This window comes from Adiantum capillus-veneris, chromosome 2 (assembly GCF_014529385.1).
Source record: "Adiantum capillus-veneris isolate H3 chromosome 2, ASM1452938v2, whole genome shotgun sequence".
NCBI classification, from domain to species: Eukaryota; Viridiplantae; Streptophyta; class Polypodiopsida; order Polypodiales; family Pteridaceae; genus Adiantum; species Adiantum capillus-veneris.
Window position 1 is genome coordinate 91139407 of NC_140932.1, and position 144179 is coordinate 91283585.

Below are 144179 nucleotides of genomic sequence, written 5' to 3' on the forward strand. Positions count from 1 at the left end.
GTTGCTAACCTCATGCATTGATGTTTACTAGGTGGATTATGGTAGAGGATTTCAATATTGATGTTGATAGTCGTTTTTTCGGCTCTTTGTAATAGCCACAGTGAGTTACCTCACCCTACCAAAATCACCCAAACACTTTGGCTATCCCTACCATTTCACTGTACATAGGCGTGCGTGAGTCACGGGACTTTTCCCATATCTTCTTAAAAACCCTCAGCTAGCTAGTCACTGGGCTAGGTGAGCCAAAAAAATTTATTTAAAAAAAAAAAAAAAAGTATATTATGGCCTCTTTGTGTGTAAAAATTTCATTGTATATATGGCCTAAATATAGGGATTTTTTATAATTATTTTGGTATTTTATTTAAATATTTCTACTTAGGTGTGTGTTTTATTAAACCTATGTACACCTTCTTTCATCCTCTTACACCATAATTATATATATATATTTATTTATTTATTTATTTATTATTTTATTTTATTTTTTTGCCAATACGTACATACTCTAACCTCATATTTTTCCTTTATACAAATCACTCCCACATTTTCACCCTCACCCTCGTGAAAACAAAAAATTGATTTCTACTCATTGGTTACTTTTATTATATTATTTACTTGCATACATTTTTCTCTTTCACCCAAAATAATTCAAGGAGGGACCATATCATATGATTCCAATATCTTTCCATATCCATAACTCCTTCATATTTTTATTATTATTTTTACTCATTATTCTAACACCATGTGCTCATTGAGCTAAAGTCCATGAATAGTCCATACACTAGTCCCATCATGTATATATTTCTTATTTCACCAATAATCCTCCTCCATGCATGTGTCAAGGGCAACTTGGATGCTTTGTATTATGATATGACAAAGGAGGGGCTCACTCTTGGATGCATTGTACAAATTCAACAAAGGAGGGGTCCACTAAAAGACTTTTGCAAGCATAAAAACAGGCTTTTTGGTGAGAATTTTGGCACCTATCTCCACTCCGAATTTGGAACAGTGGTCAAAAGAGAAAATGTAGCCCACGCTCTGAATAATCACCTCAAATTTTTTCATGATTTTTGGAGCTACCAGCGGTGAGCTATGATTTTTTGAGTGGACCCCAGTCTGCCCACTTTTTTCACAAGTAGCCCATAGTCTTCTCTCACCTCTTTCCACACTTCTACACACACACACACACACACATTTCTCTCAATCCCTCATTCAAACCTGCACCTTCAATGGTTTCTCTCACCTTCTTCACCATTAACCTCCCCACTTACTCCCATAGCTCTCATATGAGCTCTCCATGTACATACACCATCTCTATGCCTCTCTCTATTATCTCCAAAGTACAATTCCATCTTACTCCTTATATATATACATAAATTCAGCATGTGTACCATGCTTAACCTCTGCAAATCAAAAGATCTCATCAACGGAATTACCATTTTCATCACGATGATCAACCTTGGCAGCGGTGGCGTAAAGAAGAGAAGACGAAGAAGAAGATCGATGGTCATTTAAGAACCTACACAAGTAAGTCCAAAACTTCTTCAAGCTTCACCATCACAAGGATTTGTTCACTTCATTCAACCATCTTACTCCAACCATCCCACCCATTCTACCCATTGTAAATATATCATTAACTTTCTAGTGATTACTAACACTAACCACTAACATACTAACACAAAATAGCCATTGACCTAACCATAAAAGACACCTCACCTCAAGACATGTGTATAGTAACTCTCTCTCTCTCTCTCTCTCTCTCTCTCTCTCTCTCTCTCTCCCTCTCCTTACTTACTTTCACCTTATCTACCATCAATAATGCTCTCTTTTGAGCCCACACCCATGACTCAAGCAGACAAAGAAGGCCCACAATGTTTTGATATTCAAAAAAATCATAATCTTGATTTGTTAGCTTGTAAATTAGGATTTTCAATAATCCTAATGAGGGGTCTCCAACCTATAAATAGGCCCCTCTCCTTCTTGCAAAACAACCTCCAATATCTCACATAGCACCCCAACACTCTATGCGTGAGGAGAGACTTAGGTGTAGCAACCACTTGTGAGCTTCACTCTTGGTGTGAGAGAAGCCTTCAAGCTACACATTGCAAGTGAGAGAGCGTTGAGTTCCACAAATCTCAAAACCACTATTGTATATGCTCCTTCATCATCAATAAATTGAGGTTTGGTGCATCAAAGGCGTGATTCGACGTTCAAATCTTCGTCCTTCTATTTGTGCAATACGGTTTGGTGAATTCAAGGTGACTTGTGTATTTTGAGTTTTTATCGGTTGATCTTGATTTTAGGAAGTGTTTTAGTGTGTTTTTCATTGCCAATTTTGTGTCCATTGTAAGAGGGTATTGTGGTGAGAGGTCTCCCACACCCTAAGACAGTGTGTGTGTGTGTTTTGGCAATGTTTAGCAATCACTAAGCATTGAGTGAGTTTTGTACAAGTTCTACGATAGCATCATAACGAACCATTTCCATTTGCAAGTCACAAATAAGGTATTACGCAAGATCCTTTTCTCTCTCTCTCTTCCCTTTGCTCTAGCTCTCTCTGGTCCATTTTGTGTGTGTCTTGGTGTGAGGTTGCTTGTGTGTGTTGTGTGGTGCATCTTCTTGGTTGTGCCAAAATCTCTCTTGCGTCCTAGTTCGCATACCATAACTAGGTGGTGCCCCTATCTTGTTTGGGTTTGGCTGTGGGTTTGTTGTTGTGTTGTGCTTGTGGTTGCCCCAGGCCCAATTGAGCAGCACGGGAGCCTTGAGGGGTGTTTGGAGGTCGCCTCTCTTGTTGCCCGCCCCGGACCGCCTCAATTTTGGTGCCCCCACTGAGGACAGGCTTGTGTATGTTTTGTGTAGGCTCAACCTTTAGCATAATCAAGTAGCTTGCATGAATCACGAGAATTTGTATGATCCCTTCATTCCCATTGCAAGGCAAAAGGTACACATAATTGTTAGTACTAAGTTGCAATTTCAACGTGTAATTCGTAGAATTTTAGTTCCTCTTAGGTTGGCAGAGATAAACGCATCAGTAAATCCTTTTATTTTGCCTCTCATTAGGTACGACCTTAGTTTGGACGTCTATATTTTTGTTTTGTTTTAAGCATAAGGTCATGCATAGACAATGGATAATGGCCCAAGAATAGAGGTTTTTCCCTTTCATTTCACTCCACACATTAGAATAAACATTGCAATTAGTAGAAAAATCCATTTTCAACAACGTATGGTGTTCATGTTTGGTGCCCAAAGAGTAGGAGAAATTCTCGCGTCACCAAACCCTGTCATCCTACCTCTCATTGATTATCATAGGTCATTTGATGTGAATATTTTTATTTTGTTGTAGAATAGATTGCAATTTAGAGAATATTATTGTGTAGATCTTTTAAAGAAAGAAAAAACAAAACGCGTCACTTTGAAATCAATTCAATGGAGAATCAACGCCAAATGTCTGGATATCCTCTTTTCTTTGGAGAGCCTGGAGAGGATGCAGAATTATTTTTGGCAAATTTCAAGATGTCTTGTCGTATCAAGAGGATAGTAACTGATCAAGAACGTGTAGAAATGTTTGAGGTAGTCCTTAGGAAAGATGCTAGCACTTGGTTTGACTCTTTGCCTGAGGAAGTTAAAGAGAATTACATGGAAGTTGTCAATCATTTCAAGAGATACTTCTTTGATCCCCAAAACACTCAAAAGCTATGGCAAGACATTGTTTCTCATAAGCAAAAAGACTTAGATGACTACTACTTGTACAAGCAAGAGTTCCTACGTCTTTGGGCTCTATGGATACGAAATGTTGCTAACCCTGGTGATGGTGCAGAATTTCTAAAGAAGGAGAGGTTCATAGCCGGACTCTTTCCTGACCTTAAGGTAAAAGTTGAGGCGGGTGCACCTGCTACCTTTGATGCAGCTGAAACTAGGGCTGCTGAGAAGTATAGGAAACTCAAGTGCTTAAGGGGAGAGGTTCCAATAGAAGGTCTTAGACCCAAAGGTAAGTCACAAGCATCAACATCGAGGGAGATTCCTGAGGTAATGACGGAAGTAATTGAGAAGTTAAACGAATCTTTAAGCAGCCTGTCAATTCACCTTGCACAAGCTGTAGGTCCAAAGGGACAAGCAAAGAAGTCTGAAGAGCGAGATCCACGACCTAGGAGAGTCTTGCAATGTTGGAATTGCGGAGAGTCTGGACATGGGATGTATAATTGTCCTTGGCCCCGTGGGGAGCCAGGGAGGCCTAACTTGAATTACCCAGTGATGAATGCAGGAGAAGGAGCTGGTCAACAACCAAGGCTTCTACAAAGGCCAAATGGACCAAGACCACCTCCACAAGGGGTAGAAGGAGTTCCACCTTTGCCAGATCCAAATGTGCATGTGGTAGAGGTGACAAATTCAAATGAGGTTGACATGGAAGCCAATGGCATTAAGCGTGGCCGACGAAAAGGTAAAGAGAAAGAAGGAGTCACATCACAGAGTGACCATGGACAAGGCAAGAAGGCAAAGGAAACCAAGGAAACCAAGAGGACTCGACGTCGTATCAACCTCCAAGACTTCCCTCTTGGACATGGTATGGCTCCGTACAACTTGTTGGAAGACATGAGAGGTAAGGGTCCTGATATTTCATGGCCTCAATTTCTTGCATTATGTCCACAAGTTAGGAGGGATTTAACAAGGGCAGTTAGCACTAGGAGAAAGGTAAAAGAGAGTGTGCCTGTTGTAAAAATTGCACAAGCTGAAATGAATGAGGACATTACACCGGTGCTAGACTGTTACATCAAAGGAAGATTGGTTAGGAAAGGTCTAGTGGATGGGGGTGCACAAATTTGCATCATGACAGAGGGACTCATGCAAAAACTAGGCATGCACATCCATGAGACACCTGAAATTAAGGTCAAGATGGCAAACAATAGCAAGGCTAGGTGCGTAGGCATTTGTAAAAATGTTTTTGTGGAGGCCTTTGGCATTAAGAAGGCAGTGGATTTCTATGTCATGTCTACCAAAGGAAATGGTTACCCATTTATCCTAGGGAGACCATGGCTAATGAAAATGCGAGCTTTGCAGGATTGGGAAAGTGGGAAATTAATTTGCAGGAATGACAATCATAAGAAGGTTGTCTTTGACATGAAGGAGCAACGCCAAGAGGAGCTCCATGAAGAATCATCTCAAAGTGAGACGGAAGAAGGTTGGACCGATAGCACTTCAGAAGAAGAAAGTAGCGGCAGCATTACTGAAGAGGAGTCTTCCATCGAAGTCATGGGGGTAAGGTTTAAGCCAAGAAACCAAGAGACCTCTTGTCAAGGCTTGGAGGAGGTAGGTCCTCAAGAGAACGAAGGTGAATATCAAGATGAAGGGATGCTGGAAGGTATGCTATCAACAACACTTACAAAGGATGAAAGAGAGGAGTTCAAATGTGTGCTAAGGAAGTTTCCTAGGCTTTTTGCTAAAGACTACACCGATGTGCGTGGAGTAGATGCTGTTCAACACAAAATTGAGTTGAAGCCAGAGGCCACACCTAAGGCTCAGAAGCTACGAAGGCTAGGAGTCATCAAGGAGCAGGCTTTACTCAAGGAGGTAAGAAAGCTTCTAGCAGCAGGGTTCATTTATCCAGTGGAGAATTCAGAGTGGGTCTCTCCTGTTGTTGTCACTCCTAAGAAGAACGGAAAGTGGAGGGTGTGTGTGGATTACCGTCCACTCAATGAGGCAACAAAAAGAGATCACTTTCCCCTCCCATTTCAGGATGAGATACTAAATGAAGTAGCTGGTCATGAGAAGTACACTGTGTGTGATGGCTACTCAGGCTACTTTCAAATAGGTATCGCATTGGAAGATCAATTGAAAACAACCTTTATCACTCCTTGGGGTTGTTATGCTTTTAGAGTCATGCCATTTGGTCTGACAAATGCTCCTGCAACATTCCAACGTTTCATGAACATGGTGTTTCAAGCATTCTTTGGAAAGTCAATTAGGGTGTTCATTGATGATTTTTGCATTTATAGCTCAGAATCATTGCATCTACAAAGGGTAGAAGAAGGTTTAAAGAAGCTCTACGACATGGGAGGTCAACTCAACCCCGACAAGTGCCACATAGGTGAGGATGAAGTGATCTTGCTCGGTCACAAGGTTTCCTATAAGGCATTGAGGTGGATCCTTCAAAGGCAAAGGCTCTTATTGAGCTCCCATCACCGAAGAGTCTTAAGGAGGTCATCTCTTTCATTCAGAAGGTGAAGTATATGTCACGCTTCATTCACTTAGCCTCGGAGTTGCTTCATCCTTTGCAAAAGTTGACACAACAAGTAGAATTTGCATGGTCTGATGAGCTTGAAGAGTATTTTTGTAACATTAAAGTCATTTTGTCAGAGCTACCAACACTCATGCCTCCTTGTTGGGAGTACACATTCTTTGTTAGCTCTAGTGTTGGAAGGGAAACAATTGGTGCTGTGTTGCTACAACAAGATCCCCACAGTACAAGGATGCGACCCATCTACTTTGCTAGTAGGGTCATGAATTCTTTGGAGAGAGACTACACAGAAGCAGAACTCATGATGCTTTCTCTCATGTTTGCGGTGAGAAAGTTTAGATCCTACCTACTACCAAAACCTTTTGTAATTCTCACTGCAGAAAATTTGTTCCCTTGGGTGTCATCTCAAATGAATCTTAGTACTAGGATCTCAAAGTGGATTATGGAGTTGCAAGAGTTTCAATACTCTTTCAAGGTAGAAGATAGTGTGCGTGCACAATTGGCAGGGATTCTCACTTATAGGGTGCACGAAAAGGAGATTAAGGTGCCTGAAGTAAAGACCCTACCATTGCCACCACCAAAAAGTATTCCTAATGCTTTTACTTTGTTCTTTGATGGAGCTTTTCGTCGAGCCACAGGAAAAGCAGGGGGAGGGCTAGTGTTGCTCAACCCAAGTGGAGAGGTGGTCATGAAAGAGAAGTTCAATCTACCAAGTTCAGCTAGCAACAATGAAGCAGAATATGACACTCTACTTCATGGTTTGAAGATGTGCATTGGCCAAGGGATACAACGCCTCATGGTAAAGGGAGATGCACTTCTCATTGTTAAACAGATTTTAGGCATTTGGGCATGCAAGAATGAGAGCTTACGGACAAAAGTTCATGCCATTCGTAGATTGTTTAATCAATTTGAAGAAGTGCAACTATATCATATTCCTAGGAAACAGAATGAAGATGCTGATTTACTTGCACAACAATCCGTTGCATGTGTAAAGAAAGAAGTGCAGGTCATCATGGTGGCGGCTGCTGTGAAGCAACCGAGGTACCAGGGATTGGAGTCATTGGCTCCCATCATTGGCTACATTTTGGAGGGTGAGTTTCCACCAGACTTCACAAAAGCTCAGAAGAGGAGACTCATGAAGAAGGCAAGCGTATATCTCTTCCTAGAAGGCTCCCTCTATCAAAGAGGGAAGGATCAAGTGTGCAGACGAGTACCAACTATCAAGGAAATTCCAGCCATTCTAAAAGGTTTGCATGAAGAGGCATGTGGTGGTCATTTTGCCCAAGAATTAACTGTGAAGAAGATTTTGCTTTCGGGGTATGTTTGGCCAAGTTTGCATGTGGATGTTCAACATTGGTGTAAAAGCTGTCACACTTGTCAGATAAATGGAAATAGAAGGTTGGCGCATGGCCCGAGGCAAATAGTGCTTGCAAATGGACCCTTTGAAAAGTGGGGCATTGATGCTATGGGTCCTCTGCCTAGGACAAAAAATGGTAAACTCTACATTCTAGTGGCTGTAGACTATATGACTAGGTGGGTGGAAGCACAAAGTGTGGCAAAGGTAAATGAGAAGACAGTGAGCAAATTCGTCTACACTCACATTTGTTGTAGATTTGGCACGCCTTTGGAGATTGTTTCTGATAATGGTCCAGGGTTTAGAAAAGGATTGCTCACAGAAGTTTGTGAAGAGCTTCACATTCTACATCGTCATAGCACACCGTACTACCCACAGTCAAATGGTTTGGTGGAGAAGGCTAATGGTGTCATTGCAGGAATCATTAGAAAGATGGTGCAAAACAAGAAAAAATTATGGGATGACTTCTTGGATGGTGCCTTGTGGGCATATCGAACCACATATAGGGAAGCCACGGGGTTCACACCATTTCACTTGGTCTATGGTCAAGAGGCTTTGAAGCCTATCGAGCTCAACATTCCAACAATGCGACTTCATGGCAAAGGAGCACAAGATGATCAAGAGGTATGGATGGATCGACTTCTTACGTTAGTGGAGCTTGAGTGGAAAAGAGAAGCAGCATATGAGTGCTACAAGAGGAAAGCCACACAAGCGAAAGAAACGCACGACAAGAAACTGAAGGACAAAGGCATCAAGGAAGGAGAGCTTGTGCTAAGGTATGACAATCGACTTGACAATCGTTTTGATGCCAAGTTTGAAACAAGATGGCAAGGGCCATACATAGTCAAGAAGGCTTTCAATTCAAGTTACTATCAGCTTATGGACTTGAATGGTAAAGAGCACTCCAGGAAAGTAAATGGGTATCTCTTGAAGCCCTATTTGAGTCGCCTTCTACCAAAGGATCTACCAAAGATCTGTCCAAAGGCCGCTGTCTTATGTAAGTATTGTTACATGAAGCATGAGTGTAACTCCAGCCAAAATTCTGAGGGGCTAAAAAATGAAGATCTCGTCAAGGACTCTGAAGCACTCTCTTTGGAAAAGATGCTCTATGATGGTACATGAATATACCATCATCCAGGGGGAGGGCTAATGATAGTCGTTTTTTCGGCTCTTTGTAATTGCCACAGTGAGTTATCTCACCCTACCAAAATCACCCAAACACTTTGGCTATCCCTACCATTTCACTGTACATAGGCGTGCGTGAGTCACGGGACTTTTCCCATATCTTCTTAAAAACCCTCAGCTAGCTAGTCACTGGGCTAGGTGAGCCAAAAAAATTTATTTTAAAAAAAAAAAAAAAGTATATTATGGCCTCTTTGTGTGTAAAAATTTCATTGTATATATGGCCTAAATATAGGGATTTTTTATAATTATTTTGGTATTTTATTTAAATATTTCTACTTAGGTGTGTGTTTTATTAAACCTATGTACACCTTCTTTCATCCTCTTACACCATAATTATATATATTTATTTATTTATTTATTTATTTATTATTTTATTTTATTTTTTTGCCAATACGTACATACTCTAACCTCATATTTTTCCTTTATACAAATCACTCCCACATTTTCACCCTCACCCTCGTGAAAACAAAAAATTGATTTCTACTCATTGGTTACTTTTATTATATTATTTACTTGCATACATTTTCCTCTTTCACCCAAAATAATTCAAGGAGGGACCATATCATATGATTCCAATATCTTTCCATATCCATAACTCCTTCATATTTTTATTATTATTTTTACTCATTATTCTAACACCATGTGCTCATTGAGCTAAAGTCCATGAATAGTCCATACACTAGTCCCATCATGTATATATTTCTTATTTCACCAATAATCCTCCTCCATGCATGTGTCAAGGGCAACTTGGATGCTTTGTATTATGATATGACAAAGGAGGGGCTCACTCTTGGATGCATTGTACAAATTCAACAAAGGAGGGGTCCACTAAAAGACTTTTGCAAGCATAAAAACAGGCTTTTTGGTGAGAATTTTGGCACCTATCTCCACTCCGAATTTGGAGCAGTGGTCAAAAGAGAAAATGTAGCCCACGCTCTGAATAATCACCTCAAATTTTTTCATGATTTTTGGAGCTACCAGCGGTGAGCTATGATTTTTTGAGTGGACCCCAGTCTGCCCACTTTTTTCACAAGTAGCCCATAGTCTTCTCTCACCTCTTTCCACACTTCTACACACACACACACACACACATTTCTCTCAATCCCTCATTCAAACCTGCACCTTCAATGGTTTCTCTCACCTTCTTCACCATTAACCTCCCCACTTACTCCCATAGCTCTCATATGAGCTCTCCATGTACATACACCATCTCTATGCCTCTCTCTATTATCTCCAAAGTACAATTCCATCTTACTCCTTATATATATACATAAATTCAGCATGTGTACCATGCTTAACCTCTGCAAATCAAAAGATCTCATCAACGGAATTACCATTTTCATCACGATGATCAACCTTGGCAGCGGTGGCGTAAAGAAGAGAAGACGAAGAAGAAGATCGATGGTCATTTAAGAACCTACACAAGTAAGTCCAAAACTTCTTCAAGCTTCACCATCACAAGGATTTGTTCACTTCATTCAACCATCTTACTCCAACCATCCCACCCATTCTACCCATTGTAAATATATCATTAACTTTCTAGTGATTACTAACACTAACCACTAACATACTAACACAAAATAGCCATTGACCTAACCATAAAAGACACCTCACCTCAAGACATGTGTATAGTAACTCTCTCTCTCTCTCTCTCCTTCTCCTTACTTACTTTCACCTTATCTACCATCAATAATGCTCTCTTTTGAGCCCACACCCATGACTCAAGCAGACAAAGAAGGCCCACAATGTTTTGATATTCAAAAAAATCATAATCTTGATTTGTTAGCTTGTAAATTAGGATTTCCAATAATCCTAATGAGGGGTCTCCAACCTATAAATAGGCCCCTCTCCTTCTTGCAAAACAACCTCCAATATCTCACATAGCACCCCAACACTCTATGCGTGAGGAGAGACTTAGGTGTAGCAACCACTTGTGAGCTTCACTCTTGGTGTGAGAGAAGCCTTCAAGCTACACATTGCAAGTGAGAGAGCGTTGAGTTCCACAAATCTCAAAACCACTATTGTATATGCTCCTTCATCATCAATAAATTGAGGTTTGGTGCATCAAAGGCATGATTCGACGTTCAAATCTTCGTCCTTCTATTTGTGCAATACGGTTTGGTGAATTCAAGGTGACTTGTGTATTTTGAGTTTTTATCGGTTGATCTTGATTTTAGGAAGTGTTTTAGTGTGTTTTTCATTGCCAATTTTGTGTCCATTGTAAGAGGGTATTGTGGTGAGAGGTCTCCCACACCCTAAGACAGTGTGTGTGTGTGTTTTGGCAATGTTTAGCAATCACTAAGCATTGAGTGAGTTTTGTACAAGTTCTACGATAGCATCATAACGAACCATCTCCATTTGCAAGTCACAAATAAGGTATTACGCAAGATCCTTTTCTCTCTCTCTCTTCCCTTTGCTCTAGCTCTCTCTGGTCCATTTTGTGTGTGTCTTGGTGTGAGGTTGCTTGTGTGTGTTGTGTGGTGCATCTTCTTGGTTGTGCCAAAATCTCTCTTGCGTCCTAGTTCGCATACCATAACTAGGTGGTGCCCCTATCTTGTTTGGGTTTGGCTGTGGGTTTGTTGTTGTGTTGTGCTTGTGGTTGCCCCAGGCCCAATTGAGCAGCACGGGAGCCTTGAGGGGTGTTTGGAGGTCGCCTCTCTTGTTGCCCGCCCCGGACCGCCTCAATGTGACTAAGTGGACTTTTGGGGGGAAATTCTTTTTTTTTTTGACATACTCACAATTATGAGACAATGTATTATATTTATCCAGAAAGGAATGTACAATAACCCTCAAGCATAGGATGTTCCTTGAGGGGCCACAAGATACAATATGGAGCTACAAACCCCCAAACTGACATAAGCTTCCTTGGGCGTTACATTTCATGAGCTAGTTGTGATCGAGACTATGATGGCTTTCATTGCTTGTTTCCACTCCTCAAAGTTCTTTCTTTTTCCCATAGCTACAACCATTTTCCTGCTTTCTTGCATAATCTCTTTGAAGCTAGCCGATGAGGGGTCATTTTCAAAGACTCGCCGGTTCTTAGACCTCCATACTTGCCTAAAGAAGAAAAAATGGACAATTTGCATGTAGATTGATAGGGATTGGTTCTTTACAATCTTTCCACCCAGGAGTACTTTTTGTGCTTGAAGTACAAAATCTTCCAAGTTTTTGATATCCATTTACAAGTATTGCCCGCAGAAGTGAGGGGGATCTTCACTTACTACTTTGCACCTTGAGCATATATCAAAGCCTATCGTTCTAGCTAGTATCTTAATCTTGGTTGGAATAGAGCCCGTAGTAACTTCCACAAAAATATATTCATCGCATGGGGCCACTGATGGTTGCATATGTTACTTGCTAGTAGCTCCCACCTAAATGTTAGCCAGTGCTTCTACCACAATTTATTAAGGGCGGAGAAATAATCCGTTTTGAAGATCAAATTTCCATAGATTTTCTGAGTTTGGAATTTAGAGAAGTTTCTGTTCTTGGGTAGTGTTAGGCTTTTCAATCAAATTCAACCTCAATAATTGGCATCAAAACATTCATAACCCTTTGACAACTCTATTAATTAGCAGTTTTTTAGTTCCATTGAGGTGAAATTGGGTAGCCAATTGGTTTGATTCTTTCCATCTCTTCCTATCGGTGTCCCAAAATTGAACCAAATGCCGAAGCCCTTTTTTATTAACCTTTCTTGCAATTTATCTCTAGAATGGATTTGATATTCACTTCCCACTTTATAGATCCATGGGGACTAGCGTGTTATGAAGTTTTAGAAATATCTGTCTACCTCTCCATTCTAGTGTCTCAACAACTCTAGTACACTTTCATATCGGTTCTCCCATGGTGTCACCAAGTTTCAGGTTTGTCCACCAAGGTGATAGTAGTTTGTCATGGATCCCAACCTCCTTCCTTGAGAGACTAGCTTCACATTGTCAATCATGTCCCCTATGCCTGGTCTTGTTTTGCAATGAAGATCATAAATCTAACACATTGGGCCTCTTCATTCTCTTTAGGGATGAGGATTGCAATACCGCCTTGCTTCTTGGGTCTAGTAGCATACTCTCATTTGGCCACTTCCACGGCATCATATCTTTGGTGTTAGTTGTCCACAGGAATCTTTTCATTGGTTTCAGAACTCCTTCCAATTGCATTTAGCTAGTTTGAGGAGCGGACCAATGAAAGACATATATAGGACCATAAATAAATTAATTGCCTCCACTCTGCTATAAAAGGAAAGGAGCACAATCTCCCACCTTCTCATCTTGCTCCTCACTTTTTACATGACCCATAGGAATCTTTACTTGTAAGTAAATCTAACCCTTAACACAACCCCAAGGTGATAGAAGAAAATCTCTCTAGACCATTCAAATGGGTAGAACGAGTTCATTTGTGAGACAATCTCTCCAGACGATTCAAATGGGTAGAACGAGTTATTTGGTGAAAGCGAAATCAATCTTGATTTCTCGACATTGCACTTAGAGACCAAGGCTATGGCATATGTTTGAAAAGCTCCAAAGCCTTTCTCAGCACCTCAAGGTAGGCACTGTTGCGGGAAATTATTATACATGTACATTGGTATTTGAGAATAACTTTTTGGGAAAATCACTTGGTGGGTACTTTTTGAGAAAACGCTAATCATTCAGGGTAAAATGACATTAAAAAGGTGTGTGCGTGCGTGCGTGCGTGCGTGTGTGTGTGTGTGTGTGTGTGTGTGTGTTTGTAATGATTATCCAACAATAATTGAATCATACAATAGAAGAGATTAGACAATAATCAAAACAATACATATACCATAGAATAGAACTGTAAAACCATTTTGACATGACATTTTTACAAATCACTCCCATAATCATACAAAAGAGTTAAAATATGCTATCATGAGAAATCATAACCAATGTAAATTTGCTTTAGTAGATCTGGATCCACAGCTACATCTGCAGTCTGTGAAGTAATTACAACGAAGGAACCCTTTACCTGCCACCATCCACAAAAATATTTAGTACTTACTTCCATCAAAAAAGAAGTCCAAAAATGATTTTTTTGTGAAGTAATCCCAAGGAAGGAACCTCTTGCCTGCCACCATCCACAAAAACATTTAGTACTTACTTCCATCAAAGAAGAAGTCCAAAAATGATTTTTTTGATATGCATATAGGTCGAGGGAACTTATAAGCAGAAAATAGATGAAAATAATTTTTTTGAAAATTCACTTTTCAGGCCTTAGTTATACTTGTTTTTTATGATATGTCGTGGCAAAGAAAAAGGAAGGAGTAGCTAATGCGACACTTGCTTTTCCCCTTTAAATTTCAAAAAGGCGGTGAGAGAAAGGGACTTTTTACATTCACATCCTACACAGGTTTTTAAAAAAGGTATTGAAAAGCTATTAAAAACTAGCTTCATGAATGTCCTCCTCCTCTTAACCCTCCTTCAAAATTAAGGATTTTTATACACACCATGCAATGTCCTTATTTTTCCTAATGGAATTCATGTTCAATGCGACAACATTATTCATTGAACCAATTCGTCTCTCAGTATTGGGATGTCATATTAAAACTTGACGCTTGGATAAATTTCCAGAAAGTCCATGGTTTTATTAGAGGTGTATATCCTCAGCTTAATCAACCATTACACAAGTCACAAGGAAGTGCATCATGCATATTTCTAGCAATACTTCACGTGCATCACTTCATAGTAGTAATTAAAAAGAAAGTCTCTACTTGCAACTGCAAACGATCACTCAAAACCCCTCCTAATTTGTGGTAGAATCTCTTATTCCTCTCATGGTATCTACTAAATTTAGGAGTTGTGCACAATATTATGATGAAAAACCACAATATGGCTTATCCTTGCCACCATGAGATAGAAACTCTCTGGTCGTTGAGAGATCAAATGCGAATACATCAGGCTTATATAATTATTTCTTCCAAGGTGAGAAGGAGGAGACATGAACCAAACCTACAGCCGATGGGATTGAAGCATTACCATAAGATTGACTATACTAGAATCTATTGTGCACTTTTTCAAAACCATATGAAGCTTGCAGCTTGGGCTTGCTAACAAGCGACATCAAGCTTCCCACATGTATGCAAATACAATGGTTAGAATGGGCAATAGTTAGCTATGAGGAACATGTTTAAGAAACCACTAGTTATGGTTAATGAGTCAAGGTTTGCAAACAACCATCGTAGCCAAATTAGCTTGGTCGTATGATAAAGCAAGTCCTTCCATGCGTCACTACGGCCTTCTTAGCATATTGTAATGTACCTACAGATTTCCTGACAAGATTAGGCATTTCTTGTGTTAGGAACAGAATTCTAAACCTTGAGTAGTCATAATTAAAATGTATTCGAACTTGTCGAAGAGTACTAGCTAGTTAGAATCCGCCCATTGATTTGGATAATTTTCCCTGGACGAATTGCCCATCCATTTTGCCAACCTATGTGTGTCATAATAGTTTCTCCATCGACTAGATGTGAACCAACAACATATACTTTTAGCCCACACAATTTCCACATGATGTCGGGTATGGTAATGCTAGGGGATATTGAGCTGACAATGGTCATGCACCTCTATTTTGCTTCTTGTTCATGTACTCCCATGAGTTGTTTTCATTGTGGCTCAGGAGCAATCAAAGGTAAAACCCGTAATGTCAAATCAAAGGTAAAACCTAGGTTTTTGACTCTTGTGTTTCAGACCACTGCCCTCTTATTGTCACCTTGGGTGACAAGGCCACCAAAATCAGAAATCACTGATCTATCAAGAACTCATCTCTCTTTGAGTCCCTTCCCTCAGAAACTGAAGAGCATCATCACCTCTCTTAAAGCATAAATCAAGTTACGAGTAAAACTCTACACCAGCATGCTACTTATTTCAAAGCTTATTGGCGTGGGAAAATTGATAGTCATTCCAAAGAAAGGTTCTCAGGAAAAAATGGGTCAAGGACTCATTTCCTCTTCCAACACCTGAACAATGTATTGCCACCAATAAAGAAGAAAACCTAGAGCTTTCATGTGTCCATGTTTCAAATCCCTTCAGCTCAAAAGAAATTCTCTCTCCTTCCATTCATAGGCTGGAGAGAAGATTTCTCTTTACAGAAGTCCGGTCGTATTAGAGGATTCCAAGTGTTTTGCTGACTCTTCCCTCTCAGTTGCTGACATCCACAATGTAATGATGACCTATAACCGCAAGAAAACTCAAGGCATTGATTGTTACAAGGAGAGAGTTTTCACACTTTCAAAGACTCCATCTTCGTGTGGTTCTCGGTGTTTTGTATCGAATTTCAAGCTTTTCCCTTCTCAATCAAGTCGCTTGTGTTGAAAGATAGATGTGCCCTCCTAAGGAAGTTAAAGATGTTCTTTCAAACATTAAGAAAAAGGAAAGCTTAAAAAGGTTCATCGGGGTGGGGGTCTCCCACTTGGTTGGGATTCTCTAAAGAGCCTTGTTCCACATGCTCACCAATTTTGGCTTTTATATGAAAAGCATTAGCTGGACTACATTTTAGACATAGATGTACTCAAGGAACAACTCACCAAGTTCCTCCCGACATTTTTCTGTCTTGTAAATCAACAAGCAAGGCAAAAGATGATGTGACCGTTCAAAGAGTAGAGAGAACTGTTTTATTTTAGTACATCGCTTAGGTTCTAGAATAAAAGGCCTACCCCTCACTTGCACATGGAATAAACCGACTTTAGAATTTTTCTCGTGGGGAGGGTGATCCTCCCCACTAACTGCATGAGTAGATCCAAGGGTGGTTATTGTGCGCGTCAAGATCTACGATGGAGATTTCGTGACAAAGTAATCTTGGCTGGCACAGTATATCAGGTAAATCTCACAGCCCCGCGGCTTTCTACACCCACGAGGCTTGAACCCACCACGTAGGCCGTCCCATGCCCCAACCTTAATCACGTCGCCCGCACCCATTTACTAAGTATCTCTCTATATACTAAACGATGGCGCCCAAAAATCGCTGGGAGCGCTCTCTCTCTCTCTCTCTCTCTCTCTCTCTCTCTCTCTCTCTAGACAACTGTTTTCGGCACCCAATACTATTAGGGGCCAAGATTGCACCCCACTATGCTCGTGGTAGTAAGAGCCGAGGGAGGGCATTGGGTCACATGATGGGAAAACCTGAGAGAGATGAAAGGGCGACTTAAGATGTTTTTCATTGCTCATCAACAATTCGAAGTGTGCTTACTCCCGCCGGTCGCCATGTGGTCGCACAGATTATTCCCTCCCGTCAAGCGTCCAGGGGAGAGGGACCACAAAACTGGTCTCTGACTAACACAACTACGAGCAGGTACAGTCGCACACGCTGTCCAGGAGCGATTATGTATGGTGAGGTGTCTTGCAATCATTGGCAATGATTGCCTTGCACAGTATGGGTCCTGCAGATTTTCCGCCAGCTGAGGTGTCAGCAGTTGATCGTTTTTCCCTGCGCTGACATGCCGGCTCTTCATTGGATGCATGGGAGTGGGTTCCGGGTGCTGACCTGGCAATCATCAGACAGTTGCAGGCAAAAATTACGCTCAGTAATGGGCAGTTGATGGACGCTCCAGATTTGCCGCCCCGCGACCCTGGACCTTGACGTCCCAACAAACAAAATTTTTATTTAAAGCAAGAAGAAATTCCTGAAAATACAAGAAGACAAAATGTAATGCTGCCTGGCTCCATGTTCATTGTCATGTCTGCATAATAAGTGCAATGGGTCTGTGTTTCGTTGTGGGAACAGGACCATAAATGCAATTTATAAAGCCAGTTCAACCTTCTAGACATGGGCGTTTTAAGACTCATTCCTCGATCAGAAAATCTGCAATAGAGAAAAAGAAAGGCAACCATACCTGTATGAGTAGCAACCTGGAACTTATCCGATACAGTAAATATCTATTATATTATAGTGGAACATGACAAAATGGGGTAGTAATTTTGGTTGAATAATCAGAATTTATTTAAATTTCGGACGGCGGTTGTTATGTACTTCCCTTTTTCCAAATCATAAATAATCTTCAAATTGGGTCTTCTCCACCAATAGAAAAGGAGAACCCCAAATCCAACAACACATGATACAAATAGAAAGGAAAAAATGGTTTTGTAATCCCCCAGCATGTCAACAGGCCTCTCTGGCAGACCATCCTCCTTGACCTTCACTATCATAGCACCCAGAGCCCAATCCAAGGAAACTTTGCCCACTTGATTCGTAAACATAACCCTGCCAAAAATTTGAGACAGCCAGTCATTGCTTGAATTTCTCATACAAAATGGCCCAACATTCTATTTTCATAATTATTCTCAGCTTAATGTTTTCTTTGTTTCATCTTCTTGAAATGCGCCTTATTGCAAGAGGCGAGATTCTTTAATGATGCAATTCATACTTCACCTGTCATCACCCATTGCCAAGCCAAGGCTGTCATGCAACAAAGCCACGATGTATGCTGAAGAAAAGCAATATTTCAAAAGATCCTCCTGCGGAATCCCTTTGTGCTTCTCCTGTAACTGTGACCACTCCTCTTCACAAAAATGTTGCCCAGCATTTTGAATGTCCACAACTGTGGCTTTTGGAAGAAGGCCAAAGAACTATTGTCATACCAAATTATCAAGTGTTAGTATCAGTCAGGAGAGAAAGAGAGGAAAAAAATAGTATTACTCGTCTGTGAAAGGCCAAAACAACCCATAAGACCAAAACTGAAACATCTCTATTGGATGTGAACTACATCTGCATGTACAAAGACATAAATGAAAAACCGTGTTATTTCATGAAGGTGATCAGTGATGCATCATGAGCGGAACTGCCACACAAGTCTAGCATTCGACTCCTCTCGCATGAGAGAGAGAAATGAAATGAAATGTTATATTAACGTCTTCAAAAGGCCAAAGTGACCTATGAGACCAGAAAGTTACAATGTGGTGGATCTGATACAAAGTCAGAGTAACAAGATGACAAAATGACAAAATAAAATACTATGGAATCCTAAACTGCTAGGTGTGAACTAAGCAGCTGGCTGGGATAGCTACATCACAAGAGATCCAGCATCGGTCGCTGGCGGATCTCATCAATCTCCTCCATGGTCAGTAGTCTGACCGGGCGTCGTGCGTGTTGGGCCAAAGTGATCCGAATCCTTTGATGCAGTCTCCGTCAATGCTGTATAGTCCTCCGCAGTCGTGGGCGTCTGGATCTCCCCAGCTCGATCGCTCGGTCAATCAGTGTGCCTCTGGTGTGAGGCGACGAGCTTTGCTGTGGTAGTAGCTCCTCCGGGTGTCCAGTGGCAGCTCTAAAGAACTCTGTGATCTGTCTCTGAGACTGGCTAGCCTCTCCTCTCATCAAGCTCTCTCTGTGTCTGCGCAGCTCGAGAAAAAACAGACCCAGGCATCTCTGGTCCACATACCGCATGACTCTGGAGAGTGGTCCAAAACCCTTTCTGAACAAGCAATGGAAGCGGCCTCGTATCTCGTAGTAGACGGGGCAGTGGCATGTGTAGTGCAACTCTGTCTCACGCTCGATGTCACACAAGGGGCATATCCTGGCCTCTGCTAGTACTCCGCTGTATCTCCCAGTCTCGATCCGCAGCTGGTGTGAAGATGTGTGTATCTGGCCAATAGCACATCGTATCCCATGAGAGAAGTGGGTGTCCATGTATCTGGGCCTCGTCACAAAACCGTCCTCCGTAAGCTGGAGAAGATGCTCTCTGTAGAAAGCCATCTTCGTGCCCAGCTCCTGTGTTGGCTGTATCCATGTCCTCCTGGTGTCTAGCTGAGCCAGGTCCTGGCAGATGAGCCTGGTGATCTCAGACTGAGTAAGAGTCAGAGAGGGTGAATCCAGTGAGTACTGGAAGGGAGGCAATCTGTCTATGCTGAACCCATGCGCCTGAAACCATGATGTCATCTCCCAATACCAGCATGCTGTATCTCCCTGCATGGCTAACTGTCGAGAGGACTCAAGTGCAAGGCCGGCATATCTGTCTCTGGGAAGTTCCCACATGCGGTATATGAAGGAGACAGATCTGGTGAGCGCCTCAACCACTAGTGGGGGGGCAGCTAGCTCTGCCCGGACAATGGCACGTGGTACTGAAGCCTTAGCTCTAATGAGCCGAGAGATCATAGAGACCAGAGGCTTCTCCATGTCCCCCCATCCATCAGTGCTGCCTGTCCTCCCGTGATGATCCAATGAAGGTCCCCAAATCTCAGCTTCATAAAGCAATGCAGAAGCCACCTAAGTGTCAAAGAGCCACAGCTTCGTCCGAGGCTCCTGAAACTGAACCTGTGAACACATCCTTTCCAATCTACCCAATGTTGCATGGGCTCTCGTCAATCTAGCCTCTGCTGCTCTCAATGAAAATGTTGGCCCACTAAAAACCACTCTAAGGTAAGTGTAAGCATCTGTATACTCCACTGTCTCCTGGCCGTATTAAATGCGGGCGTTGACCTCCTGATCCACTGTGGGGTGGTATTAAATACCATGACCTTGGTTTTACCAAGGTTTACGGACAAACAACTTTCCTAGGCAAACCTACGCAAAGCATCCAAGTGACGTTGCATCTCCTCCGGAGAGTCGGAGATCAACACAATATCATCAGCATATAACAATAGTGGAATCCATGTCCCTGCCAGCTGTGCACCTCTATCACCATCCCTCTCAATGTAGTCAGAAACCTCATCCACATACATACCAAATAGAGTAAGAGAGAGCGGGCAACCTTGCTTCACCCCAATAGTTGAGTGAACCAGTGTGGATAGACCCTCTGAGGTGCGTACATGCCCCACTACTGACCTGTATAATGCCATGACCCCCCAAATGAGCTCTGTGGATACTCCCATCTGCTGTAATCTGCGCATCAATCTAGTTCTGGATTCTGTGTCAAATGCTTTGCGGAAATCCACAAAGCTACAATAGATCCGTCTCCCATGTGACCTGCCCTCCTCAATGATGACGGAGTGTCAAGGTATGGTCAAGAGTAGAAAAACCCCTCCTGCCCGGCTGCACGTATCCCCTCCCTCTCTGCCCATCTACTCAACTGCTGCTCAAGAATAGATGTGTACAACCATGCCAATGTGTGTCCAATCATGATAGTGCGATAATTCCCAAGCTCCATAGGGTCTCCCGAGTTGAAGATAGGTACAATAGTAGATAGGCTCCAAGTATCAGGCAAGCCCTCAAACATGGCACCATTAAAACATAACTGCTAGAAGCTCTGCTTGTAGATCTCTGGCATGCGTGAAATGCTTAGCCGCTAAGCCATCATGATCGTATGCTCTCCCAGTCCTCATCCTGTCAACGGCCTTCCTCACCATCTCAACGGTGAAAAAAGCACATGTGTGTGGGCATGGATCGGGGGGGTCGGAAGGGGGGGCTGCTCACGAACTGTGTACAGAGATGATGCGTACTGGCCCCAGGCCTCTATAGAAGTGATGGCAGGGGGAGGGAGGTGTGCTCATGAAAGAGCCGCCATGCCTCACGTGAGTCCTGACTCGAGAATAGCTGGTATAGATCCTGCTCTAGGCGAGCCAATATTCCCTCTTCTTCCGCCGCACCAGGCGTCGGAAGTCAATCTGTGACTGTCTGTAAGTGATGTCCCCCAAAAGCACCTCCCTCTGAAGTCTAGCTCTAGTGTCCCGGCATTCCTCATCATACCAATTGTTCTGAGGCATGCTCCCCGAACGGCGTCTCTGCTCAGGTTGGGTATGTGGGTATGCCTCTACTCCTGCATCATGTAGTGTTTGTGTCAATATAGTAGTAAGCTCCTCCAGAGGTCGCCCTGGCTCCTCTGTGCACAGGCGTCTGTAGATCCCATCTATGTATACAGAGTCCGTCTCCCGCGTGAAGGTGTAGCGAGTAGGGGCTGCTGCCCGTGGACTGTGTGCTACACTAAACTAAAAAGAGATGGTCAACGACACAAGAGCATGATCCACTGCCACACCAACAGGTCTGGATCCAACCGTGAGATCCTGGATACTAGAGATGAGGCTCGGCTGTGCCATGACATAATCGACTGTGCTGGCTCCATGTCTATGTGGAAAGCATGTAAAACCCCCCACAACGGGAAATCTCTGTAGGCCATTCAAGATGGCCAATCCATGTGCAGTCCCCATGTCTATCAAGTTGCGTCCATACTCAGTGTGTTCCCCATCCTGTCATAGTCTCGATAGGCCCGTCTCTGCAACATCCAGCTCTCTCAGCATCTCCTATGCATAAAATACTGTCTGTGATGGGCAGTCCTAGCATTGAAATCCCCTAGAATGATGATGTCACCATCTCTAGAGAACTCCCATATGTCATCATCCAAAATAGAAAAGGGGGACTGTCCTCTGGGTGGTTACTAAATTGACGTACTCGAGGGAAAGTAGCAAATAGCAATGTAAAGATATCTGCCTGTCTCTGCTCTCAGTCTCACCTACATGTACCTATCTTGCTCATCCCTGCAGGCTATATGTATCAATGGTTGCAACTCCTCCCTGAATAACACTGCCACTCCTTTCGAGCCCCGCCCTCTGTGCTCTGATCGTGTCTCCTGTCTACAGGCTGTCTCCCATCTATATCCACTAATGTGAGGCATAGACTGCCCAGGGCCTGATGTGTCTCAGAGTAGAAGACGATGTCTCTTCCCGTAAAACTATCCTCAAAAGCACCCACATCAAGGCGCATAGATCCATTACAATTCCAAGTGGCAACTTTGAGTGTGGTCCCATAGGTCTCGCACCGTCATGTGGAGCACCGCTCTACAATCACCACCCGACCATCTCTTTAGAAGGCCGTCTTTCCCTTCTTCCTTGCCGCTTGAATCTCTGGCATTACCTCTCTCATATGCGCAAGCTGTGTGAAAGTGAGGTCATCTCCAAGGAATATGCCCGTTTTCTTTAGTGTAGGACGCCTCTTCAAGAAGTCCTTTGCCTCCATGGAAGGGAAACGGATGATTAAAGCTCTCTCTTTTGAAGTCTCCCCATTTCCTTGTGTCTTCTTCCCTACCCTCCAACCCATCATGCGGAGAAGTTCTGCGACTTCCCCTTCCACATCATCTCGATCTTTTAGACCGGTTACTCTTATATGCAAAGCTCTAGTTTTCCTTCGTTGCTCTTCTCTAGAGTCATGTTGATGATTGTAGGAGTGGGGACAGAGGTGGTTTCTTTCCCTTTCCCTTTCTTAGCGACTTCTATCCATTTCTCGGCCTCATCCGCCTTCTTCTGTGTCTACGTGATCACATCTATCCACGAAAACGTCTTTACCACATTCTGTTTCTCCTCTTTGATCATCCGTACCTGCTCCTTGATAACCTTGATTTCCTCTATCACCAAGGGCTGAAATTCCCCTTCCTCTAGTCCACCGCTTGCTCTATCACTCAGCTCCCGCTTGAGGGTTGAGACCTCTTCTTTGAGTGCTTGTGAATCCGCCTTAAGTGCTTGCAGCTCTACCTGCAGGTCTTCTTTCTCCTTCTTCCATTGCGCACCCTCGTTGAGGAACATTTGAAGAAGGTTGGCCTTCTCTTTCCACCATCCTTCCGTATCCGATTTCCATTCTTTCATCTCCCTTTCCATTTGTGTTATCCGCTTGTTTGTACGCATGAAGGTTGCCTTTGTATGGGGCTTGCAAGCTGGTGAAGCGCTCATGACCTCCATTTGTATTTGAGTTATGTATATAGAGTTGTCCTCTGATTACGCATACATAGCTGTCCTCAATTATGCATACATGGACATCCTCAGATATGCATACATGGACACCCTCACATACCACAGAAAATTTCTGCAGTTTCAGAATTCTGCTAATTTTTGCCAAATTTTTGCAATTTCAAATTCTTTCTGCAATCTGCAATTTGCTTGCTGTTTTCCTGGATTTTCTCCCCCCGAATCCTGCAGGTCTGGTTCTGATTTCTGCAAGTCTTGAGTTTTCTGGTTCTTGCACACACACACACACACACACACACACACACACACACACACACACAGAGAGAGAGAGAGAGAGAGAGAGAGAGAGAGAGAGAGAGAGAGAGAGAGAGATTAACGTCTCGAAAGAGCCAAAATGGCCCATGAGACAAGAAACTATACATCTGGTAATACATCTATCGTCTACTGAAACAGAAAAAAAGATCTACTCAACATCATAGTGATGTTTGAGTCTACAAAGCTAAAACTAAGCTAAAACTGAGCATATGTACAAATACATGATTGATCCCATCCAAATCTGACCATCAACTTCTATCTCCCTGTCCTCTATCCCAGGATATCCCAGATGGGTAGATCCAGTATAGAGAGGCCGCTGAAAGGTGGCGCTCGTCTCCGATGTCGAGCGATGATGCCTCTGATTTGGTGCAAATGGCGGGGTCTGGGTCGAGGCCCGGGTGGTCGAGGACGGCGAGTACGACCCTGTGCAATAGCCTCATCAAGACGGACTCCTCTAGGCCTCAATGGACGTGGTCCTGGGGGTGTGGTTGTATCCATAGACGGAGTCTGTGTCCCAAGGTCCTCTCCCTCTCTACTGAAGAAGTCACGCATAGTGCGCTGTCGATCTGTTGGTGGAGAACTGTCTTGTAATAGTTTGTCCCTGTGCCTCCTCAGCTCTAGTAAAAAGAGTCCGAGGCATCTCTGGTCCTCATAATCCATCACCCGACGTAATGGTCCAAAGCCCTCTCTGAAAAGGCAATGGTATCTCCCCCTGATCTCGTAATAGACTGTGCAGCGGCAAATGTAATGCTCCTCAAATTCCACCTCTTGGTGGCATACCTGACATGTCCTATCTGTCCGGGCCATCTGCATGTATCTGCCTGTCTCGATGCGTAGTTGATGGGAGGAGGTACGAATCTGTCCAATGGCACTGCGCAATCCATGTGAGAGATGTACATCCATGTATGCTGGCCGCATCACAAAACCCTCCAACGAAACATGCAAGAAGTGGTCCCTGTAATGGGCCATTTTCGTGCCTAATGGCTCTGGAGGTCGCTGCCAGGTCCTTTCTGTCTCCAGCTGCACAATATCTGATCTGATCACCCGGTTGCGCTCAGTGCGCGTAAGCTGGAGGTGCGGGCAGTCCAAGCTATACTGGAAGGGTGGAAGTGCATCCATCTGTAGTCCATGTCTCCCAAACCATGTCTGCATCTGTGCATACCAACAATATCATGAACCCCATCTTCTGCTAACTGTCTGGAGGAATCTAGTGCCAATCTCGAATATCTCTCTGGGGGAGCTCCCATATGCGATGTAGGCCTGTCACACTCTGAAATATGGCCTCTGTCACTATGGAGGATGCTGCCATCTCAGCTCTAACAATAGCATGTGGTATTGATGCCTTGCACCGGATCATCTGTGCAATCATCGTAACTAGTGGTCTCTCCATACGCCTCCACTCCTTTGTACTGAGGCTAGGCCCCCACACCATGGATCCATACAACAATGCCGGGGTGACCAACGAATCGAACAACCAAAGCTTCGTGCGCGGCTCCTGAAACTGTACATGAGCACACTGCCTCTCAAGCCTCTCCAAAGCTACGAAGCCCCTGTCCAACCTAGCATCTGCTGCTTGCTTCAATGAGAAGCGCGGGCCTGTAAAAGTCACTCCTAAGTATACATAAGACCGTACCTGCTCCACCATCTCCCCTCTAAATGTGAACTGATGCTCTGCTCGAGTGACCCATGCCTGTGTGGTGTTGAACACCATAACCTTGGTTTTCCCAAGGTTCACTGTCAAGTCCCTATCTGCACAAAATGTCTGGAGAGCATCCAACTGTCTCTGTAGCCCCTCTGGAGAGTCCGAAATCAATACCACATCGTCTGCAAACCTGTTTGATGTTCTAGTGATGGCTTTTGTCTCCTGCCCAGTGCTCCCCCCATCCCTTTCTATATGCCCTTTCCATAACAAACCCAAATTAGATCTACGTAGTCATGCATCCAAGGTCGCGCTTCCCTCTACATAGATGTCTCTAATGCACTAGAATCATCATCACCGGCTCTTGAGTTCTCTCAAGACAGTGCTACAACCATTCTTCTCATAGAAGTCCGTAGGCAAAATTCTGTCGATCTCAATCGCTATGACTATGCTAAAAAGACTCTGGAAAGCCTCTCCTTCTACATAGTTGGCATATTGCTCTGAAGTTATTGCCGACTGCAACTCCTTGACAAGATCCAATAAGTACTCCTGATCCACAGCTGTTGAATCATCCTAAACTTTTGATGCCTAATCTTGAACTTCCAATGGACCGACAGGAGGTGGAGTAGACTTCATGTTTGTAGTAGGGATCAAGGGCAAGAAAGGTATTGTGCTCTGATACCACTAAAACCGGCTTGCCACTTGGCAAGGGGGTAAATTGACAAAAATAATGCAAACACAACTGAACTTGAAAAGGAACTACAACAAACCAGGCGGAGTTCCGCTCCCATAAGTATTGGCCCTCAAGATGAGTGCTCCCAAAGGGTATTTGTTTCTTTATTACTCAAAAGGAAAGTGACCGCTCCCAGAGTTCTCTTCCTTTGAGAGCTCCACACGCTCCAAAGTACATATGTGTGATATCTAGCACATAGTCCAGGTTCTTATAAAGGCCTTTGTGCTCTAAAAGCAAGGCCCAAAAGCATTACCAAGTCAACTCTCATCCAAAAACAATAGCAAGTATGTTTTTGCTTTAAAAAGCCCAAAAAAACACACTTTTTTACTTTTTTCCGTGTTTCAAAGAACTCTAAAACTCTCTTCAATGGTTCAGAATTTGGCAATGCTGCAGAGAACCTCTCGACGAACTCTTTGCATTGACGCGAATGGAATTCCAATCTTGAAAATTTAGGGTTTGTAGCAGCAAATTAGGGTTTTCGGCAGACATTAGGGTTTTGACCACTTTAGGGCTTCTGTAGGTTTACAGTTTCATGGTGTTAGGGTTTAGAAACCCTAATTTTGTGACAGATCTGCACCCTAAGCATAAAAACAAGGGAATGGCCGTTCCCGAGGGGTTCTCGGAGGGATGGGAAAACCCTCATTCCCCATCACCCATCCCTGGGAGATACAGGACCGATTGGACGAATCTAGAGAGATGCCATAACTCAAAGGTAGGATACACGTCACACCCTTGAATTGGGCATTGAATCAGGGCACTACACCATCCTTTCATAAGTAACAAGACGGTGTTGTTACCCTAGTCAAAAACTCGGAGAAGATGTCGAATATAGAAGACAAAGTGTCCTGTGAAGTCCTATCACGCGAGTGCGAGTGCGGGTGCGGGGGTGTAACATCTCGCACTCCCCCAGTCATAGGATTCAATCGTCCGCCCGTTTAAGTCTTCCATCGAGCAGAACTCTCTCAAGCTGGAGTTCTTTATGTTCCCTCAACGAGGCACATGTTTAGTGAGTGTGCATTTCTCTCCTCCTCATCATCCATGGGACCAATTACCCTCCTCTAGATCTCCTCCCACGGAAGTGACCTTCGATCCTGAGAGATATGACCATTCTATGACAATACATATCAAGCGCTCCTTAGACAACTAGAGCCTCGCCCACATGCATCAGGACCTAAAATCTTGTGCCAAGATTATATCAGCCCATGTAGCTCTCATTTATGAAGTAGTGCTACCCCCCTTGAGCCTCTAGAAGTGTGTGTATAATACATTTCTTATAAAGTGACTCCACCAATGGTTCCCTATCCTTTTAGTAGGCACCGCTTCAGGCTTTCATGTGTCTCTATGCGGAGCAAGTATATCATGTCCTTCAACCATCTCCCCTAGTCTCTCTAAGGGACCCATTGCATGTCAGATCTCTATGACCGTAATTCTTAATAAAGACAGACGAGATATATAGAAAATAAATTCCTTGGGCCAAAGTTGACTACAAAAACAGAATATACAACAAATTTCTCATAATTGTGTGCCTCTCAAGAAATCTCAAACATAATGTATGTATAAGGTGTGCCGTACTAGTAGCTTTGATTCTTTGTTTGAACTTCTGACCTCAGAGACTCAAGAAAGATGTGGACAAGGAATAGCTTGCTCACTGCTGCCCTCGCTCAACTCCCATGCGCACGCTCTGCACCCCCCCTCTCTCGCCATCGCTCTCCCCCCTAACCTCCGTCGCGCTGCCCTGCCCTGCCCACCCGCTGCCTGCAATCAGCTCCAGCGCACAGCAGCTTCAGCGTGCAGCCAGCCCTCAGTGTGTCTGCCCCAGGCCGCCACGTCTCAGCCCCCCGCCCGCCCCGCCCCGCCCCCCGCCCGCCCCGCCCCGCCCCCCGCCCGCCCCGCCTCAGCCCGCCGCCCGCCCACACCAGCCTCGCACTCCCACTTTCTCCCCATCGCAACCCCCACCCCCTCCCCCCTGGTCTTGCTCGGCTGAATTCGTCAGCACTTACGACGTGCTCGGCTACCAGAGGGCCACCTCGCGTCATCGTCATTTCGCCCTTTCTCCACGACAGCAGACACTGATGGAGGCTCATGCTCCACCTCAAAGGGACTCTCAAGAAGCCCCCCGTCCGACCCCGCAAAGCCCACCATCCAACTTGCTCTTTCGCCGATAGAGCAAGCGAGCCTCGCAGAAGAGGTGGAACGCCTGCGGACGACTTCCATCATCTGCAAGATTCTCGGCACCAGACCCAGTAGAGGAGATTCTCCGTCTACTTTCCCGGTTTGAGGAGGGAGTACCTGCCACTCTTGTCCAGGATAGGCTCAGAGATTGGGACACTCCTGGAGACACCTCGCACGGCAGCCTCTGTAGCTGCCAAGGCGGCCGGCATCCCCACAGTACGTGTTCTGGTTCGGGACACCCACACTGTCTGAAGGTCATCCTACTACCTAGGGTGAGTGGGGGGTTGGTTCCGTCAGAGCGTGGAGTACTCAGGCCTCCCGAATCAGTGTTTCATTTGCGGACAGATGGGCCATTTGGCAAAGGCCTATCCTCGTACAAGACCTCGACACACAGCGCAAGTGCAGTCTCCCAAGGCTAAGCATGCCTTGCAACCAGACACACAGGACACACAGGCTGGTACCTCGACTGAGACCAGTGATCAAACAACTGACGGTTGGCAGCAGGTGCCTGGCCGCCGCCGACGGGGGAGGGCTGTAACATTTAATGCACGAGTAACTTGTGTGTAGCGGAAAATGATTACATAGTGAGCATTTCATTAAGAACAAGTTCCTAATGAGCATAGAGAGAGTACTTAGTTGAAGATAGCAACAAGGCAATTACATTTAGCTAGTTTGCATAGACAATACTTGAAAAGAGAGAGAAATAGAACAATTGACAACAGTTGAGGACCGGATTTACATGGAGCTGGTCCCCCCTCCAAAAAGGCTTTGTATTATAGCTTCTCCCATCAAGGGAGACTTTTGTACAATACAGTCTTTGTGTTCCTTGACAAAACTCGTTGGTGCAATGAAGATGGAAGCTTCATGCACCAAATTATGCTTTAAAAACACACTTAGTCTAGCCTCACTCCCAAGACCTTACACACCTTAAAAGATGGTGAGAGCTAGCAGGGAATGAGGAAAGATTGAGAGGAAGAAGATGTGTCACAAAGTGATGACGTGGCTGCCCGATAGGAAACCCTGACTGCTGCTGAAAACCCTAAGTCTGCAAACCCTAACCCTAAAACCTGCAAACCCTAAAATCTGCCAAAAACGCTAACCCTAAATTCTGCCCTGACCTGACCCTAACCCTAACCCTAAAAGGCAGCAGGGCTGAATCCCGTGAAATGCGCTGGCATGCTGACGTGGCACCGTACGGCAATCCCGTAATTTGCGGCAGTTTGCTTTATTTCCTACGCAATTGGAGATAGAGAGAGAGAGAATACTGTTGCTTTATTTGACAAAAGCTTAAGAGAGCTTGAGAAAATGAAATGAATGATATATTAACGTTTTCAAAAGGCCAAAATGACCTATGAGACCATCAGATACAAAGTGGTGAATCTAATACAACGTCTGAAGTACAAGTACAAAAAGTACTGAATGTAAAAAATGAAAACTGAAAATGAAGTGTGAAATGTGAAAATGTAGAACAGGCCCTCAATGACACTGTGGGTGTCGTGCTAGAATGCCTCTCATCCTCTGCTGGAGTCTCCGTCGATGGAGTGTGCTCCTGTGTCTCGGTCATGGTCGTCTCGATCTCTCGAGCTCAGTCGCCCTGCCAATGAGGGTGCCTTTGGTATGAATGTGGGTACAACCCTGTGCTGGTGGTTGGTCTCCTGGCTCCCTCGATCCAAAGAAGTCTTTGATCTGTCTTTGTGACTGTCGTACTCCATGTCTTCTCAGCAGACTATCTCTATGTCGATGTAGCTCTAGTAGATATAAGCCAAGGCATCTCTGATCATGATACCTCATGACTCTATCTAGGGGTCCAAAACCCTCCTTGAATAAGCAATGGAAGCCGCCCTCGTATCTCATAATACACAGTGCAGTGGCATATGTAGTGTAGCTCTATCTCTGGCTCTCTATCGCATAGTTGGCATATCCTAGACTCCGGTGGTATCCCTCTGAATCTACCCGTCTCAATCTCCAGTTGGTGTGAGGATGTGCGAATCTGACCAATAGCACATCGCAGACCATGAGACAAATGAGTGTCCATGTAGCTCGGACGAATCACAAACCCATCTCCCGAAAGTTGGAGAAGATGCTCTTTGTAGAAAGCCATCTTCGTGCCCAACTCCTGCATCGGCTCTACCCATGTCCTCCTGGTGTCCAACTGTATAAGATCTTGACGAATGAGTCTAGTGATCTCCGTCCGTGTGACTGGCAGGGAGGGTGCATCCAGGGAATACTGAAAAGGAGGCAATCTATCCATGCTGAAACCATGCCTCTGAAACCATGAGGTCATCTGTGCATACCAACATGATGCGTCTCCCTGCATCGCTAACTGTCTAGAGGACTCGAGAGCCAATCTAGTTTATCTGCCTCTATGTGTATCCCATAGACTGTGCATAAAGGACACTGATCTGGTAAGAGCCTCAATCTCTATAGGAGGGGTGGCTACCTCCGCTCGAATAATCGCATGTGGTACGGAGGCCTTGGCTCTAATCATCCAGAATATCATAAATACCAAGGGTCTCTCCATGCTCCTCCAACTGTCATGATTCACAGATGATCCCCAAACCTGGACCCCATAAAGCATAGCTGAAGCAACCAAAGTATCAAAGAGCCATAGCTTTGTTCATGGTTCTTGAAATTGAACCTGCGAACACATCCTCTCTAGCCCTCCCAATGCCGCATAGGATCTGGACAGTCTAGTCTCTGGACAGTCTAGTCTCTGGACAGTCTAGTCTCTGCTGCTCTCCTCAGAGTAAACCTCGGTCCCGTGAATACCACCCCAAAATATGTATATTCATCTGTGTACTCCACAATGTCCTGACCATATACGAGTGTAGGTGCCTATCTCTTGACCCATTGAGGTGTGGTGTTAAACACCATAACCTTGGTTTTACCAAGGTTCACAGACAATCCACTATCCTCTGCAAAGTTGTGCAATGCATCCAACTCTCTCTGCATGCCCTCTAGCAACTCTGATATCAACACAATATCATCAGCATATGATAATAAAGGGATCCATGTCCCTGCTAGCCGAGTGCCTCTGTCACCCTCTCTGTCAATGTAGTCAAAGACCTCATCTACATACATACCAAAAAGTGTAGGGGACAAAGGACACCCATGTTTCACTCCAATAGTGGAATGAACAATGTCAGAAATCCCCTCAAGAGTGTGTACCTGGCCAGTCACTGAGCCGTATAAAGCCATGATCCCCCATATGATCTCTGTGGGTACTCCCAACTTCAGTAGCCTGTGCATCAATCTGGCCCTCGGCACTGTGTCAAATGCTTTGCGGAAGTCCACAAAGCAACAATACATCCGTCTCCCATGTGCCCGACCCTCCTCAATAATGGCTTTGAGTGTAAGAATATGGTCCAAAGTGGAGAAACCCCTCCTGAATCCAACCTGTCCTACTACTCGTATGCCCTCATTTTCTGCCCATTTACTCAGTTGCTGTTCAAGAATGGATGCATACAACCGTGCCAATGTGTGCCCTATCATAATAGTACGGTAGTTCCCTGGCACAGTGGGGTCCCCTGCCTTGAAGAGAGGTACAATAGTAGATAATCTCCAGGACTCGGGTAGTCCCTCACACATGACACGGTTAAACAACCACGCAAGAACCTCTGACAGTAAATCTCTAGCATGTATCAAGTGCTCTGCCACCAAACCATCATGATCATATGCTCTCCTAGTCCTCATCCTGTCAATGGCGTTCTTCACCATCTCAGTGGTAAAGAAGGTACTAGTGGTTGGACATGGCTCTAGAGGGTCTGGTAATGGTGGTTGCCCAGGTACTGTATATAATGATGCTGCATACTGACCCCAAATCTCCGGAGAAGTAATCACTAGAGGAGGTGAGTGCTCATGGAAGAGACGCCAGGCCTCACCTGAATCTCGACTCAAAAAGAGCTGATACAGATCACGTTCCATCTGGGCTAAAAAGGCCCGCTTCTTTCGTCGCACTAAACGCCGAAGGGCAATCCGAGACTGTCTATATGTAATGACTCCAAGTATTAGCTCGCTCTGAATTTGAACTCTCAGCTCTCTGCACTCCTCATCATACCAACTATTCTGAGGCATGTTCCCATAACGTCTTCTCTGATCTGGTTGAGTGTGTGGGCATGCCTCTGTAGCTGCCCCATGCAAGATCTCCGTCAATAGAGTGGTGATCTCCTCCACGGTATATACAGGCTCGGCTGCCCACATCCGCCTGTAAATCTCCTCCACATAAACTGAGTCCGTTTCTGGTGTAAAAGTATACCGTGTGTGTGCAATCCTCCATGGTGTCTGAGAGGCACTATACTGGAAAGAGACTGAAAAAGTCAAGAGAGCATGGTCCACTGCTACTGCAACAGTTCTAGGTCCCACACTGAGATCCTAAATACTAGAGATGAAGCTCGATGAATTCATGACATAGTCCACTGTACTGGCCCCATGTCTGTGTGGAAAGCATGTGAATCCCCCAGATGAAGGAAAAATCTCTAGACCATTAAGTATGGCCAAACCATGCGTAATTGTCATCTCCATGAGATATCTCCCATACTCCGTGTGCTCTCTATCCTGTGAGTGTCTGTCAAGCCCCATCTCCAATATATCTATCTCTCTAAGAATCTCCTCCGAGGTATCATAAAATACCGTTTGGGAGTTGGCCGTCCTGGCATTAAAGTCTCCCAAGAGAATGATATCTCCATCTCTAGAGAACTCCCATATGTCATCATCAAGTATAGAGAAAGGGGATTACCCTCTAGGTGAGGTATAGACTGATGTGCTAGGGGGAAAGTAACATATAGCAATGTATAAGAATCTGCCCGTCTCAGCTCTCAGTCTCACCCACATGTATCTCGCCTGGTCATCTCTCTGGACAATCTGTAATAGCGGCTGCAACTCCTCCCTAAATAAGACTGCTACCCCTCCTGAACCTTGACTCCCATGCTGGGATCTAGTGTCTGGCCGACAAGCTGTCTCCCATGAATAACCAGTCACACTTGGCATCAGCTGTCCAGATTTCTCATGTGCCTCTGAGTAAAAGACAATGTCTCTATCTCTGAAGCTATCCTCAAAGGCACCTACATCCAGCCTATATGATCCATTACAATTCCATCCCGCCATCCGGAGTGTGGTCCCATATGTCTCGCACCGTCATGTTGTGCGTCTTTCCAAAACCACTACTTTCCCTCCTCTATAAAAGGCATTTTTCCCCTTCTCCCTTGCTGCCTTGATCTCTGGCATCAACTCTTGCATATGTGCTATTTGTGCTAAAGTAAGGTCATCCCCCATAAATATCCGAGTTTTCTTAAGTGCTGGTCTCTTCTTCAGGAATTCCTTCCTTGTTTCCAAAGTCGGGAAACGCAAAATCAGTGCTCTCTCTTTGACGTTTCCCTTCTCATCCACTCCCTTCTTTCCTACTCTCCAAGCACCTATGTGCATAGGTTCCGGGATGCCCATGCGCTGCAAGAGTTCCTTCACTTCTTCTTCTACATTTTCGGTGTCTTTGATACCAGTAATACGCACATGGAGAGCTCTAGTCCTCCTCTTTTGTTCCTCCTCAATGGTCATATTGATGATGGTAGAAGTCTGTGCGGCTTCTAGCATCCGGGCCTTCCCTTTCTTTGCACCTTCAATCCATTTTTCTGCTTCGACAACCTTCTCCTGTGTTTTAAAAAGGCGCTCCGCCCATGAGGAAGCCTCTTTCAAGTTTTGTTCTTCCCCTTCGTGCAGAGTTTTCACCTGCTCCCTAATTTCTTCAAGCTCCTTTCACATCGAGGGCTGATTTCCCCCCTCCATTTTGGGCATAATTTTGCAAGCTGCAAGTTCCCCTTTAAGCTCTTCAATCACTGCATCCTTTTCCTTCATGCACTTTTCCACATTGGTTTTCCAAGATTCAAAGCTTGCAATTGCCTCATCCAACTTTTTCTGCATAATACATTCCATTACATTCACTTCTGCCCGCATTAGAGCCTGCATCTCCCATTTCACAGATAGATACATCTCATCATGCTTACCAAGCATCGCTTTATCCAATTCTTTCCTCATATCTGCATACATAGAATTCTTATAATTCTCTGCATTTGCGTACATCTCTTTCCTGATGTCATCTCTCATAAAGCTGAGCTCCGATTTAATCATCACTTGAACCCTCTCCAAACATTTAAGTCATCTTTGACTCTAGAAAGTCTCTCTCCTCTCACACAAACCTAGCGATAGTGTGCTCTCTCGAATCCTCCGCCTAAATGTCGCTTTTGATTTAGGCGACGTTTCATAGATATTGTCATCTCCGAGGTCGATTGATTGGTCCATCCTCAGGCACCTCGTGCGAGGTTTCTGCCCTGTTGTTGCTTTTGTTGCCTCATGTGACCTGTTGGCACCACAGAGCATTGCCGAGCTTCCCCATTGAAACCGGTCCGCTCCCCCACAGCCGTGTGTGTTGCAACTGTTGCAGCTAGACTTGGCCGTAACCTGTCCACTCCCCAACATCTGTGTGTGTTGCAATTGCATACATAGCTTTTTTGTAAGTATCCGCATTTGCATACACCTCTTTTTCAATGTCACCCCTCAAAAGGCTCAGCTCCGTCTTAATCATCACCTGTACCTTCTCAAACATTAAGTCATCTTTGACTCTAGAAAGTTTCACAGAACCTGGCGATAGTGTGCTCTTTCGAATCCTCCGCCTAAATGTTGCTTTCGATTTAGGCGGGGTTTCATAGATATCGTCATCTCCGAGGTCGACTGATTGGTCCATCCTCAGGCACCTCACGCGAGGCTTCTGCCTTGTTGTTGCTTTTGTTGCCTCACACGAACTGTTGGCACCACAGAGCAGTGTTGAGCTGCCCCATTGAAACCAATCCACTCCCCCACAGCCGTGTGTGTTTCAGTTGCTGCAGCTAGTCTTGGCATAACTTTCTCCGATGAATCACAAATCGGCCTTCAATGGGGAGCTCCTCCTGTGAAGACACCAAGCTACAGCTGCTCGTCGATGACGTCCTGGTTACCTTGAGGCTACAAGTGGACACGCTGCAGCTACACACACACACACACAGAGAGAGAGAGAGAGAGAGAGAGAGAGAGAGAGAGAGAGAGAGAGAGAGGCTATCCTCTTGCATTAGGAGACTTGCTACCGTCTTGCTTCCGTGCTTTGCACTCTTCACGCGTAACCTTGCTGCGCCATGCTGCTATTTTGTACGAGCACGTAATTTACAGAGAGAGAGAGAGAGAGAGAGAGAGAGAGAGAGAGAGAGAGAGAGAGAGAGAGAGAGAGAGAGAGAGAGAGTTTCGCATGCAACCTAAAAATTAGGATCTCCTAAAGATTCTCTTCTGAAATGCATTTTCCAAAATGGGTACTACATACTAGCTGAACATGAAAAGGTGCTCAGAAGTTGCTAAACAGGCCATTGCAGGAGTATCAAAATGGTGCAGGCATTAGTTGACACCTACAGCAAAGGAAACATGGGCTCACAAAGGTAACAGCAACCAAGAGAGAGGAACAATAGGCGATGTTTATAAAGGCCAAGCATTCATTGCATATAGAAGGCCAAGCTTTACAAAGTTTAAATGCCAAGCGGATCGACAACGAGAGCAAGAGACCAAGGAGGCTGGAGTGTAGTATTGTCATAAACTAAAAAGATTTTATGTTGCAATTTTATTTTGCATTTAACTTTGCCACAAACTCAATCCAAAAAGTGAAGGGAGCTTGAAACTTGAAAACTTTCCTTAACTATCTTTTTCCTTTTTGGCAAAAGAAAGTTATAACACATTGATACAAACCTTACCTGTGATGTGTAAAAGAAGTTCTCTGTTGCAAAAAACCTTCCCTTAAGCTTTGGCACAAAAGTTGATCCAACAGGACAACTCTGGTAGACACATTCATCTGTACAAAATTACAATTTGTTAACACAAATGAAGACAAAAAAAAATGTTGGCAGCAATTAGCAACCTAGCAGGTTCATGCTCATGGGTATAATCTTTCCACATAATCTGTCTGATACCAACACCCGCATATAAACATACATACATACATAAGTACTTTTACATATACATGCATACATACATTACATAGACACACACACCGTGCGCCCACGCAAGCACTTGTAATACATACACGTGAGAATTTTTGCATCAACTAGACTATTATTAGCTGAATCAAAGAGCTTGGAACATATGAGTTGCTTGTCAATTATTTTGTGGCGTCAATAAAAAGGTCCCAGACTTCTAAGCTCTGCCCAAGTAAAAACTCCTGGATCCTGCTGTATCCACAGAACCTTATATCATAACCCTGTCACAAGACTTCTGACTATGACAGTTTAGAGAAGGGTTCATTTCTATTGAAATAAATGAAAGCTCTATTGCGAGACAAAGTTGATACTGTAAACCTAGCATAAGGCAAGAGGTTTAACGGCAAGTAGACGAGCTAAATCAAGTTCCAACAATGACTCTGAAGTCTCAGTGCCAGCCTAACACTCCCTCCCCCAGGCCCTTTGTTTCAGAGCCAAATGGAATCATCGCCAAAATCTCTATTGTTTCCTCATGTCATGAGACTGCTCTGGCTGTTTCCTCATGCCATGAGACTGCTCTAGCTGCCTTCTAAGATTGATATAAAAATTTCAAGATACCAGTTGGATCCAGTCAAAGTCGAGACCAGCAAAGGAGGCTGGAATAAAATAAGATGAATGACCCGTAGCATTGTTAAACATATCATTTGGCAAACTTAGCAAAGATGTTTAGAGAAAAAGTTAAAATTGTACCTTGACCTATATGGAGGAATTTGGTAGCAACATTTCTACATTCTGAGAAATTCCCTGCTGAAAGCACAGATGACACTTTGATGCGATCAATGTCAACAGCAGTTGCAGACAGCCTTGCAAGTTCTTCAGTGGTCATGACAAATCCTTTTGGAGTACAAGGATCAACCACTCCATCTACTGACTGAAACGCTACATTCACCCCCATGACAATATATTGTTTAGGGGCTCAAAAGGAGATAAAAAGTGTCCATAGCAAGAAAAACGCTTTATACTCAACCTACATGGTTTTAAGGTTCCAGAAAGAAGGAGATGCACGAGCCCATCCCATGCTGCTTCCTGAAAAAAAATTCGTAAATTTTTCTATGGAGTACTAGCAAATATAGAACTGAAGCATATCATTCCATGTTAAATTACTCTTTGACTGTTGTACGATCTTGTCAACCTGTAGAAAATACTGCCCCCTTGATAGAGTGGCTCACAAAATTTATAACAGTCTCTCGACTCTAAATGCCACAGTCTGATGATAGAAAATTTATAACCCATGCTATCAGCCAATAGAGAAACGCTTAAGCCTAGAAAAGATATGAACCCCGAGGTCAAGGGAGCTCCCAACCATCCAAAAAAGAAAAGTACAGAGTTGAATGTACATAATTCAAGCGGACCACATGTAGGAAAATGTATAAAACGACATGGATCTAAAGACATTCCCAGATACACCTATAAAAACGATGGGTACGTTGCAAAGTAGTCATCTTTCATGAGACTCCACAACCATCAGCTGCTCAACATGTGTGGCTATTATGAGCATGCCCAAACGAAGCACACATCATGCGAGGTGCTATGCTCTATGAACATCACATTTAACTCTGCCCCAGAACTTTGAGGCTATGAGAGAAACTCATACTGTCATTGCTGAGTAAACAAATTCCTCTATAAACCTTGTGGAGACTAACTGTCAACAACAATGGCATTCAGCTCTAAAACCAAGAATGCAAGCCATACCAACCTGACTTTCAGTGAGTGCCATGTCAACAGCAGATAGCTTCAATGATGACAGCGAAAGGTCTTCTCATCATTGACATGAAGAGAGATATTTTCCACATAAACGCTTCTACTAGTACAACTAAAGTGATTAATATTGTGTACTCCATCATTTCTTCAGCAAATTAACAGTTGCCCACACAGGTCTTTTGTGAAACACACAGATCTTGAAGAGGTTGCGTGAAATTTCAAACAGAATGAAGCATACACTAACTATTTAGCTGTACAATGGTTTTCATTTAACATTAACAAGCAATCATGAGTAATGAGAACAGACATGTAGGCCTCTTCACATCATTCTTTAAACCGTCTATATTATTATTTTTGTGGAACCCATTAACAGACATACCTGGCCTAAATGAAGAAAACTGTGGGTATAAAGGGGATATGTAACTCCTCCAAATTCAAAGATATGAAGATATTCTGGAGGTGGAGGCATATCCGGTACAAATGTGACCTGAAAAAAATCAGGCCAAGTTAGAAATCTTGGGTGTATAAGTGTTGCCTAATCATGCATCATGAAGCTTCCACTTAAAACTTTTATAAATACCTTTATAAGTTCAGAATAGTCTGAACTCACGAATTATAAGAGGGAATAGAGCACTCATAAAACTATAAAAGCAAGGGACACAAGAAAAGAAAAAAAAAAACTAAATCACTTTATTTGCTACGAAACAAAACTAGATAAAACAAAACATTATAGAGAATGAATTACTAAAGGAGCTTGCAGAGGTGCGATCACGAAACACACTCGAAGAGAGAGCGCTTTAACCCTCAGTAATTGAGGAACTCAACATGATTTAAGAGCAAGTGCGGGCCATCAAAGAGGGGGAGGAGCAACACAAAGAAATGACGATTTCTTGGGTGGATGTTATTTTAAAGACTCAACATAAAACGGACGAGGCTGAGAAATGGATCGAAGTTGCCGAGAAAGGAAAAGGGAAGGAAACAACGCCCACACCCACCATTATTAACTTGACACTAGAAGAGGAGCAAAGGAGATGGTTTGTGCCTCACATGTGAGAATTTGTGGCCTTAGAGACAAAGATAATGTGGACGAAGAGGTAAAAGAACTGATGACTATGACGGGAGTTAATGAGCCAACACATACGGGAGCTTGGAGAGTGGGCAATAAGAAAAATGGAAGCAATGGGGAAACCTCGAAGGAAAGGGCACTTATTCTTCGTTTCCCCTCCATGGAAATGAAGGACTTTTTGAAGAAGAGACCAACTCTTAAGAAGACGGGCATCTTTCTTGGCAATGACCTCACCCTCTCGCAGATTGCTCATACGTAGGACATAATGCCGGACAGTAAAGCGGCAAGGGAAGAAGGTAGGATTCTTTATACCGAGATAGAAGGGTGGTGATATTGGAGCAACGCTCTGCATGACGGTGCGAGACCTGTGGGACCACACTAAAGATGGCAGCATGGAACTGTAATGGGTCACTTCGTCTTGATGTAAGGGCCTTTGAGGGTAGCTATATGGGGAGAGACATCGTCTTTCACTCAAAGATACACCAAGCACCAGGACAGCTTATGCCACATGTGATTGGATATAGGTGGGAGACAGCTTGTCGAGCAAAGACGAGATCACGGCACAGGGGCAGGGGGTCAAGAGGAGTAGGAATCCTATTCAGAGAGGAGTTATAGGTGCTTGTGCACATTGTTCGGAGAGATGATCACGACAGATACATGTGGGTGAGATTGAGAGTTGAGACACAGATTCTTGTACATTGCTATATGTTACTTTGCTCCCCGCACATCAGTGTCTGCCACACCTAGAGGAAAATCTCCTTTCTCTGCTGTAGATGAGGACATATGGGAGTTTTTCAGAGATGGCGACATCATTCTCTTGGGGGACTTTAATGCTCGCACGAGAATTCATCAAACAATTTTCTATGATACCTCAGACGAGATACTGAGAGAGCTAGATACGAATGACATGGGGCTGGACAGACATTCACACGATGAGTACTACACTGAGTACGAGAGATTTTTGATGGAAATGGGGGCCTCACATGGATTGGCCATACTTAATGGCCTACAACAATTTCTCGTAGCAGCTGGTTTTACTTGCTTCCCACATAGGGCCAACACAGTGGACTATGTCATGGCACAGCCGAGCTTATCCCCTGTTTCAGGATTTCACAATAGGACCCAGACCAGTGGGTGTAACAGTGGATCATGCTCTTTTGACATTTTGAGTCTCCTTCAGTACAGTACAGCCCACTCAGGAAGGAGGACACACAGCCGCTACATATTTACACGAGACTTACCCTGTCTATACAGAGGAGATCTATGGTCGTCTATGTACAACAACCAGGACACAACTTTCAGTGGACGAGCTCACCATTTTACTGACTGACACATTGCATGATGCATCAACAGAGGCAAACCCACATACTCAGCCTGACCAGAGACGTCGGCATGCGACAATATCTTTGAATAGTTGGTATGACGAGGAATGTAGAGAGACGAAAGCACATCTTTAGAGGGGTCTTCTCCTAGGGGTCATTAATCACAAACAGTCTCGGATAGCCTTCCGACGTATTACGCGACGGAAGAAGGGAGCGTTCCTAGCTCAGATGGAGCCGGACTTATACCAGTTGCTCTTGAGCAGAGGCATGGCGTCTCTTTCGTGAGCACTCCCCTCCCCCAGTGATTACTTCCTCCAATGTATGGGGCCAGTATGCAACATCCTTATAATACGGTCCTTGGACGGACACCCCTTCCAGACCCACCTAAGCCATGCCCATTTGCAAGTACCTTCTTTACCATTGAGATGGTAAAGACGGCCATTGACAGGATGAAGACTAGAAGGGAATATGATCATGACGGCCTAGTAGCAGAGCACTTTATACATGCTAGAGATGTTGGCAGAGGTTATTGCTATGTCATCATGGTTCCAGATACATGGCTTCAACATGGACAGCTTACCCCCCTTCCAATACTCCCTTGATGCACCATCGTTGTTTCTACACCGTTGGAGATTACTAGACTCATTCGCCACCAGGACCTGACCCAGTTGGACACCGGGAGAACATGGATAGAACAGACAAAGAAGTTGGGTACAAAAATGGCTTTCTACAAGGAGCATCTTCTCCAACTCACATGGCATGGGTTTGTGATTCGACCCAGTATATGGACCACTTAGAGAACCCAAATCATCGACCGCTACCACAAGCACTTTAGTGAACCAATCTGAGTCTCCACATGTTTCTGACACACACATTGATGAGTCTCTCTTTAAATGTTATGGTCATGTAAAGGGTCAACGTTTTGTCATATTGTTTGGTTCAGGCAGTATGCATGATGTGATTGGTGACTCTCTTGTAGAGAGAGCCCGCCTGGAGGTTGGCCAGACAACTCCTCTCGAGCTGTCGGGCTTTGCTCCCGATATGGACTCTCTCGTTCCGCAAGAGTGCCTTGATGTGTTATCCATTGTTCAGCAAGCTTCCTTGCATGGAAAATTTGTCGTGTCTCCTCTCTCAGGATGTAATATGATTTTGGGCATTAGATGGTTTCGTGAGCATTACCCTCCCAGTGATTGGGCAGACAATGCGCTCACTCTAAATGTCAAAAGTGACTCTCCCATGATCATTCGTGGTGAGGAGGGTCTCCATTCTTTACCTCTCATTTCTCATGTGCAGACGAAGCGTGAATTACAAAGAGGAGCACAAGCAGCATTCATCTATGCCTCTCCAGTTACCCAGAGCATTAAGGCTCGGGAGTCCAGACAAGTATTCAGCTTTGTTTACCAAGTATGAGCACCTCTTTTTGCAGGATGATCTTCCACCCCGTCTCCCTCCCGAGCGGCCAGAGGACCATCGCATCGAGCTCACGGAGAGGGCACAGCCAGTCAGTAACGCTTCCTATCGTTCGAACAAGACTCAAGAAGAGTTAGAGCGGCAACTCACGGAGTTGGTGGCCAGAGGATTCATACGCCCTAGTGTAAGTCCTTTTGCTACTCCTATCTTATTTGTCCGCAAGAAGGGTGGTTCATCTTGTTTGTGTGTTGATTACAAGGCTTTGAACAAGATGACCATCAAAAACAAGTTTCCGATGCCTCGCATTGAGTATATCCTTGATAGGCTCAATAGAGCAAAGGTTTTCAGTAAGGTCGGTCTCAAAAGTGGATACCATCAAGTAAGGGTATTCAAAGGCGACATTTACAAGACCGCCTTTCGCACAGAGCGAGGGCAATGGGAGTATGTGGTTATGCCTTTTGGATTGATAGGTGCCGTGGGTACATTTAACCGTCTCATGATAGGCCGTTTTGGCGATATGATTGGCGTGTGTGTGTTTATCTTTCTTGATGATATTTTCATTTTTTCTGCATCGTGGGAACATTATGAAAAGGATGTAGAAAGGGTTTTAGCCCGTTTGGATGAGTGTCAGCTGTACATTGCAGCTAAGAAATCTGAGTTTTTTCTCACTGAAGTTACTTATCTGGGTTATATCATTTCTGCACAAGGTGTCAAGCTCGATCCCGTGAAGGTAGAACAGGTTCGTAATTGAGATTTGCCCAAAACTGCATATGATGTGCGTTCTTTTCTTGGTTTATGTCAAGCATATAGTTCGCACATAGAGAATTTTGCACGCATTGCCGCACCCATGACAGATGTTTTGAAAGGAGTAAAAACTCGTCGACAACGCGTGGCTTTGCCCGAGGCTGCCGTTGAGGCTTTCGCACTCTCAAGGTTACGGTGACAGAAGCGCCATGTCTCATCCTTGCCTCTTGGGACGACCCCTTTGAGGTATGGAGAGATGCGAGCAATGTCGCCATAGGTGTTGTGCTTCAGCAGTATGGCCGTCCAGTTGCATTTCTTAGTCAGAAGTTAAATAGTCCGGACAAGAATTATTCTGTTTATGGCAAAGAACTTCTGTCTATCATTCACTCTCTCAAGCATTGGAAGCATTTTCTGTATAGTAGAGAGTTCGCAGTTCGCACAGATCATCAAGCCCTCAAGTGGCTCCAGTTTATGCCTAGTGCACATTGGAGTGATCGCCAAGCACGGTGGTCACAATTTTTTGAGCAATTCGGTGGTTTGATTGAGTATGTGTCTGGTAAAGCTAACCTTGTTGCAGATGCGTTAAGTCGCAAAGGACAGATCCTGGCTCTTGAGTCAAGATCCACAGTTTCTATTCAGGATGTTTCTTTCAACAGCATGAAAAATTAATATGCAGATTCCGTGTTTAGTAAGCAATGGTTGCAGGCTCTTGCTTCACAAGGGCCAAGCAACTATCTCATTCGTGAAAGTTTGTTGTATTTTCGTCACCATCTATGTGTGTTGCCCTCTCTCAGGATAGCCATATTGCACGATGCTCATGACTCTCTCACGGTGGACATAGGGGAATGAACACCACTTTGGAAAAAATAGAACGATTCTTTTATTGGCCTAAAATGCGAAAAGATGTGTTTCGTTGTCACACAGTGCACTATTTGCCAAAAGGTAAAAGTTCCTCGAGGTAAGCAGCAAGGCCTCTTGCTACCACTGCCTATTCCCGACATGCCTTTTCAAGACATTCTATGGATTTTGTGACTAACCTTCCACCTAGTTTGCATTCAAGGAACACTCAATATTTGACAATTGTTGACCGTTTCAGCAAATTTTGCATGTTGATTCCTTGTCAGGCCACAATCACTGCACAAGATGTAGCACAGTTGTTCATAAAGCATTGGTACCCCCTCTGTGGTTTGCCAAAGTCAATCCTTTCAGATAGGGATGTTAAATTCACATCCAATTTTTTGCACGCTCTCTTTGAAAATTTTGACACTAGGTTGAATTTTTCATCAGCTTTTCATCCACAGTCAGATGGTTAAACAGAAATTTACAATCAGTTGGCTTTTGATGTTTTAAAATCATATGTGCATGATCAACAATCTCATCGGGAGCTCTATCTCCCATTGGTCCAAGCAATTTTTAATGACTCTTATTCCTCTGCCATTGGTAGAACTCCGTATGAGGTAGCTTTTGGCCGTCCGTTCCAGTCACTTTTGACTCGCTCAATCAGTCAAATGCCTGATGCCAATATGAAAGTCACTCGTTGGATGAGATTTCTGAGAGTGAGAAGCTTCGTGAAACCGGCCCGTAGGGCGGTAGGCGTTGGCTTTCACCCGAAATTCTTTACTTAAACACACACACAGAGCACTTTGCAAAGGAGACCTGTAATGAGAATTAACACTTCATCACACACACGGCTCGGAAGCTAGAATGCTCCGAGCAGACGCCGACAACCTGTAGGCCCCAAAATTGGCACCCCTTTCGGTATTTCTTTATTCTTTAGGAGGGTAAATACAAGGTAAGGTCCTGGGAATCCTTCACGTGTATCCACCTAGATACCATTTGATTTGGCCAAATTTCGGCAACATAACAGCCCCAAAACTTGCGCGAAACCAATTCCCCTGCTGGAACTCGCTTGCACTGTCGTATACCCTCTGATTCCTGTCCAAAAACAGTAAATTCAGCACGCTGTATTTACTGGTTTTTGCCCTGTTTTCAGCCCCAAACAGTCCCCTAACTGTCCTTTGCCAGTGGGGCACGATTCCCAATGATCCTGGCGTCCGTATGGCTAAAAAACAGTCAAATTACAGCGCATACACAGCGCTGATTTTGCACCTGTACGGTGAGGTTATGACCGTCACCAGTGCCTGCTTTGGAGCAGCAGTTAGCTACCCCTGTTCCTGCTCAAGGAGGCTCTTGCCTCAGCACAAAAGCATGAACCCACACAACTGTACATCAGTCAAATGAGTAGCCCTCTTGTGGGGCATCACATAACTGCACGTAGGGGAGAAAGAGAGCAGTATGTAGCGTGCGGGGCATCACTCCCGTCACCATACTGTACATAGAGGGCAAGGTAAGCATTCCATAGCTTCTGTACCTGTTGCAATCCGCCTGTGGCTGAAAATGGCACCCCCTTTGATGATATGCAGCTCGTTTTTGCCTCCCAGAGTGGCAGAATCGCTCACAAGCTGACACGTCGCCCAGTTTCCGAGTTTGGGCTTTCCCTGCTAAAAGTATCTCAACTGGTGCGTCAGTTGACTTCGCGGCAGAGTTGTAAAGTGTTCCCCTAGTCATACCGAAGGTAATGACGCGAACACATTTCACGGCCCAAAATAGCAGTTCCCTAAATTTTAGGAGATGCTTCCGTTGGGCTCCCACTGGTCTTCTGACCATCTATCCTCATTGGGACCGCATCCAAAAGTGCAATGTGGCCCAACTGTCGGATACTTTTTGTTGGTAGTCCCACCTTGACTTTACGCCTTAATTGAGTTCACTTCCTAGTATCCACTAACTTGCTAAGTGCGACGGGGGGACCTATATGATCTTGCTCTGAGCCTAGACATCCTCTTACCATACGAATTCCAGTGCCGACCACTTCCCGTCTGCGGGTGAATCTACCGTTCACATTGGCCATACAATGTCCGACCGTTTGCTACTTCAAAAAGAGGGTCTTAAACAAATAAAATAAACCCCATTGGAAAGAAACCAACAACCAAGGTTAGCAATTGCCACATCTCTGTGACATGGTTAATAACTGCCACGTCCTCGTGACATACCCCCCTCTTGAAATCGCAAACGTCCTCGATTGCATACCATAAATACACGCCACTGATGATCTTGTGCTATCAACACTCTTTTATCATCGCATGTATCCGCAAGAAAGGTCGTAACATACATAGATACAAATGACTTAATGAGGCCTTCATACTTTTGCCATTTCTATCTATGGCACTGAATTCATATGTACATTCGATGTACTAGCTCTATCATTACCCCTCCTTTGCACACGTTGGGTTGGGGCATAAGTAGGCTGTAACCCAAAGGCTTCAAGGTAAAGCTGCAATACATTTGGTGGCTCTGACAGTTCATGCTCTTCCATCCACTTTGCATCCATAGGCGGATAGTTCTTGAACTTCACCAAATAGCGTCTTGCAACTTGTCCTTTAACTTTTCTGTCCTTATGTGCCAAAACTTGCTCAGGTACCAGGATCTCATCAAGTTCCTCAACTTCTGGCTGATCCTCAACTGGCATATCTTCTGGCACATCACCCACGAAGGGTCTTAGAAGACTCACGTGAAACGCATTATGAATCTTCCACGCATCAGGCAATTTCAGCCTGTAAGCCACATCGCTGATCTTGTCAAGCACTTGAAAAGGCCCATAGTAACGCATGCTGAGCTTAGGAAACAGCCGTTCCTTGCCCTTCATCTTCTTTAATCTTGCCTTTTCGAACCTTAAGAGAACCCAATCACCAGGTGATAGTAGCAATTCACGACGGTGACGATCAGCAGCCTTTTTCTGTTTTGCCTGAGTCTTCTCCAAGGCAACTTTAATCTTCTTATACATCTCATCCATGTTCTAAACATATCGATCTGCCTCAAAGATCTTGTCCTTTGTGTGCAAAATGGGAGGAACCTTTTTGCCGCCTTCAACAATTTCAAAAGGTGCTTTGCCAGTAGACGAATGCACCGTATTATTGTACGCATACTCAAGCATAGGCAAATACTGTTCCCACTTGCCCTTATTATCTGACACATAGCATTTCAGCAGATCTAAGACAGTAGAATTGGCCTCTTCTGACTGTCCATCAGTTTGTGGATGAAACGAAGACGAGAACTTGAGCGTAGTACCCATGTTCTCAAACAATCCTCTCCAGAACAAACTGGTCATGCGAGGATCACGATCACTGATAATCGATTATGGCATACCATGGTACTTAAACACATTGTACATGAACAAGCGTGCCATCTGATCAGATTTTATCTTCTTCCTGACAGGGATAAAATGGGCCTGCTTGCTGAACCTGCAGATAATGGTCCATATACCATCATTCCCTGTTGGCGTCCTTGGAAGATCAAAGATAAAGTCCATAGCAATGCTTTCCCATGGCTTATCCGGAATCGGCAGTGGTTGTAACAACCCTGGTGCCTTTTGCCTGTCAAACTTGACCTTTTGGCAAACTATGCATGCTCGCACAAAGGCATCCACATCTCTCCTCAAGGTAGGCCAATAGAAGAACGTCTCTACCGCTTTAACTGTTGCATCAATGCCACGATGCCCTGCATACGGTGGGACATGACTCTCTTCCATGACCTTATGTCGCAGTGGCCTCGTGACACAAAGTCTGCCATGCATCATGATAAAACCATCTCTGAGGAGGTAGTGCTCATGATGTTGCCCCTCTTGTAACTGTTCAAAGATCCTTGCAAAATCTTCATCAGCAGTATACTGTTCCTTCATGTCATCTAACTCATGATGATAAGGAATTGACACAGCTGAAATTTGTGGCTTTCTTGATAACGCATCAGCCACAACATTCTTCTTGCCTTCCACATGCATAATCTGGAAGTGGAACATGGAAAGAATGTTTGCCCATCGCATATGCTTTTCGGATAACTTTGACTGTGTCAAGAAGTATCGTAAGGTCTGATGATCTGTTTGGACAACAAAATCAGCACCTAAGAGGTAGTGCTTCCAGCTAGAAAGCGCATGAATCACGGCCAAGAGCTCTTTCTCATAGACTTGCATAGTCCTCTCTGGCCCTTGCAAAATTCGGCTTTCATAGGCTACTACCCGTCCATCTTGCATTAGCACTGCTCCGATGCTACTGCCACACGCGTCACATTGGACCACAAATGACTTCCTGAGATCTGGCAAAACAATAACTGGATCTGAAGTCAACTTTTCTTTTAAGAGACTAAAAGCTGAAATCTCTTTTTGGGTCCATCTGAAAGTGACCTCTTTCTTTTGCAATGCGTGAAGAGGCGATGCTATCTCTGCAAAATTTCTGATAAACCTTCTATAGTAGGAACACAATCCCAAGAAGCTTCTGACATCGTGCACAGTCTTCAAGTCTGGCCATGTCTTGATAGCTTCGACCTTTGCGGGATCCATTCTAACACCATCCTTTGAGACTATGTGGCCCAGAAAGTGGATCTCTTCAAGGAAGAATTCACTTTTCTTAGGATTGACAAGTAACCTGTGACTGCGCAGCTCTTCGAACACAATGGTCAAGTGACGCCTATGCTCCTCTTCATTCTTCGAATACACAATCATGTCATCGAAGAATGTTCCAACAAACTGTTGATGCGAGCGGAAAATCCGGTCCATCATTCTGTTGAACGTGGCAGGAGCATTTGTTAGCCCAAACGGCATCACTAGAAACTCATAAAGACCAAATGTCGTTCTAAACGCAGTCTTGTGCACATCCTCTGGGCTTATACGAATCTGATGGTACCCACTCTTCAGGTCTATCCTGCTGAAAATTGCAGCACCCTCTAAACGATCGAGAATATCATCAATGCGAGGAATAGGAAACCTATTCTTGATGGTATTCTTATTCAATGCACGGTAATCAATACACATGCGCCATGAGCCATCCTTCTTCTGCACTAGGAGCACTGGGGAGCAAAAAGGGTGAAGAACTAGGCTGAATCAGCCCCTTCTCTAATAACTCCTCAACCTGGCCCATAATCTCTTTCTGCTGCGCCGCACTAACCCTGTAGGGAGGTCTATTTGGTGGGCTACACCCTGGCACCAAATCTATCCGATGGTCCTCAGGTCTCTCTGGCGGTAATTGCGACGGTAATGAATCAGAAAAACAGTCACTAAACTTTTGCAAAAATGCTGACCTTTCTTTATCTAGCACAGATAAATTTGACTGATCCCTATCTGAGACATCACGTGCAAAAATCAAGTACACAGAAAGATGATTCTTTATTACAGAAGTGATAGCAGAAGCAGATACAATAGGGACTGACTCTCCTTTAAGCTTTACATCCAAGATGTGAGTTTTGCCCCTATGCTGTACAGTGATCTTTTTGTTGTAGGCATCCAAGACTCCATGCACTCGGAACATCCACGGGATCCCCAACAAGGCGTCACAACCTTCCAGCGGCATGATGTAAAACTCTTCAGTGTCCACATACGACTGAATATGCAGACGCAGTTTTCCAATGATGGGAGTAACACACTCTGAGTGGCCAGGACATGCCAACCCTGCCTCTGCGGTGTACCCCATCTCTTCAGCTCTGATGCCCAGCTTCATAGCTAACTCTGGTGAGATAAAGTTGGCTTTGGCACCTGGATCAAAGAAGATGAGTGCCGTCTGATCCCTAACTTTACCCCATGCCCTGCATAACTCACTGGCATCTGTGCTGGGCCTGTCACCCACCATGTCTGGCACTAAACATGCCGTGGGTTTAGGCTTCTTGCCTTTCTGGTCTTCTTTATCCTCTGAGTCAGCTGGCCTTTTCCTTTGTGGACAATTGATAGAAATATGACCAGGCTGCTCGCATATAAAGCATTTGTTCTCAGCCATTAGGACCTTCTTTTCCTCGAGCGACTTGCGCACAAAAGGCTTCCTTTTCTGTTTCTTTGCCTGCACTCAAGAAGTCCCAGCTGAATCCTTGTCTTTGGTGGCCTGTTCTGACCCCTGTGACGCATCAGGAGCCGTTTTCACAAAGGGCTTCTTCGCTGCATTTTTCTTTTGCTGCCCTCCTTTATCACTGCTCGGAAATCCACTGTCCTCTCCTTTCAACAGGGCAAGACCAGTGTTCGCAACTTCCATGAGCTGAGTAAGAGTAGCCACTCTGTTCTTTGTACAGTAATCACGAAGCCCTTTAGGCAGCCCACAACAATACTTCTCTATCTGCTCTGTCAGTGGCACAAATCTGTAGGAGGTCACTGAGAGTAACGCTTTACAAAACCTCCTATTGTACTCCAGCAAGCTCTTGCACGAAGCTGAAGTAAGCTGGTGCAAATCTGTCAGGACATCGGCTTCAAATTCATTTGATAGCCAAGCAGATGCAAACATTTGCTTGAAGTAAACCCAAGTGGCGGGTGCCTGTCCTTGCATTAACAATGTCGTCCACCAGGTAAGCGCATTGTCCTTTAAGAAAGTGGCAGCTTTCCTGACCTTCGAGGCCTCTGTAAAATTCCCTCCCGCATAAGCTGTATCAAACTGCTGGAGGAAAGTGAGTGCCTTAGTCTTGTCCTCGAAACCACTTAAGGTACTGAACTTTACCGCTGCACCACCTTCTTTGTAAGCCTTCGGCTTCTCTAGTGCCCCCAAGTTGTCATACGGAATGGTCTGCAACATGGGCACTGTACTAGGCATGATCGGCACGCGTTGGCCATTCACATTTTGCGTCAGAGGTGCGATATCTGGCTGCTGTCCAGAAAAACCAGCCATGCCAAAATGACCCTGTGGCACCCCAAACTGGCCCTGGTTGCCGTGGAAACCTTGCTGCATGCCGATAGTACCATACATGGGGTTTGGTATGATGCCTTGCATACCCCCGAACACTGTTCCTGGCAGGTACGGCTGACTTCCAGACGCATAACCAGCCATACTTTGGAACACTGATCCACCCCCGAAATACCCAGGATGTACCGTGGGTGGTGGAAAAACTGAGTGCATAGCCTGGTATCCAGCTCCCTGTCCATTCAAGACAGCATGCTGGCTCTGAAAGGTGGCGGGCTGAACTGGCATGACCTGTGGAATAGGCGTTCTAGCCACCTGTTCAAGCACGGGAGGAACCTGCTTTGGAGCCCCCGACTCCGCAACATGCGAGTGTTCCCTTTCCTCCTGCACCTCATGAAGTACCTGGGCTTGAGCTTCAACAAGCTCCGTACGCGGCGTAGGTTGCCTATTTTGCTGTTGCACTGGTGGCGCTTGCAAGAATTCCATAAACCTCGGATTCTGCACCAGCTGCGAAAAGACATTCACCGCGGCAACTAACTGAGTCTTAAACGCATCATCCTCAAGTTGCCCTGTCATAAAGCCCTGTACTACTGGAGGGACATTCACGTTGACAGGAGGTACAGACTGACGTGGCCGTGAGCTCTCGCCAATCTCAAAAACCATAGGAATCTCCTGCCTGTCCTTTGGAGAGGAACCCTCTTCCATAATTCCCTTCCCCTTGTCGGCCATAGTGTAATCCCCGTGTTCTTGCACTGTGTGTCTTTACCCTGAACAATCCAGGCTCACTCTTTGAGGAAAAAGTGATTGATGTCCCGGCAACGGAACCATGAAACCGGCCCGTAGGGCGGTAGGCGTTGGCTTTCACCCGAAATTCTTTACTTAAACACACACACAGAGCACTTTGCAAAGGAGACCTGTAACGAGAATTAACACTTCATCACACACACGGCTCGGAAGCTAGAATGCTCCGAGCAGACGCCGACAACCTGTAGGCCCCAAAATTGGCGCCCCTTTCGGTATTTCTTTATTCTTTAGGAGGGTAAATACAAGGTAAGGTCCTGGGAATCCTTCACGTGTATCCACCTAGATACCATTTGATTTGGCCAAATTTCGACAGCATAACAGCCCCAAAACTTGCGCGAAACCAATTCCCCTGCTGGAACTCGCTTGCACTGTCGTATACCCTCTGATTCCTGTCCAAAAACAGTAAATTCAGCACGCTGTATTTACTGGTTTTTGCCCTGTTTTCAGCCCCAAACAGTCCCCTAACTGTCCTTTGCCAGTGGGGCACGATTCCCAATGATCCTGGCGTCCGTATGGCTAAAAAACAGTCAAATTACAGCGCATACACAGCGCTGATTTTGCACCTGTACGGTGAGGTTATGACCCTCACCAGTGCCTGCTTTGGAGCAGCAGTTAGCTACCCCTGTTCCTGCTCAAGGAGGCTCTTGCCTCAGCACAAAAGCATGAACCCACACAACTGTACATCAGTCAAATGAGTAGCCCTCTTGTAGGGCATCACATAACTGCACATAGGGGAGAAAGAGAGCAGTATGTAGCGTGCGGGGCATCACTCCCGTCACCATACTGTACATAGAGGGCAAGGTAAGCATTCCATAGCTTCTGTACCTGTTGCAATCCGCCTGTGGCTGAAAATGGCGCCCCCTTTGATGATATGCAGCTCGTTTTTGCCTCCCAGAGTGGCAGAATCGCTCACAAGCTGACACGTCGCCCAGTTTCCGAGTTTGGGCTTTCCCTGCTAAAAGTATCTCAACTGGTGCATCAGTTGACTTCGCGGCAGAGTTGTAAAGTGTTCCCCTAGTCATACCGAAGGTAATGACGCGAACACATTTCACGGCCCAAAATAGCAGTTCCCTAAATTTTAGGAGATGCTTCCGTTGGGCTCCCACTAGTCTTCTGACCATCTATCCTCATTGGGACCGCATCCAAAAGTGCAATGTGGCCCAACTGTCGGATACTTTTTGTTGGTAGTCCCACCTTGACTTTACGCCTTAATTGAGTTCACTTCCTAGTATCCACTAACTTGCTAAGTGCGACGGGGGGACCTATATGATCTTGCTCTGAGCCTAGACATCCTCTTACCATACGAATTCCAGTGCCGACCACTTCCCGTCTGCGGGTGAATCTACCGTTCACATTGGCCATACAATGTCCGACCGTTTGCTACTTCAAAAAGAGGGTCTTAAACAAATAAAATAAACCCCATTGGAAAGAAACCAACAACCAAGGTTAGCAGTTGCCACATCTCTGTGACATGGTTAATAACTGCCACGTCCTCGTGACACTTCGGCTAAGCAAGGCTCGGGAGTCTTATTCACGACAGGCTAACAAGCATCGTCGGGATGTTTCTATCAAGGAAGGGGATTTGGTTTATTTAAGAATCATGAAGCAACGTCTTCAACAAGTCGGAAAGAAGTGTCCTAAGTTGTCTTTCAGAATGTACGGTCCATTTCCTGTCATTAAAAAGATTAATGAGGTTTCTATGAAATTACAGTTGCCTAACTCATGGTCAATGCACAAAGTAAAGTGTTTCAGGGTACACCTCCAAAGGACATTTCCAAAGAAGAAGAGCACGAGATCATCGATGAAGCTGAAGACATGGAGCTGGAGCAAGTATTGTTGCATCGGTTTCGCCATCGCTCAAAGAAGCAAGTTCGATAGTACTTTTTGAAGTTCAAGGATCGAGGAACCCACGAGGCAGTGTGGGTCGATGAAGAATTTTTCAAAGATTATCCAGAGTTGTTGGCCAACTACAAGAAAGCCATCCAGCTCGGTTCCAGTACCTCACTTTGAAAAGGAGGGGATGTCACGTGCACATCTAACCCTACGTGCATGTGGACAAGCTATCTCAGATCTAGGATTCAAGTCGATGAAGAATTTTTCAGAGATTATCCAGAGTTGTTGGCCAACTACAAGAAAGCCATGCAGCTCGGTACCAGTACCTCACTTTGAAAAGGAGGGGATGTCACGTGCACATCTAAGCCTACGTACATGTGGACAAGCTATCTCAGGTCTAGGATTCAGGTCAGCTTAGGAAGTGTTATGGAACCTTTGTGAGCCTGTGAGCTAGCCGTGCATGTCCAGGCACTTAAGAGTAGTTGCATATCCTCTGATTGCACACCCAGTACCACCCAGCATATGCATTGTCCAAGCAGAGGGGCCAATTCTCGATCAATTCGGGATCAGAGCATTTTACAAAAAATTGGACATTTTATTTATTTAAATTGCCATTTTCCACGGTTGTGAGTTGTAGGGAAGACTGCTCGACCCAGCTTGCTGCAGCTATAAAGGGAGACCTGGGGCGCCCATCTATAGCAGAAGAGACAGAAGAAGTTCTAGCAACTTGCAATGTTCTCTCCTCAGCAAGACCAGCAGAAGACTCTCTAGCGTTTTCAACCAACAGAAGCAACCAACGTTTTGGATCTCCAGTTCCCCTGGCGTTTCTTGAAACAGATTCCCCTAGCGTTTTTCCAGTAGCAGATCAGCCTGGCGTTTTCACCTTCCATATCAAGCCTAGCATTTTGCAGTTTTCGACGCCAGATCAGCCAAGACCATCAGCGTTTTCAGCTTTCAGCACTTAGCCTTAGTAGATCTAGCCCCTATCCTCGCAGATCTCACCTACACGCAGCAGATCCTCGTCGTACCGTCAAGTAAGCCAACATTTACAGGTTCAGCCCGCTGTTTTCAGATTTCAGCATCTGCATTTTCAGCGCATCATCGTCGAGTCTTCTTCGTCGCCATCCTCGTCGACATAGTGTCAGCATTTAGCAGAAAATCAGCATCTTCCAGATTTCCGATATAGTGTCAACATTTAGCAGAAAGTCAACGTCTTCCAGATTTCAGCATTTCAGCCCTAGCGTTTTCAGTTTCAGCCCGTCCTCGTCATTGTCGTCGACATCATCGGCAAGTCCATTGCATTTAGACCATTGTACCAGATTTGTGCAATCTATAGCATAGACCTCTCTCGCCATAGAGAGGGGGGCCCTTGCAGGAGGGTTTGAGAACCACCTAGTGTCGTATTCTTCTCTCTCTGTTTCTCTCAGTCCGGAAGGCTCTCCCTTCCGTAAGTAAAAGGAGCCCTTAAGCACAGTTCGGAGCACTCATCTTGAGCAATATCAACATTCACTTCCGCTACACCTTACATACACAATAGAATCTGTTTCAGATGGATAACTAGAGGACATGGATACATCCTATGCAGGAGGTGGGGACGAAAATGACTACATACACAGAGCATTTTCTCCACCTCAGAGAGGATGATTTTTTCTCTAGGCCTGCCTCCATGGACACTCACTTGTCCCACTGCTTACGCTATGCTATCGGACAGATTCGGATATGATCACACCAGCTGGAGCTGGAGATTGAGACTGGCCAATTTCGAGGCATCTCACCTAAGGCCAGATTGTGCTAGCTGTGTCAGAGAGAACCAGACACAACTCTCCACTATACATGTCACTCTACAGCATACGTTGAGATATGTGGTCGCTCTCACTACCTCTTTATAGAGGTCTCTATCTAGAGTTATGAGATACCAGGATCAGAGATGTCTCTATCAGAGAGGCCTCTATCTAAAGTTATAAGATACCAGGGTCAAAGATGTCTTGGACTCTACCTATTGAAGATTCAGCGAAATCGAGCAAGGTTACTGAGAGAGAGCGGCTCACAGACCAAGAGACACACCCAAAGAAAGATCATAGAGTTCTTCCATCCAAAGATTGAGTAAAGACGAGAGCAACCAGAGAGGAGGACTACAAGGCATATCACTAGCAGAGGCATCAAGCAACAGAGTTGGAGAGATCCAGGAGGCCCAGAATGAGGGGATGCTCCCATCACCGGAGGAGGTTGTAGCACAGGATCATCTCTATAATGGCAAGACATGGCGAGCGTGGAGGACGTCGACATGATCATGCACTGACCAATGCGAGCCATTTCCGGAATTTGATACACATATATCCACCATTTTGTATCTATTCTCAGAGATACACACCCTATATGTACTCCTCAAGCTCTTTGATACCTACCTTTTACTGGTCTAGTAGTGTTTCTACTTAGTTAGTTTCTTGTTTTTATCCAAACCTGGTATCAGATTCACCATGGTGTAACTCTTTAATCTTATAGGTCATTTTGGCCTTTGGAAGACATTAATATAACATTTCATTTCTTTTCTTTTCTCAAGTATCTAAAGGCAACCATCAATAATGCAAAGTTGCATTCATCAACGCAAGGAAAGAACAAAGGATTGTGGAAATGTGAATTGTTTATCCTACCTATTCTCTCAATTCTGCTGCATCCGACACTTGACTTCTGGGAGTGATCCAGTTTCAAAGTGCATGCTGCAACCTGATTTGGTGTTGTTTGAAGTGTCTACGAGAGGTACAATGGGCTGATTTGTAAAGGTACGAGTTTTGGAATTTGAGCCTTTTGTTTGTGAATCTACTCCCCATATATTGTCTATGTAGAGTATTTTGTTGGTTGACTTTGCATCAGTGTGGGTTGATTTTCAAGGTATAGCAAGTTTTGATGGGAGAAATGCAGATTGAAGAAAATTTTACTTTCACCTTGGCCATCTAGAATGTGTGGACGGGGATTTGGAGTGGTATTTAACAGTTCAAAATCGAGGTTGTTGGTTTATTGCTCAATCAAACCTCCAATTTGGTGCTGACTCAAAGCATTTTCTTCCAAAGACGCACGTTTATGCTTGTCACATGACCATTTATGTGCTTCTACTTTCACAATTTTCTTAGTATGTACAGTGTATGAACATAGATGATATTTGTAGAACATACGTATGTACATGGAAACCATATTTTTCAATAAATGTTGAATGAATGCTCGTAATAAAATTACCCGTATGTACGTGTGTAAGAGTTAAATGTGTCCATACGACAATTTGTAACATGAAAATGTGTGTGTCATAAACATGTAACTCGGCAATACAGTAGGTAGATATATGCAAGCATACATTTCATTAACATTGACATAAGTGTCTGTCCATTATAAATAATGTAGATAGATGTGTAAGCATACATTACGTTTAATTTAATGTATGTACCTGGGTATCTCCAATGTAGGTAGATATGTGTATGCATATATTATATTTAAATTGATGTACGTATTAATTCATGTACGTATGTCCATGAATTAATGTAGGTAGGTATGTGTAAGCATACACTAAATTTCAATTAGGGTACATGCGTCCATACATGTGTATGATCTACATACAAATGCCATTTTTCATGGACATAAATACCTATGGATGTTATTTTTGAATAACAGAAGGTACTAACAAACATAACCTGCAAGTTGTAAGTTTACGAGTGTTCCCATATGTATGTAGTCATTTGCTATATGCAAGCAAACAATTAGAAATAGTGAAATAGACTGCTAGCAACATCCTTAAACATTCAAAAGTGACCATTACAGCAGCTTGAGCTTGCTCACAGCAACTTAAAGAAAAGCGTTCCTAATCTTTTTACTACCATGAACATATCTGTTCGATGTATATAGAAAGTGAAAAATTGATAGTAAGAACCGAAAAAAGACCTGGGCAGAAGCCCCACCCAACTCAATTACTCCAACAGTATCCTCCATGTTTCTCCCAAGACTTCCAAGAGCATAGTTGGCAGCTACCCACGCAAACACGCCTTCATCAATTCCTGTTTTCATACAAAACTTTCAAATAACTTTGCAAGCTTCGTAAATTTTATAATACAAAAAACGATGCTTCACAATGCAAGTTAGTGCCCAAAACTATGGTATACAAATAACAGCCCTCTCATATGCATAATATAACATCCTCAGAATCAAGCAAACAAAGTACAATCTGATAGAAAAAGATTCACTGAGGCATGCGACAGAAACACCTGTTCACTATCACAAAACATTTATTTTTTTTAGCCTTAGTATCCTAATAGCTAATATCAAGCTAAATAAGGGGAGACACGCCACAAACCACAAGAGTTTCATGGCTCAAGACAAACAGCATCAAATATACCGATTGAGATAACTATGAGGTGTCAATTTTTTACCTTCAGAGAGAGTTCGAGAGATTGAGAGAACGGATGAAACAAAGTCAGCGTAGGAGTAAAGGTGGTAGAAGAAGGGTTAACTGTGACGGGTTTCAAGGTAAGGGTTTCTGTCGAGGTCATAGCGCAACTTATCATTGCGTGCGTTTTTTCTTTGGGGACCATGTCACAAATGTACGACATGGCAAGACCCTAGAGCCACAAGGGGAATGGGGATATTGGTCACCAATGGACATCTAGGGAAGTGGACCAAAATCTGAACAACAAACTCCCATGAAAAACACCGCAAATTGTGCTAAAAATTCTGAAGCTAAAATGGCAGATTCCATGCAAAGTGCACAGTTTGGGGCACCCTAGTTTTTGCAATTGCTTTTGGGATGAAACGCCAGCTTTTTGTATCTGATGCTTTTGGCCAGTGGCCTTTGAATAAGAGCCTTGGGGGAGGCTCTTCTTAGTCTTGCGGTTGCGGATTGGAGAGAGTGCTCCTCCCAGTGGTTGTACTCTGTCTTAAAAAATACTGAAAAGGTTTTGCATCTGGGAATGCAACTCTGTTACTCCATGTCTACTGAGTATATTTTCTCTCTCTCTCTCTCAGTTTCAAGTTGTATTGATGTGCTCAAGTTTGTTCCAAATCTATTCTTTCAATTGGCATGTAGTGGCCTCTCGTTTACACTGATATCAAAGCGCCAACCGTTTGTTGTTCTATAAACGGGTCCTATATGGACTTGGAAGAAGAAGAAACAACAACAGAAGGAGGAATGAAGAAATAAGAGTTTGTTTTTACCCTAAAAAGCGCTTTTTGATGCTTTTTTGTGTTTTAGAGACCTCTAACAATCTCTTCAACAGATGAGAATTTGGATATGCGGTAGAAGTCGGTTAATCCTTGTACATGGCTCTATGTGCCACGTGGACATGCTTCATCAACTTCTAGGGCCAATTTTCCAATTTTGGAACCCTCTTGCATATATGGTTTGTACACGCATTTTGACAGATGTTATTACACTACGGTGGGCATCACGTATGACGTGCATGTAGTTTTAGGCTAGAGGAATCCGACGAGCCTTTCCCCGCGTCAATCACATTCCCGAAACGGTAAATGTGTGACAGTTTTATCCTAAACTTAGCCCTCGTCAAAAACTTACAAATTAAATCATTTATTGATTTAATTTGTTGGGTTGGTGGATGTCACGTGACACATTCAACCCTATGTGTCCGTGGACAAGCTACTTCATAACAAGGGTTCCGTCAATCCAGTCGGTCTAGATTAGCAAGTGTTCTGGCACTTTTGTGAGTTTGTTTGCAGACCATGCATGCCCAGGCACTTAATGTAGATACATATCCTCTAGTTGCACACAGCATGATCATAAGCATTCCCATCAGAATCCTTCGGGGGAATTTTCCAGTGTATTTTACCCATTTTCCCTATTTTTGACATTTTTCACTTATTATTTTAAGTGACTTTTGTTGGGAACTGAGTAGGGCAAATTGGGTAAGATAATATATAAGCAAACCAAGGCAAGCACTATTTGGAAGAAGAGGAAGGAGAACACAGGCCACAGGCAGCAGGTTCCCCCCCCCTCTCTCAAGCAGGACATTCTCCCCATTGGTGGCGTGTTTCTCTCGGTGTTTTCAACAGACCTCATCGCCATCATACACCCCAGCACTTGGCGTTTTTCATCAAGAACTTCATCGCCATACAACCCCAGCCTTGGCGTTTTCCAGAACCCCAACATCGCCCCCCTTTTTCCTAGCGTTTTCAGCATTGCCTAGCATCAGAAATTCAGAGGTTTTGATAGCCCAAAACAGCGTTTTCAGCCAGCAAGAATCAGCCCCAAACCAGCGTTTTTGGTTTTCAGCAGATTTCAGCCCTTGGCGTTTTTGGACAGCAGATGAAGTAGAGTCGGTCTCGTCATTGCCATCGTCGACATCGACATAGCCTAGACTTGCATCAATTCTCAGTCATCCACTTGTACGAGTTTGTGCAATCAATAGTAGACCACTCTCGCCAACGAGAGTGGGGCCTTCGGAGGAGGGTTTTACAACGTCTCTGGTGTCGTATTTTCTTCTCTCTCTATCTCTCAGTCTCATACACTTTCACGCAGTGTCCATTCACTTTGTTTGTGTCCATTGCACTCTCTCATTAAGAACGGAAGGCTCTCCATTCCATAAGATAAAAAAGGAACCTTGAGCACAGATCAAAGCACTCATCTTGAGCAAAGTTCAAACATTCACTCCGCTGCATCTTACATTGGTATCAGAGCTTTGGCAGTGTTCTATATCCCTCAAGGAAAGAACCACAGTTTTTTTTGCTTGTTGCGGTCGCACGAACCCAAGTTCGCTTGGCCGTGTCGATTCCTGATCGTGTTTTTGAAGAGTGACAGGAATCCCAGGAAAGAAGGGCTTGTCCAGTCTCCCCTTGTGCCTCTTTTCACTCATTGAGAGCGGACCGTGCACTTAGCGGCCGGCCAATCGACGTGAGGGGGGAAAAAGCAACCTTGGCGTGAGCGCAAGGCCACCAAGGGGTGCGCCCACGGAAAAGAGCAGAACTCGGGTGAAGAGAAGATCCTTCTCTAACACAGATTGCAAGCAAAAGAAGAACCTCAAGACCCGCAAGAACTCAAGACCCTCAAGAACCCAAGAACCCAAGACCCACAAGAACCCAAGTTCCTCGTGAACCTAAGAACCCACAACTTCAGTGCATGGTCATCACCCGAAGCGGAATGGATACCAGGCATGAGAGTCATGGGCAAGAAAGTAGTGAAGAAGAATTTTAGCAAAACAGGGAGGTTTTCCTAACCCTCCCCCTTCGCCATCTACGCCAGGAATTGCACCAAACCCCATGGAAGCTTTGGTTAAGACAATGATGGACATGATGGCAAAGCAAGAGGCGACTCGCATTTCCGCGGAGCGTGACCACCAAGACAAACAGGATGCCGCGGAGCGTGACCGCCAAGACAAACAAGATCGCGATCGCTTGGCGGCCGAGGGACGGAAAGAAAAAAAAGCGGCAAGAAAGGCCGACTTGGAGCAAGCTCACTTGGCGGCCGATGCAAGAAGGGAAGCTATGGAGCGTGAGCTTCTGCAAGCGCACTTGGCGGCCGACGCAAGAAGGGAAGCGGCCGAAGAAAGTTGGAGTTAGAGCGTGAGGCCCAAAGAGAACAACGCATGAACGACTTGGTACTACATATCCTCACCTCGAAACCCGAACCGGCCAAAGAAGTTGGTGATTCATCAAGTGGCACAAGCTGAGATTTGGACTCCAACAACACCGTCACCAAAAAGTTGACGTTCAGTAAGTATGATGGTAAGATGGACGATAGTGTTATTCATTCTTGGTTGCATCAATTTAATGCTTATTTTGCGCCAACTAAGAAGACAGGAAATAGCAAGGTTTTGACGACAGCTATGTACCTTGCCGGTGATGCCATCAATTGGTACCACGCATGGCAAGAGGCACAGCTAGCAGTGCACCTTCCTTCAATTGGGCCGACTTCCAAGACAAGCTCAAGGCGCGGTTTATGCCTCCTCAATACCTAGCACGATTGAAAGAAGATTGGCGCAATCTCAAGCAACATGGTATGCCAGTCATGTCTTTTTCTAACCGTGTTTTGCAGCTCGGCACTGAATTACGCAAATCGCATGATGAGCGCAAAGAGGCTTTCCTTTTTGGGTTAGACAAATATATCAAGTTTGATATAGAAGTCTTTGACCCTGCGGATCGCTCTCTCCCAAGAGATGAAGCACAACAAGGGAAAGCCTAAGGAGAACAAGACTTCTCAAGGAGCCTCTCGGAATTCTCAGAACACGCAGAATGGTAAGAACGGTAAGAATGGAAACTCTTCTAGCCCATCTTCCTCTAATGCTTCGGAAAAGAACTCTCAAAATGAATCTAAGGGTAAAGCTAAAGCACCTGCAAAACCTAAGCTAACCCCGGATGAAAAAGCTGCACAAGGAATTATAGGAGGATACATCATGGCTGAAGAACAAGTGATTTATGCTAAGGAAGGTAGATGTTATCAATGTCACGTCAAGGGTCACATTAAGAAAGTTTGTCCTAAAACAGCCCCACCTCAAGAACCAAAGGCACCCACAGCAACCACAAGCACTTTAATGAACCAAGCTGAATCTTCTCATGTCTCTGACACACATATTGATGAGTCTCTCATGAAGTGTTATGGTCATGTAAAGAGTCAGTGTTTTATCATATTGTTTGATCCAGGCAGTATGCATGATGCGATTAGTGCCTCTCTTGTTGAGAAAGCCCGCCTAGAGGTTAGTCGGAAATCTCCTCTCGAGGTTTCTGGCTTCGCTCCTGGTATGGACTCTCTCATCACGAAAGAGTGCTTTGATGTGATATTTACAGTTCAACAAGCTACTTTCCGTCGGAAATTTCTTGTGGATCTCCTCTTTCAGGATGTGATATGCTTTTGGGCATAAGATGGTTTCGTGAGCATAACCCTCTCATTGATTGGGAGGCTAACACTCTCACATTAAATGCCAAAACTGACTCCCCCCTCATCATTCGTGCCGAGGGGGGCTTGCATTCTTTGCCTCTCATCTCTCATGTGCAGATAAAGCGTGAATTACGACGAGGAGCACAAGCGGCATTCATCTATGCTGCTCCAGTTTCCCAGAGCACTCACGCTCCAGCTCAGTATTCAGATTTGTTTACCAAGTTTAAACATCTCTTTTTGAAGGATGATCTTCCACCTCGTCTCCCACCCGAGCGGCCGGAGGACCATCGCATTGAGCTTATGGAGGTGGCACAGCCTGTCAGTAAGGCTCCCTAACGTTTGAACAAGACACAGGAGGACGAGTTAGAGTGACAACTCACGGAGTTTGTGGCTAGAGAATTCATACGTCCTAGTGTAAGTCCTTTTGCTGTACCTATTTTGTTTGTTCGCAAGAAGGATGGTTCCTCGTTTGTGTGTTGATTACAGGGCATTAAACAAGATGACCATCAAGAACAAGTTTCCGATGCCTCGCAATGAGTATATCCTAGATAGGCTCAATGGGGCAAAGGTTTTCAGCAAGGTCGATCTCAAGAGTGGATACCATCAGGTACGAGTATTCAAAGGCGACATCTTCAAAACCGCCTTTTGCACCGAGCGATGGCAATGGGAGTATATTGTTATCATAGTTACATGGGACATCGGGTCGGGGTCGGGAACGGGGTTGGGAACGGGGTCGAGACGGCAAAAGTCAAGAAACGGGGACGGGGGTCGGAACGGCAAAAAAAAAAAAAGAGAGTTTTTTTGGCATTTTTTGACCTACACACATGCCACACACATAGAGCATCACTTTGACCATAAATTTACACTAAATAGACCAAAGAACACAAGTCATATAGGCTGAAATGTGCTAATAAAACATCGATGATCGATGGATACAAAATGAGAAGTGCATGCCACAAGGGCTCAAGAGTCAAAAAGCCTAAAGGACTTAGGACAAGCCTGAGGCCTCAAGGATAACAAAAAGTACAAAGGGCTATGTAGTAGGTAGAGTCGTAGACTCAAGAGTCTAGACTCGAGAGTCGAGTGATCAATGATCATCAAACTCAAGAAGTGCTCGCCTGCTGAATCTCCACATCGTCGTCGTAGTCGAGGTCGTCAGCAACGTATGAGGGCTCCGGCTCGAGAGGCTCGCATTGAGGCTCGAAATCCTCCTCTAGCTCCTCCAAAAGAGCATCGGCCATAGATGGATTCTCTTGTGCCATCTCCCACTCAGTGAAAGGATCTGCCTTGTGTGTGATGCTCTTGGCAAGCATGCGCAAGTTAGCGCTCACAAACACCAAATCATTGGCCCTCTGAACGCCAAGGCGATTCCTCTTCTTAGAGGCAATGTGGCTGTATACACTCCATAGTTGCTCCAAGCAACTAGTGGTACATGCTTGGCTAAGGACACGAACAGCCAAGCGCTGCAAATGTGGGCCATCTCCTCCATAGTCCTCCCACCACAAAACCGAGCAAATCTTGTTGCGATCAAGCTGTGCATCTACACATCCATAGGAGCCCTTCTTTTGCCTGTAGTTGAGTAGCTCGTCTCTAATCTTGCGCCTAATGTCACTGCTAGGCTCAAGGCGCTCCAATGCAAGCCGCCATCCTTTGCTCACCTCCTTGTCGGTCTCTTGACGCCTTCCTTGAAACTCAGGGTCAAGCACATAAGCTGCCGCATGAAGTGGAGAGTAGTTCAGGCACAAGCTTCTCAAGTGCCTCTATCATCCGATCCATGGCTTCGTAGACTTTGCCAATGCATGGCTGCAAGCCATCCACCACTCGAAGTAGGTGTAGAATAGGCTTGACCATGGCGTCAAGAGTCTTCACCTCCTCCCACCAAGCGGCGTCGTCGGCCCATTCTCGGCATTTCAATCCTACTGCTGATGTAGACTCCGGCATGGCCTGGAACTCATCACTGAGAAAGAGGCCCCTTAAGGCTCCGCCACATGTAGACAAGCGGCCTAGCATAAGCCAATTGAATGCAAATCTTGTCTCTGAATATTTGAGCAAAGACAACTGGCTCCTCTTTGAGAATTCATGGCGCACTTTTTGATGGTTGAGCACAAAGGAGACAATTCGAGAGGCGTCACCAATGGTGGGTGAAATCCATGACAAGTTCCCTATGTCCTTGAGGAGGTTATTGAGGCAATGCGCCATGCAAAATGTGACATGGATGCTGGGATACATGCCCTCAATGATAGCTCCGGCTGCCCTATTTGACGCCTCTCCATCTGCAACCATACAAAGGACATTCTCCGGGCCGGTGATCTCTATGGTGCTTGTCCACTCCGCAGCAAGCATCTCGGCGGCCTTGCCACTATCGGATGCATCATGTGACTCCACAAAGTACATCTCCCCCCGAGAGTAGGCCACCACCCCGTGGATGGACCGCTTGCGGGTGTCGCTCCATCCATCTACAAGAAGAGAGACACCATTGGTCTCCCACAAATCCTTTGTTGCTTGGGCCGCTTGCTCCACGGCAAGCTTCTCTTTGTCAAGAAGGGTGGTGCGAAGCCTCTCCGATGAAGGTGGCACATAAGAGGAGCCATATTCCCCTATTTTCGTAACCATGGTTCGAAAGTATGGAGACCTATCCACACAAAATAGAGCATGTTGCGTTAGTATGGAGAGTCCAGAAATTATAACCCATTATGAATACAAAATGGAAGATTGCAATGTGCATATGTCAAGGGAAACTCACCGCGAAGCATGGAAGGCAATGTGGTCGTGGAAGAAGAATCGGGCAACCGACCTATCTACCTCTTCCTTCAATTTAGGATTCCAATTTTCGTTGAGAGTGGTTTGGCGATGCGGAAGGGAAGAGGACGGTGTAGATCCATGGCTCTTGAAGGTTCGAGAGATGTCGTCAAGGTTGGCTTCCCTTTGCTCTCGCGGTGTCGCCGTGGCGGAGGGATCAACGGCAACAAAACGGCCCCTCTTGGCCGCTTCCGCAACCTCATACACCGTGAGTTTCTCAAGAAGATCCAACCTCTTCTCGGGAGCTACATGAGGGCAAAACTTCACCTCGTGACCGGGTTCATGAAGAAGATGGGCTCGCACTTTGTTTGAACCACCCGATCTCTTGTATGGACATAGCTTGCACGTCCATGGTCTTGCACCGCCACCTTTGCCACGCGAGCTAAAGTCGACTTCATCCCACCACGACCACGTTTGCACGGCGGGCCTCCTTCGAGAAGAAGCGGCTTGAGAAGTGGAGTTGGCTTGAGATGACATGATGGTGGAGAGACTCGAGAGAGTAGAGCTTAGAAGTTAGAAGGGTTAGAGGAGAGCTTGTGTGGAGAGAGAGTAAAGGAGAGCTTCAAAGTGGGTAGAAGAGGGAGAGGAGAGCTTCAAAGTTCAAACTTGAGCCTTGAGCTTGAGGGAAATGGAATGAGCTTGAGCCTTGAGCTTGAGGGAAATGGAATGAGCATTGAGCATTGAGACTATGAGTATTAAGAGGCCCAAGGGAGCCTTTTATAGCCTCCCAAGGGCCAAGGCTTAAAAAATATGGCAGTTGGGGCTGCACAGAGCCGTTGCAAACGATCAAAAACGGTCACTTTTTTGAATCCGACCCCTGCCGTCCCCGTCCGGTCCGTCCGACCCCGGTCCGGCCCCCCTGCGACCCGCCCGTCCGGCCCGTTTTCCGTCCGTCCCTCGGCGTTCCCAGCCGTTCCCGGCCCGGTTACGGCCGTTCCCCGGCCCTAGGGCCCGTCCCCCCCGTCCCCTGTAACTATGATTGTTATGCCTTTTGGATTGACAGGTGCCATGGGTACATTTAATCGTCTCATGGTAGGTCGTTTCGGTGATATAGTCGGTGTATGTGTATTCATCTTTTTGGATGATATTCTCATTTTTTTCTGCATCGTGGGAACAACATGAAAGGGATGTAGAAAGGGTACTAACCCGTTTGGATGAATGTCAGTTGTACATTGCACCTAAGAAGTCTTGAATTTTTTCTTACCGAAGTCACTTATCTGGGTTATATCATTTCTGCAAAAGGCGTCAAGCTAGATCCCACAAAGGTGGAACACGTTCGTAATTGGGATTTGCCCAAAACTGCACATGATGTGCGTTCTTTTCTTGGTTTATGTCAAGCATATAGTTCGCACAAAGAGAATTTTGCACGCATTGTTGCACCTATGACATATGTTTTGAAAGGGGTAAAGACTCGCCGTCAGCGGGTAGACTTGCCCGAAGCAGCCATTGAAGCTTTCGCAGCTCTCAAGGTTGCAGTGTGACAGAAGCACCGTGTCTTATCCTTGTCTCTTGGGATGATCCCTTTGAGGTATGGACAGATGCGAGCAATGTCGCCATAGGCGCTGTGCTTCAGCCGCATGGTCCTCCGGTAGCTTTCCTTAGCCGGAAGCTCAATAGTGCGGAAAAGAATTATTCAGTTTATGATAAAGAACTTTTGTCTGTCATTCACTCTCTTAAGCATTGAAAGCATTTTCTTTATGGTAGAGAGTTTACAGTTCGCACAGATCATCAAGCCCTCAAGTGGCTCCAGTCTATGCCCGGTGCACATTGGAGTGATCGCCAGGCACGGTGCTCACAATTTTTTGAGCAATTTGGGGTTTGATTGAGTATGTGCCTGGAAAAGCTAACCCTGTTGCAGATGCGTTGAGTCGCAGAGGACAAATTTTGGCTCTTGAGTCAAGATCCACATTTTCTATTCAGGGTGAGTCTTTTGACAGCATGAAGCATCAGTATGCGGATTCCGAGTTTGGTAAGCATTGGTTGCAGGCTCTTGCTTCCCAAGGTCCAAGCAACTATCTCATTCGTGATGGTTTGTTGCATTTTCGCCAACGTTTATATGTGTTGCCCTCTCTCAGGCCAACCATATTGCATGATGCACATGATTCTCTCACGGGTGGGCACAGGGGAATGAGCACCACTTTAGAAAAAATTGAAAGATTCTTTTATTGGCCTAAAATGCGAAAGGATGTTTTTCGTTATTTCACTTGGTACACTATATGTCAAAAGGTAAAAGCTCCTAGGGGTAAGCAGCAAGGCCTATTGCTTCTGCTGTCTATTCCCGATGTACCTTTTCAAGATATTTCCATGGATTTTGTGACTAACCTTCCACCAAGTTTGCATTCAAGGAACACTCAATGTTTAACAATTGTTGATCGTTTCAGCAAGTTTTGCATGTTGATTCCTTGTAAAGCCGCAGTCACAGCACAAGATGTAGCACGGTTGTTCATTAAGCATTGGTACCCCCTCTGTGGTTTGTCAAAATCAATTGTTTCAGATAGGGGTGTTAAGTTCACATCCAATTTTTGGCGCGCACTCTTTGAAAATTTTGGCACTAAGTTGAATTTTTCATCGTCTTTTCATCCACAGTCAAATGGTCAAACAGAGATTTACAATCAATTGGCTTTTGATGTGTTAAAGTCATATGTGCATGATCAGCAGTCTCACTGGGAGCTCTATGTCCCATTGGTTTAGGCTATTTTGAATGACTCTTTTTCGTCTGTCATTGGTCGAACTCTGTATGAGGCAGCTTTTGGCCGTCCGTTCCAGTCACTTTTGACTCGCTCGGTCAGTCAAATGCATGATGCCAATGCTGAAAGTCAGTCATTGGATGAGATCTCTGAGAGTGTGAAGCTTCGGCTAAGCAAGGCTCAGGAATCTTATTCACGGCAGGCTAATAAGCATCGTCAAGATGTTTCGATCAAGGAAGGGGATTGGGTGTATTTAAGAATCATGAAGCAACGTCTTAAGCAAGTTGGAAAGAAATGTCCCAAGTTGTCTTTTCGTATGTACGGTCCATTTCCAGTCATTACAAAAATAAATGAGGTTTCAATGAAATTGCAGTTGCCTAACTCATGGTCAATGCACAACGTTTTCCATGTTTCTTGGTTGAAAGTGTTTCAGGGAACACCTCCAAAGGACATTTCGGAAGAAGAAGAACCGGAGATCATTGATGAAGCTGAAGTCATGGAGCTGGAGCAAGTGTTGTTGCATCGGTTTCGACATGGTTCGAAGAAGCAAGTAAGACAATACTTTTTGAAGTTCAAGGATCGAGGGACCCACGAAGCAGTGTGGGTCGACGAAGAGTTTTTCAAGGACTATCCAGAGTTGTTGGCAGACTACAAGGAAGCCACGCAGCTCGGTACCAGTACCTCACTTTTATAAGGAGGGGATGTCACGTGACACATCCAACCCTATGTGTCCGTGGACAAGCTACTTCATAACAAGGGTTCCGTCAGTCCAGTCAGTCTAGATTAGCAAGTGTTCTGGCACTTTTGTGAGTCTGTTCGCAGACCGTGCATGCCCAAGCACTTAGTGTAGATGCATATCCTTTGGTTGCACACAGCATGATCATACGCATTCCCATCAGAATCCTTTAGGAAAATTTTCCAGTGTATTTTACCTATTTTCCCTATTTTTGACATTTTTCACTTATTATTTTAAGTGACTTTTGTTGGGAACTGAGTATGGCAAATTGGGTAAGATAATATATAAGCAAACCAAGGTTACCACTATTTGGCAGAAGAGGAAGGAGAACACAGGCACAGGCAGCAGGTTCCCCCCTCTCTCTCTCAAGCAAGACATTCTCCCCATTGGTGGCATTTTTCTCTCAAGCAAGACCTCCCAGCCTTGGCGTTTTCAGCAGACCTCATCGCCATCAGACACCCCAGCACTTGGCGTTTTTCATCAAGAACTTCATCGCCACACAACCCCAGCCTTGGCGTTTTCCAGAACCCCGACATCGCCCCCCTTTTTCCTAGCATTTTCAGCATCGCCTAGCATCAGAAATTCAGCGGTTTTGACAGCCCAAAACAGCGTTTTCAGCCAGCAGGAATCAGCCCCAAACCAGCGCTTTTGGTTTTCAGCAGATTTCAGCCCTTGGCGTTTTTGGACAGCAGATGAAGTGCATCAGTTTTCAGCCCTAGAGTCGGTATCGTCATCCCCGTCGTCGAAATCGACATAGCCTAAACTTGCATCAGTTCTCAGTCATCCACTTGTACGAGTTTCTGCAATCAATAGTAGACCACTCTCGCCAACGAGAGTGGGGCCGTCAGAGGAGGGTTTTACAACATCTCTGGTGTCGTATTCTCTTCTCTCTCTATCTCTCAGTCTCATACACTTTCACGCACAATGTCCATTCACTTTGTTTGTGTCCATTGCACTCTCTCATTAAGAACGGAAGGCTCTCCCTACCATAAGAATAAAAAGGAACCTTGAGCACAGATCGGAGCACTCATCTTGAGCAAAGTTCAAACATGCACTCCGCTGCACCTTACAGTGGACAGTTTGCCCTAACTTCGTCTATAAGTAAAAATGTCCTATATAGGAGCCCCATAGCCGAGCGTTTCCTATCAGATTGACTTGCGCTAGCAGCAAGGAGCGATCAGCCTAGCGTTTTGAAGTCACATCAACCTGGCGTTTCCTACATGAGCAACCAGCCTCAATGCTTTTGCTTCTACGCACCAGATCAGCCCTAGTGCTGCCCACTTCAGTGGATCAGCCCTAGCGTTTTCAGTTTTCAGCCCTTCTCTCGCCGGATCGGCTCGGATCTACGATCGCTAGCCATCTCGTTGCCGTCCGGTACCTCGGCAGCCCATCAAACCTCCCCTCAGCAATTCCCTCGCCAGCATCAAGTGCTCCATTGTTGTCCATCATCGCCATCATAGAGATCTGTGTTTTCAACCCTTCATTCCTCTCATATCGGGAGCTCAATTCAGCCCCAGATCTACCCCTTGGTGGCCATCCGCAATCCTACATCGAGAAGGATCCAAGGGTGCATCAAATCAGCCTCATCTTGAGGAGTTACCGCGGCGACATTCACCATTCGAGTCAGTAGAGTCTGCACTTGAGGTATTGCATGTGTATACATTCCATTCACGCAATCAAATGCAAACAAAACATCGGCAACGGTGTGGGGGGCCCTTGAGAGACCCCATCCGGTGTCATTCTCCTCCTCTTCTCCCCCCCGGCCCCCCCAACACATCTCCACCGCTCTCTCTCATTCCCTCTCTTCAAGGAAAAGTAAAAGGAACCATCATTCAAGCTAAAAGCAATCACTAATGCAAGGAAAAGAAGTAAAGGATTTGTAGAAGTGTAAAACCTAGATCTCCACCCCGTTGCATCTGACATTTGGTCAGATTTGAAGAATGTCCATGAAGTTAGAAGCTTCTTGGGATTGTGTTCGTACTACAGGCAGTTCATTCGAAAGTTTGCAGAGGTTGCTTCCCCTTTGCATATCTTGACACAGAAAGGAGTCCCTTTCTCGTGGGGACCCACAGAGGTGATTGCCTTTCAGACATTGAAAGAGAAATTCATTACGGGACAAGTTTTGACTTTGCCGGACTTCCAGAAGTTATTTGAAGTATATTGTGATGCTTGTGGTCGTAGTCTAGGTGCGGTCTTAATGCAAGAAGGCCATGTCATTGATTGTTCTCAAGGCCAGAATTGACAACACAGATTTATGAGAAAGAGTTTTTGGCGGTTATCCATGCTCTTACTCAATGGCGGCACTACCTACTCGGAGCGGATTTTACTGTCTTTACAAACCATTAGAGTTTACGCTACTTCTTGTCACAGAAGCAGCTATCGGAAAAGCAGATGCGGTGGGCGAACATCTTGTCACAGTTTCGCTTCCAGATTGTCCATGTGCAAGGACAGAAGAATTTGGTGGCAGATGCTTTGTCTCGGAAGCCGTTGATTCTGGCTATTTCCGCGATTCACCATGGGAGCTTCAAGGATATGGTCGATCAATATGCCACAGATACAGATTTTGCAGACGTTTTCACACGGATACGGGATGGGGAAACAGTAGCGGGATATTCCATTTCGGATGGCTACTTGATGAGGAAAACCATGTTGTGCGTTACACAACCGTTGAGGGAAAAGGTTATGACCGAATGCCACTGTCCGCCTTTTACGAGTCACCGCGGCATTGCTACCACCTTGAAAGGGGTAGAGAGATCCTTCTTTTGGCCGACACTCAAAAAAGGATGTGGACGAGTTTGTGCGCAGGTGCTTGGTATGCCCGAAGGTCAAGTTTGACTGGCATAAAGCACAGGGATTGTTACAGCCTTTGCCCATACCCACCCGCCCCTGAGAAAGTATTGCAATGGATTTCATTTTTGATCTCCCGAGAACACAGAGTGGTCACGATGGTATTTGGACTGCTATTGATAGATTTAGCAAGCAAGCTCATTTCATTCCAGTAAACAAACAGTCGAGCCGAATCATTTAGCGAGACTGTTTGTGGCCCAGATTTTCAGATTACATGGCACGCCTGAGACGATTGTCTCGGACAGGGACCCCAGATTTACGAGTTTGTTTTCAAAGGCAATTTGGGAGAACATTGGGACGCGGTTGCAGTTCTCGTCATCTTTCCACCGCAGACTGACGAGCAATCTAAGATTGCCAATTCAATGGTTTTAGATTTATTGAAGTCTTATATCTCGGATTAGAAGACTCAATGGGAAAAGTATTCACCTTTGGTGGAATTTGCCTACAACACCATGATACACTCTTCGACGGGGAAGGCGCCATTTGAGATTATTGAAGGTGCTATGAAGGTTCCACTCTTCCTAAGCACGAAAGATAAGATTTTTGAAGCTAATGAGTACACGCGCGACTTGGGACACGGATTTTGCCAAAGTCCGCGAGGCTTTGCAGAAATCTCAGGAAAGACAGAAAAAGGCAGCAGATCGCCATCATCGCGATTTGAAATTGAAGGAGGATGATTAGATGCTCTTACATTTTGAGAAGGCACGCCTGAGAAAGAAGAAGGGAAAGGAGAGGCTTTTTCCAAAGCTTAGTATGAGATACTACGGACCTTTCCATATCTCCGAAAAGATCAATATCGTCTCCTTCCGACTGAAACTACCTGACACTTGGAGATTCACAATGCATTTCATGTGAATCTCTTGAAACGTTTTAAAGGTGATGTGCCCGAAGATGGGGAGCCTGATGAGCAACCCGAAGTGGAAGAAAACGAGGAGATCCTTGTTCCTGAACAGATTTCGGCACATAAAGACAGAAAGAATAAGGGTAAAGTAAGAAGGCAGTTCTTGGTTAAATTCAATATATATCCTGCATTGGATGCGAAGTGGACGGAGGAGGAGGATTGTGAAACTTTACCTTGAAGCTTTTGGTTTAGCATAGTCTACTCCAAAGGGAACCTAGAATTCAGCTTGGCCAGAGATCTAGTGCAGTGGGTTTGAACAAGAGGGGAGTTACTTCGCTCCTTTGTCAACAGATGCCTTGATTTCAGAATACTAGTCACTGATGTCTCTTTGAGCTTCAAGGATGCTGAGAGCTGACAGCATTTTGTTGTATGACTTTATCGAATGGAATTCCGGATAATATGATACTGATTTGTTCTTGACTTGTTTAAGTGCAGGAACTGATAGACGAAATGACTGCAACATTTTGGTCTGAATGATCTCGAATAGACATGGTTGCAATAGGGGTTAGTCAATCGAGCATCGATGAGGTCCTGAGTGGATCCATATGCGCTTGCTAACTGCATTGCCGATAAATCATGTTCTAAGATCTGAATGAATGTTGAATGTGATTTGTCATGTGATGTCCTGTGATGTCTAGTGATGTCGTATGATGTGACTGTCGATTGGTACATGTGCTAAATGTTGTTCCCAGTGCGTCGGTACTAACAATCTGTGTCTGCTAAGGCAGTTTATGGCCTCTGTCTGTTTTGCAGGCGTAATCGAGGGCGATTACAATGCTTCCAAGAGGGGGGTATGTCACAAACTGGTGACGTGGCGTGCCACAACACACACATACTCTGCTAGCTGCCCAACACACAAAGGGTGACGTGGCTGGCTGCAGTACGGACGCCCGCGATTTGCGGAGAATGTGACACGTGGCCAGGCTGTACAGACCCTGCGAATTCCGGTGCAAAATGCGGAACTGACGCGTGGCAGCAACGTACGGAATAAAGCAGGACAGTTTGCGGCAGCTTTTAACTTTTGGCTTTTGGCTATGCATATTGAGAGAGAGAGCTCTTCTGCTTTATTTGAAAAGCTAAATATTTTCAGCTTTTGGAGCTTGCTTTGCTTTACAAGCAAGAGAGAGAAAGAGCCTTTGCTTTATTTTAGGCTTTTGATTTCCAGCTTTTGGGCTCTGCTTTTAGCATCCCTTTGTAATCTTTAAATATGTGAGCAGGCCTAATAACTCAGAGCATCTGGACGCAGAGTCATGCGAGCGCCTGCCCGCACTCTTGTATTTTGAACACAGATCAATACAAAAAAGAAATACCGAAAAGGGCGCCAAGCTTTGGGGCCAATATCTCTAGGCACGAAACTCCGTCGGGCCAATGTCGAATCAATTGTAAACTCTGAACTGTTTGAAGTGATTATTTGTGGTGTCGTGGTAGATTCTCGACTTGGATTGTCCCAAGTCTGTTAGAGAGAGAGAGAGAGAGAGAGAGAGAGAGAGGAGTTGACACGGTATGGTATTGTTCCGAGCCACGATGCACTGGCCCACAAAAATTAGCGCCCCTTTCGGTATTTCTTTATTATTGCTTCAACTCTCGAGGCTCACGATCTCCAAGACTCTACGTCCATATCCTTTCTGAAGAGTGGCCCTAGGGCACTTATAATGTCACGTGTACATCTAACCCTATGTGCATGTGGACAAGCTACTTTAGGTCCAAGGTTCAGGTCAGATTAGAAAGTGTTTTGGCACCTTTGTGAGCCTATTCGCAGGCCGTGCATGTCCAGGCACTTAAGAGTAGTTGCATATCCTCTGGTTGCACACAGCATGATCATCAGCATGACAGTCAGTACCCATCATAAGCATTTTACAGTACACACAACCCATTTTCCCTATTTTATCCATTTTTCACTTATTATCAATAAGTGACTTTGTTGGGAAACTCGGTAGGGCAAATTTGCTAAGTTCTATAAAAGAAACCTAGCACTAGCACTTTCTGGCAGAACAAGCAGCAGAAGTTCCAGTGACTTGCAGTGCACCTTCTCAGCAAGACCGGCAGGAGACTCAACGTTTTCAGCCACAAGACCAACCTGGCGTTTTTGGAGTTCCCAGATCAGCCAGCGTTTTCAGACTTCAGCAGATCAGCCTTGGCGTTTTTGCTATAGTTCACCTAGCGTTTCTAGTTTGCAGATTGCCTAGCGTTTTGCAGTTTCTGACGACAATTCAGCCCAAGCACATCAGCGTTTCCAGTTTTCAGCACTTAGACTCCGCAAGATCAGCCCCAAACCTCGCAGATCTCACCTACCCGCAGCAGATCCTCGCCGCACGGTCAGATCAGCTCGTGTTTTCAGTTTCAGCCCGCTGTCCGCAGATTTCAGCATTTGCGTTTTCAGCACATCGTCGTCGCGTCGTCACCATCGCCGTCCTCACCGACAGCAGTCTCAGAATTCAGCAGTTAGCAGATTTGCACTTCTCAACCTTTAGCGTTTTCAGATTTCAGCCCGTCTCGTCATTGTCGTCGACATCGTCGGCAAGTCCATTGCATCTAGACCATTGTACCATATTTGTGCAATCAATAGAATAGACCTCTCGCCATAGAGAGGGGGGCCCTTGGAGGAGGGTTTGACAACCGTCTGGTGTCATATTCTTCTCTCTCTCTCAGTCTCAGCACCTTCATTCACAGTGTCATTCGCTTTGTTTGTGATCATTTGCACTCTCACTAAAGGAACGGAAGGCTCTACCTTCCGTAAGTAAAAGGAACCCTTGAGCACACTTCGGAGCACTCTTCTTAAGCAAAGTTCAACATTCATGTCCGCTGCACCTTACATATAAATGGTACAAGGAATGCCCAAAAGCAGAGCCCCAAAAGCACTTGTTCTAAAAGCATTGAGCACCAAAAGCATTTGCTCTCAAAACTTGCGCAAATTCTGTCATCTCGGCAACCAGCCCAAAACGTGAAAATCCATACAGCTTGCCACAAACCAACTCTCACGCTTTTATCTTTTAGAATTTAGGCACCTCAGCCGTGCTCTGTAAGTTCTTCAAGTTGGCATGGGGTTAGGTTTTTAAACCCTAACCCCTTAGGCCTCTCGGCCAGTCCTTCCAATTGGGCACACTGTAACAAACTTGGACACCCCAAGTTGGGAATCTGGCACGATACACGAGAGAACACTTGAAAAACCACTTAACAAATTTAGTCACAATTTAAGAGGGATGACAAGGCTCGACATAGGTTCGTGCCCAAAGGTATTGCCCCAAAGTGTAGCGCCCCTTTCGGTATTTATTTTTAAATTATTTTTTAAGCAAAGTACAATGTCCGCGGGTCCTCACTTTGCTCAGTGCTCCCAAGCCAACCTGAGGGAGAGAGGCCCTGGTAATTCTTATATTGGCTCTGGGCCTAAAAGCAGTATTATGAAAAGTTGTAAGTTTTAAAAGCATCTGGTCTCTAGCATTGGAGGCTACCATCATAAAAAGCGCCGCAAAATGCGGGCATCTATACAGCCTGCCATGTCAGCGCAATTTACGAAAAGTCGTAATGCCTACCACGTCGGCAATATCCACGCAATTTCATTATGTTTTAATTGCCCTTGTGTCCCCTTGGCCTCAACGGACGGGACCCCATAAGTTTGGAACACTTATGTCATTTTTATTTGAGTATCTGTCCGAATGGTCATGCCGCGTCATCACTTTGTGACATATCCCCCTCTTGAAAGAATTGTAAGTGCCCTAGATTACGCATGCAAAATCAAACATAAGCCAAAATCAATTTAGTAGACACTGACTCTAAGCAGACACACTAGACAACACAAATCCAGCACTTGCACAAAGATGACAGTCATTAAGCATTCAAATCATATTCACATCACTGAGATATTGAATCATGATCAATCGGCAACGTATTTAGCAATCACATACAGATCTCTCTCAAATCTCCACATATGTCTCAATTGACTAATTCTTGTTACTATCATGTCCATCTCATCTCTCTAGAAACACAAGACCAAAATGTTGCAGTCATTTCGTCTTTCAAACATGCACTCAAACACTGCTCACATGAGAGATCACACAGATATCATACTCATTGAAGTACTTCTTTCATAAAGTCATCCAGCAGAATATTGACAGCCCCATCAGTATCCCTGAATACCAAAGGAACTCAGTGACTTTATTCCATCTCGATGATCTATGACAAAGGAGCGGAGTAACTCCCCTCTTGTGCAGTCCCGCCTGCACCAGATTCAACCCGCTCATCTCCAGGAACTCTCGGAATAGTCGGAGCTAGACCGAAAGCGTCAAGGTAAAGTTCCAAGAGTCAGCCCCATCAATATCCCTAAAGCCCAAAGGAAGTCAGTGACTTTATTCGTCGCTTTGCAAAACGCAAGAGCTCCAATACAAAACACAGATGAACTATATATATATGAAGAGGAGGGCTAGATCTAAGGACTTCTACAAAATTCAACAATGTGAAGGTGAAGATCTCCTGTCCGCAAGCCTCTAGTGGCTTAAAAACACAGCAGTAAAGCAATTGCCAAAAAGCACAGATTTGACGCCATTTCTCGTGAAAAAACTCCACTAAGCATGTCTTTGATGCAAAAGGCTGCAACTAGATGAGATCCCCAAAGAACATGGATTAAAAACAAGGTGATGCCTATGTGTGGCTCTTGCCCGATGGTACGCGGCCCTTGCCCGACCATGTTTCATGGCTAATATTTGGAAGTAATAAGCACCTTCCCCTATAGGCCCTCTGGTGTGTTGAAAAAAAAAAACAAGGTTTCTAGCAAAAAAATCTCTCAAAATTAAAGCCTGATGCAAAATCACCATGAAGTCTCCTGGAAACTTCCCGAAGCGTGTCATAGGGTCTCCAAGCGGTCCTAACCTTCTTCCTCTGATACCATGAAGGAATGAAGAGAGGAGACTAAACACAACGAAAGAAAAGAGAGACAGAGAAAATGACCCAAGAGCAACACCTCAAGAACTCAAGAGACTGCTCATACAACTTGATAACAGGTGAGGGTCAAAGGGTCTCTTTATGCTAATAAATTGATCTAGAGGGCCGTAAGCACCCCAATGAAGAACAGACACAAGACAACGTCATACACATCTGATAAAAGTACCACCTCATCAAAAAATTGGCATGTGGCGATAAAGCTAATAAATGTGGCACAGCAGCATAAAAGCTAATAAATGTGCAAAGCATCCTAAAAATGCCACGGAAAATGTGGCCATACAACCATCAGATGCACTCTAGAATGCCATCATCTGATGGTATGCACTCTGGTGAAGACATATCTCCAACAAGTACTTCTGAATGCAACCCACACAGTACTTTGAATCTGCATGGAGCCAAAATTAAGTTTCAGAGCATCAGCCAACATGTTGTGCTTCTTTAGGTAGATGTTAAATAACGCCACCAAACTACTGAAATATCAAGCTACAACTACCTTAAAGATCACTCCAATCAACAGTGGGTATGGTCTAAAGCCACTTAAAGGATTTACTGTGACCTTGATAGCTTTGTTGTGTACTATCCAAACCTACCCAATAGCAACATTTCTTGCATCAACGATGACTGCAAAAGGATCTTCTCAAGAGGCTGGATAGTGGGAGTTATGTACTATGCAAACCGGCAACAATAGCAATTTTGCTTGTATCAATGATGACTACAAATGAATCTTCTCAAGAAGCAATGATGCTTCAATGGCTAACTTCTTCAATTCAAAGCTCCTTGAGAAAGTTATAAACATAGATGAATCCAAGAGAAGCCCAGATTCACCTATAAATCAAAGTGCACGTCTTACACTCATTGTAGCCATCCTCAAGACAGTTACAACCATCCCCATCATGCATATATTGACTGGAAGCTTGCTTTTGTCACAGCTGCTTTATTCTTGCCGATCCAGAGAGCATGGCATAGAAATGCGCATAATCGTTCTTGTACACACTATGCCTCATGACAGACTTCTGTGGGATAGACTTCTAAAAAGGCCTCAGGCACCATAAAACCTTGTCAAAAGGACATTTTTTCTGTGTGTTAAACATTGTAATTCGTGTGCCATATGCATCTGGCAATGGATCAATGGCAAGTAGATTGTGATTATCACCTGTGCAACATCAAACAGCTAAACCTTATTTCAGTCCTCCATATTACTCTTTATATATAAGCATCAAGTGCCTTTTGTTGTTTTAACATTGGGGGTCGAGGACAATAAACAACTATGAGCTGAACTAAACCTTGAAGATGAAAAACAACTTGCAAATAGAACTGGCCCTTGCTTGGGCTGATGAGTCGCCTAAAATAGAATCAAATAATGAATAATAAACCAGAATCACCTGTAATGACAGATGCCCAATCATCACGGAATTTGAACTTGGAGGCCCTCAATGTGACACGACAAGACTCCAAGATACTCTCCTGAACCTGAACATCCAGCCTTCGCAAACCTGCCGTTGCCATTAAATAGATCCTTGCATCCGATCTCTCTCTTTCAGGCACCTTCTTTTTAACAAAAACAAGAAGCTCTTCCAAGGACTGGCCAGCATTGTGCGGTTCTTCTGCAAAAGAAGACAAGCCTGGCTTTGTTTTCAACGACCATCCCTCTCTACCTGAGAAGCCCACAAGTGGAAGGAGTCCCTCATTGATGTAATGAAAAACATGGGCCCTAGAACCAGAGCTTCCTGCATCAATAATGATGATGTAGCCTCTGTTTTTGAAACTACTGAACTGCTTGGAGAATTGAAAGCCTCTGGAAAAGGAGAACGCATACAAAGCAAAACATATAACAAGGAAAAAAACCGTGCAGAAGCATCCAAGACGGCCGTTGGATGAGTTATAGGGCTTCAGTCCTGATGTTGGGCGAGGAGGCAATTGAGTGGGGTGAGGTAAAAAGGGCAAGGTGAGAGAGTTGCTGCTGTGTGAAGCTATACGGAGTGGCAATTTCGGGGGCTTGCTGGATGAGTCCATTTCTATTTCTTTAAACGATGATGTGAGCGCAGAGGCAGAGCGACGCATGAGGCCAGGTGCAGCTTGATTTCATCTTTCTTCCTAGCCCGTCTGTCTGCGAATGATGGGAAAGATCACGAGACCCAGTGGCCTGACAGCTCGAATTTCTAGCAGTGTTACAAGGAAGAACACTGTTGAAGATCACTGACGATTGCGGAACTCAACAACTAGAGCGTGGCTTCAGTATGTGGTGAAGCTACGCTGAGGGAAAAGAAAGGGAAATTGCAAATTCGCTTCTCACAGTAGGCTATTCTACATACAATCTGCATGCGCCTCTGCGACGGTCCTGTGACGTGAAGCACACTAGCAGATCACGCCTTCTGCGACTTGCTCCAAACAGTCGTCAGAAAGGCGCGCGTGGCGAGAGAAAAGAAAAGAGGGAGGGGTCGGGGGCTCGTCCATTAGTAATTTAACACGTAAACAAGCCTTCAACTTATGGCGCACAAATAGAAAAAGTCCGCTGTGCCACTTGGCAGCAGCTCATCGGCTTTCTGCTAATGGAAAATGAAACTAGAGTGCTTCGTCAGCCTGCATAATCGGAAGTGGTAGAAGCATCGAAGGATTGAAAAAGAGTGTATGTTAGTAAAAAGAACATAGAAGTGAAAGCTAAGAGAGAGAGAGAGAGAGAGAGAGAGAGAGAGAGTGCGCTTATTTTTTTTCCAACAAATCTTGTTAGCGTAAGGGAGTAGAAGTCACTCATACTTGCAGGAATGTATATATTGTTTTCATCTCATGCAAGCACTGAACAAGAGTATACATTCGTAAAGAAGAATGAAGAAATGAAAGGTGAGAGAGAGAGAGAGAGAGGGAGAGAGGGAGAGAGCGCTTATTATTTGTTTTGCAGAAATCTTGTTACGCCATAGTCCTTTCGAGGCACATAGGACAACATTGATTTAGCGGAACTTTCAAAATCTGCTCAAGAAAACTGTGCCGCTATCTTGACAAATTTCATGCTTCGGCAAACCACACGCACGACGCAACTAATCCACCTATCACAATCCAGAAGGTAGCATGGCACTACAGTGACAAGGCTGGTTGTCCGTGGTGCCTTGTCACTGTGGTGCCATGCTACCTTCTGGATTGTGATAGGTGGATTAGTTGCGTCGTGCGTGTGGTTTGCCGAAGCATGAAATTTGTCAAGATAGCGGCACAGTTTTCTTGAGTAGATTTTGAAAGTTCAGCTAAATCAATGTTGTAACCAAACCGCAGCTGCTCCATCGTGTACATTGTAATTAATTCCTTCAGTTTTTGTGTCGAGGAGTTGTTGTGCTTCAACATTACGCAACATACTCTCATCATCCTCGTACTAGATATCAAGCTCTTCAAGTATTTGCTTCATGAGACCTGCAGGATGTAGGAGCAAGCTTGTTAGCGTAACAGACGGAAGGCATTATATTTTTCTTTTCTAATAGTACCTGTTGTCATCCTGTCTGTGTTTGGTGTGGCCATCGTTTGGTTTAGAGCTTTATATCTTGTGTCGCACTTATTCATGAAGTTGCGACGCTCTTGAAAAGTATGGAACCCCTCAATATATGCATGGGGTTTCTCACCTGCTGAGTTAGCCAGTCTCATCTGCTTAGTCGTGAGGTAAAATCTCTTAGGTTGTATCGTTGGTTGCGTTTCCTTTGCGTTGTTTGTGTATTGCTTGAAGAGCTGCACAGTAAGATGAGTGATTGATTCGCATGTGTATACATAGGCAGATGCAAGATCAGACAAGCGTGCAAAATGTACCGTGTTGTGATCCATTGTTTGATTCAGTTTTCTGCACGTAAAAATAATTATTTTGATGATCTCTTACAGTATTTCTGAAGCATAAGATCCGACAAATGTTCAAACTCAAATGAATGAAGTGAAAAGGGGAAGAGCAGTAAATTTACAAAAGGTGGATCAGAGTGAGCAGGGTGATAGGGAAGATGTCTCAGCAATGCAACATATTGAACATGACAAGTCCACAGAAGAAAAGATAAGTAGTTGAACAGAAATTTCTGCTTTATATACAAAGCAGTTACAAGGCGATTTAATCAGTTTAATAGAAAGAGGAATTGAGACTGAAGAGGGGGTAGGAAACATTCACGGTTAGAAGGTCAAAAATCTAGATGGTGTGAACATCTCTGGCGTAGGGAGCTGTAGTAAATGTAGCCGGGTTCGCTCAGTGACGCGTGATAGCATCACGTATAGAAGGCCAGGGGCAAAAACTTCTTTTACAATGAGCAAGACGTTGGTGTTGATTGTTGTGCCTTGGGACTTGTGTCCAGTCATAGCATAGGCAAGAGCTATTGGGAATGTGGATTTATGGTACCAGTGCCCATTGAATGTCCGCCTACTATGCTTTGACCGTCGAAGTGTAAGTCCCTGTTTGGATGTGTTGAGTGTGACTTTGATTGCTTCGACGCCTCCTTCTTCATCTTGGAGGATTTCCTCTACACGACATAGTGATCCATTGGCTGCTCTAATTGTTAAGTCTATGTTCTCTGTTATCAGTGCCTTTGCTCCTTCTGCTATTCTATCAATTGCGTGGAAGTCGAGATCTTCAAGCCATGCTTGGAGCTCAGGGACGTTGTGTGCATTCGTCTTGAGGCCGATTTGGATGATGTGACTATGCTGATGGAAGCGTTCCAAGAAAAGGTTATTATAATATCGAACATCACTCTTGTGTGTGCAAATGATTGTCATATTCCTATCCATGTCTTGCTCTATTTGATCCTGCTTTATGATGCGATCACCGAGCGCATCGTGGATCTCTTTCTTTGTGGGGAGCCTGACTCTTATTGTATTGAGGAACTCTATGAAAGAGATATCTTTTGCATGGCGCACTGAGCAAAACATAATGTACGTAGTAGCATTGGACCAATAAGTGGAGCTTGTGATGTGGCATGAGTAGCATTGATCACTTTGATGCCTGCATAACGGTGGCAACTGTGCCAAATCACCGAACAAGAAGACCTTTTTATCTTTGAATGGGTCTAGCAGTGTGCCGTTGGTGACATTCACAATTTGTCATACTATGAGATCAAAAGTTTGCTTTGTCAACATAGAAATCTCGTCTATGATAATCGTGTCTGCTTCTTTGATACTGACGTATCTGTCATCAGTTTCGAAGATTGACAGGGGATATTGTTGTGTGTGCACTGGTATCTTAAATTGGTAATGGACAGTTGTTGCGATGCTGCTTAACCTCGTGGCTGCTACACCTATGATTGCTACGTCGGGAAGGCGCAGAGGCTTTACTGCAGATGAAGGTCAATTCGAATATGGCGATGAGGCAAACAGTGACATTGTTGACCTTCTACTGCTGGAATGAATAGGGAGAAGCTTGGCTTGCAGAATCTATGATATTGAAGAATGCTCTCGCTATGTCGACGAGGTAGGCTTTTTGTCTACGAGCGAGAAGGCCTAGTTATTATCGTGAACACTACTGCCATTCCTTCCAGTGAGACCCCTTTATCCTCAACATGCACACCCCCTGCTCGTGCAGAATAACTCTCCCCTCCTAGACGTTGAACAAGGTGGACATGGTCTCAAAACATCAAATAAGTTATCCAAGCAAGATGCACTAGCAAGTAATGAAAATCTACATGACAATTGGCAGCATTGTGAAACAAGTAATCACCAAGCAAACAATTAGAGCTGATAAGAGGGAATTGCTAGTAGTGTTGTGCGCAATGACTAGCCCTGGTCTGCTAACGCCATCTGTGTACTCCATGGCCCTCGATGTCCTCCAACTATTCCTACCGATAGCATGCAGTAGATCGTATTGCATCAACACTAGTACCACACCCTGCATCATCGCCACAAACCCTGGAGCAATGAATTTTCAATAAATGTATAGTGCAAAGTGGGAGAACAAATTGCAGAATAGTTGATTGGAAAAGCCTTGTGACCAATTGATTGGACAGCCTTGAATGCAACCACATCGCTTTTGCATCCCATGAGAGTACTGCTTCTGTCGAGTTGAAAGCCCGGACCAAGGAAATACATGAAAAATAGTTTAATTTTGTAAAAATACTCGCTAGTATTGTAAAATTTCCGGTTCAAATTTGTCTTGGAGGGATTTTGTATGTTTGTGAAAATGAACTTTCCCGAACACTCGTGTAGATGAGTTGTGTCATGAGGTGCTTGTGTGTGAGTGTGTGTGCGTGTCTCACAAGCATTTTTTTTGGACCAAGAAGTCGCATAGAAGGGCCGGCTTAAGGATGAGGCATTTAACAAGTTCAAATTTCTACTTGCAGGGGGTCAAACCAAGTCTAGGCTGTATATATAAATTATTTAATCAAGCAAAGGTCGGTGGAAAGCTGTAGCTCTCTTTTTCTGTGGTCATTGGTCTTCCTCCTGCTCTCTGTGTTGTTTCTAAGAAGCTACCACTTGCAAACATGGGCGCATCAGTCGATGGTGGCTTTTTTGGACCAAGAAGTCGCATAGAAGGGCCGGCTTAAGGATGAGGCATTTAACAAGTTCAAATTTCTACTTGCAGGGGGTCAAACCAAGTCTAGGCTGTATATATAAATTATTTATTCAAGCAAAGGTCGGTGGAAAGCTGCAGCTCTCTTCTTCTGTGGTCACTGGTCTTCCTCCTGCTCTCTGTGTTGTTTCTAAGAAGCTACCACTTGCAAACATGGGCGCATCAGTCAATGGCGGCTCCTCTTTCCCTCTTATCATCAAACAATTAGAGCTGATAAGAGGGAATTGCTAGTAGTGTTGTGCTCAATGACTAGCCCTGGTCTGCTAACGCCATCTGTGTACTCCATGGCCCTCGAAGTCCTCCAACTACTCCTACCGACAGCATGCAGTAGGTCGTATTGCATCAACGTTAGTACCACACCCTGCATCATCGCCACAAACCCTGGAGCAATGAATTTTCGATAGATGTATAGTGCAAAGTGGGAGAACAAATTGCAGAAGAGTTGATTGGAAAAGCCTTGTGACCGATTGATTGGACAACCTTGAATGCAACCACATCGCTTTTGCGTCCCACGAGAGTACTGCTCTCTGTCGAGTTGCAGGCCCGGACCAAGGAAATACATGAAAAATAGTTTAATTTTGTAAAAATACTCGCTAGTATTGTAAAATTTCCGGTTCAGATTTGTCTTGGAGGGATTTTTGTATGTTTGTGAAAATGAATTTTCTCGAACACTGGTGTAGATGAGTTGTGTCATGAGGTGCTTGTGTGTGTGTGTGTGTCTCACAAGCATTTTTTTTGGGACCAAGAAGTCGCATAGAAGGGCCGGCTTAAGGATGAGTCATTTAACAAGTTCAAATTTCTACTTGCAGGGGGTCAAACCAGGTCTAGGCTGTATATATAAATTATTTAATCAAGCAAAGACTGGTGGAAAGCTGTAGCTCTCTTTTTCTGTGGTCATTGGTCTTCCTCCTGCTCTTTGTGTTGTTTCTAAGAAGCTACCACTTGCAAACATGGGCGCATCAGTCAATGGCCGCTTTTTTGGACCAAGAAGTCGCATAGAAGGGCCGGCTTGAGGATGAGGCATTTAACAAGTTCAAATTTCTACTTGCAGGGGGTCAAACCAGGTCTAGGATGTATATATAAATTATTTAATCAAGCAAAGGTCGGTGGAAAGCTACAGCTCTCTTCTTCTGTGGTCACTGGTCTTCCTCCTGCTCTCTGTGTTGTTTCTAAGATGCTATCACTTGCAAACATGGGCGTATCAGTCAATGGCGGCTCCTCTTTCCCCCCACACCGAAGGCTGCGAGTTGGGAGAGGAGAGAGAGAGAGGGAGAGGGAGAGGGAGAGAGAGAGAGAGAGAGAGAGAGAGAGAGAGAGAGAGAGAGAGAGAGAGAGAGAGAGAGAGAGAGAGAGAGAGAGAGAGAGAGAGAGAGAGAGAGAGAGAGAGAGAGAGAGAGAGAGAGAGAGAGAGAGAACCTGATATTCACTGGTCTTCCTCCTGCTCTCTGAGTTGCCGTGAGTTGGGAGAGGAGAATGCAATAGGCGAATTCTGTTGGGCACAGGGCGTTGGCGGTGCAGTCTTCCTCCTGCTCTCTGAGTTGCCGTTGCTCTCTAAGTTGCCGTGAGTTGGGAGACGAGAATGCAATAGGCGAATTCTGTTGGGCACAGGGCATTGGTGGTGCAGTTCAACAAGAGGCAGCGCAAGGCAGCATGATGCAATAGGCGTTTGACAGCGTTGTTTTTTTTAAAGCTTGTGGGGCTTTTGACGGTGCTGTTTTTTTTAGAGCTTTAGAGTGAGACGCGCCCACGTTTTTAGCTTTTGAGCGAGATGTGCTGGAGCCACGTGGGCTGTTGAGGGGCCAAGGACCGGAAAATGGACACTACGCTAACGAAAAACAACTCAAAGTAGGAATCCTTTAATAGGAATCCTATTAAAGAGGAAAACAAGTGATAAAATCACAAGGCCTGCCACGAGAGGGAATGGCCAAAAGGTGATGTGTGATTCTTGTGCTACCATTTTAAAGAGAGAGATAAGAGAGGGCGAACAAATTAAAAATAGAGAGGACAAACTAATTAAAAATCGAGATCTGCAAGTTAGAAGATGGAGCTTCATTGAACTCGCCAACTGAGTCAAAGTCCTCCTCACATCAGTATTGAAAGTAAACTACAAAGCTATGAATACTCCTCAGAGTACAGTCTCAATGATCCAAAGCAAGGAGGAAGAGTAGGAATCTTCAGACTGGGTATAATTACATTCTAATCACCGCCCATTGCCTTCCAAGTCCTTCCCCACCTCTGCTTTGACATTTCTTGCATGTACAACCTGCTTGCCACCATCCTGAGCCGCCCCTCTCCACCTTGGTCAATGCCCCCAACCCTCGTCACTATATGGCATGGTTCCAGGCCAGAGGGGATCTAGGGCCCAAGTTTGGGGGCGTGAGGCGGCTTTAATCTTGGCCGTCGGATCACGCATTGAACTGGGGGTGAACTAGGGGCAAAAATGGCGCCCCAAGTTCACTCCTAGTTCACCCCCCTAGTTCACCCCTAGTTCACGTGCCTCGCGAGGTGTGGGTCGAACCTGGAACGTCTCGGTTGCCACACGAACGCTCTACCACCATGCTAGCGCGTGTCGATGTCCATGTTGGCATGACACATGATCACACCCTAGTTTAGGCGCCCCTAGTTCACCCTCACTTCACCCACCCCTAGCTTATCCGCCCCTAGTTCACCGTTAGTTCCCCCTCAGTTCACCCCTAGTTCACCCCCATCCCTAGTTCACCCCTAGTTCACTTTGTGATCCGACGGCAGAGATTAAAGCCGCCTCGCGCCCCCAAATTTGGGCCCTAGATCCCCTCTGGCCTAGAACCGTGCCATATAGTGACGAGGGCCCCCAACCTCCTTTACCATATGCTGCCCGAGATCCTCGCTTCTTATGAAAGGAGGAACCTCCCCTATTCCAATTCTTACGAGCTTGAAGAGGAGATAAGTGCACACACAGACACATTTACACAAATAGAAGAAAGCCAAAAGTGAGTCCACTACTCCAGTGAGAACGCAAATGGGATGTGGTAGAAATCTCTCATCCAAAAATTTGACTCCAAGGTGCATAAGTGCATCCTATATCTCTACAACTCAGAAAAGCATCCGATCATAAGTCACCAAAACCAGCGAGCCTTGTGCATCAAAGATAGCCACCAACCAACATGTCATGACAAGTCCGTGACACTTGAAACCACCTAATCCTAGACCTCTGGAATGGCCTCCTCTATCATTGTCTAACCCTAGGACCTATGTCAAACTGAGCCGCCGTGAAATCAACATCTAGAAGCCGCAACTCCGTTCACAAAAGCATGGATCTAGCAGGGCATGAGTCCCACATGCCCTAATCAATGTGCTTCCTCTCCCCTAGGTGTCTGCCATCTAAATCCATAACAAATGCGTTCCAAATAAGGGGCTACCTCTCCACCTCCTCCACACAATGTGACTCCCTATGAACCAATGCTCTCCTCATGGAAACCCATATCTAAACCATCGAGCACAAATAAAGGTGAAAGCCAAGAGAGAGTCAAAGGAGCATCAATGAAGAAAAAACAGAAATCCTGCCTCCAAGAGTGTCCATCACACGAACACCAAAACGTTGAACCACTATCTCAAGTGCATGTGAGAGAAGAAGGGTCCAAGGCTCATAGCCAAGAAATAGACCTCTAAATATGAGCTTGGAAAGCAAATCTCTACTCTCTATCCCCGTCCCTCGAGCACAGAATGTGAAAGGGTAAAGTGGCAGCCCACGTCCCCCAATCGTGACGGCACCAATAGCACTAGTATAAAGCAACCACTCTTGAGACCCAAGTTACGAGAAAGCCCATTCTAAGAAGAGAACCCTCAAGAAAATCCCATTAAACCCTATCGTAAACCTTCTCAAAATTGAGCAAAAAAATTGCTACAGGCTCCCGGGACGACCATGCCAACTCTACTACCTCATTGAAACCAACAATGTTATCCAAGATGCAGACATATTGGAATTTGGGCGTAGTAATACATCAAGCTAGAGGTGGACTGAAGCGACAAAGAGGTAGATCCAAGCAGATCGTGCACAGTAGGGTGAGAAGAGCACCATGGCATGGGCTTGAGCTATGCAACAAAGGGGGGGGGGGAGAGAGAGAGAGAGAGAGAGAGAGAGAGAGAGACAGAGAGAGAGAGAGAGAGAGAGAGAGAGAGAGAGAGAGAGAGAGAGAGATTTTGGGTAGAGTAAGAGAGAGAAGAGCCGCTTGTTTTACCCATACCAATTGGTGTACTTTAAAAATATTCGCTTCATGCTCCTCGCCCTCTTTCTCATCTCTATGGGCTCGTGCGCTCCGCCATGCTACTCCGTCCACTCCGGTTGAAGGCGCTGAAAGAATCATCCTTTGAAAAGCTCAAACGATTGAGTCGTTTTTTGGCCCAACAGGGTGTGCAAAGAACGTGAGCTTAGCAAGAAGTGCCACCTTCACCATTGCTCTCCTGCTCTCGCTCACGCCCCCCTTTTTCTTTGTTGCACCTTGGGGATCCATTGCTTGGTTCTCTCTCTTAACACCCTTGTCCACCATCCACGCCTTAAGCGTCTCCAATTTCTCTTTCCTTATCAATACGTGCCTTTAGAGCTCCAAAATCTTCTCATGCCCCGAAGAAGCTAAATGAGGACGGGAATTGAGAGAGCTTTTTTTTTTTCGTTTGGAAAATCTATTGGAAAAGCCCTCTCCATGATTTTTATGCTGGATTCCATAATCTTTTCCAAAAAGCTCCCTCCTCCAAATGTTGGTTGATGATGAAGGCCATCACCCAAAAATGTGCCGCTACATTACAAGACAGCATTACAGAATGCCGGTTGGGTGGTTAGAGGTCAGTTGAAGACAATGCATGTTTGCAGGTTTGAATTATTGAAGGATGCAATGCACGCGCGCGCATGGGAGAGAGAGAGAGAGAGAGAGAGAGAGAGAGAGAGAGAGAGAGAGAGAGAGAGAGAGAGAGAGAGAGAGAGAGAGAGAGAGAGAGAGAGAGAGAGAGAGAGAGAGAGAGAGAGAGAGAGAGAGAGAGAGAGAGAGAGAGAGAGAGAGAGAGAGAGAGAGAGAGAGAGAGAGAGAGAGACGTACTTAACAAGTCAAGAGAGAAAATCGCACCTCAACTGGCTTGTTGCAGTAGGTATGAGTGTTAGCAACACCGTTGTTTGCTCTATCTACAAGTTTTTACAGTAATTTCCCTAATCCCATTTCTTGACAGTGACCAAGGTTAAGTTCATGCAACCCTGCTTTAATGTTATCCAACTAGATTAAGTGGTTCCTATTCTGCGATGTGTATCCTTCATCATTAAGGTCAATAGCAACTCAAACGCAGTAAAGAGCAGTGATCTAAGGATGGGTGCCATGTACAACAACGTTTGCAGCGGTTGTGTCTCAGACATTTGAGAAGAGAGAGAGAGAGAGAGAGAGAGAGAGAGAGAGAGAGAGAGAGAGAGAGAGAGAGAGAGAGAGAGAGAGAGAGAGAGAGAGAATAGACGACGGAGGAAGAATCACGATGTAAGTGCTGGCAACTTGCAATTGGTAAGCTCAATTAGCAAGAAAGGAGAACAACTTTGACTGCAACTTTATTTAGAAGACATACTGGAACACGAAGAATTCACTTAATCACAGTAACAGACAAATCAAAGTATCTCCCTCACATTACGCAAAAAAGTTTACAAGAACAGAAAAAATATACTTATTTACAAGATCAGACTTCTTGACAACACAAGATGCGACAAATGGAAACTTGTTAGTGGCAAGCACAACTATCACCCAAGGGCAACCTCAAAAAGGCCTAATTTAACATTACCACTACGGACCTCCACTCAATTACATTAACAGAGTTCTTGAAAATAAGCATTTCTCTCTATTCAATAGTTAAAAGTGATCGTTCATAGTGATTTACAAAAATGAGCAATCTACACTTTATGCGAACTGCTCTTTGGAATATCTACTCCAGGTCAGTGGGGGCGGGAGGATCTAACTCCACAATGTTTAGATGCGGCTCCAACAAAGATGTTGCCTTTAGGGCATGATCTACCTCATCTGTATGTTTATTGTCTTGCTCTTGCATCTCTCGTAGACATCTTCTTCATTCACTCTCTCCATCTCTCGTTCTTTAAAATGACAATCTCCTTCCTTGCTAGTGAGAGAGGGAGGGAGGGAGGTAGGTAATTAGTGGGGTAGAATGAGAGAGGGATAGAGATAGTGGATGAGGGAGATGGGAGATAGAGAGAATGAAAACAAATATACCCTGGTTGTTTTTTGCAAAGTAGATTCCTCAATTTCAAAAACTATCAGCCAACTAGACCTTTATATAGGCCCTTAAAGGACTCATGGTAACCCCTCATCTCCCTCCCTCTCTTGCGCTCAATGTGGAGTGAGCGCTAGCGCTCACCTTGCATTGAGCGCAAGGGAGGGAGGGAGACTCTTTGTTGCCCGAGAATCTTCAAGACAATGTTTACTATTGAGATACTTTTCCATTGATTACCAAAGAAAGTGTGTTTTGGGTTTAAAAAATCTTATTAGACATGCTTTTGAATTAAAATTCAATCTTCGCACTTTCTTTTCTCTCTCCCTCTAACACTAACTCCCTCGCGCTCATAGAAGGGTGAGCACGAGGAAGGGAGGGAGAGAAAGGAAATCTTTTACACATGTCTTTAGGGATGTTTTTTAGGCGCATGCGCTCTCTCTCTATGAAAGAGTGCATGGTAGCTGCTCCTCACAGTTGAGCGAGCGCACGTTTGTGGCACTATTGAAAGCTTGCACAAAATTAAAAGATGTATTCAAGGCCAAGAAGATCCATGCCAAGGTTTTGGATTACTTCAAAAAAATATCTTCGTTCGCAGCGCATTAGTTGACACATATGCCAAATGTGGCGTCCTTCCAGAAGCACAAGAGGTTTTTGAACTACACCCACATAGAGATGTCATCGCACAGACTAATCTAATTGCAGGATATGCACATAACAATCAGGGCCAAGAGGCTCTCTATTGCTTTGAATCGATGCAACTTGATGGAGTTGCATCAAATGTATGCACATTTGCATGCATCTTGAGAGCTTGTGGAAGTGCGCGAGCTTTGGTAAGGGAGAAGAAATACATGCAGAGATTGCCAATAAAGGATTCCGAATGGGAAAATGTGTTTTTGAGCAGTTCTTTTATCGATATGTATGCAAAGTGTGGCGTGTTAGAGAAAGCACGACTGGTGTTTGATGAGCTCCCTATTGGTTATGTGGCTTGCTAGAATGCAATGATTACAGGATATGTGTACCATGAGGAGGGTGATGAGGCCTTAAATTGCTACAAGCAAATGCAGCAGACAGGCTTCTTTCCAGATGCGGTCACGTGCATATGCAACCTCAATGCTTGTTGCAGCATCCGAGATTTGCAAGAGGGCATAGAATTACATATAGAGGTTGCAAGGAGAGGATTACTGAGAGACAATTTGGTTCTTAGAATCGCTTTAATGGACATGTAGAGTAAGTGTGGAGATTTGCAGAAAGCAGGTGAAATGTTTCATGAAATCTGCAATCCGAATGTAGTTTCATGGACTGCATTGATGGGTGGTTATGCATAACATGAAGAAAACGAAGAAGCCTTAGCTTGTTTCTAGTAGACCAGAGCAGCGGGTGTCTCTCCTAATGCTGTGACGTTTTCTTGTGCCATCAAGGTTTGTGGCAACATGGGGGCTGTAGAAAAGGGTGAGGAACTACATGGTGAGATAAGTGAACTCAAGCTGATGATCATAATGTTGTTCTTGGCAATGCAATGGTGGATATAAACCGCAAATGTGGCATGCCAGCAAAGGTCGAAATAGTGTTTGATGCATTTTCAACCCATAGCATAGTTGTATGGACCACTTTGATTGCAGGTTATGCTCAAATAGGGGACATTTTGAAGGCCTTACAGGTGTTCTAGACAGAATGACAAATGAGCACACCAAGCCAAGTTTGATAACCTTTGTGAGTGCTCTTAGTGCTTGTAGCCATGTGAGCTTGATTGATAAAGGTATGCTTTTCTTCAAGGCCATGGTGGAGGACCATGGTTTGATTCTGATTGTTGAGCACCACGCTTGCATGATTGATCTTCTTAGTCGTGCGGGTCAACTGCATATTGGACTTGAAATGGTATTGAGAAATCTTTACGCATGTTTTCTAGCACTCAGCTTTCTATGAGCGCGAGCGAGAGGAGGAGGGAGGGAGAGAGTTCGTGTGGGTGAGAGAGAGAGAGAGAGAGAGAGAGAGAGAGAGAGAGAGAGAGAGAGAGAGAGAGAGAGAGAGAGAGAGAGAGAGAGAGAGAGAGAGAGAGAGAGAGAGAGAGAGAGAGAGAGAGAGAGAGAGAGAGAGAGGACTAGATGGAGAGGGAGAGAATGAAAGGAGGAAATGATATAGTGGAAGAAGGAAAGAAAGCAGAGAGAGGGAGAGAGATAGAGCAGTGAAAAAAGGAAAAGAATGATTGAGAAAGGGGAAGAGGGATGAATACATCTAAAAAGAGGAAAGTGAGGGGGATATAGAGCGGAATAGAGGGAGATGTGAATATAGGGAGGGAGAAGGAATTGAGAGAGAGAGAGAGAGAGAGAGAGAGAGAGAGAGAGAGAGAGAGAGAGAGAGAGAGAGAGAGAGAGAGAGAGAGAGAGAGAGAGAGAGAGTCTGGAATCAACAAGTTTTTTCTTCAGGAAACTTGATGATAGGTTAACATAGAGAGAGCTCTAAAAATTTCAAAATCTCAACTTAAACCAAAACCTAAACCAAATGTTTGAATTTAAGTGTCTCGTTTTTCTATAAATATAGGCAAGGGTGTCAACTAAAATATATTTGAACAACCAATATACTAGCTCTAGAAGGCCAACGTACATGAGAAACTCATGGTAGAGACATCTTCTTCACAAGTCTGAGGCGAGAGGTATGAAGTACATATTGCAAGGACCCTGATGTGTACATGTGGAGACTTTGCAGAATGAGTGGCACAAAGCAAACCATATATAGCCTGCAAGCATATTTAATACATCTTCCTCCACAAGTTTGGCACAAAGCAAACCATATATATCCTGCAAGCATATTTACTACATCTTCCTCCACATATTTACTACAATATGTTTATCCATCAAAGCAAGCTAAGAAATGAGGATCTACTTCATGTCTTCAGATGTCGTCGCGTAGCAAAATACAGAATTGTATCGATCACGTCCCACGGTGCCAATATGCAATTGTGGCACAAATTATAAATGCTGAATAATATTGTGATTTGTTTTGTTGGAATTTATATTTAAGATATTGGATTGTGTCTTTCTGTTCTTGTACTGTGTACACAAAATATTTTATGGTTACCAACATGTTTTATGTTGAATTAATATTGTAATTTTTTTTGGAGACTTCATGGTCTGAAAAGGTTGCTTCTATCTTCTTGTGCCTCCACTAAGTTCGAAGCAGACTATTTTTTTATGAGCATGTTGTTTAGAAGGTTCAATTGGTTTGTGAGAATACAAAAAAAGCTGGCTTGGGAAAAGCTCCCTCCAAAATCTCTCTCTGTTACCATCCCCAAGCTAGGTCATCTCAAGCACAACGCAGGTGAGAAGCAAGAGCGTCTCCACTGCTCCGCGAGAGAGAGGGTGTGCTACCTTGATTGAGTCACACAGAGAGAGAGAGAGAGAGAGAGAGAGAGAGAGAGAGAGAGAGAGAGAGAGAGAGAGAGAGAGAGAGAGAGAGAGAGAGAGAGAGAGAGAGAGAGAGAGAGAGAGAGAGAGAGAGAGAGAAATTATATTTAAGAATCATTTTTTAGTATTAAGCAAACATCATTTGCAAAAATGGGGTGTATTATCATGATTTAGATTGTCAGATCTTGATCTTTTCACAGTAAAATCTTTCATAGTAAAATCTATGCACTCAAACCAATCAAAAAATGTTCCTTTAAAAAAATTTAAACCTCACATTTTTCATTAGCAAAAAGGGGAGGCATCACTAAGGCCTTACTCCTTTGGGGCATGCCAAAAAGTAGGAACTCAACATGCTTGGTTGGATTGTCGTGCAGATAGCAAAACTAGTCTTGCTTGGTGGACCTTGTTATAGAAGTTTGTCACAAACGTATTAAACAATGAAATAGAGGACGTTTATAATGACAAAAAATTTAATAGACATGAAATTGAACAACATTATAGCTTGTGTGTATTAGAAGTGGTATGTGCGTGCCACCTTGATGGCTCAGTTGATGTTTGCAAAATTGGAAGGTGTTCTCGTTCTCCATCTAAAGATACAGAAAGCATCGACGAACCTTAAAATTGAAGTGCATTACAAACTAGGTAAGCAGAGGATGTTGTTTGCATGAAAACAATGTGAATAGTTATACATTTTCTCAAGCAATGAGGCATAGAGGGAAAACGCAAAACATATAATGCACGTCAAGCAAAAGTGCCATACAAAAGTATGGTGGAGAGTTGGCATTGCGTTCTCTCCCGAAATAATAAGAAACAGAATTTGTGGCCTGCCCTGTAGTCTTTATATGTAGTCCAAGTAAACACATAGGCATGGAGGTTTGGATGCAAATTATGAACCTTACAGTTTCGTCAAGATGAAGGCGTGCTTGTCCATTTGAAGCATCCATTGCTATGAATATATATGGTTCCAATGACGCACATCATAAGAATTAAAAACAGATACAAAAGGCATAAATTATAAACTTAACTTAATGAGGAGTATAATATTTTTTGTATAAGTATAAATCAAAATAATCTAGAATGTAAAAGTGCCCTTTTAATGGAATCGGAATCACAGACAACATTCAAGATATCAATATTAGTTATTTATTGGCAAAGTGTGAGCTTCTTGTTAATGTGTTAGCATATAGCCTCAATACTCTTGATCTCTCTCACATGACTTGCTTGAGGATCAATTGTTGCCTATCGTGTAGCTTTCAACTCAGCTTTTTGTAATGGCCTTCTAGGGAGTTTTTTTGTTTGATATGCTTTTGTATGAATTCCCTTTATGTAAGGTTCAAAAACTCATAGTTTTGTGACTGCCTCCATCTTGGGTATATCCTGCAAAAAAAATGCATTTGAAAAGACGATATTTTGAAGAAAAATCTCATCAACAACTTTATGTGCTATCATTGTAAGGGCACTACATTTGACATAAATTTCTATCAAAGGATTAGCAAGCATAGCATGTTTCTCTTGTTGGGTTTCCAACACTTATGCTTGGTCTAACCCGTGGGAACACCTTGTCAACAAATTGATGTAGACCACTCTTTATTGTGGAGTGTGCATGGTAAAAAGAAATGCCTAATATTATTCTAGCTACTATATATATATATATATATATATATATATATATATATATATATATATATATATATATATATATATATATATATATATATATATAAAATAGGTTTTCAATAATCAAATATAGCATTCTTTTTTTTGCAAGGAAGTCTTGTTCTCTCATTTTCTGCTTGCACTCAGCCTCTATCTCGCACGGCTCTACTGTGCTACTACCTGCCATAGCCTCAAGATCCTACAATGGTATCATAGCCCATGCATTTCAACACACTGTTGATCCTAAGTGGGCAGAGCTTGGCGTTTGGCACGCGGGCATTTTAACATTCAGGGCAAAACGGGGTCACCCTTTGCGCATGGCGAAATGCCATGCGCAATGTTCTGAAACACTGCACAGGTGATTGTAGTTTGTATGTCTTGTTGTTTTAACACTAATACAACACTTTTATGTCCTGAGACAATTTTATGTCCTCTTAAGAAGCCAATTTCCTTAGATTCTTTTAAGAATTATACAATGCTTTTTTTAGTGCTCTATATCCACAAAGTTGTCTCAATTGTGCCAAAAACATGTGCTATTTTCTGTCATTTTTTGTTCTTCCCATCTATGGTACTATCGTTTTGAAATAATGCTAGGCACGGTGGTGAAGACAAAGTGGCCAAGGCTTGGCGGTTTTGCCCATAGCGTACACTGTGCAACAAGGAATAGAGGTGGCTGTCTTGTTTTGTTTGAGAGGCTAGATGGTAGAGAGGACAAACACATCAGTATCATAACATCCTGAGTACCGATATAAGAACGAATTCCAAAATCACGAGCCTGAGTTTGATTGTTTGAAAAGTCTTGAAATTATAGAGGAAATTAATAAGATAAGGTGGTGTGAAAGTGCCAATTGTGCTCAACAATAGTTATCATCATCAAGTGCTTTCAAAGATTCAAATATAGGATAAAAAATTGACAAGTTTGATGGATTTAATTTTTACACATGGTAAATCAAAGTTAAGGGATATCTGCTGCGAAAAAAACTTTGGAGTGTTGTCATTTCAAGCCCATTGTCTGTGGTTTGAGCTTGAGGGGTGGATTTTTGGGTTTCAAGCCCTTATGCTTGGTCTAACCCGTGGGAACACCCTATCAACAAACTGATGCAGACCACTCTATACTGTGGAGTGTGCATGGTAAAGAGGAATGGCTAATATTAGTTTAGACACTCTGTATGTATAATAGTTTTTCACTAATCAAATATAGTGTTCTTTTTACTCGCAAGGAACTCTCTCTCTCTCTCTCTCTCTCTCTCTCTCTCTCTCTCTCTCTCTCTCTCTCTCTCTCTCTCTCTCTCTCTCTCTCTCTCTCTCTCTCTCTCATTTTTTGCTTGCACATGCCCTCCATCTCCCATGGCTCTAATGTGCTACTACCCACCATAGCCTCAAGATCCTACATCTCTAAGATCCCTTGACTAGCAACCTCGTGAATTCGCTCATTTATGTGAATGTCCTGGGCAAGGCCACATGTCTGCGAGGTGCAAGCATAGGTTATTACATTTGGAGAAAGGCCAACCCTTTGCATCTGGTTAAAAAAACCCAGAGGTTCCTTAAAACATCGCATATCCTTCAATCAACACATTTGGCAAAAGTTCTTTCTTGCCACATATCTTGCAATCAACGCATTCCAAGAATCAACATTTTGAACATAAATCTCTTCAAGAACTTTATGTGCATTAGGAAGGGCACCACATTTGACATACATATCAACCAAAGCATTGGAAGTAGAATACAATAGCCCTTAATCTCACGATGAATTATCTTATCCATGTGAAGGTCTTGCTTAAGTCCACACACCTTCAAGATGCAAGCACAGGTGAGGAAAGGCCGATGCCTTTGCATGTGGTTAGAATATCCTAGAGCTTCCTTGACACAACATATTCAATAAAAAATTTGCAAAGGTTACGACATTTGAGATAGAAATCTCATCAAGAACTTTACATGCTTTTGTAAGGTCTCCCATTTGCATACATATAGAACAAAGCATTGCCAAGCATAACATGTTTCTCCGGCAACCCCTATCTAGCAATCTCATTGTGTATTCTATCACCCATAAGAAGGTCTTACATAAGGCCACATCCCTGCAAGGTGCAAGCATAGGTGATTGCATTTTGAGAGAGGCCACACATTTAAACAACCCAATTCCACATCCATGTTGGGAACATCCTACAATCACCAGTCCAAAGCTTACTTTCCACAACCATGTTAGGCATATCCTTTAATCAACGCATTCTTGAGAGACTACTCATCAAAAACTTAATGTGCTTTTGTAAGGGAACCACATTTTACATACATATAGACCAGACCAAAGCCAATCACACCGTGTTTCTCAAGCAGCCCATGACTAGAAATATCATTGTGAATTCTCTCATCCATGTGACAGTATTGCGTGAGACCAAAGATCTTCAAGGTGCAAGCATAGGCAATTGCATTTGGTGAAAGGACTTTGCTTTGCATCTCATCAAAATGGCCTAGAGCCATAGCCATGTTCTATCAACAACCTAGAGAGACAGTTTGAACAGAAAGTTCAAAAGAACTTTTGTGCCTTTGTAAGGGTACCACATGCGATATACATATCAACCAAATTATTGACTAGTGTAACATGTTCCTACGACAGCCCTTGATCTCAGTCTGATTTGCCTCATCTATGTGAAACTCTTGCATAAGACCACATGACTTTAATGTGCAAGCATATGTGATTACATTTGGAGGAAGGCCATCCCTTCGCATATGGTTAAAACAACCCATATCTTTCTAACCACAACGCATATCCTTCAATCAACGCATTGCAAAGAGATGACATTTTAGATAGAATCTCATCAAGAACTTCACGTGCTTTTGTAAGGGCTCCACATTTTGCATACATATAGACTAAAGCATTGCCAAGCACAACTCGTTTCTCCAATAGTCCCTACTTAGCAATCTCATAGTGGTTTCTATCACCCATGTGAAAGTATTCAATAAGGTCATAGGTGTGCAAGCTGTAGGCATAGGTGATTGCAGTTGGAGAAAGGCCAATCCTTCACATCTTGTACAAATAGTACAACGTCACATTCATGTTGGGCATATCCTACAATCAACGCATCCCTAAGAGACTATGCTTCAAATAGAAAGCCCGTCAAGAACTTTATGTGCTTTTGGAAGGTAAAAACAACACAACATCACAACCATGTTGGACTACATTTCTGCCAGAATGCCTATTAAGAACTTTATGTGCTTTAGGAAGGACTCTACATTTTTCATACATATATACCAAACACGAGCATTTCCAAGTACAACATGTTTCTTCAATGACCCTTATTTAGCCATATGATCATGAATTGATCACCTATGCAAAGGTCTTGGTTAAGAGCCTCTGGAAACCTTCAAGGTGCAAGTATAGGTTATTGCATTGGAGAAAGAGAGAGATGTACATTTTTTAGTGGAGCACTATCAACAAAGGTTCTTGATTTGGGAGAGATTTTGATGGATTGGGCAAAAGTTGTGTGGAGTGCAAGGAGCATTGATAGTGTGGTCCGTCAGAGCGATGGCCATGGCAATTCACAACCAAAGAGCAGAATACGTGTTTGGTGGGATCATGGTGGGTTTACGTCACCTATGGAAAGCTAAGGCAAGATAGGGATTCTAGCCATTGGTCATTGGTAACTGGTAAGAAAAATGTTGGCTGAACAAGTAGAATTTACGATACCACTCTCTTGATGACACCAACTATGTTGCAAGGAAAATCACTGCCAAGATGAGCACGACCTTTATGGGCTGCATCTTATGCACTAAACCACTCCCTGTGAGGAGTCACATGAAAAGATGCATGTGAGTCAAGAACCAAATTCTGTACGTCATAGTCATCAGCGGCAACCAAAAATATTGATCTAAGACAGAGGGACTAGAGCATGCAACTCTCCACCCAGCCATGACCTATAAAGGCCTACCTTGCTAATAATAGGGCTCCCTAGACTGCATGGGTCCGTCTTGGCCCTTAGCCTACCAGGTCCTACCCTAGGCCTGACATTACTCTCCTCTATTCCATAATTTTTATTTTTCACATTGTTGTCCCTTTGCAACCGTCTTGTGTAACCAGATCATACACAACATAGAATGTAGACTCTAATTAGAACTCACATGAGCATGCTAAATGAGCTATCACAATTAGGATGTACCCAAAAGAGTAGCACCTTTCACCTTCCATGAAAGTAACTGGCTGACGTAACTCATCAACAAAGTGGAAGTCCTTGACTTGTTATCGCATGAGTAAACAACCCCATCATAACTAGTGTTCAAGGTTGAGAACCTGACTTAATACATGAAGAGACTAAACCTAGTCGCAAACATGCTTTATCTTGTGGTAAGCAAACTCCAACTAGAGGAATACATGCTTTCTAATTGGATTGTTTGGTGCTAATGTACGCTCTTTGCATACCCTTTAGCACAAGATTACACTTGTAATCTACCGACCCTCTTTGGATAACTGGTAGTACGGTGCATGTCCTTTATCACAAGGTTACACTTGTAATCTATCTATCCTATTTGGATAACTGACAGTAATGAGGTGTGTTTACCCATGGTTTACAGACAGTCACCCAAAATGACTGGTAACGGGGAGCACAATGTCATACAACATTGTTGAGGAATCAACAATGTCCTGAATAACCATCTTAATAACTTAAAAGATCCACAAGAACCCAAACCAAGCCATGATCTGTATTGGTGATTGGTACATTCAAAAGTAATCTCGTAGAGATACTGCACATCGAATGCAAAATGCTTAATAAGCAACTAATGTGATGAATATGCATGCCGCTCCAAATCAGCATTTGCTAAACACTAGGGCCCATAACACATAGTGTGCATGCAGTTAGCAAAAATAGATTTGAACCTGCATATCCATGATCATACTTGCCAATGCTTACGGCGAATGTGATGCTCCTAGCACACATGAAAGGGGAGTGTAAATAGTTTTGAAAAGAAACTAAATACTTTCTACTGCAATCATTTGCAAGCCTTGTTGAAATGTTTGAACCATATTAGAAAGTGAAACATAAGTCACTTCTAGGTACAAACAATGAAACTTTTTGATTACCAATACATAGCCTTGCTATATGCATAAACAACCATCCGTTAATGTTGTTTACTAGCACTTGTAACCTTAACAAGTCGTTTTGCGTATCCGAAAAGTTTTGGCCACTAAAATTGTTCTTGATACGACATGTCAAAAATGGTTTATAAAACGGATTCAACCAGCACCTACTAGACTTTGTCGTGACACATTATTCAAATAGCAGGCACCAGTGTTAGTACAAAGACTCATATTCTTCCCCTTGTGGAATATGTCTCAACTAAAGATGTCTAAAAAAAGAACATCCTTCAAGTACGAGATGTACTGGTGTGTGGAGGTAACTGCAAATACTCTATGACGGGAGTGAGAGGGACCCTCATTAGCCTTGCTCCACACTGGCTAGACTGAACTCCTTGAGTTCCTAGACCATGTTGTATCCCATGTGACAACATGTGCCAAAACTGCGTACTGCAAGAATGTATATTGAACACTATGGTCCAAAATACTTTGCTCCTACATGATCTTGTCATGTCTCTTAAAGAGCAAAATGGATGATAACATAAGTTTATGCATTCTACTTGAAAAAGTAAACAATTTTTTTTTCAAAAAAGTAAAGAAAACCAATCAAATATGTACCTAGAGGTTGAACATAGTGTTCACTTACCTGTAGTTAAAGGCACTTGCCTAAATTTCCTAGTTGCAAAGGCCTAGGACACTAATTGGAAATTAGTGAAATGCAAGTAGTATTGTACATGTAACCTTGGGTGTTGCTTTTGCAATTTAAACCCCTTGGTTAAAATCTACATTGTCAAACCCCTTGGTTAGACTTTGCATGAAGACTGCTCAACTAGCAGCCAACATATAATTGAAGTCAACTTTGGAAGTTGAAACTATCCACTGCTGGCAGCTTATGGACTTTTTTCCTGAAAGTGCAAGTGTGAAGGTTACAAGAACTAACCATCACACTTAATAATTGATTTAGTAGTCATGAGCTGGGTCGTACCGAAAAATTATACTCGTATAGACACTCTCACTTCTATAGATAAAATAGGAGATCCATTGAAGCTAGAATCGTATTCACAATTGGATCTTTTCTAGACCCAAAGATCCATAATCTTGGGTTTTGTGAATAGCAATGCTGTGTGAAATGATGGCTTTATCTATATGCCTTGGTAGAGATAAGCCTTACGAGTTTAAGACGTTCAAAAACTCAACTTTATTGTCACACTTACAATATGTAGTGCTAAAATAACACCCAAAAAATTAGTAATGGCAAGACTCTTGCTTGTCCATTAGAATCAATGGGCACTCAACTGGATAGAATTGTTCAATCTTGAAAGCAATCACTGACGGATTACAAACAAATGGCTCTTAATCATTCTAAAACATGTGCCTTTTAGACCTTCAAAAATAGATGGCTCTCAGCCCTTCTTGTTACCATATCAACATAGAAAGATTTTAGTAAAATCATGCCTATTTTCACCTTTCCCGCAGAGAATTAGGAAGGAGAGAGAAAGAGGGAATGATGGGATGAGGAAAATCCCTTATTCCACTGTATTGTATGCCCCCTATGTATGCCTCTGTGCAGACAATGATTGTGTGATAGCTTATCCTATAAGCGTACAACAATGTGCTTGTACAACACTCTCGTAGAGAGAGGTATTATAAGTCGCATCTTGACCCACCTACCTTGTATGGGATTGTGATTGTATTAGGGTGACGTAAATATGGCACTTTGCCTGTAATATACATAAACAAAAAATGTTTTAAGATATCAATAATTGACCTCGTCCTTGACAGAGTAGCTAATGCTTAGCGAAAGCGTATAAAATGATGGGTGTCGTGTGTCCATCATACTAGTATGCCATGCATACATACCAAAAATAAAAATATAAGCCCTTCGCTTTATTGACAGTCTCAACCATGTGAACCCTTGGTATACATGCGTTATAACATTTAATGGCCTAGTAACTTGTGTGTAGTAGAAAATAGCATAGACATAGTGAGAATTTCATTAGAATAGATTCCTAATGAGCATAGCAAGAGTGCTTGGATGGAGAGAGCAACAAAAGCATTACACCTAGTTAGATAGGCATGAACAATACTTCAAAAGAGAGAGAAATTAAGCTATTGACAACAGTTGAGGACCGGATTTACATGGACCAGGTCCCCCCTCTAAAAGGCTTTGTGTTATAGGTTTCCCCCATCAAAGGCGAAATTTTACAATACAATACTTTGTGTTCCTTCAATAAATTGCTGGTGCAATGAAGATGGAAGCTTCAAGCACCAAGCTCACACTTATAAAACACAACATGAATTCCCTCACGGTCTCAGACCCAAGACCTCACACACCTTCAAAGATGGTGAGAGCTAGCAGGGTATGAGAGTAGACCGAGAGGAAGAAGGAGTATTCTTACAAGAAAGAAGTATGTCTCCTCACATAATCACTCATAATAGCTTAGTAATTAGCATGGTAGAGGAGATGAGCATGCATTGGAGCTTGGATCTTGGTTGGGTTTGCATCACAAATCCAAGAGTTGTTGGTGTAGGCCTCCCTTCTCATAAGCTTGTAGTAGATGATGAGCTTTCCATTAAAGCTTGAGAAGGAGATAGTCTTCTTTACTCCACATATGAGATTGTGTGAGTGTGTGTGTGATAATGCCTTTCCAAAATCAGCCCCCTCTCTCTCTCTCTCTCTTGGTTGACCCCTCTTGCTTTTTACTCATGTTAGCATCCTATTGGACCCTGCAAAGCTTAGCCAATAATAATTATGAAGCATAAGCGATAACCTTGTGACATGTATCCCCCTTTTCCCTTTTGTGAGAGCTTTAGGTATTTAATTAATGCAATTAAACTCTCATTGGACCCCTTAGTCTTCTCGCCAATAGGAATCAGGCAAGCCATTGGGCTGCTGAATGCTCATTGGACCCCTTGGGAGACTGTCCAATAGTATTCTAGAGAGCTTAATTTCTATTGGTTCTTTTATCAAGTGCTTTTAAATGAATTAAACTAAATGTACTCTAGAATAATTCTCATTGGTCCACCTCTATGGCCATCCAATAGGATTTGAATGCACCTTGGGGATAATTGAGCTAGGGAGTTGACATGTGTCCCCTATTCCCTTTGTGTAAAAGGAGCTTGCTAGAGTGCGTGTGTGTTTCTCTCTCATCCCCTACTAAAAGGGCTTGCTTCCTCCAAGATAGGGATGTGGGAAGACTTTTGAGTCTTCCCACAAGCATTCAATATTTCCTAGGTTTTGACCATTGGACCTAACCTTTGAATTTTGGAACCTTAGCATTTTGGAATTCTTAATGGGCTGAACCTTAGGGTCTTTGAAGCCCATTGTTGCACATTGCTCTTTTGCAGACGGCCCCCCCTTTGGATCCCTACTGTGACCAGTCTGCCAGTCTAACCAATATTCTATCTTTTTCTCCTCTGGTACTTTCCCATATTAAATGATAAGTTTAACATGAGAAAATCATCTAGGAGAATTATATATTAGTTATTATGCACTTGCCGCATAATCTCCTCTTGTTGAGCTTGAGAAACTCTATAAGGAGATTTATTAGGCGGTGAACTTCTTGGAAGAAGTTCAATTGCATGGTCATCATTGCCTTGTTTAAGAGGTAGTTCACAAGGGATGTCGTCAATAAAAACATCTTGAAATCTCTTAAGAAAATTGGATAACTCTAACTCCTTATGATTGTTTATATTTCTTTTGCTAAAGCATTAGGTTCATTTTGAGAATCTTTAACAAAAAACATGTATGTGGAAATAGAGCTCTTTAGTGACTTATTGAAAGCTTGCGTATGTACAATGGGCATGGTGTTACTTAACTCCTTAGCATCTATGTACATATCTTTTTTCCTGAATCTAAAGTAGGTTTGCCTTTTAGGGAATTTAACATTGGAAGCCATGCGATCAAACCATGGTGCCCCTAGGATTACATCCTCATGCTTGAGAGGAGAGATAAAGAAGTCCTCTTTGTCCACATAGCTTTGGACATGCAACCTCAATTTCCCAATTAAGGGAGTGACAGAAGCTTCTTGCCCCTTGAAAGCACCATTGGCGGGTAGGACATCTCCCATCTCATAGGCTTGGATGCCTAGCTTGGTGGCCAACTCTGTGATATGAAATTGTGAGTAGAACCAGGGTCAAAGAGAATAAAAGCATCATGTTCTCTTACCTTTCACAAGCATGGCATAGAGGAGATCCTTTGTGGTGAGCATCCTCTTCTTGGATTTCGACCAAGGTAGCTCTAGGAGGCTCACTTCGTGTATTCTTGTGGGGCCAAGCACGATAGGTATGCCCTTGCTCCCCACACTTGAAACAACAATTATCTTTACGATAACGCTCAAGCTCTTCAGGAGAGAGTTTATTTTTGCCTTTATCTACTCCCTTCTCCTTAGCTTTGTTGTTTTTGGCATTGCCTTTAGGAGGATACTTTTGGACAACATACTTCCCCTTAGGCTCATTATTATGGTCCTTGTTCTCCGTGGGCTTAAGATTTCTCTTAGCCCCTTGTTGGAAATTGATTCGTGAAGCCACCATGGTATGGTGTATGACCGCAGATATGGTGCGTGGCCTTTGGGAGTTAACATATTCCACCATATCTTCAGTTAGACCCGCACATAATTGTTGTTTTTGCTCTCCAAAATTCATCTTTTTGAAGACAGTGGCTTTGAGATGTAAGTCCAAAAATTTGTCTACATCTTTGTGAATAGGTTCTAGGGAGAGAGCTTCAAGCTTCACCATTCGGTGAGTACTTTGTCTTTGGCATTAGTAGCAAAAAACTGCTTCATGATGGAATCTCTTAAAGCTTTCCATGTTCGTGGAGCTTCACCGTATGCCCATAGGCTAGACCACCATTGCCTGGTAGACTTTTGAAAATTCATATCTACATGGTGTAGCTTAGAGGACTTCGTGAAGCCCTCATCTCCAAACGCCGCATCAAATTGTTGAATGAAGGCCAAGACTTTGTCCATAGCTCCAAAGTTGCCATCATAGGTAAGAAAAGAGATGTGCTTTCCTACCTCTTTGAACTTTTTGAGCTTGGATGACCTCTTCCACGTGGCATAGGATTTCCAATGGCCTCTTCTTTTTGGTGGTTCAAAAGTTGCACCATCACTTTCTTCAGAGGACCAAGAATTTGAGGGGGATGGAGAAGAGGGTGACCTCTTTCTTGGCTTTTTCTTCCCTTGTTCCTCCTTGTCTGCACCATCACTTTCGTCATAAGAGGAAGAGGATGAAGAAGATGGAGAAGAGGGTGACCTCTTTCTCGCCTTTTTCTTCTCTTGTTTTCTCTCGTCTCTCTTTGAGTTATGGTGTGGAGAAGTGTGCGATGGTCTTCTCCATTTATAGGGTGTTGGAGAGCGTTTTGCCCGTCATCTTCGTGGAGCCATCTCTACCGAGGTGGCAGGAGACTCACTTCTCTCTCGTTATTTCGGTGGGGGCTCTACCATTGAAACTTGAGTTTTCCTTTGGGAAGGAGATGTGTCATCAAGTAGCAGATTTTTTGAGCCCTTCATACGGATCCTCTTCTTCTTCCCTTATCGGAGAGAGGCCTCTTTTGGAAGTCTCACAAGGAGGCTTCCTAAAAGGTAATCTCTCTTCTTGGTGGGGAGTTTGGAGAATCCCATGAGCACGTAGCTACCGTTGCACTTCAGTTTGGAGGGATGTATTGCCCATGGCTTGTTGAAGCCTAGAAACAAGATAGTTAACAAGCATAGGGGCATCATTAGTAGCTTGCTCATTAGCAAAGTCAAAGCTATCAACATTAATTTCACTCTCTTTACTATTGTCAGCCATTCTAACAACTTTTAGGTGTACTTTGGCACTTCAAGCCCTTGCTGTTACTCCTCTTAACCCCTTTAGAAAAGCACTCAAGCTCTTGTACCCGTGGCTCGAATATCATTAATTGCAAGGAATAGAAGAGAGGGTCTTTCAACACCAAAACAGTTTCGGCTCTTGTCAAGCTTCTAATAGCTCAATAGCGGTTAAGCCGTAGGCAAGCCCCATAGGACTCCGCTATTAAGTTCATAGCTCTCGACGGTGATGCCCCGTTATCTGCACGAAGCAGGCGCACTGCAAGGCTGAAAAATCCCTATTCTACTTACTCAATTGCAATTAATAATACCAACCATTTACAGTTAGCTTGAGGACCTCCCTTCTTAAGCAAGAAAAGAGAAACCTTGTGCTCTGATACCAATGTAACATTTAATGGCCTAGTAACTTGTGTGTAGCAGAAAATAGCATAGACATAGTGAGAATTTCATTAGAATAGATTCCTAATGAGCATAGCAAGAGTGCTTGAATGGAGAGAGCAACAAAATCATAACACCTAGTTAGATAGGCACGAACAATACTTCAAAAGGAGAGAGAAATTAAGCTATTGACAACAGTTGAGGACCGGATTTACTTGGAGCAGGTCCCCCCTCCAAAAGGCTTTGTATTATAGGTTTCCCCCATCAAAGGCGACATTTTACAATACAATACTTTGTGTTCCTTCAATAACTTGCTGGTGCAATGAAGATGGAAGGTTCAAGCACCAAGCTCACACTTATAAAAGACAACATCAATTCCCTCACGGTCTCAAACCCAAGACCTCACACACCTTCAAAGATGGGAGAGCTAGCGGGGTATGAGAGTAGATCAAGAGGAAGAAGGAGTATTTTTACGAGAAAGAAGTATGTCTCCTCACATAATCACTCATAATAGCTTAGCATAGCTTAGTAATTAGCATGGTAGAGGAGATGAGCATGCATTGGAGCTCGGATTTTGGTTGGGTTTGCATCACAAAGTCAAGAGTTGTTGGTGTAGGCCTCCCTTCTCACAAGCTTGTAGTAGATGATGAGCTTTCCATTAAAGCTTGAGAAGGAGATAGTCTTCTTTACTCCACATATGAGATTGTGTGAGTGTGTGTGTGATAATGCCTTTCCAAAATCAGCCCCCTCTCTCTCTCTCTCTTGGTTGACCCCTCTTGCTTTTTACTCATGTTAGCATCCTATTGGACCCTGCAAAGCTTAGCCAATAATAATTATGAAGCATAAGCGATAACCTTGTGACATGTATCCCCCTTTTCCCTTTTGTGAGAGCTTTAGGTATTTAATTAATGCAATTAAACTCTCATTGGACCCCTTAGTCTTCTCGCCAATAGGAATCAGGCAAGCCATTGGGCTGCTGAATGCTCATTGGACCCCTTGGGAGACTGTCCAATAGTATTCTAGAGAGCTTAATTTCTATTGGTTCTTTTATCAAGTGCTTTTAAATGAATTAAACTAAATGTACTCTAGAATAATTCTCATTGGTCCACCTCTATGGCCATCCAATAGGATTTGAATGCACCTTGGGGGACAACTGGGCTAGGGAGCTGACATGTGTCCCCTATTCCCTTTGTGTAAAGGGATCTTGCTAGAGTGTATGTGTGTGTTTCTCTCTCATCCCCTACTAAAAGGGCTTGCTTCCTCCAAGATAGGGGTGTGGGAAGACTTTTGAGTCTTCCCACAAGCATTCAATATTTCCTAGGTTTTGACCGACCTAACCTTTGAATTTTGGAACCTTAGCATTTTGGAAGTCTTAATGGGCTGAACCTTAGGGCTTGGATCCCTATTGTGACTGGTCTGCGAGTCTAACCAATATTCTAGCTTTTTCTCCCTTGGTACTTCCCCATATTAAATGATCAGTTTAACATGAGAAAATCATTTAGGAGAATTAGATATTAGTTATTATGACATGTGTATCACGATTATACTGGCATGGATACATCACAATGCATCATTACATAAACTTTGAGCTTATATCCATGTAGTGCCAAAGATGCATGCCATTATCATTAATTTGAAGTCAATCGATAATACGTTGGCACATAAGAGAAGCCTTGCTTAACATGAAGTCTGGCAAAGCACTTTGCTTTGCATCGTTGAGAAATCTTTTTCAAATAAATGTTAAATAACAGAAGAAACAAGCATAACGTGAAATTTACCAATCTTTTTGCCCACTTGTGACCAGGTTATTGGTAATTCGCTCGAATTTGGCTCATAGCAATATGTACCGCTTGAGTGAGTTAGTGTATGTATCATTTACATCCTCATGTGATGTAAAAACTTGCAGACATCTTGGCAAGTTTCCTCAAGTTCGTATGCTAATAGCATATTCCAAACTTTGGAAATCGCGATGCCAAATACCGAAAGGGAAGCCTTCCTTCACCTTAGTACTCATGGAGTTCTGGTGCTCGTAGCTAATGGATACTCTTGCCAATCTACAATGTCATAGAAAAAGAAAGTAGACCTTATCAAGGATTCACAGATAATTGACCTTGTTGAATTGTACAATGTATTTAAAAAAGTAAAAAAATACTTGCAAGGTATGTACCTCGTACCTTTATGGGTTGATTACTATCGTCCTTGACCATATAGATTTGTGTGGATCAACGGATGTGTAAAAATAGTTTGCCGAGAAGCCATGCCCTAGCAAATCCAGAATATGACATAAAGAAACCCCTGTCAGCTTCTCAAGCTGTAATAAGTGGTCTGGGGACTTTCCCGTCTAGATTGCGACTCATAGCCATTGTGTGTCTTATGGGATCAATAATAAAAAAACTCCATACTACACCTTGCCTTTGGAGTAGTTGCCTCTTGCGGTAGGATTAAGTCTATAGAGCAATAGGCCATGCCAATCTCGTTGAGATGCTAGACAGGCGGTTCTACTCAAGCATTGCTTGATTTGGGTTTGCAAATTAATCATTGGTCCTTATGCAACAAAATTTTAATGCTGATGGTAATGGTCACAAATTGTGCTTGTGCTTGGAGTGATTAAAGTGCACTCATCTTTGCTCCATGATAGGGTTATGCAGCCTGTTTTGAAAAATTTGTCAAATAAACTGAAAGTCTGTACATCCTTTTTGACCTCGCGACTTGACTTTCCGTCTTGTCTCTCTTGCATGTTGCATGACCCTGCATGCCAAGCTTTTGGTATTCTTTTGGATGTTCCTTGTAGAATCTCGAGCCTTGCTCGAGTACACAAGATTTTGTTGTAGTCTTAACCGTGGTCCCTACCATGGTGATTTGTTGCTTGGTTTGTATAATGTCCTTTTATTGCTCAAAACTCCTAGCTTCAAGCTTCATGCATAACTTGCCGATTACTTCAATCATCGGTAATTGCTAAGTGTTGCTTAGCATGTAACCCTTGTGAAGATTCAAGGGTATGTCTTTCACCGCCAAAGACTTTTCATAGAATTGTTGGACCTTGATCGAACTACAAGATGTCCCGTTGCAAAGGTTCAACCTTAGTGAGATTATTTCCCTTATTTTGCGGCTTATCGATTCCATTGCTTCAGCTCTTGCTGATGCACCTTATTGAATCTGGAGCGCGAGTATTTTTAGATTCTCAAAAATTCGTCAAAATTTTGCAATCGCCAAATCTCTCGACACTCGTTTTCCATATGGATGCACTTTGTCGTCAACTTGGGGCGCCTTGACGACTTTTCTTTGATTCCAACTCTGCCCATGGGCAATTGCCCTTAGGTGGGTAGGGTACCCACCTTGAATCTCCTTTTTAATATATATATATATGAAACTTTGTATGCAGCAACGATGGCCGACTGTGCAAGGAGAATGAGAGAGATAGAGCGTCATCCCCTCCTCTATTCATGGCCAAGCAATGATGAGCTTTGCAAACCTTCTCAGTGTCATGCTAACAAGCTCTTTTGTGCTCAGTTTTGTGCTGGTCGACTGTGGGAACAATCCCTGACAAGGGTTGGTTCCTGCCCTGTTGTCTGCCGGTCCCTTCTCCTCGAACCAAGAAGCCATGCCCACCATGGGAACGAGAGAGAGAGAGAGAGAGAGAGAGAGAGAGAGAGAGAGAGAGAGAGAGAGAGAGAGAGAGAGAGAGAGAGAGAGAGAGAGAGAGAGAGAGAGAGAGAGAGAGAGAGAGAGAGATCACATGCAAAAAGCCATGCAAGTTCATCTTCCCCCCTCCTCCATAGCTCTCCTCCCCTGAGCTCTAATACCACGTTCTTTTCAGCCTTCCAAGTGTTGTGTTGATTGTGCTCAAGTCTAGGCACATCATTTGAGTGCATAGGGTGAAAATGGTGCCAGATTTAGGCTTTCAGTCTCTGAAACAATAGATATAAGGGAATTTTGAGATTTTTAGCTCCAAATTTGTTCAAACTTGGCTAGTGGGCTTGGGACATCATGTGCTTTGGTCCCATGAAGTCAAAGTTGCAATTTCCCCCCATCTTGACAAAAAAGTAAATAATCACGATTATTAACTTTTTCATCAAAATGAACATTTTTTGGTGCAACTTGGTTCTAGGCATGATATAGACCCCGTGTATGAAATATGGTGTGATTTGGATCAAAAAATGTGACTGATAACGCAAAATTTGCATTGGAAAGACTTCTTTGCGCTTTTTTGGTAATTTTCCAAGTTATCATTGATCAATTTGGCTCATACTTGAAATGTGGCATGTAATAGGTGTGTACAAGTGATAGGTGAGGAAGGATGTGTTTCGTTATGTCACACAAGCACTATATGTCAAAAGGTAAAAGCTCCTCAGGGTAAGCAGCAAAGCCTCTTGCTTCCGCTGCCTATTCCTGATGGACCTTTTCAAGATATTTCCATGGATTTTGTGACTAACCTTCCACCAAGTTTTCATTTAAGGAACACTCAATGTTTGACAATTTTCGATTGTTTCAGCAAGTTTTGCAATCTTCAATTTTTCCATATGAGCTCATCTGCTATTTATTATTAATTTTTGACCCGTTTATTAAAAAAATCAAAGAAAATAACAAAATACGCTAAAAAAGCAAAGTGAAAATTCAATAATTAAGTAAATCCATTGAAAAACATAGCTTTATTATTTTTTGTTGGATTTTTTCATTTTTAAGTCCCAATATCAAGAAAAATGATGAAAAATAACCAGTGTACTCCGGGACGACTGTGTGCATGGGTTGAACAATCGTGTCTATGCATAGCCTTGGTTGGCTCTACAATGCTTTGAAGATCAATGCAATTCAAACCATTATGCTGTACTTGAGTTGGGTCTTGAGTAATTAACTCAAGGGTTTCTGATGTCGAGGTTTCTTTTTGTTGTCTTTTAAAGAGCAAATCTTGTACCTTGTGTGCTCTTTGCCTGATTGTACTGTCAGGATGCTTTGGTATACTGATTTTCTGAGATTTTGGTATCAATAATGATTGTTGTTGAGCTTTTACCTGCCATTGGTATGTTGGTTTGCTTCGAGCAGAATGGTGTGGTTGAGTCTTTTGAGACTTAACTCTCCATTGCCTTATCGGTTTTGCAATTTGCGGAGAAGATAAGCGCTCCTTTTTCTCCAAATCTATTTTGTGTTAGATTCCCTGTTCAAAGATGTTCTTCTTTGTGTTTTGAACCTTGGAATCGTCTTTGGTACTGTCGATGATGTTTTGGGCACCCAAATTTGAATCGGCTTGTCCTTAAGCTGTGCTTTTGGTACCCAAATTTGCGTGGATCCTTGCATGCTACTTGTAGCATTTTCTTGTCAATAGTATGGAGAAAGATTGAGTGCTTTGTGGTTTTTTCCGTTGGTAACTTCCTCCTTGCTTGGTGCAATTGGAACAATGAGTTGTCCGCCTTTAGGTGATAGTTTGAGCTGGTTCCCAATCTGGTACTGCTTTGTAAGGCCGCATCCATGGGATTCCGAGAATCATTGTTTCATTCATGTGTTCATCTGGTAAGCATACAAATTGATGAGGGCATGAACATCCATGTACTATCACATTTAAGTTGACTACTCCCAATGTTGGTGTTGGGTTCTTGTTGCATCCTTTAATAGTCGCTATTCCTGCTGTCAAAGACTGACTTGTTGCTTTCTTGTATGTGGAATAACTGACTGCATTTGTGCTATGATTGTTCAACTGTACTTTGATGCGAAGGTCCATTTCATTTAACCATTCATCATCTGTTGACATTGCATCTTTCTGTAATTCCCATTGTCGGTCAGCTAGTTCCAGAGTGTTGATGGGAATATGTATTTGTTGGTTCTTGAGAGTAGCCTTCTGTTTGAGTACTCGAAGCCGAGCTTCTTGTTGGGCTTCATCAATAATCTGCAATCTTTTTATCTTTCTTTTCTTAGCTGCATGCATCCTTTCTAGCAATTCATTGGTTAGTGGTAAATTGTACTTCTTTAAATGACATCCATTAATCCAATTAGCCATTGGTTCACCATCTAGGGTGGACAACTTAACAGATCCACTTGGAGATACATCTTCAATGACAAATGGTCCGTTTCCCTTTTTCTTAAACTTGGGAATGTGTTGCTTAAGGGAATAGACTAAAACTGAAGATTTTTGTTATTAGATGGGAATCAAAAAACTGTCTTTGTTTTTGCTTTTGTGCATAGATGTGAGCTACAACAGTTAGCCTTTGCTCATCAAGCTTTTCTAAATTTTCAAGTCTCTCTGACAATTCATGTCCAGTCCACTCAAGATCCTTGGCTACCCTTAGTGTCGGCAATAGAAATTCTATTGGCAGTATGGCATCAAGACCATAAACAAGGTTAAAGGGTGTATCATTTAAAGCTATTTTGAATGAAACTCGATAAGCCCATAGAGCAGCATGGAGATTCATTTCCCAATCTGCCCGTCTTGAACTAACCACTTTTGTTAGTACCGAGCTGAGAATTTTATTCGTATGATCAGCTTATCCATTTGCTTGTGGGTGATAGGGAGCTGATTTGTTATGGATGACCATAAATTCATTAAGCAAATACTCAATTATCTCATTGAGGAAATGAGTTCCCCTATCATTGACAAATTTTGTTGGCAGTCCATATCTTGTGAACACATACTCATGTAAGAATGAGGATGTGGTTCTGGCATCATTCTTTTGAGTTGCTTTAGCCTCGTCCCACTTGGTCAAATAGTCCATAGCTACAATGATATATTGAGCTTGAGTTCTATAAGTAGGTGGCTCGATTGGCCCAACAAAGTCTATACCCCATTTTGCAAAAGCTCTAAGCCCCATCATTGGTCTTAAGGGCATGCTATCTACACGGGCTAGCATTTTTGCTTGTTGACATGCATCACACCTTTAAATATATTTTTTGGCATCTGCAAAAAGTGTTGGCCACCATATGCCTGCCATTAATATTTCTCTTGCGGTGGTCTCACTAGAAAAGTGACCTACAGCTAATCTAGCATGTGCTTGTTCTATAATAGGAATGTATTCGTTTTCATTTTCACAAAAACGCAAGTGCTGATCCTTACCTCTCCAATACAATTGGTTTCCAATAAGAGCATAGTCTCTTGCTTCCGTTTCAATTGCTCTTTGATAGCGTTTACTCATATCCTCGGGAAATGTTCGACTTGATAAGTAACTAGATAGCTACTCCACTTAGGAACAGTTGACATTTGGAACAATGTTACATGAGGTATGGGTGCTTGTTTTTGACATTGAGGACAATCTTTCACAAAAGAATGAACATTCATCCTCATATCTGGCCAAAATACTCCAAGTCTCAAGATCCGCTGCATAGTTTTGTCTTCCGCAAAGTAAAGTCCTATTACGGTAATATGTGCTTGACTTAGGTATTGGGTTTTCTCCTCGAGATTGATGCATAAAAGCAATATTCCATCTTGATTTCTTTTGTACAATCTTCTAGCTAGTAATTGATACATAGTTGATTGCTCAATTAATGTGACTGTAATAGGAAGTGGTATTTGTGAATCCACTTGAGCTATGGTCATCAATGATACTATGATTTTCGACCATCAAATTATCATTTCCACGGAGAACAGATATGCATGTGGTAGATCATCATCTATTCCCTTAGGTGGTTTCCCAGAAACAATCCTTGACAAATGATCCGCTCTTTGATGAGTAGTGCCCTTTTTCACAACTACAGTGAAATCAAATTCTAGAAGAATGATGAACCATCTCACTATTCTTCCTGTGTTTCATGGCTTGTTGCCAAGTACAATAAGGCTTGGTAGTCCACAAAGAACACAAATTTGTTTGCTAATAGGTAATGTCTATACTTTTTCATTGCGTAGATCATTCCTAATCCTTCCCTTTTGGTGGTGGTATAGTTTTTCTCTGCCATATTCAACTGTTTGCTAGCATAAGAAATAGGAAAATCAATTTTTTCGTCTCCTGGTTAAGCTAGTATACAACCGCTGGAAAAATTGGAAGCATCTACATGTATGTGGAATATCTTATTCCAATTTGGTACTTCCAATATTGGAGCTGAAGTGAGAGATTGCTTAAGCTTTATGAAGGATTCTTCAAAGTGTGTGATCAAACGGTACATGGGTTTTGCAATTATTGCGTACATGTAAATGAACTGTCTATAATATCCACAATGTTCCATGAAGGCTTGAACCCCCTTGACGGTTGTCAGTCTAAGCAAATCAACAATAACATAAATTTTATCCATATCAGTAGCTATGCCATTTTTAGATAGTATATGTCCAAGAATTTTTCCTTGTCTACCCATGAATGTGCACTTTTCAGGATTTAAGCAAATTCTATAAAGTCTACATTTTTTGAATACCTTTTTTAAGTGTTCAAAATGATCAGCCCGGATTGATGAATGCACACATAGATCAATACCTCCAAAAAATTCCAAAGATATTCTTTAAAAGCATGGCTCATTAATCTTTGGAAGGTGGCAGGAGCATTAGTTAACCCAAAAGGCATAACCCGATAGGCAAAAATACCCCATTCAGTTGTAAAGGCAGTTTTATGCTGATCTTTGGGGTCAACCAAAAGCTGATTGTATCCCGAAAATCCATCTAAAAAGCTATAAGCCTCTTTTCTTGCAATTCGTTCTAAAACATGCTCAATGATTGGAAGAGAAAAGTTATCTCTAATGGTAGCGGCATTCACTTTCTTGAGATTGACACACACTCGTAATTTGCTATTTTTCTTGGGTACTACCACAATTGGAGACACCCAATCTGTGTGTTCAATTTCATAAATAAATTCGGCTTCCTTTAGCTTTTCAATCTCTTCTTTGATCTTTCTGGAAAATGTTTCATTATATGTGTATGGCCTTTATCTACTTGGCTTCGCATCATCTTTCATAGGTATGGTATGTTGATAGATTTTGGGATCAACACCCTTGAGATCCTTATAAGACCAAGCGAAGATATCTTGGTATTTTTTCAGTAAGCTTAACAAAAGCTCTTCTTCATCTTGTATCAGGTCGTTTGCAATGTAGGCAGGTCTAGGCTCTTCTCCTGGTTTGACTAGATCTATCTTTTTTGCATTCTCAGGTCCTTTGTAGGACTCACCCTGTTTTCGTAGTTCCCTGACAGGTTGTTCGACTATGATTTTTCGGTCTTGGAGAGTATATTTCTTGTAATGGGATAGAATACTCATTATATCTTTACCATCTTCCTTAGTGGTTTCCATTTCCGTTGTATATATCTCCTTTAGAGCTTTTTTCAACTCTTGATATTTTTTTTTTCCGTTCAACTCGTGTCATGGTCGAGTTCTTGTCCTGGTGTTTTGGTTTTACTTGACTTTCCTTTCCCGTTTTCCTTGATGTTTTCGATATTTTTGGATTTTTGTTTAAAGGATATCTACCAGTGATTTTGTCCTTGACACAATCATGTGCATCTATCTGCATCAGGAACTGTGTTCTACTGGAGATTGATGAAAAGACTTGTTGAGCTTTCATCAAGTCTTTGGATTCTTGAATTTCGTCTTCAATGTGAAGGATTGAAATCATTTGTATGGGAATTATGTCATAGCTGTCCTCATTGCAAAATTGAGTAGGCATAGACGTATTTACACATACATTCATTGTTGCTAAAATTTGACTCCACTCAAATGGATCAAACAAATGCTCTGGAAAGGATTCAGGTACATAGGCTTCATATGTGAAATCGCTTCCTAAAATACATTCTTCTCATCTTAAGCTCCCACTTTTTGAGGCTCCGCACATCCAAATAGGTGTGTCTTTGTTTAACCAAGATGGAAGCTTAGTTTCAGTCGAAGAGATTGAATCAAACTCCTGTATGGGTGGTTTCATGACATCTCTATAAGTGTGATCTTTTAAATTAACCCTTGTTATTGATCCCATTTGCTTCAAGCACAAATAATTGTTTCCCCAATCTTGGATGAGATGTACTTGTCCCATGAAAGGTCTTCCCAATATGATTTCGTAATTGAGTTTCTTTCCAAAGTCTATCATGGCAAAAGTGTCTTGATATTCAATCCCACAGGAATTAACTATCACTTTTTCAAGCAGTCCTAAGGGTCTTTCGATGTGTGCATCAGCCAAATTGCAATTTCATTCGAGTTTGTCTAATGGCTGGTTGTCCCAAGGATTCCCATATTGCTTTCGTGGCTATGGCTATGCCTGCCCCACTATCCAGTATTGCCATGGTTTCTATATCATTATATCTCACTGGAAGGGTTGTGTTTCCTTCTTCCCCTTCGTAATATTCTTCGATTTTGTTCATTGGAACAGATCGAATCTCCTTGTTATCCATTTCGTGTTTCAATTATCCCAAAATTTTTGCAATTAGCCCTGTTATTCCCCCCTTCTTTAGAGTTTTTTGTAGATTATTCCATAAATATGGTCTGATTTTCAACAGTTCTCTTAAAGTAAAAGTGCATTGGATGGGTGTAGACATGATTGAATGTATGTTGTCTACCTCAAGGGTATGTTCCGCTCTTTTTGGTTTTACACACTATGGATTCATCTTCGTTATCTCCCAAGTAAGAGCATAATGTTTTCAAGGTCAATGGCTTCGACATTCCTGAAGCTTTAGATCCACAATCCCCATACAAGGATTGTACATCCATGTCCATATTAGGAGGTAGATTGTCTAACCAAAATTCCTCTCTAGGAGCTGACTTCAAAGTTAGGCTCCCATCATTAATCTCTCTAACTTTTTCCCATAATTGTCCTGGCCATAATAATCAATATCTAATTCTCCTAAATAGTTTTCTCATATTAAATTGATCATTTAATGTGGGGAAGTGCCAGGAGAGAAAAGGCTAGAATATTGGTTAAGCTAGCAGACCGGCCACAGTAGGGATCCAAAGGAGGGAAAATAGGGATCCAAAGGGGGGGCCATCTGCAAAAGAGCCATGTGCAACAATGGGCTAAAAAGACCCTAAGGTTCAGCCCATTAAGACTTCCAAAATGCTAAGGTTCCAAAATTCAAAGGTTGTGTCCAAAGGGTTAAACCTTAGGGGGAATTGGATGCTTTGTGTGCTCTCCAAAGTCAACACATATCCCTACATGGGAGGGGGCGAGCCCTTCTTCTAGGGGATGAGAGAGAAAGCCACACACACACACACACACACACACACACACACACACACACACACACAGACACACACACACACACACACACACACACACACACACACACACACACACACACACACACACACACACACACACACACAGGCTCCCTTTACACAAAGGGAATGAGGGACACATGTCAGCTCCCTAGGCCAGATGTCCACAAGGTGTGCCCGGTTTCTATTGGATGACCCTTGAAGTGGACCAATGAGAATTAAGCTAGATTAAATCTAGTTTAATTAATTTAAAAACATTTAATAAAAGAAACCAATGAAAATTAAGTCTCCTAGAAGACTATTGGGCAGTCTCACAAGGGGTCCAATGAGCATTTACGAGCCTAATGGCTTGCCTGATTCCTATTGGCCAGGAGGCAAAGGGGTCCAATGAGAGTTTAGTTTAATTATTTAATTACCTAAAGCTCTCACAAAAGGGGAAAGGGGGACACATGTCAGAAGGCTATCACTTATGCTGCTTAATTGTCATTGGCTTGACTTGGGGAGAGCCAATGAGGGCTCGGCAAGAGCAAATAGCAAGAGGGCTCGCCCAAGAGAGAGAGGGGGCTGATTTTTGCAAGGCATTATCACACACACACTCACACAATCTCATGTGTGAAGAAAGAGAAGACTATCTCTTCCCAAGCTTTAATGGAGAGCTCATCACCTACTCCAAGCTTGTGAGATAGAAGCCTACATCAACACACTCTTGGCATGTGGATGCAAATCCAACCAAGAGCCAAGCTTCAATGCATGCTCATCTCCTCTACCAAGCTAATTACGAAGCTAAGCTATGCTAATATGAGTGATTATGTGAGGAGATGTACATCTTTCTCGTAAGATACTACTTCTTCCTCTCAATCTACTCTCATACCCTGCTAGCTCTCACCATCTTCGAAGGTGTGTGAGGTCTTGGGTATGAGAACGGGGATAATTCAAGTTGTGTTTGCTAAGTGTTTGCTTAGTGCATGAATCTTTCATCTTCATTGCACTAGCTAGTCTTGAAGGAACACAAAGAATTGTATTGTACAATGTCTCTCTTGATGTGAGAAACCATAATACAAAGCCTTTTGGAGGGGGGACCGGCTCCATGCAAATCCGGTCCTCAAATGTTGTCATTAGCTTAATTTCTCTCTCTTTTGAAAGTATTGTCGATGCTATCTAACTAGGTGTTATGCTTTTTGTTGCTCTCTCCACCCAAGCACTCTTGTAATTCTCATTAGGAATCTATTCTAATGAAATGCCCACTATGTTCATGCTCATTTCCGCTACACACAAGTTATTAGGCCATTAAATGTTACATTGGTATCAGAGCTCAAGGTTTCTCTTTTCTTGCTTAAGAAGGGATGTCCTCAAGCTAGCTACAAATGGTTGGTATTATTAATTGCTCGTGAGTAAGTAGAATAGGCTTTTTTCAGCCTTGCAGTGCGCCTACCTTTGTGCAGTTAACGGGGCATCACCATCGAGAGCTATGGTCTTAATAGTGGAGTCCTACGGGGCTTGCCTACGACTTAACCACTATTGAGCTATTAGAAGCTTGACAGGAGCCGGTGCTGTTTTGGTGTTGAAAGACCCTCTCTTCTATTCCTTGCAATTAATGGTATTCGAGCCGCGGGTACAGTAGCTTGAGTGCTTTTTCTAAAGGGGTAAAGAGGAGTACCAACTAGGGCTTGAAGTGCCAAAGTACACCTAAAAAGTGTACACCTAAAAGTTGTTAGAATGGCTGACAATAGTAAAGAGAGTGAAATTAATGTTGATAACTTTGATTTTGCTCATGAGCAAGCTACTAATGATGCTTCCATGCTTGTTAACTATCTTGTTTCTAGGCTTCAACAAGCCATGGGCAATCCATCTCTCCAAAGTGGAGTGCAACGGCAGCTCCGTGCTCACAGGATTCTCCAAGCTCATCACCATGACGAGAGAACTCCTAGGAAGCCTCCTTGTGAGACTACCAAAAGAGGTCTCTCTCCGATTCGGGAAGAAGAAGAGAATCCATATGAAGGGATCAAGAATTTACTTCTTGATGATGCATCTCCTTCCCAAAGGAGAACTCAAGAGCCTCCACTGAAGGAACGAGAAAGAAGCGAGTCTCCCGCCACCTCGGCGGAGATGGCTCCACGAAGACGGCAGGCTAAACGCTCTCCATCACCACCAAAGCGGAGAAGACCATAGTGTTCTTCTCCTCACCACAATTCAAAGAGGGATGATAAAAAGCAAGAGAAGAAAAAGGCGAGAAAGAGGACACCCTCTTCTCCATCTTCTTCATCCTCTTCCTCTTATGAAAGTGATGGTGAAGACGACAAAGATCAAGACAAGAAAAAGGCGAGAAAGAGGTCACCCTCTTCTCCACCTTCTTCAAATTCTTCACCTTCTGAAGAAAGTGATGGTGCAACCTTTGAACCATCAAAAAGAAGAGGCCATAGGAAATCCTATGCCGCATGGAAGAGGTCGTCCAAGCTGAAGAAATTCAAAGAGGGAGGGAAGAGCATCTCTTTCCTTACCTATGATGGCACCTTTGGTGCTACGGACAAAGTCTTGGCCCTTATCCAACAATTCGATGCGGCGTTTGGAGATGAGGGCTTCACGGAGTCCTCTAAGCTACACCATGTAGCTATGCACTTTCAAAAGTCCGCCAGACAATGGTGGTCTAGCCTACGAGCCAACGGTGAAGCTCCACGAACATGGAAAGCTTTAAGAGCTTCCATTATGAAGCAGTTTTTGGCCACCGTTGCCAAAGACAAAGTACTCACCGAATGGAGAAGCTTAAAGCTCTCCCCCAATGAATCCATCCATAAATATGTAGACAAGTTTTGGGACCTACAACTCAAAGCCATTGTCTTCAAAAAGTTGGATTTTGGAGAGCAAAAGCAACAATTTTGTGCGGGCTTAACCGAAGAAATGGCAGAGTATGTCAACTCCCAAAGGCCACGTACCATATCGGCGGTAATACACCATACTATGGTGGCCTCTCGAATCAATTTCCAAACGGGGGCTAAAAGAAATAATAAGCCCCCGGAAAACAAGGGTTCTAATGAGCCTAAGGGGAAGGACAATGTCCAAAAGTCTCCTAAGGGCAACTCCAACAAAGCTAAAGAGAAGGGAGTTTACAAAGGTAAGAATAAACTCTCCCCTGAAGAGCTTGAGCGTTATCGTAAGGATAACCGGTGTTTCAAGTGCGGCGAACAAGGGCATGCGTACCGCGCTTGTCCCCAAAAGAACAACCGCCAAGATCCTCCTAGAGCTTCCTTGGTTGAAATCCAAGAGGAGGAGACTCACCAAACTCACCACAAAGGATCTCTCCTCTATGCCATGCTTGGGGAAAGGTAAGAGAACATGATGCTTTTATTCTCTTTGACCCTGGTTCTACTCACAATTTTATATCTATGGAGTTAGCCACCAAGCTAGGCATACAATCCTACGAGATGGGAGATGTCCTACCCGTAGATAGTGCCTTCAAGGGGCAAGAAGCTTCAGTCACTCCCTTAATTGGGAAATTGAGGCTTCATGTCCAAGGCTATGTGGACAAATAGGACTTCTTTATCTCTCCTCTCAAGCATGAGGATGTAATCCTAGGGGCACCATGGTTTGACCGCCTGGCTGCCGATGTTAAATTTCCTGAAAGGAGAATCCCCTTCAAGTTCAGGGAAAAATACATGTATATAGATGCTAAGGAAATGGGTAACACTATCCCCATTGTACATACACCAGCTTTCAACAAGTCAATAAAGAGCTCTATTTCTGTGTACATGATTTTTGTTAAAGACTCTCAAAATGAACCTAATGCTTTAGCAAAAGAAAATAAAAGCAACCAAAAGGAACTAGAGTTATCCAATTTTCTCAAGGGGTTTCAAGATGTTTTTATTGATGACATCCCTTGTGAGCTACCTCCTAAACAAGGTAATGATGACCATGCAATCAAACTTCTTCCAGGAAGTTCACCGCCTAACAAACCTCCTTATAGAGTTTCTCAAGATCAACAAGAGGAGATTATGCTGCAAGTGCATGAGTTAGTTGAGAAGGGTATGGTTAGGCCAAGCTCATCTCCATTTTGCTCACCTGTGCTATTAGTGCAAAAGAAAGACGGCACATATCGTATGTGTGTTGACTATAGAGCACTAAATAGGATCACTATCAAGAATAGGTTTCCCGTTCCATGGGTAGAAGACCTATTTGATAATATACAAGGATCGACCTACTTCAGTAGGATTGACCTAAAAAGTGGCTATCATCAAATAAGGATAGTTGATCAAGACATTGTAAAGACCGCATTTCGCACCACATTTGGTCTTTACGAATACATTGTCATGCCTTTTGGCTTGACCAATGCACCAGCCACATTCAACCGCTTGATGGAGAAGATGTTCAGGCCTCATCGAACCTTCACTGGAGTGTTCTTTGATGATATTATCATCTACTCTAATTCATTGGAGGAACACAAGCAACACCTCCAGGTAATATTTCAAGTTTTAAGAGAGAGTAAACTTTATGTTAATCGAAAGAAAAGTGATTTTTTCTTGCAAGAGATTTAGTATTTAGGTCATATTATCTCTCAAGATGGCATCCAAATGGATCCATTGAAGTTAGAGGTAATAAAAGGATGGCCTAAACCAAGGAATTTTCATGAACTAAGAAGCTTTATAGGTATGTGTGCATACTATAGACGCTTCATAGAAAAGTTCTCACAAATTGCGGGACCATTATTTGACCTAACAAAGAAAAGCGTTATGTATACATGGTCTGCTAAGGAGAACAATGCTTTCAAAAAGCTTAAAGAAACGCTTATCTCTCAACCTGTGCTTACACTACCGGACCTCTCAAAACCATTTGAGGTCCAATGTGATGCTTGTGGTGATTGCCTTGGAGCTGCTTTGCTCCAAGAAGGGCATGCCATAGGCTATGAGAGTCGAAGGCTCGACCCTGTTGAGCAAGCTCTAGGCATATATGAAAAGGAACTCCTCGCAGTTCTACATGCCTTAGAGTCATGGAAGCACTATTTATTGGGGACTCCTTTCATTCTGCGAATGGATCATCAAAGTCTTAAGTACTTCATGACGCAGACCAAGCTCTCCGACAAACAAATGAGGTGGGCAAATGTCCTTTCGCAATTTCATTTTCATATTGCTCACATTGCTGGCAAGCAAAATCAAGTAGCTGATGCACTCTCAAGACGGCCGAGAGTGAATGCGGTTTCCATAGCAACTCACAATGATCTATCTTCAATGATAGATGAGTACGCTATTGATCTCGATTTTAGAGATATGATTTCAGTTCTTGCATTAGGGAAGAAAGAAGAACCATTTACCTTACAAGATGGTTATCTTCTCTATGGCAATAGACTATGCGTTACTAACTCACTACGTGAGAAAGTAATGTATGAATCTCATGCTCCACCTTATGCGGGGCATAGAGGGATTCAGTCTACCTTAAAGAGAATTGAAACATATTTCTATTGGCCTACCATGAAAGTGAACATACAAGAGTATGTTTCTAAATGTGTGGTATGCCAAAAAACAAAATTTGATAGGGGGAAGCAACTTGGATTGCTTCAACCCTTTCCAATCCCTAATTCACCATGGGAGAGCATATCCATGGATTTTATCTTTGGATTTCCTAAGTCTATCCATGGGAATATGGGAATATGGACGATAGTAGACAGGTTCAGTAAACAAGCTCATTTTATACCTGTCAAAAAGACTATCAAAGCCAATCAAATGGCAACCCTCTTCATTTCACAAATTTTGAAGTACCATGGCTTGCCAATGTCCATAGTGTCGGATAGAGATCCTAGAATGACCAGTAGTTTCTGGAAAGGTCTCTTTGAGAATTTAGGGACAAGGCTAAACTTCTCTTTGGCCTATCATCCACAAACGGATGGCCAAAGTGAAATAGCTAACCTAACCATTCTCGATCAACTAAAAGCCTATGTAACGGAAGTAGATCAAAGATCCCAATGGGAGAAGTACTTACCCTTAGTGGAGTATGCTTACAATAACACTGTACATACTTCCATGGGAAAAGCACCTTTCGAGGTAATTGAGGGAAGATAAAAAAGTCCCTTGCTACTTAAGGTACATGGGAAGATCTTCGCTGCAGATGAGTATAGCCGAGACCTACAAGAATCTTTCCAAAAGATTAAGGATGCTATCTCTATCTCATAGCAAAGGCAAAAGGCTGCTGCTGACAAGCACAGAAGAGCCCAAGCCTTTAAAGGAAATGATTGGGTCTTGTTAAAGTTTCCCAAGGCTCGATTAAGGCACACGACGGGCAAGAATCCTACGGTGTCGAGAAATTTGCAGTCTTGCCAGGAAAGCACCGGGCTTATGGCTGTGAGAGTTTGTGAGAGAACTCAACAAAAACTATATGAAGGAGTTAAACCATAGATGCCATGAAGACTAGGGTTTGGAAAGAAGTGCAATCAAAGATGACTCACTCTTTCTCTCTTGCACTCACACACACAAAGAGAGAACACAAAAGAGAATGTCAAAACAATACGAAAATGAAAACATCAAGGCTATGGTCATATCGTATCATGGGTAATATGAAAGGGTTAATAGATGAGTTAATGGCATTCAATCTTGACTGACCAAATAGGCTACGAATTGTTCTTTGGAATTGTAGTTTTGTGCTTACCATAATATATATATGTTGTCTAGTGATTGGGATTAATTGTGTGTACAAATCCTCTTGGTTCATAGAAAGATAACTACGCTTACATCAAAAGAAAAATTATAGTCTATGAGAGGTAGTATGATGGGATCCGGTGATAGAAGTATTTCATTGAGCCTTTCAGAGCCGAAGAGAAACACTATACTTTGTTGAAAGTGTATTTTACGGCTAATCCATACGTTAATTCTAATAGATCGTACAGAGTGAAAGCGATAGAAATGATCATCATGTGGGTTATTCATCTAGGATAGTATGTGAGAAATGTAGATATGAGAAAAATTTAGATATGAGAGAAGTGAAGAGATGAGAAGTTTCCCTCCCAAGCCCTATTCTTGCCCGTAGGCAATAGGGATACTGCGGGGAGAGATGTACCTGTAGCAAGGAGAACCTAAAATTCGTAGAGAGGATGAATTACTAAGAGTGAGAGAGATAGGTTTGGTTAAGGAGATGAGATTAGATACATACATATATATATATATATATATATATATATATATATATATTGAATTAGAGATGAAAATGAAAACAACAAGAAATCAAGAAAACATCAATGTAGAACACATCTTACTTGACAAACCCTTCGGCACCATTATTGATGGAGAGAGAAGAAGAGTGGATAATTCCACTTTGATTGATACACCAAGTGCAAGACCTTCTTTGATTAGAGTTGATCTTCCAAGGTTAGCTTGTTGCAAGAATGGCTAGTCTCCCTCTAGGAGAAAGTGTAGGCTTGGGCTTATGTTAGTGGCTAAGTACAATTAAGCATTACTACTCACTCCCTCAAGAATTCCTCTCATCAATGGCTTGAATGCTTGAGTTCCTTCCAAGGAAGAAGAGGTCCCCTTTTATAGGTGAAGGGAACCCCCAAGGGTTTACACAAGAAGAGAGGAGCCAGTGTGAACATGAATTGGAAAAGTTGGAAATGAGCTGTCCTTGCATGATGTGGGCAGACTGGGGTCCAGTATTTTGATCATATCTCCTCAATCGTGGCTTCAAATAAAAAAGTAAAAATATGGGCAAAAACTTCAGCCTATTAGCTACGATTTTCATCTCAAAATCGTTTTCCAATTCGGATTGGAACCTTGTGTAAAAAATTCATCAAAATAGGGTCCATTTATGGCAGCAAAAGTCTTCATGTGGTCTCCTTAGCCTAGACTTTCATTTAATTCCAAAGGACACCTCATGCCATATGAAAGCATGACATTGCTCCTTGACAAAGTTTTGTAATCATGCTTGCAATAATGCATTAAAATAAGTGTATCTTTGAAATCATGCCACCTAGTGTCCCACTAGGATTTGATTCTCTCCTAGTAGCTATTTAAAAAGAAATATAAGAAAAGTATAAAAAATACATAGAATATATATATATTGGATTTTACCCTAGATATAGGATCTAGCTAGGGTGTGAGATGATAATGAAATAGTAGAAATAAAGAATCAATGCTTTTTGCCCCAAGTTAAAGAGGCGGAGCTATTGATGCTTTTCTCATAGTATTTTCTGATGGTAAAGTAAGGATATGTTACCCTTGAGAAAAATAATAGGATGAGATAGAAGGCTTATTATTGTACTTAAATATGCATATGTACACTATAGGAAATATAATTATGTATCTAAAAAAATACAAGATAGATCTTGTAGCATGCGTTCCCACTTTGTACGTGTCACAGCACGACATCCACCCCCTCTAAACCTGCACATCCTCCGGTATGTGCCACATTGTCTCTTTGTAAGATTAGACCTCTTGTACATCTTCCTTGTCTTCTTCTTCAATGGATGATTCCAGAGCTTCATGTTCACTTTGATCTTCACCTGTGTTTTTCTCTTCTTCCTCATCCATATCTTCTAGATCATTGTCTCCTCTTCTCTTAAACATTTTAATCCTTTTTCCTTCAATGGGAATCTTTACTTCTGTACCATCTAGTTCAGACAAGCTGTAAGTAGCATTTTCATGCACATGCTTTACAACATACGGTCCAAACCATCTTTTTGAGAACTTACGCATGACTGTGTGCTGGTTATCAAGGCTACTATCATACACTAAAACCCAGTCACTTTTGTCAATTGCTTTGCTCCTGAGTCGATGTCGCTTATCAAAATAGTCCTTGTTTTTCAACCTTGCATTTTTGAGTCGTTCTTTTGCAGCTTCAATGTCTCCAGGTCTTCTCTCTAGCTGCCTTATACGCAGTGCAAGGAGATCTTCCCTACTAAGCCCCTCTTGCCAAGGTAGTACATTCCATGTGGGAATTGTATCCTCAATCGGCATCACTGGCTTTTGACCATGCATTAGCTCCGCAGGCATGTAGCCAGTTACTGAGCTATGTGTTGTACGATCAGCCCATAAAGCATATGGTAACAATTTTGGCCACTCACCAACTCTTCCTTCACAAGCCTTGGCCAAAGCTTTGATGATAGGAGGATGCCCTCTTTCACTCTTTCCATTGCCTTCAGGGTTGTAAGCTGTAGTAAGAGAAAGCTTGATCCCTAATCTAGAAAAGAACTCCCTTGCTTCTTCGGCATCGAGTTCACCTCGATCTGCAGTGATTTTTCCCACACAACCATAACGGCAAATCACCTCATCAAGAAGGAATTTGTACACAGCTTCTGTGGTCTTAGCTCTTAATGCTATTCCTTCAACCTGGTTAGTTAGGTCCTCTCGTGCAAGAACCAAGTATCTCATCTGCTAGAGTCCTAAAGGCATCGTGACTAGATCCACAACCCATTTATAGTGCATGGCTAGTGGATATGTAGGGTGCAATCCATCACGATGTCGAACATTTGAATACATTTGACAAGTTACACATGACTCTACAAACTGAGATACATCTTTATACATACCCTTCCACCAGTATTTTTCTTTCAACTTGGAGAAGGTTGCCCACACACCCTTGTGTCCAGTCCATAGACTCTCATGAAACTCTTGCATGAGCTTTACTTGAGTCTCTTTTTTACATATAATCCGTTGTGGTGTAGCATCCTTTTGTTTAGGATGCTTCCACAAGTAACCATCCCTTAAAAGGTACCCATATGCTTTCCTGCGTATCCTCTTGAATTCTTGTTCAGACCAATCATCCTATTTTGTTAGAGTACTCAAGTACCTTCCAATAGAAATCCAATCACCTTCATAAAGATCTTTCAAGAAAAATTCAAGTGAATTAGTCATGCAGACATTGTTACCTTTGACATGAGAGATAGAATAGAATTTTGTGCCTACATCATCTCCCTCATCAATCATTTGTGACTCATCTTCATACCTTGCCCTTGATAGCATATCTGCCACTGTATTGTCTTTACCTGCAATGTGCTTAAACTCGGGATTTAAGGACTTAATGTAGGCAATCCACTGCAACATAGCAATGTCTGGTGTTGAGCAGCTTGTAATCATCCCAAGAAGTGGTAGACAATCTGTTTCTACAACCACACATGCACCAATTAGGTACTCTTTCCCACTTTTCAAGGCTGTAACCATACCCCATAACTCTCTCTTTATCTGTGGATAGTTTCTTTGGCGAGCACTTAGTACCTTTGCTCCAAATCTTACCACATACCTATGTCCTTCTTTGTCATCTTGCCCTATTGCCCATCCAATCCCTGTAGGACTGGTATCTACTGTCACAATCACTGGCCTTTGACACTCATAGTCTACCTTTATCAAAGTCGTTGCTGACTGGAGTAACTCCTTTAGCTTTTTCATGGATTTTACATGTGCTTCTGTCCATTTAAACTTTTGATTCTTTCTAAGCAGCTGATAAAGAGGATCGGCTACATGTGCATAATGTGGAATCCAAATAACATAGAAGACACATGCTCCCAGAAACCTTCTAACCTCAGTGATGCTAGTGCATGTTTCTTTCATTCTTTGGATGGCATCTACCTTTGATGGACAAGGTTTCCTACCATATGGCCCGCACATGTGCCCCACAATGAGCACTTCTTTGACACCAAACATAGACTTTTTCCCTGACAATGTAAGATTCACTTCTTCCAACCTAGACAAAATTTTATCACAATCATTTATGTGATTTACCACAAACCTGCGACATCCCTTGAGATCCAAAGCTTCATCTTTGTCACTTTCTTCACATCCTTTGATAGGAAAATCATCAATGAAAGGCATTGTGATTTGAGGAATAAAGTCACGTAAGACCTTATTCATCCCATTCATCATATGTGCAACCGAGTTGGTTGCTCCCTGTGGCAAGGTACACATCCTTACCAAACCCAAAGGTGTCCTCATGGTTGTCAAGTCTCTGCTTTCGATTGCAAGCTGAAATTGATCATACCCTGAGTAGAGATCCCCCATTGAGTAGATTGCCCTCCTTGCAAACGCCTCTGCAAATTCATCCACAATTGGACCTGTTCCTACATTTCTAATTGTCACCTTGTTCACTGGTTGCATATCTTGGATGAAGCGTAGAGAACCATTCTTCTTTGGAACTGTGAACCACCTGTTTGAGTATGGAGCACAAGAAGGCTCCAAGATTCCCATTTTGATTTTCTCATTCAGTAGCTCTACTAACTTTGGCAAATGAGCCTTTGGAACCGGAATAGGCAGCAGATTCCAAGGCACATGAGGTATTGTGAAAATTACCATAGAGCTACAATATAAGGTTCAACACATCCTATCTCATGTGGCTCAAATGCAAAATCCTTACCATGCTTTGAAAGCATTTCTTTGAAGCACTTTGTCTCCTCATGTGTTAGAAACTCCTCGCAACCAATCTGCAACTCTTGAAAGGACTCATTTGTGAAGGTATGCCCGATCTTTTTAGGATTCCGCAAACTTGGTTGTAAAGAAGCCTGTTCAATCTTTTCCCTGTTGTTGGGTGGTAAGGGTGAAGCTACTGGTTTCACCTTCTTTGCTACACTCTTGTATTTAGTTTCAACATGGACTTCTGGGCCAACTGTTTGGCTTTTTTTAAAGGCTTCTATTACTTGATACATTTCCATAGAGCAAACTTCCACAACTTCATTTTCAAGATGCAAACTAGACCTCATTATAGCATCAAGCTCACCCATAGTATCTACAAAAGAAACTTGTTCACACAAACCCAAAACATTTTCAGTAGGCTTTAGCAACCCACTCTTTTTCATGCCTATTTGTACATTATGCACATATTGCCTCTCATATCTCTTCAAATCTTCAAGTTTTGTAAAACATACTGATCCATTCCTTGTTACCAAGGAGCTCATTGAGAAAGTCTCACCTATTTTTGGATCAGGCGAGACCCTTCCCGCTTTACAATGGTACTTGGCAAAAACCCATCATTTCTCTATGATCATGAAACTCTTTGCTTACCTTTGGTAGAGGATGTTCTCTGAGGTTGTCACGATTTCTTTCATGGTTTATACAGACTGTGAGAAATTGGACAGCTCGTTTACCATCTTTGCTACGTATTCTAGCATATGCTGAACCATCGTCCATTACCTTTGTTTCCATTCGAACTCCCACAATGTAGGGTTGTCCAAGGATGAGATGATATGAAGATGTATCCTGTACAAAGAAGTTTTGGTCAATCTTTACATCACCTATTGTTACCTTCACACCTGGACATGCTTCATACAATTCACCGGATGAATTGTTTGCCACTTTTACCATCCAGCCATGATCAGTGTCCATCGGCCATTTGCACTTGTTGTAGAGACTCTTTGACATTATGTTTATTTCTGAACCATGGTCAATCAAGGCAACAAATGGCTCTTCAAGATCACCTACCTTGACCAAAGTTTTTGTAGTAGCCCTTGCCCAATGACTTCGTGAATAGTAACTCCTAGGAATATCTTCAACTTCTTCATCATCATTTGAGAAATACACTTGCTTCACTCTCCCACTAGATTGGTAGCATCCTACCACAGCTCCATCATTCTCCTTATTTTGCAGTTGCATCCCTTGTGTCTTCGAGGTTTCCCCTTCAACCTGTGGACGAGAAACTTCAGCAAGGGTTTTCCTCTTTCTCTTGATGATGTCAATGATCTCCTCATGGAATTCACGCTTTGCAATGCCAAGAACTTCTCCCAGAGTAAACTCAATCTTTCTATTCAAGATCCTTTCCTCCAAAAATTTCTTTAAATCTGTAGCAACCTCAATATCAGATTGTAGTTTATAAGTTGGGCCTTTTGTCTTACCTTTCGTTGGCTCTTTCTTCTTTCCTGTTGTAGACTCCTCCATGAGTACTTCAGGTGGAGATGCTCCTTGTGTTGAGGGTGTTTGAGAAGGCATTGAGTCGCTCTTTCCCCCACTTCTAGAAGCTCTTTTTGATGGTCCTTCATCAGCATTCTCACGTCTGCGCTTCTCTTCTACAATTGCCTCATTTTGTTGGCATTTTGTAATGTAGGCATGCATTGACAATGAGTCCACTGGATCATTCCATCCTGTTTCTAGACGTATGCAATCACCTGCTTCATGTAGAATCTCTTTTGTAAGCTTTCCCTTTTTAGCTAATTGCATGACATTTGGCCAAATTTGACCATGATGGTCACTCACCTCTTCATCACAAAAATGTTCAATTTTTACTCCATAAGTAGCTGCCTCAACTGAAGAGGTGGCATGCTTGGTTGCCATATCTTCAACTAAGGTTTGCATTCCCCCTTCCCAAAGTTAGTTCTCAAGGGTAGACCTGTCTCTCTTAAGTGGATTTTACCATCCTTAAAAAAGACAACATCTTTTGACAAAGCATCACTAAAATCATCACAATCCCTTCTTACATGGTCTGTACTATCACACCAAATACATCTATTAACAAACCCTTCTTTGGGCTGTTGTCTTTGCCTAGGAAGTGGCCCTGATGGTTGGCCTTTTTCTTCAAGCTTTGCAAACTTCACCTTCAAGTCACGCATTCCCTTCACAAGCTCATCTAGCATGGACTCATCAAACTTAGGAGCGATAAAATTAGGCTTTACCATTTTGTCAGAAGTTGAGGTGGAAGGACTTGTAGTGTTTACTACCATCTTGTCCCTTCTTCTTTGTCGTTTGGCAAGCAACGAAACAGCACCTTCAACTTCATTCCAGTTGGTCTTTAGTCCTTGCTCAACATCTTTATCTTCAAGAAGAAGCTCCAAATTTTCTTGAAACTCTTTACCTGCAGCTTGTAAGAAAAGATCTGTCTTCTCTGCATCTAGTGTGGCCCTTTCTGTCCTAGTGAGTTGTGCATAGCGCCGCTCAAATTCCCTAAGTAGCTCTGTTATTGATAGTCCTTGCTTTGGCTTGACTACCCATTCTAAGAATGTCCTTTTGGTCACTCTCTCCGAGTCCTCCATGAAATATTCCTCCTTTAAAGCTACTTTGAGTTCTTCCCAATTTTTCCCATGCCCATCTTTAATTGCCCTAACATGCTCCCTAATTTCTGGAGCAACAACTAGCTCAAAGCTTTGAATCATCTCACCTTCTGACACGCGATGCAGCTCCATCTCCTTCACATACTCGCGTAAGTACTTGGTTACATCTTTGCCATTGAACTGATCCATTCTGTTGACGACCGCTTGTATGGCCTTCGTTGCTGAAATCTCCCTTCTTTCAGTAGCATGTTGTTGTTGCATGAACATTGCAAATGCTTGAAACATTTGCATTGTTGCTGGGTCAAAATGCATACCCTGTTGCTCAACATGATCACCCATGGTTACCCACAAACTCTCACCCTAGCAGATTCGCGTCGGGTTCACCAAAAATATGTCGAGAAATTTGCGGTCTTGCCAGGAAAGCACCGGGCTTATGGCTGTGAGAGTTTGTGAGAGAACTCAACAAAAACTATATGAAGGAGTTAAACCATAGATGCCATGAAGACTAGGGTTTGGAAAGAAGTGCAATCAAAGAAGACTCACTCTTTCTCTCTTGCACTCACACACACAAAGAAAGAACACAAAAGAGAATGTCAAAAAAATACGAAAATGAAAACATCAAGGCTATGGTCATATCGTATCATGGGTAATATGAAAGGGTTAATAGATGAGTTAATGGCATTCAATCTTGACTGACCAAATAGGCTACGAATTATTCTTTGGAATTGTAGTTTTGTGCTTACCATAATATATATATGTTGTCTAGTGATTGGGATTAATTGTGTGTACAAATCCTCTTGGTTCATAGCAAGATAACTACGCTTACATCAAAAGAAAAATTATAGTCTATGAGAGGTAGTATGATGGAATCCGGTGATAGAAGTATTTCATTGAGCCTTTCAGGGCCGAAGAGAAACACTATACGTTGTTGAAAGTGTATTTTACGGCTAATCCATACGTTAATTCTAATAGATCGTACAGAGTGAAAGCGATAGAAATGATCATCATGTGGGTTATTCATCTAGGATAGTATGTGAGAAATGTAGATATGAGAAAAATTTAGATATGAGAGAAGTGAAGAGATGAGAAGTTTCCCTCCCAAGCCCTATTCTTGCCCGTAGGCAATAAGGATACTGCGGGGAGAGATGTACCTGTAGCAAGGAGAACCTAAAATTCGTAGAGAGGATGAATTACTAAGAGTGAGAGAGATAGGTTTGGTTAAGGAGATGAGATTAGATACATACATATATATATATATATATATATATATATATATATATATATATATATATATATATATATATATATATATATATATATATATATATATTGAATTAGAGATGAAAATGAGAACAACAAGAAATCAAGAAAACATCAATGTAGAACACATCTTACTTGACAAACCCTTCGTCACCATTATTGATGGAGAGAGAAGAAGAGTGGATAATTCCACTTTGATTGATACACCAAGTGCAAGACCTTCTTTGATTAGAGTTGATCTTCCAAGGTTAGCTTGTTGCAAGAATGGCTAGTCTCCCTCTAGGAGAAAGTGTAGGCTTGGGCTTATGTTAGTGGCTAAGTACAATTAGGCATTACTACTCACTCCCTCAAGAATTCCTCTCATCAATGGCTTGAATGCTTGAGTTCCTTCCAAGGAAGAAGAGGTCCCCTTTTATAGGTGAAGGGAACCCCCAAGGGTTTACACAAGAAGAGAGGAGCCAGTGTGAACATGAATTGGAAAAGTTGGAAATGAGCTGTCCTTGCATGATGTGGGCAGACTGGGGTCCAGTATTTTGATCATATCTCCTCAACCGTGGCTTCAAATAAAAAAGTAAAAATATGGGCAAAAACTTCAGCTCATTAGCTACGATTTTCATTTTAAAATTGTTTTCCAATTCAGATTGGAACCTTGTGTAAAAAATTCATCAAAATAGGGTCCATTTATGGCAGCAAAAGTCTTCATGTGGTCTCCTTAGCCTAGACTTTCATTTAATTCCAAAGGACACCTCATGCCATATGAAAGCATGACATTGCTCCTTGACAAAGTTTTGTAATCATGCTTGCAATAATGCATTAAAATAAGTGTATCTTTGAAATCATGCCACCTAGTGTCCCACTAGGATTTGATTCTCTCCTAGTAGCTATTTTAAAAAAAATATAAGAAAAGTATAAAAAATACATAGAATATATATATATTGGATTTTACCCTAGATATAGGATCTAGCTAGGGTGTGAGATGATAATGAAATAGTAGAAATAAAGAATCAATGCTTTTTGCCCCAAGTTAAAGAGGCGGAGCTATTGATGCTTTTCCCATAATATTTTCTGATGGTAAAGTAAGGATATGTTACCCTTGAGAAAAATAATAGGATGAGATAGAAGGCTTATTATTGTACTTAAATATGCATATGTACACTATAGGAAATATAATTATGTATCTAAAAAAATACAAGATAGATCTTGTAGCATGCGTTCCCATTATGTACGTGTCACAGCATGACATCGGGCCACCAAAAGTACTATGCTAAACTAGCAAAAAGGTACTATGGTCCCTTTCAGATTCTTAGGCCAATCAATGAGATGGCCTATCAACTCAAGTTGCCCAATCATTGGCTCATACACAATTCTTTTCATGTGAGCCTATTAAAGCCTTACAAAGGAGAGCCACCTCAAGAACCAACTATTGAAGACCCACCAGAGATCGAGGACCAAGAGGAGGTGCTGCAGCCCGAGTCCATTCTCCGACATGAAGACAAGGTACTAAGAGGCAGGTAAGACTATCTGACGATATCTTATTAAGTTTAAGAATTATCCTTTTGAAGATGCTAGATGGATGCAAGACATACAATTAAAGGATAACCTAAACCTTGTCAATGCTTACAATGCTTCCCAATGAGTAAGCAAATGTACAAAATGTTAAAAATGAACAAAGTTTTTGTCTTATAAGACTTTCCTTTTCTTTATTGTGCACAAAAATGAAGTAGTATGCATGCTTAGATCAAGTTTGCGGAGACGACGTCTCCCAAACACCAAGTAGAGCTTGTCACTCTATTATGGAAGACTGATAGGACTAATGTGCAGACATGCTTGTGGCAGCCTAAGGCTCTCAAGCGCCAAATGGACTAGTCATCCATTGTGGAATGATGTCGTAGGGTAACATAGGGATCCTCTACCCGCTAAGAAAAGGACTCATGAATAATGCTTTATCTTCTCTACACCATAGTCGAGGACGACTATGATTTCAAGAGAGAGGTAATGTCATAATAATCAATATCTAATTCTCCTAAATGATTTTCTCATATTAAACTGATCATTTAATGTGGGGAAGTGCCAGGGGAGAAAAGGCTAGAATATTGGTTAAGCTAGCAGACCGGCCACAGTAGGGATCCAAAGGAGGGAAAATAGGGATCCAAAGGGGGGGCCATCTGCAAAAGAGCCATTTTCAACAATGGGCTAAAAAGACCCTAAGGTTCAGCCCATTAAGACTTCCAAAATGCTAAGGTTCCAAAATTCAAAGGTTGTGTCCAAAGGGTTAAACCTTAGGAGGAATTGGATGCTTTGTGTGCTCTCCAAAGTCAACATATATCCCTACATGGGAGGGGGCAAGCCCTTCTTCTAGAGGATGAGAGAGAAAGCCACACACACACACACAGGCTCCCTTTACACAAAGGGAATGAGGGACACATGTCAGCTCCCTAGGCAAGATGTCCACAAGGTGTGCCCGGTTTCTATTGGATGACCCTTGAAGTGGACCAATGAGAATTAAGCTAGAGTAAATCTAGTTTAATTGATTTAAAAACATTTAATAAAAGAAACCAATGAGAATTAAGTCTCCTAGAAGACTATTGGGCAGTCTCACAAGGGGTCCAATGAGCATTCAGGAGCCTAATGGCTTGCCTGATTCCTATTGGCCAGGAGGCAAAGGGGTCCAATGAGAGTTTAGTTTAATTATTTAATTACCTAAATCTCTCACAAAAGGGGAAAGGGGGACACATGTCAGAAGGCTATCACTTATGCTGCTTAATTGTCATTGGCTTGACTTGGGGAGAGCCAAGGAGGGCTCGGCAAGAGCAAATAGCAAGAGGGCTCGCCCAAAAGAGAGAGGGGGCTGATTTTTGCAAGGCATTATCACACACACACTCACACAATCTCATGTGTGAAGAAAGAGAAGACTATCTCTTCCCAAGCTTTAATGGAGAGCTCATCACCTACTCCAAGCTTGTGAGATAGAAGCCTACATCAACACACTCTTGGCATGTGGATGCAAATCCAACCAAGAGCCAAGCTTCAATGCATGCTCATCTCCTCTACCAAGCTAATTACTAAGCTAAGCTATGCTAATATGAGTGATTATGTGAGGAGATTTACATCTTTCTCGTAAGATACTCCTTCTTCCTCTTAATCTACTCTCATACCCTGCTAGCTCTCACCATCTTCGAAGGTGTGTGAGGTCTTGGGTATGAGAACGGGGATAATTCAAGTTGTGTTTGCTAAGTGTTTGCTTAGTGCATGAATCTTTCATCTTCATTGCACTAGCTAGTCTTGAAGGAACACAAAGAATTGTATTGTACAATGTCTCTCTTGATGGGAGAAACCATAATACAAAGCCTTTTGGAGGGGGGACCGGCTCCATGCAAATCCGGTCCTCAACTATTGTCATTAGCTTAATTTCTCTCTCTTTTGAAAGTATTGTTGATGCTATCTAACTAGGTGTTATGCTTTTTGTTGCTCTCTCCACCCAAGCACTCTTGTAATTCTCATTAGGAATCTATTCTAATGAAATGCCCACTATGTTCATGCTCATTTCCTCTACACACAAGTTATCAGGCCATTAAATGTTACACCAGTGTTCTTCTACAAATGGAATTCTGTCTTAGGCATCTTCGCTATCCGGCACTATAAGTTCTGTCTCTTTTGTTGCAAGGTGGGATTCTACCACCACTTTGGATTTTTCTTTACTAGTTCCTATCACAAGCTCCTCAGGTTGTGCCATACTTTCGAGCTTGGGTTTTTTTTCCCCAGCATCTCTTGAGTAATTCTTACCAAATTTTGATAAGCTTCAAGCGTAGCTACTTCCATGTCTGGAGAAGGATAGTTTTTCCATTTGTTTTCCATGTTTTGGCCTGCTTTAAGTCCTGCTGTGTAAGCTTCCAACGCTGCATTAATTGGCTCAAAAAATTTTCTAGCAAAATGGATCCTCTAGATTTCACGGTGGTTTCCTTGATTTCGCTTCCAGTTTCTTTTACTTTTTTTTGGAATAACTTCTTTGCTTTTTTCTCGATTTCAACCCTTTGTTTCTGTTTCCTCATCTCATAACTTTTGTTTCTACTTCTTTTGGTCTTTTGAGAGGAAATTTTAGTATTTTCCGAATCATTAGAGGAGTTTTGTTTCTTTTTCTTAGCCTGGACTCTGGTGATTACCTTGATTGTAACAATCGGTTCACTCTCAGATGAGCTACTAGGTATCACTTGGACTACGTTTACTACTGTTTTTTCCTTGTTTAAAGGATTTTTAGCACAATCCTCAGGGAAGTGTCCTTCCTTTTTGCAACATTGTATGCAATAAGCTTCAACTGGATTGAGGTTCTTGTCAGGTTCTGGGCATTCGTTTTTCCAATGATCATCTGCACCATAGTTATGACAGTTTCCAGTTCTTGGCTTAATCATGGGTCTCACCATAGGAGGTCTAACACCTTGATTAGCTACATAGTCCATTGGTGCCAGCTCTGGTGTGGTATAAGTGATAGGTTCTTCCATTGGTGGTGGATGTAAATTATACCAATCTCCTTCTACCATTAATGTAGATGGACTAGGTTCAACATAAGGTGTAACAGGCACTAGTGCTTGTTCGTCTATGACTCCTTCTGGATGCATGTACTTTATAGGCACTGCATTATGTCCCAGATATGGAGGTTGTTGACCCAACACAGGCTGAGGTCTTTCCATACCCATTGGTGGTATTTGAACTGGGGCCATATTAGGTTGATATCTGTACATGGGTTGCCCTTGTGATCTCATAGGCACGTATTGAACATTCCCATCATACTTTCGTCGGTAATAGCACTCATTGGTCTCATGGTTGGTCCATTTACCCTCGATTACACACCATTTTTGAGGCCTAATTCGTTGTCCATGTTGAGGTATCCCTTGCCCTGGTCCCCTCATATGTGTTTTTTGCATGTTATTCATCATGTCATCCATCCTTTTGAGCATGTCTTCTATGGCTGAAAGCGGTGCTACAACAACCGTTCCCACTTGTGCTGGTTTGGGGGATGCTATTTTCTCTCTTTGGTTATCCTTAGGGACAGATTCTTCTTCATTGAAAATATCACAATTGTCTCCAAGTCAATAGCATCTGACACACACTCTTCTAGGGTCGTATGCTTCTTGCTATACAGTATAGCATGAAGTTCTTTGTTTAGCAGTCCCTCTAGAAACAATGATACTAGTCTTTCTTCTGCAGGTATCTCGAGCTCTGGGTATCTTGCAATGTATTGCTTCATTCTAGTTGCATAATCCCTAACAGACTCACCTTGTTTCTGTTTGAAGCTATAGATTTGAGCTACTGTATTGTGCTAAAACCCCATTTTGAAGCATGCAGCTACAAATCCTTGAGCTAATGTTTTCTAAGTCCATGATTGACCTTGGTGGAATGTTTTGGAACCATGTCAATGCTTTTCCTTCTAATGTCATTCCAAACCCCTCGGATTGAGTATGGAAATCAAATATCCGTTCTGCTCTTAGCACTTGTTTAAAGCTTGCTAACTGGTCGTATGGATCCCCAGATCCACTGTATTTTTTGACCCATTTCTGAAAATCAGCTGGTCTGACACGTCCATTTGGTTCAACTCCCGGTCTTCTGCCAGTTGGTCATGTTTCGAGTCCCTCAAACCAGTCTGTTGAATATAGTGACTCATGTAGCCCTAGACTGGCTTTAGTGTCACCCGGTTTTCTTCGTGATAAGGTGGTTTCTGGTTTCTTAACATTACTCTCAAAAGATCTTTCGCGGTGTTCATCTCTTGGAATAGTTTCTGGTCCTTGGCCCAATATCCAATCCCTTATGGAGTACCCTTGGTATTTGGTTTGTTCCACCTCCTCAGGATTCATCATAACAAAGTTACTGTTATAACAATCCCTAAACAGGTAGGTCAGTAGATCTGCTAAATCCCTATCTTTGATTTTGTAGATATAAATGATCTTCATGGACTTAGCTGTCTTGATTTGGCATGAGAAGTCCATAGAAGGTCTTTTACATTTCTATCCTCCCAACAATAGACTTCGATACTAGGATTATCGGTACTAAGCCGTTTCAAAGGCTTCAAATCAACTTGATCGTATCCCTCGGATTCTAAAGTTGTCGATTCTTCTTTTGCTACCATGTCTGGAATTATGGTATTTACTTCTAACCCCCATTTGTCTATCATGTTAGGGTTTTTGACTTGTAAATAGTGAGTTCCGTTTTTGTCCATGTACATTTTTCCTTGTTTGTTTGCTCTGATTTCCTCTTCAAACTCAATACCATGGTCATCAATGCAAATAGCATACTCTTCATTAGGATCTAGGTAAACCTAAGCTCCATGACGATTAGTCTTATAGAAAGAGAGTATATGCTTATAACGCACTGTCATTTTGGTTTCTGAGTTGATTGAATAGGAAGACATTTCAGACGTTGAATCTAAAAAAGTGTATGAGACTTCTTCAAGGATAGTGTGCAAGGGATTGCCTTGTTTCACACTTTCTTCGGTGGATTCTCTACTAGCGGTCTCTCCAAATATGCCTTGATTAGCTAGTATACAACCATATCTAAGGTTCATATAGACTTTTGAAGCCCTGGATAGAGTACTTATCGTCGGATTGACTTGTTGTTAACTTCTTTCACTTGACTTGATTGCAACTTTGTCAAGCAATCAATTCCTTGTCGGCAACCTGCTTCCCGTATCAATTTTAATCAAGTTACCTATTCTTTCACAAAGATTGTACAATTCGTGCTAACTATTGTGAATGGTCTATGTGTATCTCTTCAAATTGAGCTGAGTGAATCAGCAATTGAGACTTTCAGATTCTACTTTTGCAAAAGGACAAAGGACTAATTTGTAACCTGAAAACTGAGTGAACATGTACCAATTTGGATCCAATTGAACCCAAAATTGCCCAATGGCCTTGTATTATGTTGGTCTAACACAGTACAAGTTCAAAAGTAAAAAATGGTGTCTCTGTGTAGCAGTAGTAAATAATTGCAATTATTTACTTTTCTCAGTTTTTTGTTCTTTTTGGCTTGATTTGCCAATCATGCAACTTGTTAAGGTCTTTGGACAATTTTCACCAAGTTTGAACAAAATTTGTCCAAGTTATCAACTATTTTGTGTTTGCAAACTCAGTTTTCAAGAATCTAGCCTAAGTCTGACTTTTGTGATCCAAATTTCACCAAAATGGATTTGTGTTGTCTACTTGATATGCTTGACCTTGTGATATACTCAAATATGCAAGATGACCAAATTTTCTAGCAGATGTAAATAATTATAATTATTAACTCCAGTTAATTTTTTGCAAGTTTTTGTCCCAATCTTGACACAGATCTGTGAAGTATCTCAACTTAAGCTCCCTAGCCAAATTCTATCAAGTTTGGACAATTTTTGTTCAAATGGTCATCGATTTTGTATATGCAGACTGAGTTTGCAAATTTGGCCAGAATTTTCAATCCAATGATCCAAATCTTACCAAATTTGATTTGTGGGCTTATTATAACATGCTAAAGCTAGTGGTACCGACTTGGTTAAAAAGTTGAAAAATGGGGTAGATGTAGATAATCATGATTATTTACTTCTGGCAAATTTTTGCATCTTTTTGGTCAACTGAGCATATACGCATGTTTATCACATCAATATAAGCCTATGAATCAAGTTTCATTGAGTTTGAACAAAAGTTTCCCAATTTACACTCAAGTTCTCGAAAGTCAGTACAGAATTTAGTTTTTACTCAGCTTTTGGTCAGTTTGGTGATCCAAAATCTATGGGCCTTTACAAAAGTTGTTTGTACACATGCATAGAGAGCTGAAAGTAAATAATCATGATTATTTATTTTAGGCCCAAAATGAACACTTTTTTGAACTTTTTCCTTGGACAGTCTTTTCATGAGCTATTTTAAGCATCTGAGTCAAGTCGAAACTTAATTTGGCCTAATATATCAAGAAAAAGTAAATAATCTTAGTTTTTGCAAACTCTTGAAATTTTTACCTTAATTTGTCCTTGAGCTTACCCACCACTGGTTCATATAACTTTTAAAGGATATTCTCCAGTCAGATTGAGTGGTTGACGATAGTCTTCTGGTGCTATTTCTAGCCATAGACCTGAAATTCTGCAACTTCATACAACAATTCACAATTGATTCTTTTGGAGAGAGCAATGTTCTGAAATCCACCTCGGATTCTACTTACCCTACTCCTAGGTTCCACTGCAATGGGGTTGTGAAGAGTGTCCACAAACACTCATTTTCTTGTTTTTTATGGTTTTTTGAGCCTTGATCTTAAGACTTGTCTTGTCCACCAATCATTCACAAACTCCTAATCTAATCCTACAATCCTACAATCCTAAAGGCACTCAGCAAGTACGATTACTTCCCATCTATCTCTACACAGCAAAAGATGACAATCTTAAGCTATGCGATTTTAAAAAGAAATTTTTACTCTAGGAGATCCTAGAGGAAGTTAAAGAATAACTTCACAAGATGCTCGTGTTTTTCTCTAGTTTAGGTCTCTTCGTTCCCCGGCAACCGCGTCAAATGTGGGACGGGTGTCTAACCTCACTCCTATCTTATTGCAGATGTAGCGAGAACCACAAATAAATTGTCAATCCATGGGATGAAGATGACTTAACTAGTGCATAGAGCCTACAAGAGGTTGTCAATCTCTTGGAAAACAACAAACAACTCGTATCTATCTCAAGCTACACTCAAATGACAGAAATCACCAAAAGCCAATCGCTCATCGATAAACAAATCACATCCGTTACAGCATCAAATGACATCCAAATGTAATGAAACTTCTAGGACATGTTTATAAGACCTAAGCACACATGCTTATGGTCTCAAATCCCACTTTAGGTCAAGTGCATCACCACTATTAACAGCAGTGGATTTTCGACCTAGTCGTTTTCAACCTAGAATGCATCTAAATGCTTAGCAATGATGCCCCACTACCCGGCCTATGCTTAGTTTTTTGATTTTGAAGTGTAAATTCCTACTTATGATGAAATTAGGCCGCGGGCCGACGACGCCAAAAGCTACGAAATACCGTGCTTACGTCAATGCGTAGAGCTCATACCTCCGATTGCAACGCAATAGACGTGACTGTAATGTGACCACCGAACATGGAGTAGGAAGCGTGAGAAGAAGAGAAGTGAACGCCGTTAGCTCACGATGTGTATTTCACTATCCAAAAACTTCACAAAAAAATTTACAAAATTGGCTTTTATACCTTAACCAAGGATTTTGGTGGTCAAAACTAATAATCTGAGAGCTCTAACTAAAGACAGGTTGATACAATCTAGAAGCTTGTAGCCCTGGCTCATCAATTACAATATTTATCTGAAAAATAGGAGTTACAATATTCCCGATTTATCAAAATAATAAATGTTTTTACAATGAGAGCTCGGAAAAATGGTATCCGAGTTACCTTGCTACTAACAAATAGGTTGGGTTGATCCTGAGATGTTGTGATGCAATTTTGTAATACATTTCATCCGTCAAACGCATTTTAAACCATTTTTTCCTCCATAGGGGTTGGTTATCAATGATGGTTTGAACTTTTGTAGCAGTTACATGAACATTCCTACAATCCCCTTTGTGATTGGGCTCTAGGGTCGGCAACATTTTCCTTTTTCATAAGAGAGCTTCTTGTCTCATTAGTGGAAGTGCAATCATTTCATGCCAAATGTTCTTCACAACTTCATCAAGTGTAATAATGAGAAGAGCAGCTCATTCTAACACCTTGAGTTTGTATTGTAGATATTCTTTGTGTAAAGGATCATGCACTTTTAAGATCCACTGTTGAATTTCTTCTCTGGAAGTTTCGAGAACTTACATATTGGCTGGATCTTCAAACTCAGGCAATGTTGTTTTTGTGCTAGTACTGGGCATCTTGGTATGTGGAAAATCCTTTGCTATCTCTCCTTGTCTCGTTGTCTGAGAGACTTCTATAGGAGCTATCTAGGCATGCATGGCCTTATGCCGCCTGATGTGATGCACTTTGAGAAGCCAGGTCCTCCTTTTCTTTGGCCAGTCGTTCTTGGAACTATTCAATCTCCTCATATTTGGATTTTTGTATTGCTCTATGCCCTGCTGTTAGGATTTGCCTGTCATACTACTCTTGAGCTAGGGCAGCCTCTAGATCCTTTAGCTCTTGTGTCAACAAAGGTGGTTGTGCTGATGTACTTGTTTATGTTGGTATCTCTTGCATGGTCTAAGAGTTGTGTAAGTGTTTTGCTCACCACTACATATGATTCTCCAAGTCTGGCATTCTTTTGCTTTTCTTTGGCTAACTCTTCTTCTAGGTGTTGTTGCTCTACCTGCGAATTTGTATTTATCTCATTGAAATCTTGAACTTTGTTGTAGTAATATGCAGCATTTTCTTGTTCTCTTTGCACTTATGACTGGAGTTGTGATTGCACTGTTTGTAATCCTTTGATCTTTTGTTGCAATTCCAAATTTTCCTTCACTACTTTAGCGACCCTCTTTCTTGGCCTCCTCCAGCTCCAAGTGGCGTAGGTTATAGAGTGCTTGACATTGAAACTGTAGCTTGATTTGTTCCAAATGTGTGCCAATGTCAAAGGACTTGATCAATTGTGTCCCTTCATCTAGCATTGCTTGTGAGTGGGGAGACCTGGGATTTTGTTGTGTCCCTTGAGGTTGGTACAAATAGTGATTTCTATCTATAGAAAATAGGCATGGCCTTGCTATCAAGGAAGTAGTTTGTGTGATAACATGAATCTTTTAAGGGAGCCTTAATGCAAGCAGTCTCTTGTTTCAGAAACCAAAGAATACCTAGTATGAATAACTTTTTTTTGCTTTTGGGAGTTTGTTTCTTCTTTTAATTGGAAGATATTATTGTTTGAAGAGCCATATGCAAATAAAAGTCCAACTTGAGAGGATCTCGTGCTTGGTTTATAGCAATGATTGTGTCTATAGGAATGGAATTTCAAGGGGTATGACCCAACTAATGACATATCATTCCATAAGTGTGATGGTCACTAATTGGCCTCTTCACACTTGTACTTTGAAGGAAAAAATTTATCAGTTTCCAAGGGGTTAATTTTATTTGCGAGTTAATCAATTTGTGTTTTTTTGGCTAAAGGTGATGATTTTTCAAGTTTATAGAAGCATGGATTTACTCATATATATGCTCTCTAAGGTGGCGTTGTGGTATGTGAAATAAGTACCAAGGGAAGGAGAGAAAATAAGGATTAGATGGAGAGAGAAAAACATACTTGTGAAATAGAGATAGGATTGGGGTGTGAGAGTACCGACAGAGAGAGAGGGAGAGAGAGAGAGAGAGAGGGAGATGAGGGGGAGAGAGGATGCTAGAGAAAAGATAGGTTCAAAATGAAAAATGCTAGGCTCAAGTTTGGGCAAGAAGGTTCTCAAGCCGGTTCAAATTATTTCATTTAGTAAATATCTTACATTTTAATTGAGATGAAAGTGGAGTTAAGTGAAAGTGGAGTTTTGCTATGAAGGAGGAGTAGAAGAAGAGAAGGTATTGTGTAAGTGTGTGTGTGTGTGTGTGCACGTTTTCTTGTCACGTGTATGTGTGTGTGTGTTTACCTGCATGGGATATTTAGTGTGATTATCCCTTTCAAATTTAGAGTTTGCATGTTCTTATGCGTGTGAAAAGTTTCCAAATCCAGGTCCACAAATAATGTTTCCCGAGCCCTAAGACAGGCAGTTAGTGGTGGTTACTCATTGCACTATTAGATGCTTATAATATTCATAGGGGAATAATAATCATAGTGACAAATAATGCATATTTTATTGCACGCTCCACTTTAAAAGTTAGTGGTGGACTAGTAGATGATTTTAATATTCATAGGGGCATAATAGTCATATTGACAAATCATGCATATATTATTGCATGCTCCACTTTAGTAGTTAGCATATGCTTTTTGAGAAGTGGAACCTCTCATGTCACGAACACATGCCACTCTTCCATCACTATCAAATTCGTTTTGAGACCATGCTGCTTTAGCCTATATAAATGTTACGAGGTAGGCAACATATGCAACACAAGTGACTCGGAGGTGCTAATCAAGAGAGATTTTTTTCCCCTGTACTTATACAATGCCTGTAGGATATGCAACTACTGGTAAGGAGGTAGTTGGTAAAATCCATGAAGAGCTTCACAAACTCCCCCCCAACGCACCCCTTGAAGAAAAGAAGATGTTTACGTAGAGAGAGCGTGACACAAACAAGGCGATCCGGATGTTCAACCACCTTAAT

At 42.8% G+C, this 144179-nt stretch overlaps 1 protein-coding gene across 1 annotated transcript; it reads right to left on the minus strand.

Moving 5' to 3' along the window:
• Positions 1-17629: 17629 nt before the first annotated feature.
• On the minus strand, positions 17630-79052 carry LOC147463175 (putative apyrase 5). The gene is made up of 8 exons (XM_086487701.1): positions 78000-79052; positions 56777-56889; positions 38350-38457; positions 37241-37295; positions 36960-37148; positions 35988-36085; positions 18135-18331; positions 17630-17966 (listed from the first exon to the last, which is right to left on the minus strand). Exons 1-8 carry the CDS (start codon positions 78676-78678, stop codon positions 17696-17698), a joined length of 1710 nt encoding a protein of 569 aa, XP_086343827.1. The 5' UTR covers positions 78679-79052; the 3' UTR covers positions 17630-17695.
• Between the last annotated feature and the right edge of the window lie 65127 nt (positions 79053-144179).

Bases quoted from the DNA above. Each gene is read 5' to 3' on its own strand.
- LOC147463175 (XM_086487701.1), bottom strand. From the start codon at position 78,678: ATGCGTCGCTCTGCCTCTGCGCTCACATCATCGTTTAAAGAAATAGAA. The intron at 56,890-77,999 runs GTGATTCTGGTT...GTATGAAAACAG, and splicing joins TTGGGCATCTGTCATTACAG to GAATTGATGAAGGCGTGTTT. The intron at 37,296-38,349 runs GTATGTCTGTTA...ATTTTTTTTCAG, and splicing joins GTTTTCTTCATTTAGGCCAG to GAAGCAGCATGGGATGGGCT.